The 144,179-nt window shown below is 38.1% G+C and overlaps 2 protein-coding genes across 4 annotated transcripts; one reads left to right on the forward strand and one right to left on the reverse strand.

Annotated features, from left to right (window-relative positions):
• The first annotated feature begins 4,994 nt into the window (after positions 1-4,994).
• On the forward strand, positions 4,995-17,779 carry ZNF518B (zinc finger protein 518B). 3 transcript variants are annotated; one of them, XM_061469198.1, is made up of 2 exons: positions 4,995-5,149; positions 12,263-17,779. In XM_061469198.1, exon 2 carries the CDS (start codon positions 12,467-12,469, stop codon positions 15,704-15,706), a length of 3,240 nt encoding a protein of 1,079 aa, XP_061325182.1. In that variant the 5' UTR covers positions 4,995-5,149; positions 12,263-12,466; the 3' UTR covers positions 15,707-17,779. The 3 variants fall into 3 exon arrangements, with proteins under 3 accessions (XP_061325182.1, XP_061325199.1, XP_061325191.1); XM_061469215.1 differs by lacking the exon at positions 4,995-5,149 and adding an exon at positions 5,179-5,290; XM_061469207.1 differs by lacking the exon at positions 4,995-5,149 and adding an exon at positions 5,476-5,801.
• Positions 17,780-19,004: 1,225 nt separating this feature from the next.
• CLNK (cytokine dependent hematopoietic cell linker) lies at positions 19,005-58,447 on the reverse strand. The gene is made up of 15 exons (XM_061445186.1): positions 58,442-58,447; positions 43,917-44,079; positions 41,743-41,822; positions 41,393-41,438; positions 38,431-38,459; positions 38,078-38,097; positions 36,657-36,785; positions 33,693-33,720; positions 30,720-30,738; positions 29,564-29,639; positions 28,341-28,381; positions 25,847-25,980; positions 25,397-25,474; positions 25,111-25,266; positions 19,005-19,260 (listed from the first exon to the last, which is right to left on the reverse strand). Exons 1-15 carry the CDS (start codon positions 58,445-58,447, stop codon positions 19,114-19,116), a joined length of 1,152 nt encoding a protein of 383 aa, XP_061301170.1. The 3' UTR covers positions 19,005-19,113.
• Positions 58,448-144,179: the final 85,732 nt, after the last annotated feature.

Here is a 144,179-nt window from a genome sequence, read left to right on the forward strand (position 1 = left end):
GCTCAGGAACCGGGGAGTGAGGATCTGTCTGTGTACGTTTTGGCGTGGAGAAAAGAGATGCTATCTATGAGCTGGTGAGGTCACACACAAATAGGGATGTGGGTGGAAATGTTAGAAACGTTAGGGCAAGAGAAGATAGAAAAATGCAAGAGACTTGAATTTTTTTCTCCCCCAAGGCTAGAAGTTTAAATTTCCTTAAACCGAGGGTGACAGTCTGCAGAGGATTTTATAATGTGACAGTAATACACTCCCGGTAACAAAACGTGAAGGCAATCTTGATAGAGTACAGCAGCAGGGCTGCACGTTGGCCACTAGAGAGCAATAGATAACCAGTAGTGTGCCTGCAAAATCCGAGCTCCCTATAGCCATGTAACGCTTTTAAAAATACAGATGCAGAAATTAACATCATAATGTAAAATTACCCTCTTGACTCTTTTTAATAGTCCTAACGCCCTCCAATCACACAAAATAGCAGGAGGGAGCACGCTGGTAATTAGCAGCAACCCGTATTTAAAGAAACCTCTAGCATGCATCATATAATGTATGCACTTTGCTTAGCCACATGAAGTGGGAACGAATCTTGCAGTATTAACATCACCTGCAGAAATACAGAGCCAGAGCTAAGCTGACTTCTCCTTCAGTCTCAGAGTCCAAGCCTGCATTATGAGGGCTGGGAAACCTTCAGAATTAAAACTTCTTTTGCTACTATTTTAAATCCTGCGTATCGACACTGTATGCAATTTGTGCTTGCACATTTCAGAAAACAAACAGTGTATTTTTCTAAGTGCTATGAATGCTTTCAAAGTAGTATATTTTCACCCTGGAAGCCAAAATGTTCCACTCAACATCATTCAGATCTACAAAGTGCATTCACATAATATATACCCAAAAGAAGCTCTTTCTTCTCCATTCCTAGAGTTCAATAGACTCTGCTATTGCATTTTTGCAGCCTATAGCGAATAAACACATCTACCTGACCATTGTTGTGATAGTGTGCCCTGAAGTGGGGTAGGAGAAGCTGCTATGTTACTGCAGTGGCTAAGAGAGAAATTCTGTGTCTTGGAAAAGCGTCCTTTCTCATTTTCAACACGGGTTATCACTGCTGGTGTTCTTGGATTTTCAAGTACATTGCTTTTTTACTTCCTTGGGAGAGCCTGTGAATTTGGTAAGCAAAGCTGTTCCAAGAAAAACTCTTAGTGCACCCGGTTAATCTTGTAGCCCATTTACTTACCCTCTTTATTCTCTTTCCTCCTGAGCCTTGTACAAACACAGCTGTTTCATAATTTTGCAGTTGAGCTGCAAAGCTGAAGCTCTACAGCAGCAACTGTCTACCTGTGGCTCTTATGGCTATACAAGCCATGATCAGCATTTCATGTTATATTGTTAGAGGGTGACAACAAATTCAGGCTGACAACGGCACCAGCAGCAGCAGAGTAATCGTCATGAATTCCTAGCATGTGGGTGTTCCACAGTGCGTGACAGAACTAGACTCACAGTGGATAGCAATGGTGCAAAGGATGCAGGGAGGGCATTGTGTCTTTGCTGTGGAAACTAAGACCCACTGTGAAGTAAAATAGGCTACTTGCTTGGATGCTGCTTCTATTTGCCAATTAGTAGCATTACCACCAGCATCTCCTATTTGGGTAACAACCCTTACCACTTAGTGAGGAGCCTTCCTTTAGGTCCTCAGCAATTGCCTAACTAGCCCTGCAGGGCGGGTGAGTCACAGGACAAACTGAGAAGGACCAAAAGAGCTGGGAAGTGAGAGGTCACTAAAGTAGACTGGCAAATGGCAAACATAAAAGGAGTTACAAGGTGGTAAGTGCAGCAGAATTACTCCCTCTCTGGTAGTCTAAATAGGTTCAGGGATGAAGCCTAAATAAGAAAGAGGAGCTATGACCTGGTTTGATTAGGTCTGACTCATCTTTGCAGGAAGTATTCACATCACAAGGAAAGGAAATGGAGTATCTTTGAAGGCAAGTTTAGAAAAAGCAGGTAAGGGACTGAATTTGCATAGCTGGAAAACACATACAACACATAGCTGGAAGATGCAAATTGACTCTCAAGCTTTCCATAACAAAGCCTCTTCTGAATGACGTTGTTAAGTCTGTCCTTATGTAAACACTGAAGAATCTATTTGTATTTATTACAGGTAATTGCCTTTCTAACTTCAGAGCAGGCTAGCTAGACATATAGCTAGACATATCTAAGAAAGAGCAGCAGAAGTGCTTTATAAGTGCTTTGTATCAGATAACTGATTCCATTTTAGGGATATGAAGACTATTTGTCACACTTTGGACTGTTTCAGATACAGAGAGATGAGCTGAAAAAATAACTAGCAAACTATTTATTGACTCATGAATTTTGTTTCAGAATATCATCCTTTATTTTAGGAATGTTTCTAATTTTGCTGGTTTTGAAGGAAACAATCTGCTAAGTGTAGCTCACTGTTACAAAAATTTCCAACTGGCTCGAGCAGATCAAGAGAGGTTAGGAATCAAAGTACAGAATTATAAGGGTAAATATTTATTCACAAGCACAGGATGTCCCAGCCAAACTGGGTCACCATGAATGTGATTTTTACACCCTTCAACCATTCAGTACAACATAATTTGTCTAATTACTAAGACCCACAATTATCAGTTACTAGTCATAGTGAAAGTTGCAAAGCAGCTGTATTTCTGCTTGTGTTCTTGCTGCTTGCCTATTCATTCAGACGTTCCTGGAGTCAGTCTTGTGAGAGTTACTTATCTATAATGCCAGAGAACACTGCGAGGGTTTCAAAGATGTTTTAGAGGGGCTAAGATACTGGCTTTACCTCGCTTGTCCATGGGTATCCTTTATCCTCTGGGGACACCTCTGCTTCCAAGAAACGAAATCCTTATTTCCAGGCCTGGGCTGTCTTTTAGTTTGTTTTAGTTGAGCATGAACAATATCAAAGCCTCCAGTAAAATTCACTACCTCATTACACTGCAGTTTTTTATGTGAAACAATACATATGAACAAAGTTAATACACTTTTGTATTATAAAGACTGACTGACGTAAGAGTTGGGAAAGTGAATTTTCACAACATCACATAATCACCTTTTCAGAGTAGCTGACAAAAATCAGTAAGTGCAAATTGTACCTGGTGGCTTTCATGGGACCCACATACACAGCTCCCACTCATAACTCTTTACATTACAATGTACACACATGATTTTTAGCCCCTTGTTATATCATCTTTGTTTTTTTCAGACAGAAGCTTACTTAGTTGTTCCTTACATGGAAGTTAAGAGCAAAGTACCTTCGATCATCCTTTTTACCTTTCATTGAACCTTTCCCACTCCTATTCTGTCTTTTCTGAGCTGAGGGAACCCAGAACCACTAACAACTTTCAAGATGTGGTCAGATAATGAAATTACACAGCTGCATAAGGATGCTTTGTTCTCTGCTCCTTTTCAAATCCCAGGATACAGCTCATTTTTCTAAACTCTATTAAGCACTGAAGTGAGATTTGCACAAAAATATATTGCAATTCCAAGATTTTGCTCCTGCACAGAACTAGTCATCTTGGAGCTCATCATTTTATATTTCAAGTTAGGCTGTTCTCCAGACTGCATCGCTTCTCTATCCAAAACACAATCTGCCATTTTACTGCCTAGTAGATACTTCTGCAGATCTTCAGTGACCTTCTCTCCTTAAGCCACTGGATAGCTTCATGTATCATCAGAAGGCTGTCACCTGAGTGACTAGCTCCTTTCCCACGTCACTTGCGAGCATGTTAAGCAGGTCCAAGCAGGGACTGCTACAACAGTGCACCTGTGATGTCTATACTGCAAGTACCACACACTAGATTCCACCTCCTGTGCTCTGTCTTTAACCAGTTATTAATTCCAAGACATTTGGTCTTATGCTATCACTGCTAAGTTGCTTTGTCAGTCTTTGCCAAAAGCGTTCTAATCCCAATAGGCTCTATCAGCCAGAAGACCTTCTTCACAAGCTTTAAAAATGTCCAATAAACTACAGCGTTCCAAAGAGCTAACTTTGAGTTAACTCAGCTGATCTAAACATGTAACAGGCTGAGGGCATAATCTCATTTTGGAACTAAGAAATTCATAGCTGAGCAGGTTGTTTTTCCCCAGAGTTCCCTGTATGATAGCATTAACTCTCCCTTTCCTTTTTCTGTGACCTGAAGAGCCCATTCCAAAATCTGAGATCCCTGAAGATCCTTGTTTGTGCGTAGACAATGGTTAGGAGTCCTCAAGTCCTGTTTCCAACTATTCCAGTGCAGAACTGATCGGAAGTTGTAACTTGCTCATGATTCTTCTTATCACAGAGAAATCCATGGTAATGGAACAATCAACAAAACAGTTTAACCTGAAGGCATGTGCCAGAATACGCTATTTTACAGATGCCACCCGGAAAGACTTGGAGACCCCTGTTAAATGTGGTTTTCTTTTTAAGCAGAGTAGTTAGATACTTCAGTGACATTAAAGGTACTTTTAGAGGGGAAGATGCTGGCAGTTAAAATCCTTCTTCCTCCCTTCGAATTTGACTAACTGCAGTTTATTTAACAGGAAATTTGGATTTTATAGGAAGCATCTGAAAATACACAACTGCTATGTCATCGTACTACAGAACCGAGCAATCCACGCGTCATGTATGCCCACACCATAGACTAGTTAAAACACGGTGGTACCAAGGGGAGTGTAGAGAGATTATTGGCAACCGCTCTTCCTTCCGCCTGCTGTCCTGTCAGAACCCTTGAGGGACAGCCAGCAGGCAACAACCCGATGGTGCACATCATGCATAGCCTCGCCTGCACCTCGCAGGTGCCTCAGCACCAGCCCAGCTTCGTCCCCCAAAGCCCACGCTGTGTCCTCGGGCATTGCGGGGCCTCACACTGGTGACAGCGGCGCTCCCCGAGGTGCCACCTAAGCGCTGGAGCCCTCTCCACCCCACCGCACCGCGCCTGCGCCGCCGCCGGCGCGCCCGGGGCCCTCAGTAGAGCTCTACACGGCGCCGCCGGCGGGAGCGGAGTTGCGGCGCTGGCCAATGGGGCGGCACGGTGCTGCCGTGGCCGCTGAGGTCAGTTCCGTCGCCGCGGTGGGTGGTGGGGCGTGTTGAGGTGGCGGCGGCTGGGGGCTCGCCCGCGCCCTCGTTGGGGTAAGTACCGCAGGGTGAGAACTGCGGGCCTGGGAGGGTGAGTGTCGGCGTTTTGTGTGCGCCTGGAGACAAGGGGAGCGGTGGCGGGGTCTGCCCCTGATGGAGACAATCCGCCGATGTCCTCGTCCTCCTCTGAGCCAGGTGAGGCTCTCGCACCCTCTCTCGGTGCCAGCTGGCCTAGCGCCGTGCCTGACGCTGCTCGCTGCCGCCCTGCCCGGCAGAGCGGGGTTCCCGGGGTCCCGGCGGAGAGCGCGGGCTGCGGCCCGGCGGGCTGCGCGGTGCTGCCCCCTGCGGGCCGGCGGCGCCACTGCGTGGCGGCGCGGGCGGAGGCGCCACCCCGGCGGCGGCGGGTGGAGGGCTGCGAGGCCTGCGAGGGTCCGTCGCCCGCCCGGCCGCCTGCACAAGGGCAGCGGCCGCTCTCGGCCTGCGGGGATGTGACGGGGGCGAGGGAGGCCCCTCTCTGGCCCCCGAGGGGCGGCAGCACGTCTGTGCGGGTGGGCTGGCTGCCCAAGCAAAGGGGATTTTGTGGTGGTGGCTGGCGGGTGCTGCTGTCTCGTGGACGCCATCAGGCTGCTTCAGCCTCTTGTGGACTGTAAAGCTGTTGCCCAGGTTTGTCATCTTGGTCGTCTTCCTGAAGAAAAGAAGCTTTCTGGTTAGTAACTTGTGTTATTGAGCAAAACAGAAAAAAATTGTGTTTTGTGTGTAAATAGTGTTCTTCAGGGTGAGTAGAATTTGCTTAATTAAATCCTACATTAAATTTTGTTGCAAGAAGATTTATCATAATAAAGTGTTACATTGGACACTAAGATAATTTAGACATATAAAATGACTTGGATTTCTTCTAAAAAGTGATCCAGTGTTATAGCCAAAGTGTCCTGAAATATATATTCAACAAAAAAGTCTGTTTTATTATTAAGAAGACTAATGGTATATTCAGGATTTTGCTAGCATTCTGTTCTGCATTGTTACCACGGTAGGTGGTTATGGGCAAGGCCCTTTTCTTGCATATGCAGATAGCATATGGCTAATTCTAGTAAAAATTAAATCTGTGGAAGTGAATTTTAACATCTACATGAATGTTTTGCGAACTAGGCATGAAGGAATACATAGTTTTAATGGAACTCTCCCTCCTCCTCTCCCATTTTCTTCAGTGCCATACTTCTTTGCTTTCTTGCATACAGGCCTTAAAGCTTAGAGTAAGGTGATGCTGAATATTAGTCACTATTGTTTGCATATATAGAAAGATTTTGAAAATGGTTGCAAGTTGAGTGAAACGATGAGATGTGCAGCATAAATTTAAAATTTTATCATACATATAATAATAAATGAGTGTATAAACATCTCTCTAAAATATTATTTGGGATACAGTAGTTATTTGAGAATAACTAATTAAGCTTATTGCAAGACCACCAAGCAGTTGAATGGTATGTCAGAAATGTGTCTCTTTCATATACAGATAAAGCTAAGCATCAGTCCTAGAGCCACAGAGAAGCAGACCTTCATTTCAGTGCAATACATATATGTACCTGCCTTTATACAACACCAATAAATGTCAATAAATTGAACATTTTTTCACCTATGCATTCAGAAAAGTGATCTACTTTTAAACAATATTTTGTTTAACTTTATATGTAGTAAAAATGTTGAATGTAATAATTTTTTTTCTGTAGAGTGAAATAAATGTATATTTTATAATAAAAGTAAGCTCTAAAAATCTGATGTGTATTCTTTGCTCTTCTTATTTCTCTGCATTGACATTACCCATTCATTTTGATGGAAAAAAATTAAAGTGCACTTAGGATTCAAAAGTGTTATGACTGTGATTAGCTATTATTGTGAAACAGGGTGTCTTTTTAAGAAGAAATAATTGTAGATGAAATTTCTTTGATGTATTTGAATCTCTTTAATACAGAATCAATTCTTTTAATTAGTACTGTATATTACACCTGAGTGAAGCACTTTGGATGTCTCCCAGTCATTAGGCCTAAAATTAGTGACTGGTAGTTGGTGGCCACATAGTTGGGTCAGTAGACCAGTTAACTCTGCTTAGTCAGTTGGTGCTAAATGGGCAGTGTATGCGATATATAATATTATAAAATATAGACAGATAATTTTAAACTTACACAGATTTAAGCTTTTCAGAGAGTCAGATTTTACACAATGCATCTTCCTGCTGCAGTGGTGCTCAGTGTCTTCCAATCCTGTTTAAGCTTGTTTCTCCTAAGAGATGATTTATATGGGCTTTTCAATACTTGATTGTTGTGACTTGATTGCTGCTGGCCTTGACTGTTGGTTGCAGTTTGTGAACTTAGTGTGTGAGAGGTGTGTGCTTTACCAAAGTCAGGTCTTATTTATTTGGTCACATATGATAAATGCATGATGCTCATCACACCCATTTTATTGATAGTAGTGTAGAATTTGAGATTAAAAGAGAGCTAAACCACTGAAGAATACATATTTTTCTTTGAAATCATGAACAAAGGATTAATATATTTGAAGTAGATGGATATTTCAGGAGTATAGAATAATGGAAAGACACTGGCAGTTCTTGTCTGGCAGTGGCCACGTCAATGATTTGTAATCTACTGCAGTGCAAAAAAACCCTTGTGCTTTATGAATTTGTCAGGCTGCAGAGGATGTTTCTTCCTTTTTTTCTTGGGTTTAATTGATCCTTGTTTTCTGACCTTTATGTACATGTGATATCCACTGTTTGGAATGCCTTTTGACTCCTGCAGATCTATTGATCTCTGTCTTGAGCAGCAAGGTTCAGGATGTACTAGTGTGTGAAAGGTGGGAATGTTTTTTTTTATTAAATGCCCAACTTCTTTACGTCACCGCATTGTAGGTGTTTTGTAGGAGGAGTGAGTGAGAAAGGCTGATTTATCTTCCTTCTGCTGTCCTTTTTCCATGTGCTTCTAAGTTTTTGCTTCCAATTTACTTTTTTCCCCCAAAACTGGGGCCTGTAAATTTTTTAAATTTCTCCTAATTCAGCTACTTTATTGTATTTCAGAATATTTTTTACAAACCTTTTTTGAATCCATTCCTGTAAAAACAATGACTGGAATTGAGTTTAACACTGCTGGTGTTTCTTACTCCATTCTTCAGCCATAATATTCCTAGTTTGCCGTTCAAACTCCATGCAGACTTTCGAGTCTTCCTTTAATGATATCTTTGAATTGGTGTGTGCGCTCTGTATTTGATTGTAACTTGAAAAATGGAGTATGTATCTTTTAATTAGATCTTCTGAAGCATGTCTCTGTTAACTCTTTAAATGACAAAACAAATCTTCAGGGGAATCTCTTTTCTCCCCTCCCCATGCAGAATAAATGGATGCTGGATTGGACCACCTCTCTTGTGTATGCTGATGATCTCATTTTTCTGAAGCAGCAAAAAACCACCTCTATATATATGTAAATGAAATTACAGTGTACTTTTGTGCTTGGTTTATCCAGAGTAATGATAAAGTGGACCTATTTGCATAAAATGTTTTCTTATTAACTCTTCAGTGTCCAGGAAGGATTGGTGAATAACTAGGTGTGGAGACAGTGGCAATGTCACTTCAGCATCAATGGTTATTCAGGTCTTTCTTACCTTGTACTTTGTCTGGCTGGGATAGCGTTAAATTTCTTCATAGCAGCGTGTACAGTGCTGTGTTTTGGATCTGTGGCTAAATCAGTGTTGATAAAGCACCAGTGTTTTGATTGTTGTTGAGCAGTGTTTGCACAATGTCAAGATTTTCTTTTACACCCCCCCCCCCCCCCCCCCCCCCCCCCACCTCCTCTGCAGTGAGTGGGCATGGGGTGGGCAAGTGTCTGGAAGGGCACACTACTGGAACAGCTAACCAGAATTGGTCAAGGGGGTAGTCTCTGCCATTTAATGTCATGCTCAGCAGTGAAAACTGCAAGTAGAGGAAGAATGAGCAGAGTTGGGGGCTGGCTTCCAAGGTTGTTGCTTGGAGACTGGTTAGGCATCTGTCTGCTTGTGGAAGGTGGAGACTGATTTCCTTTGCGTAACCTCTCCGCCTCTTTCCATCACCTATTAAACTGCCTTTGTCCCAATCCATAAGCTTTCTCACTCTTTTTCTCCAATTCACTCCCTTAGATAACCAGGGAAGGGTAAGGGAGCCAGCAAGCAGCTGTGTGGCTGCTTGGCTGCTGGCTAAAATCAACTCACTGTACATCTGAAACACAGTTGCAGTAAGTCCAGCATTAGAAACCTAGATTCTAGCAACATGGTGTTTGTCACAGGTAAAAACTTGCATTTGGGTTTAAACCATGTCAAATGTGTTTGTTTTCACATTCATATATAAAGCTGTTTGAGTTAGTAAAGTTTAGAAACATTACCAGCCTGTTCTTTAAATTACCTCTTAAATTTTCCTAGTATCCTCTTGGACTGAGCAACCCAGATCTTTCTGGTAAATGTTTCACAGTGGTTTTTATACTTTCCTGCACTTTAAAGGTAATGGATCTTTTTTCATGTTGTCACATAAGGTGAAGTTTACAGTGTTAAAAGAATATAAGAAAGCTCCATTTGTTTTTAAAACTGTTTTTTGTGGTCAAGGATTTTGATAGCATAAAGTGCTCTATACTTGCTTTTTGATCAGTTCAGATGGAGGGCAGTTTCAGTATTGTTTGATAGCTGTTAACAGCAAAAAAAGGCAAATATTGATCTAACTTCACCCTTTCCTTTCAAACACAATTTTAGGTCTTTCTTAAAGCTGTGTAGGAATCTTCAAAGCATCTTTGCTAGGTGCACCTCCCATATGAAGACAGGCTAAAAAAATTGGGGTTGTTCAGCCTGCAGAAGAGAAGGCTGCGTGGAGACCCCATAGCAGCCTTCCAGCATCTGAAGGGGACCTTCAAGGATGCTGGAGAGAGACTCTTCAGCAGGGACTGTAGTGATAGGACAAGGGGTGGTGGGTTCAAACTTAAATGGGAAATTTAGGTGAGATATAAGGAAGAAGTTCTTTATTGTGATAGTGATGAAGCACTGGAACAGGTTGCCCAAGGAAGTATGAATGCTTCATCCCTGGCAGTGTTCAAGGCCAGGTTGGACAGGTCCTTGAGCAAAATGGTCTTGGAAGGAGTCCCTGCCCATGGCAAGGGAGTGGAACTAGGTGATCTTAAGGTCCTTTCCAACCCTAACCATTCTATGATTCTGTCTTTGGTCTGGATCTTGAGCTAATCAAGATCTCTGTCTTTCTCCTGAGATAGAACAATGGATCTCCTGAACATAGACCTACCATCACACTACTGTGTCAGTAAGCTTCATCTTAAGTCTAAGAAGTTTAGTAGCAGGGGAAGAATGGTCCATCAGAGGCTACCAGAAGCATTTACTTTTTTTTTCCTCTTTAGAATGTGGATAATAGAGGGCATAATGTTAGGAACATTAGAATTATTTAAAAACGTGAATCTTCAGATCATGATTACAGTAGTCATGTATACTTGCCTTCTTCCTGGGAGGCTGCCATTGATTTGTTTTTTGAGAAATAGAGGTTTTGCACGTAAGGGTGTACAACTGTCTGCATTGCAATGAGATGAGATTACTACAGTCTTAAGAAGTGCCTACTGAGGAGTTTTACAGGTGTGCAGCCATCCCTGTGCTAAAGAGTGGAAAGGCCATTATGTTGTCCCTAACCAGTTTTATAACTTAGTTTTACTGTTATTTGAGGTTACATCATATACTTGCTCTTTGCAGAGCTGCATCTTTAGGTCAGCATTCCTATAGCAGTTATTGGCAGATGGAGCACAGGGAGCTGCCAGAAAAGCTTTCTGGATCAGATGCTGACTCCTGTCTCAAGCCACTGGGGAGATGTACCATAGTGTAGATTTTTCTCATTTTGGTAAGATTATTGTAATAGGATGCTATTTAGGTGATCTCAGTGCTGTACTTTTGGAGCCCAAAACGGGACCTGTTCACTGTTGATAGACTTTGCGAGGAACTGGATTTCAGAAGCATATGTCTTCTATAAGATGTATTGAAAACTGAAGGAGTTCTGAAATAACCTCATCAAATAGGTTCTATGCATGAATGCAGATCTGTGCAGCAGCATGTGTGTAAGTAAGAATGTTTGAATAAGAAAGACATTGAGAAGATTTTACTTGTTGGTGTTAGTTTTGGACCTTGTATTGGTTTATGTGTTTCTCAAAAGGCTAATTTAGTGGTTTATTTCCAAATAGCAGTGGTCTCATGGTCTTGGCAAAAGCTTAAAGGTTGAGATCTTGTTCATGTTAAATACAGAAGAGAGACAGTAAGAGTGTTGGAACCTGTGGGGCCAAATATACTGCACTAGTTAATGTGGTGGTCTTACACTGATATTACTGTTCTCCTTCTGCTTCCCACTGCATTGTTTATATTGCTTGATTGACACCTTCTGTATTATCAGGATGGAGTGAATTATTTATATGCTTGTCGTCATACAGATAAGTGATTACACTGTGATATTAATAAAAGTGAAAGTAATTAATTTTGCAGCTGCAGATTATTTTTACTTCATTACTTTCAGAACATGTGAAGTATAAATCGCATCTTGTTATGAATTGCTGTTAAAGACTGGTTCTGAAACATTGGCACTGAGTCCTTCTATACTTCAGGAATTCCATGCTAACTTAAAACCCCTTGTGTTCTAAATCAAATGTGTAGTTGTGTGTTTCTGCAAATCATTGTAATCACTCTCCTTTTGTGATCCTACTGTGATTCCCAAGTGACACTTGTGTTTCATAGTATCTTTTCCTGAGTTAAGAGCTGTATATGAACTGAAATCATACTCTGCTGCTCAGTTCTGTTACCAAGTGTCTGTCTTGTTAGGCTTCTGAACACATTTCTTAAATGTGAAATGTATCATGACATGGAAGAAATAGCATGAGCTCTTTAGGTTTTGATGCATAGCAGATAATTGTATGAATTTATGAACATTTTTAATAACAGATGTGAAAGGATTATTGAATTGCGTATGTTTTGCTTGGAGTTCATGTTTGTGCAGAATAGTGGTTTATTAACAGTAGAGTTGTACCTTGTAAGCCAGTTGTAGTCCGCTAGTAGTTAAATAATTAGTTAAATTATCAGTAGTCAGTGAATTGTAACTGACTTAATCTTCTGCTTTTTATTCTTTAGTGCTGCAAGTTGATTGAATAAAATAAAGAACACGGAATATAATATGGATGCAGTTGCTTGAGTGCCGTTTCTTCCAAAGTGTATATTCTGCAGATTGGTGATCTGAATGACTGATAAGCAACATACGCAAGACTAATACCAAGAAGACATTCTGTCTGTTGCTGCTGTGTTTGACAAAACTGGTGCAGACTCACATCTTCTGAAATGCAGTTGAAAAAAATGAGGGAAATTTTACCAACATTGTACCCTGGCCAAGTTAATGATAAAAATAATTCCATAACTACATCCCCAAAGCAGTTTTCAGAGGATAAAGTGAATCCATCTAAAGGGGATGATGACCAGAACTGCTGTTACCAAGGGACTGAGGCCGAGAACAATAAGGTGTCACTGATAAGCTGTATAAAGTGCAGAAGCGTTCAGAAAATTGCAGTGCAAGATACAGAAAAGCGTAAGGAGCTTGGGTGGACTGAAGACAAAAATTTCATCTGCAAGAAGTGCAGTCATATTCCACCACCAGCTTTCCATTTTGTTCCTGAGTGTGCCAATGCTGTAGACTTTCAAAAACGAGAAAAAAAATCTCCAAGTAAACCCCAGAAAACATTTAAAGTTAAAAACTTTCTGCCAGGTAAATACTATTGTGATAAATGCAGATTTTCAACAAAGGATCCGTTACAGTATAAAAAGCACGTAAGTCAACATGAAGAAATTAAATTTATTTGTTCCCACTGTAGCTACGTATCCTACACCAAAGGAGAATTCCAGAGACATTTGGTGAAACACACTGGAACTTTTCCATATCAGTGTAAGTACTGCGAATATGGTGCTGTTAGACATGACTACATAGTAAAGCATACAAGAAGAGTACATGAAACACCCACAAAACGACTATCAAATAATGCCATAAACCACAAGCAAAAGAAGCAAACTCAAAGCACTTTATTTGAAAAGCTGAAGTATGATAAAATTCCTTTTCAGGATGAACATTCAAATTCATCTTCAAATATGGTTTGTCACATTCCACGTAAAGCAACTAAAAGGGCCAGTTTGTCTCATGATGTAGAATGTACTGTAAACACAGCACCAGTCCAGGATAAACCAATATTAGGGCCATCTGAAATAGGCGTATGTGAGAATCAGAGTGTGGAAGTCGAGGTTTATTCTCCAAAAACAGAGTCTTTACAACCTGGGATGCCTTTAACAGTAATTGCACCATCTGAATTTGTAGTTCCTTCTAACTGTTTAGCTCAAATAGTAGAGATTAAAATAGTGAATGGAGCACAAAAACTTGTTCTTAAATTAATCCCTATGAAAGAAGCAACTTGTAAGCCTACGAACAGTGCCGAAGAACAACTTGAGAATCAAGGTATAGAACAATCTGCAGAAGGAAAAAACCCATCTTCTGTATCTCAAAATGAGTTACTAATGATGGAAGTGAATGTAGACAAATTATCCAATTTCAGTAACCAGCTTAATTTGGATAGTACACATGACAAAAATGCTGAATGTCTTTTTTTTTCGGATTCTCAACTCTCAGACTGTAACTCTGTATGTATACAGAGGGAAGAGTCATCAAAATTATGCTTTCATTTGGTAAAGGGTATTGATATCCATTCGGGTGTTATAGAACTTTGTTCTTCGTCTCTGGTGATGAATAATATGGAAAAAAGTGATTTTAAATCCTCAAGGTGGAAAGTAGATGGAAAAAATAACTTACATTATGACTTGCATTGTTACGAAGGTGTGGATATACCCCCTCCAAAATATGCGGCTATTTCTGAAGATGAAAGTTCCAAGAACACTTCAGTAGAGGCTGGTCAGGAGGGAAAAAATTCTTCTTCTGCAGTCATTAAACAAAAGGATACATTGCCTCTAAAGAGGGATGACAAAGAATGTAGGAGGCTGCCAGTCAGCTCTACAGAAATGCATTTAGCTGGTAAGGGTTTTGATGAAAAATCTGTTACATCTTCTGAAGCAGGAAAAAACTTCTGTGTTGCTAAAACTCCACCCTGTGAGGCCATGACTTTTAGCTTTAGCAAAGTAAAGAGAGCTGGAACCATAAGTCAAAAGAACACTCGTCTTCTGGAATCATTAGAGCTACAGAAGATGGAAAATAAAGGCAATCCTTTTGAGGGACCGGTTATTTCATCTGTATTTTCTCTTAGCTCTGGGACTGAAAATGTTCCAGAGGGTGTCAGATGGGATGACTCAACATGCAATAAGAAGTCAGCAACATTGCTGTGTAGAAAGATTGCTCAGCTCATGTCTGCTGCTGAATCTAACATGAAATCCATGCCGTTGAGATGTCAAGCTTCTAGTAAAAAAGTGGTTTCCCCTCAAGAAAATTCAGCGAGCTGTGAGAGGGCTGTTTCTGCCTCTGAAGTGGAACAGCCTGCATCTTTACCTCAAGTGCATGGTAGAAACAGTGTGATGAGTAGTGAAGAACCCAGTAAAGATCAGCTGCTTACATTTGCAAGTACATCTAAAAACAGGGTAACTAAAAATTCACATGTTGCTACTCCAGTGTTTATCCCCAAAGGGACAATGCTGAGAGTGCTGAATGCTACTAGCAGTCAAAACTCAGATGGAATAGAAAACAGGAGTGAAACATCAGCTCCTTCTGTGTATTGCAATGAAATGTTTCTGCCTCGCCCGGTTCCTGTCAGTGTTTCTGAGACAGTTAGCAGTAATTTGCCATGTTTACCTAATCAGAATGAGATGAATGCAGAGTCCCGAAGTATATCACTCAGGAAAAGACCAAAGCGAGAGGCAAGTATTAAAAATAATAGTAAACAGACTGGTGTGCTGTTGCAGAAAAGCAGTAATGTGAGTAAGCAGAGCAAACCCTATTCAAAAAGTCAATTAGGTCCCAAAAACAAGGCAAAACAAGCAAGCCTCAGGGAACTTCCTAAGAGGAAAACAAGAACTCAGTCAGAAAATAGTTCAAGTTCTGACATGTCATATCTTTTGACAGCAAGACGTCTTCGGCTTATTCCTCTGAGAACAAATCAGTTGATAAAATGCCCTCGTCGTAACCAGCCAGTTGTGGTACTAAACCATCCTGATGTTGACACGCCAGAGATAATTAATGTCATGAAGACTATCAACAAGTATAAAGGTCAAGTCTTGAAAGTAGTTTTGTCAAAAAGGACAAGTAGTTGTCTTGGTATCAGACGTTATCGAAAGCGTCTTACTCTTCAGAACGTTGAGACAGGAAATCAAGCAAAAAAACGGAGTATGCTAAAAATGAAACTAAAAAAGACCCATAAAAACAACTATCAAGTGGTGGAAACTTCACCAGCTGAAACACTTCAGTGTCTGTTTAAGTGTTGGTTTTGTGGAAGAGTATATATGGACCAAGAAGAGTGGATAAGTCATGGACAGAGGCACTTGATAGAGGCAACCAAGGGTTGGGATGTTCTTTCTCTTCCATCACAGAAGCATTAAGTGAGAGACTAGTGGAAGGTTCCCCTGTTATTTTTATTGAGTGCCACTAACTTGCTTGGAAAGGAAAGTTCAAATAACTGCTTTATTTTCCCAGAAGGTGTCTACTGTGAGCAAAGTGGGAGAGTGAAGTTAGAAATACAGAAGAGCTGATAGGATTAAGCACTACTTTGCACTCTCATGTTTGAAAACTGTATTGGAATTCAACTTCATCTGTCCATAGGAGAAATTTGGAAAAGATTTGCTATGCAAACATCTTTCTAGTTACCGTTCTGTCTGTGCTAGGATACTGTGCTGTAACTTGTCTGTGCTAGGTCTGTGTGGATTAAAATCCTAGATGACAATACCTTTGTAAATTTAACAGGGTTTAGATTGTTTTAGTACAGCATAGTGTTTCAGAGATTGAGCATACATGTGCTGAAAAGCACTTCTGATCCTCTGTGGGTAGCAGTTATGTATGATAGGTTTTGGTGGGACCACAAACAAAAAAGTAAAACTTAAAAGGAAGTATTCTGTTTCAGTGAAACAAAACCATTTCTGCTGACTTCAGAGGAGATACAGGGGTGCAAATGAACAGTCTGTGGGATCAGTGTTACACTAGCTCAGATAGAAGTGAAAAGTTTAATTTTGTTTAGTACTTAGCTTTTACCTAGCCTGTATTGGGTAGATGTGAGAGAGCACAACGCTGTGAGCTTTCTGTACCATCTTTGTTCTGAGCAGGCAGAGCTGGAATATTGTCAGGCTTGAACTGATAGGAGTGAAGCTTTTCACTATATGAACTCAAGGCTGTTCTGAAATCTAAGGAAGTAATAGCCAAACATAAAGTCTCTATCACCATGTGCGTATATCCTGATAGAAACGCATTTACGTAATTGGTCATTTGGTTAGAACTCTAGTTGGTGAGTTAGTGCTTATTTACAGTGGGAACTTGCTGAAGGTGAAGACTTTCAAAATGAGAAATGATGCTGCACAGCTTTTACATTGACAGTGTTGAACCAGATTTTCAGTGCAATCTTTCATCCTTAATCTCAAGAGTTTAGATATTGTTAGAATATATTTTTTTGTAGGTCTTAATTCATACAGGCATGTGTCTAGTTACATATGTATGTCTAATGTGTATCTACCGACTTCAGTGTAAGCATCACTCAGCTGTTTAAACACTTTATTATATCAGGGCCAAATTTGAAGTTTTTAGTGAAGAAGAGGGATGGATGATACTGAAGTTAGTTTCTGTACATGAACAGTATGTGTTTTTATTCATCTTGTCAATTTTAAATAATTTTGAAACCATATAGGATGCAGTATTTTGAAGCACATATTTACAGTTAAAATAGCTTCTTACAGTTTTACAGGTAAGAAAATCAATACTGACTCTAATGCTGGATGTGTGTTCTGTTTTAACTGGGACTACACTTGAAAAGCTCGTGGTCCCTAACTCTTTTCACTGTTGGTGCAGTTTTGTAAGCAGTTTAAGCTGGGAATATTTTTTTTATATACTTCACATTATACATTGTTTTGATAAAGTATGTATTGTGTCTGCATTGAAATGTTTATATTTTAAAACTACATCTGACTGAGGCTTATTTTCAAAACTAGTTAAAATGTTGCTTTGCCATCATTTTGCAATACAGTGTTAAAAGTCCTTCAGATAGTTGGTGCTTTAAGACAGATCTTTTTCATCATGTACACACGGAAAACTTTTGTATTATTTGTATCAGACTAACCTGTTCCACAGAACAAATTTTCTTTTGTCAGTTTTGTCAAGAAAAATGAAATGACAGTTCTCATTTTGTATTCAAATGGAATTCTATTTTTTTAGATAAGTACACTAGAGGGTTTTTTTCACTTCATATACTTTGATGCCAAACTTAACAGTACTGTTTGCATTTTCAGTTGTGAAAACAGTTTCCGTTTTACAATTACAGCATGTCACATGTAATAAATATTGAAATTGTTAACATAATTAAAAAAAACATGATTAAAATTACTCCTTTGTTTTAACTCCTTCAGTTCAGGTTCCTGTCTGAATTAATTTTGTTTCTGTAGAAGCTGCTAAATAAATAGTTTTGAATTTGCTTCGTATGAGTTTTCACTGGCAAAATTAGAACATTCTCTTAAAGATACAAACTCTTAAAGGAGTTTACAACATGCCTCTTTTCCTTTTTATGAGCTCTGCCAAACTCTACTTGGCAGCTTCTGTTTTGTTCATTTTTGTTCTCATTTTTAGATAATGTCATGTCAGAATAATTTCCTTCAGGTATAACAATCTCAGTGATTTAGGAGAAATAATTACAGTGAATGTTTTTCTGCATTTTGATGCAGCGTTGAGAAATAAAAAGGTTGTGAGGAGGTAGCCAGCTGCTGATTTCTTTTTTTTTTTTTAGAGTTAGTTTGTGCCACTACATACTACATCATTAACTGGAATGTCTTGTTTTGGGCTTGAATGTTTTTATTCTTCTCGTTCCTATTCTGTAAGGATAGAGTAACTGAAGTTGCTTTCTTGATATATTCCAGTTGCCTAGTTAAACTTCTGAGTGTACTTAAAAAGGAAGATTATGGATGGTTTGCAGAGAGATATTGAAGTTTGCCTTCATATTTAAAATTAATTTAGTTAAGCCTCCCGAACCTCAAATTATATGAATAAATATTACTGTATTTTTTTAACTGGAACATGCTTTCGTGATGAGTTTGACGCGCATCTACAGTTCCTGCTGATGATTTTTATCTCTTATTATTTGCACGTGGTATGAATTCAGAGGGACTGTTTGCATAATGATTTTACTATCCAAGTGTTTGAAGGCTTTGATATGGAGTGTCTGCTACTTAAGCTAAAGAACAAGTATTACTTAAGTAATAGAATTTACATAATTAAAGCTAGTTTTATAATCTGCTCCAATACCTGTGAGCACCATCTGACACCCACTGACTTCTGTGGCTGCTGAGCACAGGTTGTTCCTGTGCAAACACATGCCTAGACTGAATGAAGTCATTAGACAATGAGGACTCGGATAAGTAGCATTTCATGTGTATTTTTAAAAGCAAGAATACTTTTTAATGTGACTAGAATGCTTTATTAAGTTTTGCTTCTAACAGCTGCAGTGACATTTAAGTAAGCAAGACTGAGCTCAGTTTTCATCTTGTGTTAGAAGGTAGAGTGCAAGGTAAGCAAATTGCTCAATCATTGTCAAGGTATTGGTCTGTTCATGATTTCCTGTGAATTAATAGAGTGGCATATACTTTACCTGTATCCTTGAAGTTAAAAACAAATAAAAAAAATTGTGTTCTCACTTGTAGAGGAATTTTCAGTGGAGCAATGTAGAGTGTTTCATAATATTACGGGGAGCTTCTCACTCAAAGGCTAATCTGTTTTTCGAGACAAATAATTGTTCTATACAAGCAAATTGGTGACATTAAGGCAGAAAACATCTTCTGCGCAACTGGAATGGATGTCTAAGGTAACATTGTTCTCTCTGCGTTCCTGAATTATCCTTTCCGTCAATTAGTGTGATGGGAATGCATTTGTAGAAGTCAATGATCTCTTTCACAGAATTAAATTTCTGAGGGAAAAAGAAAAATTTTAATCAGTGACTGAAAATGAAATTGCTAGATGGCTTTATCTAGAACATTAAAAAACTTGCAAATGACAGTATTTGAAATAGGTAATACTTTGCCTAGAATTGTGAGTAGATTAGATTAGATTAGACTAAATGGAAGCAATCATGAAAGGAAAAGCACCAGATTTTAATCCTCTTATTTCCTTTGTGTGCATGTCTTCTGTAGGAGAAAGCAGCTGGCTGTTTAGGGCAAAAGGGGAGCACGTCTAAGCCCTGAGAATGCAGTATCACATATAAAAGTTTGTGATGCCAGATGTAATCATAGATTTTGAAAAGATACAGCAAATATAAATCATTACTCACTGTCAAAAGTTACAGTTAATTAGCAGTACATACTTTACACTGCAGGTTTCTTTGTACCTTTTTAAATATCTTTTATTTTCCCATTCAGGTTACTGAGAAAGTTGCTCTAAAATCCCTTTTTGGGATTGGAACAAGAAAGGTCTTAGCAGGATTTTAAGGTTGTTCTCTGGTATTCAAAAAAATTACATCCTCCAAGATCATTCCTGAAATGATAAAGGTGTGGTTCAAGGTTCCTGAACTGATCAAATAGCAGCAGAAAGCTATGTGAGGTATTTAACATCATCTGTCCTGGTGTGAGAGTCTCTTAATTCTGCCATTCCAACATGTAGCAGTGCTTCATCTTAAATGGTTCGCTTCCCTATGCTCTCATCACACCACTAAGCTATCATCACACCACCCTTTCTCCTCTTGAGCTAGTCTTGAGACTCATTGGTATGACATCACTAGAACTGTTCGCAGTAATGAAAGTGTACTGGTACATTAATACTTATCCTGTATCTGTCTTATATCACATTTACTGTAGGTATGGCATTCATGTATGTGATAGTATCTCATAGTAGTCTCTGTCATCTCCACCTGATCCATACCTTGCTAATGAGAATCCAGTTAAATCTGTGATGAGATGAAATTGTTCCTGAATTATTTTAAGATGAAGACTATTTGATCTCCAAACCAGTGTGTTTTCCAACTTCTGATAATTTTTACTTCTGTACATTTCTTCCACTTTGCTGTTTTGTCTTTGCCTTCTGTTCAAGGTCACTGTTGCTACTACACGTCTAGGGAAATTTGGGATTTGTATGCCAAACCAAAGTAATCCTAATTTTCTTTAAACCTACTCTTCATCAGTACCAGTTCTCTTCCTATTTTGTAATGTTTTTTTTTGTTGTTTGGAAAGGTAAAAGGTCTTACTGTAATTGTTCACCTGCTTTGGAAATTTAACTTGGTTTCACTTGGCTTGTGTCACGTTATTCGTTAGTGTACCTTTAAGTTGTAGCTCTGGTAATGCACAAAAAACGTCTCTGATGTTACTTAGGTTTTCTTTTTCTTCCTGTTTTGTTTCATCCTGTACTCAAGAGTTAGTGAGATTTAAAATACTAAGCTCTGAGTCTCTTCATAGCTGCTAAAACATGAAGTTGACTTTGATGTCATGGTGATGAGCACTGATAGTCCAGAATTTTAGGTTTTCAGCTCTTTTAATGCCACCCTACGCTTTTTTAGATTTAAAGATGAAGAAAATTCAATACTTTGATTCATTATTTTCCCTTTGTTATCTGAAGAGACTCAAACTGATCTCTGCTATCACAGGAATACCCTAGCTGCTGGTCTCCAGACTGTTCTGGCAAGATAGGAATAATGTCTCAAGGATTGCTTGTGAAAGGTGTAATTTTGAATTGTGTTGGGGTGGTGGTAGGACTCCGGACTACATGTTGCGCATTCTGAATGAGAACAGTTCACCCTTGGAACCGTCATTTAAGGTGTAGAGCATCCCCTCAGAGGTGATCATAGAGTCCATTTTCTTGTTTCTAGCTTTTGACATAACCCTGTCTGTGGAAGGCATGGTGAAAGTACTCCCTCATCTGTTCTGATGAGTCAGGCCAATTTTATGGCTGATGAAGGCAGATGGAGCTAATTCCTTTCACTGACTTTGAAATGAACTAAAATGATATGACTTGTATGACTGATGGTTTGAAAATGAAAATTAGCTGCAAATGGTGGTAGGGAGTGGTGAGGATGGAGGAAATATCTGTGGCCAGAACAGCAAGCTCCAGAGATCTAGATCAGGCTGTGCTCTAAGCTTCTCTGTAAAACAGGCACTGAATGGAAGAGGAGCCTGCTTCTGGCTTCTGTTTTCAGTTACTGCATTGTGAGTTCAGCCTCATGCTGCAGACACGCTAAAACATGTATTTTGTGTGTGGCAGATCTAGTTTTGCAAGGGAGATAGAAATACTTGAGTTTTGTGTCATGATCAGCTTTAAATGTGAGCAAGGTTTTGATTTCTTCAAAAGAACTATGTGTATGAAATAAGCTTTTGTTCTAGGGATCTCTGGATCTTTAATAATTGAAACTGACTGGAGTAGAGAAGGCAGCAGCCAAGTAAAGGGTGCTCAGGACAGCAGTTTTGAATGTAAATGCTTAAATTCCAAGCTTATGACTGTCTGGGACCTGATCTTTATAGCTTTATGTGGTTTGGACTTTCATGAGCTCAGTATAATACATTAAATATGTATGGAGGTGTGAACATCTGTGGCTAAACTGCTAACAAAAGATACAGCTCTACTAACATAGTTTTGGTCTGTGTCCCCCCCTTCTCCAATTGTATTTCATTATATTCTAGCTTGATACTAATGTAGCTGCATGGAACTTCAGTTTCTTCTAACACAGAAGTCTGATGGGCAACGCTTTTTTCCCTCTTTGTGGTCTTATAGACCTTTTATGGCTCCATAAGAACTAATGATGAAAGCTCTCATGAAAATTGAATTCAAAATATGTTTTAAAAAATAATTGTTAATCAGAAATGGTCTTTGATGATACAAAGTGTTAACATCTCATAAACTGTACATGAACAATTAGAAGTTGCAGTAGGACAGGGAAAACTTTGAATAATATGTGTAAGGAAAAACGTATTTTTAATGGATGAAAATAGACTAATCCAAAAGCGCAAACACTGCAGAGCTGAACCTGTGAGTAAAATCACCATCTGGGAAGAAATGTAATAGGCCTGCATCTGTTTGTTGTTGTTTAGGTTTCTTTCTCTTTGGCAGGTTAAGAGGGAATATTCAGTTATTCTAGATAAAGCAGCTGGTCTGTCTGCATCGCGTACTGCAAAATGCAGTGTAACAAAGGGTTTCCCTGTGGAGGAACAATGTAGAGCACTCTGGAAAGGATTTTAACAGGCGCTGGAAAAGTACAGGCAGCAATTTTGCTGTAATTCACAGCATTACAAATTATTTTCAACCCCCTGAGGTAAGAATCTTAAGCAAGCTGTGGAAGCTTAGGAGGCAGTTTTCAAGAAAGAGTTTTTGTGAATCATTTGAGACTGCTTGAGCTGGAAGTAGATCTTCTGAGCATGGTTGGTGCCACTGGTTGTTCATGATTGCCTATGTTCTTCATGCCCAGTTAATTCTGTTTGCATGTCTGCTGCTGAGAATAATGCACAGAAGTAGAGTCTGTTGTCTCTGTGGCTCCTTGGCCACAGCTGACTAGCAAAGCAGTTCTGAAATTTTTCTGTAGGTGATCTATGGGAGGATTTCTGAATTAAAAAGAAACAATAGTCAACAAAGAAGGCTTAAGGTAATGTGTCATGATTAAGGATTTGACCTGGTAGAGCCAAGTCTTAGATATATTGTTGGTTATTAACTAGGTGCTTGAAATCCTTATTCTGGAATTGTAACTTTCCAATTTGACTGTTGTCAGTCAAGACCTACTGTTCAAGATACATAATTTTTGTGCACATGTTGGAACTAAGGCATATAATTTGGTATTTCCTGAGATGGGAAGGGATTGTGTTCTCCTTCCTTTTAGTTCAGAAAAAAATGTTCACATGTTATTCAGGTAATTTTCTATTTCGTTAGTTGTTAAAATGGTGAAAGTTTAGTTGTAGGTCTCTGTAGTGTTCTGTACACATACTGTATTATGCTGTAGTGTGCCATATTTCAGTTCCATTTTTCTATCCACTCGTTTGTGGTTAAGCTTTTTTTTATCAGGGCTGTTAAAGGAAGACTAAACAATGTAAGAACCACAGAAAACTAAACTTTCTTTTGTATCATTGTAAACCTTTAGAAAATCATCTGGGAGGTTCAGTTCAGAAATGAGTCAGTGTTTTACAGAAGCCTTGATGGTTCACTGCCGTAATGCCAGGATGATGCAGTACTGCAGTACAGTTCTTGATTTGTTCTATCCTTCTGCTTCCTAAACTGTTTTGGTGTGCTTGAACAATGAAGGATGTTTTTTTCCCTCATTATTAAACCAGTGTTCCTGAAGAACAACTTGTCAGTAAACCTTGCCCCTCATCTCTGAAATCTCATGAATCCTATTCCATGTTTTCTAGTAATAATCCAAATGTAAAACTTGGACATGCCAGATTTAAATTAGCTTGGGTCAGTTTTGATTTCGGGTTTTTATAAATCTATCTATAGGAAAGTTTTTAAAGTATTGGCACACATGAAAAGGATATAATTGAAGATGCCGCTACAGAGGCTTTGCTGCTTTCCCTGAGTTGGAATTCTGTCTCATTTACAAAGCTAATAATCCTCCTGATCGGTTGTTGCTCTGCTCTTTTGCTGCGCAGCTGAGCGTTCTTTAAGTTTCTTCTAATTTTTTTGTGAATATCATATTGTGGCGTGTCATGACACGGACTCAAGTTGATGAGGAGACTCAAATCCTAATCGAGACTCAAATCCAACTTTATTACAACCAAGCCCTTTTTATCCCCGTTAGGTACTTTCCCAACCTGCACAAACATACAACGTTCAGTCTCATTGGCCCCTGGAAAAATCTCCAGGTAAATAGTCCAATCACAATGCTGCAGACCCTCTGACAACCCCCCACATCATCAACTGAGACTCCTGCTGCAAATACATCCTGGCCCATCCCCCCAAGACTTGTTTTTCAACCTTCTGTGGTCTTCAATGCCCCAGCTCATCGGCCCAGGGCTTGCCAAGCATCAAGGCCTCAGAGCTCGTTCCCAAACTTTCTGATGCAGATCTTACGCCTTCACTCCCCACATCATATCTTTATAGAGATGACTATTTCAGGTTTATCTTTTTTTTTTGTGTGTAAGACATACAGATACAGTATATGTTATTTAACCATATAGGAGTCAACTGGACTCATCATGAATATAACTGAATTTAATTATATAAAAAAGTGTTACTAATCTAAAGGGATTTTCTAATTGAAATTTACCATGTCTGAAAAACTAGTTGGTGGCGACTCACATGATTTAATTGCTTCTGAATATCCATGACAACTTTTGTCCTATTTCCTCATTTAAACAAAAAAATAATTCCTGTTTTAGTGTATGAGGCAGACAATAAGAAATACTGTGCAGCAATAATAGCCACAGGCCTTGCTGTCAGATAGGTTGAGTTGTATCTGTTTTAAAATATCTGCTTGTATTTATAGCAACTTAAAAAATAAGCAAAGAAGTATGTATACCTGTAAAGGGAGGACTTTTCTTTCCTCTTTGCAGGTGTTATGTAGAGTAGGTAGAAGTATTCTGGAAGTACTTGGAATATTTTCACATTGATTTAAAACTGAGTCAATGTAAAATTTGTTTTTAATTATGTATGTAAAATTTGTTTTTAAATTCTGATTTTGAAGTTGATGAAACCTTGAGGGACACTTGTAATGAGAGTATTGTAAAAGAAACTTCAATGTTACAGCAAGTTTGTTATGTGGGAGAGTTTGCCACTGATCTTTAGTATTAAAAACTTGTGAGATGTGACACAAAAACAATAGACTTGCAACAGTAGATGGGATTTTACTTACATCATCTCCTCTAAGCCCTGTTCCTAGCGCGTATTGTTGGCTGTCTTCCAGAAAACGTACTTTAATGTTGTATACTCTTCTTCCATAATAGACAACCAAAACATACGGTTCACTTTTTGATTTCTTTGAACAATCTCTAACCAAGAATGTCTCATCCTGAATGACACAGATTAAAATTATGGATTGTATGGTTAGCTCACAACAAAACTTTTAAGCCATTGTGGACAATTTACAGATGTTTTCTCCAAGAGTTTACACTCCAGGATTTGGGACAGATTGTACTTACAGTGTTTTCCTGTAACAGTGCCTTCTCTGCTTCATGGCGATCATATTCTCCAATGTACCATTCGTATTTGTTTAAGTCCTTAATTTTAAGATAGCATAATCAGTGTATAGAAATTAACCACAGCTGGAAGAAGCAAAGGCTGGTGAAAACAGATTATATCAAATCTGCATTTAGAGCAAGTTAGTGCAGTTATAAAAATAATTGTAACACTTTTCTGTCAAGAAGTACTGTTAGGAAATCTGAATCAAATTAGACATATAAATTCTTATCCTTGGCTTGAAGAGCTCATATTGGACTGTTTTCAAGGGTGCTGAATACCCACAGCTTCCAGATCATTTAACTTCCTGGGTTTTCAGAAGACATCAGTTCTTAACAGTGTCTGGGTATGTACCCTACAGGGATTATCCTGCTTTCTAAAAACCTGTCTCCATCAAGCAAAGTGCTTTTTACCTTTTCAGTGGGTTGGGTAGGGGATTGCATTTCCAGTTTTACAAGTGAACGTTTTGATTTAGTTTTGCATGCTGTATACTGTGTAGGAGATGGTGACTTCTTCACTGACAGATTTGCTACATTTAACATGGACCCTGTGAAAGTAAATTCAGAAGGAAAAAAGTTGTATTTTTTTAAGATTAAGTCATAGTCACATTTTACCCTATCAGTTTTATTAAGTCCGAGAATAGCATTTACACTTTAGAAATACGCTGTTGTGATATTAACCTTTAAAATCTAGAACAGTCAGTCATGAGTAGTCTTGTGTTAATGCAGCACCAGTGATTTCAGACTCATGCCCCAAGAGATTTAACACTGTATTCCTGGTGGTTTTTAATTGTTACTCTGCCAGGTTCTTGTGCACATAGCAAAATGTTAAAAGATAAACTACTAATAGCAAATGCTAAATAGAATGATAAATATAGAAGAAATGGTTAATTTTGTTCCACTGTCACCTTTTGAGCCCCTTTTATTTGTGTTGGATCATATTAAAGCCCCTTATTATCCCGTTACCAGCTAGCATTATTTCTACCAAGCTGTTGAAACCTTAAAGGATTCAGAGGTTCTGCCATGCTGATGAACTTCAGTGTGCTCTGAGGCTTGTTCCAATTAAAAAATTTAGGACCAAGAAGTGAGGTTGTTCTTGCAATAAGGTGAAAGTGGTGGTCTCTGGCTGTGTGTTCCCGGTTCATACTCCACTGCTGGGATGGCAACTGACTGAGGGAGTGCACATATCTGAAAACTGCCCTCCCAAATGTGATTTGCTGTCTGTAGACTTAGGGCTGCCATTTACCAGCAAGACCCAGCTCGCCAGATCACTGGGGAGCTGACATGGGTCAGGATCACAAAGCATGGGGTAATGTGGGAGGCTCGGGCTGAGACTGAAGAGAATTCAGTGGAAATAGCCCGAGAAAAGCAAGGGCTTGCTTTCAATGTGTAGGTCAAATGCAGTTTGCAGGTACGTGACATGGGGATAAAATGGTTAAATAAAGATAACCATCATATCCTGCTCTACAATAGGAAGCATTTTTGTTTGTTTCATGCCGTGCTGGTGGGAGAAATGACCTAGTGTCTATTTTTGGAGTAAATGAGAAAAATTATAATCAATGGCTTCCATCTTTTCCTTCTGGTTACTGTCACAAGAGACAGCACTGTTTGCCAAAGTGGTATTTCATTATGTTTTATGTATTGTTCATGTTTAACAGTTTATTCTGTATGTACATAGTATACGACAGAATACTAAAGAAATCTTAACATGGAAGACATTCTTTTACAGAAGAATAATAATTTTTACTGTGTTCCCTTGTTTCATACGTACGTTTAACATGTTCTGGTTTATAACAGCATTACATTTGTTTTTAAGATGGTAAAAAATGTCTGCTGATCACAGTAGACAAACAGCTATGATCTTCAGCAGGCAATCAGTCCCTTCAGAAATTAAATCTCTGTTCAAAGGGTATGGGACCAGACATCTACATTCTGTTTCTGTAATCGGTTTGAGCTGTCAAAATACGAGTATGTCACCCTTCAGCTTCTTAGTGTCTGATTTTGGCATTTGTGTTCACATCGCATTTTTGGTGGCTATCCCCACATACTTTATTTTTAAAAAGAGACCCCATGGCTAGGACCCTGCTTACTTTGTGACTGGTGCTGTGTATGTTCTGTGCAATTTTTTTTCTGGTATGTCTTAAGCTGTGGGACAAGAAGTGGAAAATAATCTTGCCATGCTCATGTTCTGGATCTGGCTGGGATGGAGTTAACAGCAGCTCTTATTTGTATAGCGGGGACCAAAACTGAGCAATATTAATGTTGACTTCCAGTATGTTCCCTTAGGTAAAGCCACACAGTCCAGAGGAAGTCCTATTTTCAAACATAATTATTTGACAGACCTGCCTGATAATGGGATCTACAAGTCCTTCCCTCTAGGAATCTGGGATAAATCTAAAGCAGTTTCATCAAAGATCAGTTTATTTGTTTACACAAGGCATTAAACCCATAGTAACCGCTCTATAATGTCCTGAACATCTGTAGCTTCCATTTAGCCCAGCTGATTTAATCTCTGCTTGAAAAAGCAGACAGTTAGTTGCGCTCACAGCATGTACTTTCTCTGTGGCTCTTTCTATGCCCAGGCAATTTTCCTTCTCTTCCTCTCCCCATCGTCCTTTAGTAGCTTGTCCAAATTCCCATCCTATTCTGGCTTTGGGGGCTACAATGATTCATCACTTGCATTCAGGGTTGGACATGGGGTGTAGCTGTGCAAGTAACTGCTTGTTTTTTCACTGCTATTGCCTGTGTCATTGTTTTACTTGTTTTCTGCTGGTTTACTTTAACATTCCCTTTGTACTAACTTGGTGCATTGGAAATCATCAGTGTAGACATACACACATGGAAACATGGATCTGTTTCTTTTTTATCTGCTCCTGGTCTAGTTCTCAAATCGATCTGTAGTTCTTACCTGAGCTGCAAATGTTTTTAGAGCTCTGCTTGCACTGAAGGCTAGAAAAAAACAACCAATGAAAGTGAAGTCAGAAAAATATTTGATAGCAGCGGTATTTAAGAGCCAAATTAGAGAGCTCTTGCTTAAAGAAGCTGTGCTTCCCCAGAATACCCCTTCCTCTACTAATTGCAGCTTTGGGCCTTCCTGAGTTTTGGGCAGTCATTTTTTATTTGGCATCTTTTGACAGATTTCCCATTAATTTCATGAGCTGCTTTTTGAAGCTATATAAATATTTACCCTCCGTAAGAGAATTTGGCGAGAGTTTCACATTTTAACTGCATGTGTATGGAAGCACAGTTTGCTTTTGTTCATTTTGAGCATGTTCCCTGCTAATTTCACCTGATGTTCCCCATTCTTCTATAGGAAGACCCAGGGAGCAGTTGTTCCCTGTCCTGTCTGATTTTCTAAACTGCTGCTGAGTACCCAGCTGGTATTTTGTTGTGCTATTAATTAGAATGGTTACACTGGGAAGAGCACCGACCAAATAACTTCACATAACAGGGCCGCTGGTGCCACACAAAAAGAAACAAAATAGTAGGGGTCACAAATACTGTCATATTTACACCAGAGAATAATTTTATCTTGGAGAAATGCCATCATTGTAAACAAGGCTAGATGTAAGATTGAGTATTTGTCTAGGAAAGATGTTGAATCATTCATATTCTTCCCATCTGCTTTATCCTATACTTTTGGTTTTTGTTGAGTACGTCAGGAGGCTACAGCACATTTTAAAAAGCACATTTAGAGCATAAAAGAACATAAAGCACATTTAGAAAAGAAAAATAGGAACAATTGTGGCAGATGTCTATGGAAGAATAATTGACCTTTGAAAGGACAGGTTTGTATTCTTTGAAAATAGGAAATAAAAGGGAGAGGAAATGGTTGGAGATAGAGGAGCTACTTTATACAGTGTGTCTAACACCCTATCATGGAAAGTGAGGCAAAAATGCAATACAGTAGTACGCTATTAAAGATAAAAATTGAATGTGCAATTACAATACCTTGAAAGCAATTTCCAAAGACGGTTCTTGTCATGCATCAGGGCAAGACATAATATATCACTACATGGCATCAGAAAGTGACATCTTGCTTTTATTTCATAGTGAAGTATTATTTTCTAGGGTAGAATGTTTAGTCCTTGAAGCATGTAGTACAAACTCATGAAATTCTTATATTCCTACCTGGTTTCAGGGTGATGCTTTGATTTATACTCTTGTGCTTGAAAATATATTTCAGGTTTCTTCCCCAACTCTGTAACTATTAATAAAAAGTATAAGAACTTATTTCCTCTAATGTGTAACTTAGTATCTAGTAACTACCGTGAAATAAATTAACTAAATTCATATATGAAGAGAAGGCAATTCAATAGGAAAACCTCGTAGGCTGCATCAGTCTGGCTGAAATGAGTAAGCTGACAATTTCAGTGGGAAACATTTGTGCATATAGTGAATCTTACAGATTTTGCCGATGCCAAATATGGCTTAATAATGTAATATGGTGTACGAGAAATATATGGAGGGTTCATAAATCCTTTTTATAGGACAGGATAGATAGGCATTGAATGTATTAATGCAGTCAATACTATTTCTAGCTGAAAATCAGGAAACTGCCTTAATCTGAAAAAGGAAATGCCAGAGGAAATTATGAACTCATTAACATGAAGGTGTAAACAGCATACAATCACGTAGCCTGTATCTATCTTCAAAATATTTCAGAGTAACCTTTTTTTTAAATGGCCTTTCCATGCACATGTACACAGCAAGTGCCTTAGGCTGTTTTTGAAAAGCTGAATGTACATCTAAAGAATTGGCATGTTTTCAAAGCATTTTTGTTTTGTAGCTTTAAAACCCCAGAGCTTTAAAAAAACTTTCTTTCAAAATTCTCACCATCAAATTATGGGAGAGGAGCAAGATGAAGAGAAATGTTCTCTCTGCAGATCAGATTGATCCAGTCTTTTCTGTTTGGGATATCATTCCCTCGGGTTTAAGTTCCAGCACTCTCCTTGTCCCCAGAACCTTAAGACTTTGATTTGCTTAGAACAAGTGTGATACCCTGGTTCCCAGATAGCTGTAGTTAATGCCAAATTACTTGCCCTTGTTTTGCTGTTTTCCTCACCTGTTGAGGTCACTTTAAATCTCTGTGTTCTCAGCAGACATATACCTGAGGGACATCACTTACTCATTTAAATACAGAGCCAGACAGCCTAATGCTACTTAGCAGGGTAGATGTCAGGGTCTTATACTGATTACTTCAGCTGGAATTTTAATGACAGAATATTTTGTTCTTGGAATATAAAGGAAAGAGAACCAAATTAACACCATAGTATTAAATACTAACCTTGTTCTCTTCCAGATACCTGTATAAAATGATAACATAGTAAATATTTTTCTTTCAATTCCCAACTTGAACTTACCCCAGCAGACCCAATTCTCTTTTAATTTTAAAACAACATACAGACATCCAATCAGTAATACCTGATCACTTTGTCAAAAACTCAGGCTAAATGCTGATCTCATTCCCTGGCAATGAGAACTGAATTTTTAGGGGTATAAGTGAACATAATGGTTTACTGCAGTGATCACCATTTCACATTGACTTGTGCACCAGTTTAACTTTCAGTATGGTTTTCCTTCATTGATCTTGTATTAAATCAAGAGATTGATTTTGATTGACTTGAGATACAGTATCCAAAGATTAAAATTAGTCATTTCTTTTCAGGCTCCTTAACTGACGGTACAATTATTTTGACTGTCATGGCAGGTACTTTGTTCAAAATCACAATGTGGTGTTAATTCAGCATATTATGTTACAAAGACGTGAATGATAGGCAGGTGTCTGAAGACCGGAGTTTGGTTCATAAATTAACTGTATTTCTGTATTATTATGGGAATAGTAATGATTTTGTTAATTTGTTACATACAAGACTGTAATACATAAATATTAAAGGATAGAATGTTTTATTTTTGTAGATGTTGCACTGTGAGCCTTCCTTAAAGATTACTTTCTGGATCATGTTTACTTGCTACTTAAAAATTCATAGTCTCATTCAGGTCAGAAGGGACCTAGGCTGGTCTCTAGTCCAAGCTCTTGCTTAAAGTGCAGTGTACTGTGAGATGAGCTTTGACCAGCTGGGTCTTGCAAACTTCCAGATTTCACAACCTCTCTGGGCAACCTGTTCCAAGACCCTCATAAATACCCTCAAAATTAATTTTTCTTCCTTCTGGTTGAAACCTCTTTTGTTTCAAGATCATTGCCTTTAGTACTTCCACTGTGCACCCTGTAAAGTGCCACGCTCTGCCTTGATATTCATCCCTTAGGTACTGGCAGGCTATTGGATTCCCCCAGAGCCAGCTCCTACAGGCTAAGGGAGCCCAGTCGCACCAGCCTCATGTCACAGAGAGTTACTCCCTGTAGTCCCTGGCTATACTGGTGAGCCTTTACTGACCAACTTCTGTCTGTCAGCTGCAGCCTTGTGCAGTACTCCAGGTGTTGTCTAGTGAATGATGAGGAAAAGGGAATAGACCCTTCTCTTGATCTCTTGGCTTATGCTTCTGTTGATACAGCTCAATACGCTGTTAGCTTTATGGCCACCCAAGGGCACACCAGTGGCTCAAGTTCAGCCTATAGCCCCCAGGTCCTTTAGAGCAGAGCTACTGCCAAGGGGGGCAGTCCATCTTGGGGCAGGAGTTTTCATTTGTCCTTTCCAATTGAGCTTCTTTTGACCCTTTCCAGACAGCCTGTCTGGGTCCTGGAGAAGGGGAGTCCTATTCTCAAACCTATTGACCTGGTATTTGGTGTATGAAACCCTGATGAGGGCACACTGTCTCCTCCTGTAGGCTACACTGAAACTGTGTCTTCAGATCTACATGAATGGGAAGTGATCCAAATTAAATTTTATCTTTTCTGTGTTATGAGATACATGGTATTTCCCCTGAGATATATTCAAACTAAGAGCCTGTTAGGAATTGCAGGGTGTGTGCAGCTGTACAGTGCCCAGCCAGAAATATTAATTACAGAAGTAATATATTTATTGCTCTTGGGGGCGTTTTCATATCTTGTTTGTAATAAGTCAGTATTTAGGATGAGACAAAGCATTTTGTGTTAAAATATTTTCTTGCCAATATATAATTTTTTTTTTTTTTTACAATTAATGTTAATTACAATATTGCAATCAAACCAGTGATCTATCAAATGAAATGAGTTTCTAACCACAAGAGGAGTGAAGCTTGGGACAGCTTCCCATTCAGAACTGTGGAGAAGAAAATCTAAAAGGATTTGAAAGTTAGAGCTAGACCAGTCTATAGATTTGTGCTACAGCCCACTGTGGTAGGAAATGGCTGGGCTTAAATACCATAGAAGTTCCTTTCTGTCCTCCTTTCCCTTGCAATGAGATAAAAAACCAATACAGTAGAAATGTGTTAGTGCAGTAAATAGAACATTATTGTAGGGACTGTATCTCTTAATACATCTTACAGGAAACCACTTGCCATAGCTAAGTTCCTTCAATACTAAAACTGTGTCCTCTGCTTTACTTCATTGGCTCAAGCAGAAAGTGAAGGAATTTGTTAAAATGTTGTTTGTTTGGTTTTTTTTTAACAGAAATTAGGATCTGAAGTAAAAAATCACTTGTCTTTGCCAGTCTCTGTAAGTTACTGCTTTCTGCTTTACATATGCCTATAGGTGCCTTTCCACCATCGCCTTTCTCAGGTTCTGTCCCCTGGACACAGCCAGCTGCACAGGGCTTGTAAGAGGCCCCAGGTAAGGAGAAAGGGGAGGAGAGGGAGAAAAGAGCTGAGGGATAACAGATGAGGTTCATTCTAGATATAAAATTTGTCAATTTTTGTTTCTCTTATTGAAAAGGAACATCTTATTTTTGAGGTAGCCTTGTATTTGCATCAAAGTAATGCTATTACACTCCTCTATTGACCTTATTTTAGTTTTCTGCTTTTAAAAATCTGTGGAATCTCTGTTTCTCTGGAAGAGAATGTCTCTCCCACTGCTCATCATTCATAGTCATCTGCAACATCTGGCAGTTCCCAGATACGCTTTTATGTGGATGCTTAGGAAGGTAGCATTGCACTGAATGTATGTTTTTATTTCTGCAAGCAACTTCAGGATCTGGCCTGCCATTCAGAAAATAGTGGCATTAAAAATGCTACACACATTAAAGATACTTTTATGACCCCAAACTAATATGATCATTAGAGTATTTTTATCAAATAGGCTAAAATACTTTAACAAGAGAGGCTGTGCAGCCATAGAATGTGTATGGTTATTATGGTCCCAATATATACAAAGATGATTACTTACTTTGTTTAGTTCCTTAACAGATAGATGTCTGGAAGAGAGAATTTTATACAAACCATTTCATTATCATAAAAATAGGTTTTGCTACTTAAATACTTTGATTACATCATCACTGAAATTTAACAGCCCTTGGCAAGAGAAGGATTTTATTACTGATATAGAAGTGCAGAGACTGGTTATTTTTTCCATAATTTTTTTTGCAGGAGAAGGTTATGGGCTTCCATAAAAAAGAATCGCATTCACTGAATTCATTGTGTTAACTGAGAGAAGTCTTTATTAAGGATTTATTCTGGGAGGAGGGGAGAAGAGATATGAATGACTATCAGCTTTCTTCAGCACTTTTTATCTCATGCCAGAATGTCTTATTATGAACTTTAAAGTCAACTATAAATGGAGATAACTTCCTTTAAGACTGAAGGGTTTCAAAAATGAAACATTTAAAGAGGCAGAATGAAAAGTGTAGAAGAAAGGTACAACCAGGAAAAGAGGAATGGAGAGTGCTCCTCCTGATTCAAGTAGGTGTTTAGGTATATTTCTGCCTTCTGACATGCTGATCAACAGGAATATCTTCTTTTCCTAAGAAGGTTTGTCAGAAAATACTCTCCCCCCAAAAAGTGACAATGTATTGGTTGTCACATCCTTTGTTACATGTCTTGGGTATGGTGAACACTTGCTCTTTTTAGCAGCAGATATCTTGTAAGAGGCAGAAGACAAGATTTTAGAAGTTTTTTAGCAACATAAAGTGTGGATAAGCATTGACTAGTACTTTGAAGGCTGCAGGATTTAGTCCCTGCTTAGCTTACCTTCTGGAGCGAGAGAGAAAGGCACAGAGTTATTTTGCCAAATCAGAGAGAGCATGAAAGGAAAACACAGTATAGAAAACTCTGGGAGCTATTTTCAACACTTGTTTAGTGAGAATGAGTCTCTTTTTGGTGACTGTGCTCAAAACATCAGCATGGAGGGTTAAAGACGTGAGAAATTTGGAAATTAATTTGCTAGGGGAATGTTTCAGGAAGTCTAGGAGAAAGGAGAGGAACTGTTTTGAGTTTAGATAGTTGCCCCGTGTTAGCTTCTAAAATTTGTTAGCTTGGTTTCCAAGGTCGTTATTCGATGCGTGAAACTTGTATTGAGGACATTGGGTGCATGGTACAGTTCAAGGGTAATAAAGGTGTACTTGCAGGCCTTGCCAAGGGATTTGCCATTCAGACGGCCAGATTGCCACAGGCATTAAACTTTCAAATCACACTAAAGCTTCTAAGATACATGCCAGGATCCTGCACATACCTATTATTATTACTATTTTTTTTATGACGACATTTATAGAGTGTGTAAATAACGATGTGTTTAATTTTATAAGTCTTGTTGGAAAATGGGACTCCTAAATCACATCTGCGGTTTGACAGCTTTGCTTACATTCTAGCAGATAACGTTTGTAGTGCTGTACTCCTCCGCACTACAGCTCATGTTTTGTCCTTACAAAGCTGTGACTGGACTGAACATGGGCGAGAAATATTTTGAGTGAAGTGCTTGTGTGCCTTCCCCAGATCATGAGTGGTCTTAGTCTGTGCCACTGCTCTCTTACTCATGTGATTAAAAACCTAGTACTATAAAGAGACCCCCAGGCAAACTTAGAAATATTTTGGTATCTATAACTGCAATGAGAAGTGGAGTTTGGTGATTATGATTTTTGCTGCTGCCTTTTACTTCCAGAGTAAGAAGTACTATGTATTTATATTGCAGAATTTGGCTTTATAAAAGGACCTTTCAAATCCATGTTCTCTTGAGTGAGGGGATCAGTCATGGGACTGGGAAGTCTGCAGCTCTAGATCAGATCACACACCTGAATATGAAGCTACTTCATGCTAATAAAATGTCTTAACCAACAGCTTTTGGAAGCTAATCCATGAAAGAATTTAAGCACCATTCAGGAAAAAATCCCACCAACCCATACTTAGAGCTCACTCCTTAGGTATACGCTAAACTATAGGCAGGAGATTATTTCATTGATTTGTAAGCTTCCCCTTGCAGGAATTGTAGTGACCTTTGTAAAATGAATCAAAGTTCCGTCCAGATGAACTGAAATTAAACCATTTAAGGAAGGATGGACAGGATTGACACAGCTCAGTTGTGTCCAAACTTCTGGCTGCAATAGGTTTTCCTTGAGAGACATTTGAGTATTTTACCCTGCGGGCCCTGGATGTGTGTTCCTAGCATGTGTCCTCCACCATCCCCATTTATGAATGTGCATTTTGATCACAAAGCAAGAGCAGGTATGCCTCTGGCTGGATACATATGTTGTGTGAAAATAGCAATGCGACTCATAACCAGAGAGATGCATATGCTTGGTCATACAGCTGGACACAAGCAGTTTGTGCTTCAGAACTCATCCACGCTGCTGTGTTAGGATGCTGAATGAACATGGGTGTTGTACGGCAGAAGAGGGCAAGATGAAAAGAGCAAGAAGTGACTTGTAGCCTGGATTCATTTGTCTTAAGGGCTGGAGAAAGACTTTTGGCTACAGATTAGTCATTTTGTTTGCTGAATGAAATGTCCTTGGGATGTAGAGCTGATTTCTATTTCTCTGGTGTGGTCAGTGTATTTCCTCCTTCCCTTGGTTCACCAGCTGTGCCAAGCAAATGCAATTGTTTCTGCTTAAAATTGTTTGCAAACCTTCTAAATATTAGTAAGAAAAAGCAGGGCAAACCTTAAACAAAGTGTCCATGAATGTTCTGCCTACTTTTCTACTCCTTCATTTCTCCACCATTGTTTTGGCAGCTTTTTCTTGCAAAACTGCTAGTGTCACATTACACTAAATTCCACTTCTCCCAATTATTCACAGCTGTCAAAAGAATAACTTCTTTCTTCTTCTCAAGTAAAAGCAGAGGTGTGATGGAGGTAAAGCCTTGTGGTTTAACTAGGGAGAGTGTTTTGGTTCTTGGGGAATGAGGTTGAGGAATGCAGGCGTACCTTGTGACTTTTGCTGATATTGGAAAGGTGTGAGCTTGGCTTAGCGCTTTCCTCGTGTGAAAGCACTGGCTGCTTGTCTTCGGCTCTGGAGGAAGTGGTTGATACTGCTTTGGCAGTGTCTTCAGAGGCCTAGGGAAGTCAAAGGAGAATTTGAAGAGGCAGTAGGGGCACAGGGACTGTGTTTTAAGGCTAAGAAGTAAACCACTGGAATTTTCTGAGAGCGTTTCAATGTATGTGTGCTGAGCTTAGCTCTGGTTCAGGAGCTTCTTGGGGCCCTTCAATAGCAATAGTATTTTGGCTAATATTCTACATTTGCAAGACATTACTGTACTGTGTTACATGCCACTTAACCCCCTTTTCTGTGCGCTTCACTACTGTGTGCCCAGTACAACTCTTTGGTGCTGGTGTTTCTGGGTGGATATGGCTGTATTTAAGGCCCAGCCAGGGAGCACGCTGCAGTTCAGACACACAGACAAAATACTCTTCATCCCAGAGGACTTGCAGCTAACGCCAGCCCAGTGTTTTCTGGCAGGTGTAGGCACACTCTGCCCATTCCCTGGGCCCAGCCAGTCACAGCCCAGCTCCAGCTGGAAGCTGTAGCACACAGAGCTTGGGTGTGTAAAACCGGAGGTGCATGCATGCTGTGCTGCAGACCTGCCCTTCAGCAGTGGGCTCCTGGGGAGGGAATGTGAAGCTACGCTGTCCTTTTATGCTCTAACTTCATATTTTTACTTGAGGAATAATCTGATATGTCCGTAATGTTAATCATATTTTAAACTTCTTTATAGTTTTTGTGGCAATTAGTGTAGGCACGGAGGAGTAAGCTCGTCAGTCCTGGATAACCTGTTGGAAGGATGTCTTGATGGTAGGCGTTGTTTGGGGTTAAAAATTCAGAGAAATGATTAATTTTTTGTTAGTGGTCGTACATTCGTGGAATAGAGCTTGATTCATCTTCTGTGTGAGTGAGTAGTAATATCCTAGTTGAATTCTTTGGACATGATTTAGATTTGTAGCAAAAAAAAAAATTGGCAGAAAGATTTAAGGGGCAGTGAAGTCAGTAATATCATGGTGAACAGAGCCTAAGGCACCAACACAAATCAGTGGAAGGTATTTTTTCCCAACAGTCTGTATCTGGGTTGAACCGGATTCAACATTTCTAGAGTTTTGACTTGGTCATGGGCTCAGCCAAGTTGATTTTGAAGATGTGGGCCTGAGCTCCTGCTGTGAACACTTACAGCTCATGTTTTGTTCTCCCTGTTTTCATATTAGAACATAAAGGAGTCCACACAGAGCCAGGTAGTAAAAGGATGCCGGCTCACTTCCAGTCATCTGTTACCATGAGTGGTGCAGATGGATGTGAGCATTCATTAGCATTGTGTTCCCCAAGGAGTGCAGGCAAGCAATGTCTTAAGTGATCTTACCGTGGGGGAGGCACAGGCTCCTGGGAAAGAGAGGAAACAAAAATCTGTGTCAGCTTTTTTCCTCATTTTACTAAGAGAAATGTAAAGAGTTAGACAAAGCAGGCATGCCTGTGTCAACAGTCAAAGCATTTGTGTCAAAGGATATGTGCTCTGCAGCACATATTATCATACTTTAATATGCCATGTTAAAATCACCAAGAGGTAAAAGGCATCCACACAAGCCATGAATGCAAGTCAGTGAGATAATGTAGGACTACAGATACGAGTTCTCATGTCCTTTAGATAGTGCTAGCAAAATTGCAGCCTGCTTTTAAAAATATATTAAATGGCAAATGATGAGATATTCTGCTTACCTGGGATCCATGTATTTTAATTCGTTCTCCTAAAAATAATTATTAATAATTGTTAATAGTGTGCTACCCATATAATTCACAAAGATATAGCTTTATACTGGTTGTTAGAATGCCAGTAATAATAACAGTAATAAATCCCCCAACCCTGGTCTTGCTTTGTCTCCAGAACTCTTTGCTCCAAGGTCATGTTGCTTTCTCCACAGCATTCATCCTACCTCTCACATCTGTATCTCCATAACTTTTCTTGCTACTTAGTGAGGAGCATTAATTTCTGTGAAACTAGGAGAAGCTGGAAGCTTTGGAGGTTAGGTAGGAGATTGTTACATGTGGGAATGGAGGTGAGTTACAGCCTAGCCCCGGGACAGAGGTCACTGACTTGCCTGTTTTGTCTCTTAGGTGTTCTGCACATGAGGTCAATGGGCTCTGGAAGAGGCTTGTTACAAGTCTAGTAGGTTTTGTGTGATCTGTACTGTATTTAGTCTTTCTTAAGTATGGACTCACAGACGGATTCACGTCCATCTTATTCTCAACCATTTGTGTTTCTCTATATTTAAAACACAAAACTAAGTGGAGTTAGATAATTATGGTGATTATAGAAATATAGAGAAACTTCCTGTGATGTAGTATCACTCACAAATATTCATTTCATAAGACAGAAGAATCATCTAAAGCAGGAAAAAACTTTTTTTTTCTGCTTAAATTATAAAATAGATGAAATTAAAAAATCACCATGATACTTGATAAAATGGGGTAAACTTTGGTTTTACTCCTGTGTTTTGGAATGAAACATTTGAGGGTGATATTTCTTCGGGTATTGTAAATTTAAATATTGTTCAAAGACTTTATATATGCATCCTATCAAGTTTTTTGGGATGCATTTTTTTTTGCCTGTTTTGATTTTTTTTTTGCATAGAAATTTATAAAAATCTTGAAAAGCAGCGAAAGTAGATCTGTTTCTTTTTGCAATGAAATCTACCAAAATTGGCCGATTATTTAAATGAACATAGGATATCTTAATAATAAACCCTCCCATCTTACTCTGTTTGTGTTAGATTTAGATTCTGAAAATATTTTCATAAGTCCTACATACTGAAATCCTAACTAACACAAGCAGAGATGCAATGTATCTTAAGTTCTCCTTCAAGTAAACAATAACAAATTGGCCGTAATAAAATAATGGTACCTTAAATGTTTAACAATTCTAGAAAATAACTTGCAAAAATTCTTCTGTGCTGTTCATGCCATCTTGTGGCAAAGCCACTTAATAGCACTGGGCAGGAGGACAAATGTTGACATTCATTGACAGAATCATAGAATAGGGTTGGAAAGGACCTTAAGATCATCAACTTCCAACCCCTCTGCTGTGGGCAGGGACACCTCGCACTAACCCATGTCACCCAAGACTCCATCCGTCCCAGCCTTGAATAATGGTGTAGTTGTTATCTGAAAATAATAGTCTTCTATAAGCGCTATTAGCTCAGGATGTACTAAAAATATGCATAAGTTGTGTTCTCAAACTGCAGAGTTTATTTTACCTGCTTGCACTGTCTATGGCTCATCTTTCTTAATGTCAGCACACATCTCATGGAGGCAGGCTAACATGTAGATCCAACCTACTAAATCCTGGTGGAATTTGAAGCTTTATCTAAACTGGCAAACTGTCAGTGGGACCTTGCCAACTGATTTCTGCAGATTTTGAAGCTGACTTACTCAAATTTCTCTCAATTTAGCTTTTTTACAAACTGCATCAGGATTTGCTCACAACAGTTAATCTGACCTTTCATTTTGCAAGCTTTATAGTGCTTATTTTCTCATAACCTGTAAGAATTATTTGACCCTTTATACTAAAAGGAAAAAGATAAATTCTGTTTTGCATGGAATTCTTTGCATTATTTTTCTAGCTGATCAAGTATAATGTTACTCTCAGAAAATCAGCCATTGTAGCAAATGTAGAAAGGATCATATTTTCCTGGCTTGGCGATTGCATTCCTTTTGACCATATTTATTTAGCATGTGGTTCAAAGATTTGAAAATGATAAGAAAAAATATAATTCCTTTTCAAGGTTAATCAGATATTTAAACCTTCAGTAGTTGGCTTTGTGAGATAGTTTTACATCTAAAGTATATCGAATAAAAAGTTTATGGAAACCTACATTTAAAATAATCTTACGATTGAGTAAAGCCATCAATTAAAGGATTTAATAGTTGGACACCTCATTAGATTCTTGAAGAATAAGAGCGCAATCTGTCTCTGATTTCTCCACAAGAAATAAAACAAAAGAAAAAAAAAACTAAAGGTACAATTTTGAGTCAAAATTACAGGATTTTGAAGCAAATTTGAAGTTAAAGATAAAACGGTGGAGAAAAAGTATAAGGTAGGTGATGTACCACATAATTAGCATATTCGTAGTAGGAGAACATTGTCAGATAGCATTTGTAAATAGTTACCCTAGGATGTAAATGTTTAATAGGAATTGCTAAAGGTGATATTACTATTTAAAAATAATTATTAGATTATGCTTTACAATGTGTTCATACAAAATGCCTGAGAAGGATAAGGAGCCAAAAACCATGAGATCATGAGAAGTAAAGCATAGCAGGGATCTTGCAGTCTTTTGGTGGAACAGTTCAGGAGACACAGGCTTCCCCTGCACCTCCCCATTATGTCTTTATGACTGTAGGGAAAAGGAAAACCTGATGATTAAATTGAATGGCTTATTTTCTCCCCCGTAAGGAATAGGGAGCTCATAAGATAAATATGTCTCCTTTTGCAAATAATTTGATGTCAGATAGCTGAAACAGTACTGTGAAAATTGCCGTACGACTATTCTGGAAAGCAGCTGCTGTTCTGAAAGCCATGCCTACTGTATCATCTGCAATCTCTGCTTATGTAGATAAGCTAAATATGGAAGCAAAAGTTTCTAGTTCTGATTGAAGAAACAAGTAGATTTTTTTATTATACCTCTAAAATTTGGTGTGCTCCTCCCCTCCAGAACAGATGTGTGTTTCTGTTAATAGAACAAAATAAAGATACGATGTTAGTCATCATCCTTGAAACTATGCCTGGTGGAAATGGCACTGCTCCTGGGTGGGGTGCCCTTAATACTTGGTAGATCCCCAGGAGTCAAAAAATGAAAGCAAGTGGTGAGGATGTTCGTGCGAAGTGAAACAGGAACAGCTCACAGGAACTTCTGTGACCTTGTACAAGCGCATATTATGTGGCTAAGACTATAAACAGGCTGCGCATAACTTTAAATGATAGTACAGAAAATCAAAGTCTATTTGTGAATAGGGTTTAAGATCTTTACTTACAGCTGAGGACTGAGGGGTCTGAGATGTGTGCTGAGTGTTCACTGGGGAAGTGGTACCTGAAGGCCTTAAACAACGTTTATCTGTAAAAAGAGGAAGAAAAATCAAGTAATTGCATTGCTGAGTAATTCAGTAATACAGTATTTTAAGAGGTTTTAATGTTCAAAATAGGTTTTGAAGGTCAGATCTTGCCATTTTTATTGCTTTGTAATCTTTTTCTTCTCAGAAATTAGCTGTTGCTTTATTGTTTTGAGGACATAAGCATGACCTTGGGAAAACCTTCATGGTTAACCTCCTCATTGTGGTTAAAAAAAAAAGTCTTCATAAGCTGGTACACAGTTAAGGCAGACATTAGACCTAAACTGTGAATAGATTAGTGAATTTGTTTTTCATTTGAAACTTTGTTCTTGGTAATGCCATTGTGTTCTTCTGATTTTGCAAGGTGTGTGTGTGTGTAGCTTACTCTCTAAAGAGCTTTTCAATTTTCAGTTCATCTTTTAATGAATACTGCACCCATGGCCATCTAAAAGGAATGCACAGGTTGCACACTAGCACAGGGTTTTGAATCATTAATTTTATATCTCAAGTGTACCGTTATCTGTCTAGGAAAGATGGCAAAATGGGATGTTAGCATTGAGTTTTGCCTTTCTGAAATACATTCTCAGAACTTTTCCTCACTCTTGTGTCCTGCCACATTATAGTTACAGGGCGTAATACACAGGCAAAATAGAGCTTTTTGATTAATGTGTTTTCTTTGAAATCACAAACCAAAAATGATGTCATTTTGGTATTTCAGGGCAGCCTTGCATAAGCAACTAAAGATGCTGACTGAAAGTCTTTTCTACTAACCAAAATAAAACCAGCATTTGGAATTTACTTCCGATTTCCACATAAAATATGCAAATGAGTGTGTGGAACATAATGGAAAATATCTGGATGCGCAGATTTATTGTGATCTGCTCACACACAAATAAATGTTCTTGTGTTAAAATTGGCCTATTTGCTTTAAATATCAAACTCCCACAAAAATATTTGCTGACTCTGATGTGAACTGGAGCAAGCTTTCATACATACATTGATCCTGGATTTCCCCCCAGTTATTGAATGATTTAAAACCTCCACAGAGTGTTTATAATGGCTTTGAGCATGGATAGTGAGGATGATATTTCACTTCCATAAATGGGATATTAATTGGTTATGTATGTTTGGGCATTAAATATGACTTAGAATGGCTTTAGTAAACCCAAACTTGATTAATGCAGCTAGCCTGCAAGGCTAAGAATGCCTGAGAAATACACTCCAAGTAATTACTTATTGTCGCTTGAAAGTGGCAGAGAAAGCCTTTAAAAAGAGTACTGTGTTTTCTCATCTGCAAATTATCATCTGGAGGGAAGTTTCATTGATATGTTTTCCATCCTAGTTTTCTAGGTTTAAATAGCAGTGAGCTTTTCTGAAATGGTTATGGGTTAAACAGTCATTATTTTGCACATTCCAGGTGGAATGGGATCATAGAATTTCTCCTGCAAAGGTAATATTAAAATCACAAAAGCAGTGTGCCACATAAAGAATATTCTTGCTGCATTTCACCAGTTGTCATGAAAAATCAATAAAAGAGGGTGACAAATGGGGTCATCTGCAAGATGTAGCTGTAATGAACAGATCTGCTTGGCAGTCTGATGGAAAATCAGACTGCTGAAAGAGGGTAGACGTAGGTTTAGATTAGATATTAGGAAATAATTCTTCATTGTGAGGGCGGTGAGACACTGGCACAGGGTGCCTTGAGAAGCTGTGGCTGCCCCATCTCTGGCAGTGTCCAAGGCCAGGCTTGACAGAGCTTTGAGCAACCTGATCTATTGGAAGGTGTCCCTGCCTGTGGCAGGGAGTTGGAACTGGGTGAGCTTTAAAGTCCTTTCCAGCCCAAGCCGTTCTGGGATTCTGTGACTATGTAATTATTAATTTAACATAAGCTAATGGAGATAAGGGTAACTGTTGAATATGAAAATGCAGATAAAGCCCTTCTCTTCCTGCCTACCACAGTTTGCTTGTTTGTGAAAGATCCATTCGTTGGTTCGTTGAACCATTTAATTTAAAAAAATACCCAGACTGAAACCCCCAAATCTGTACTGTTCCTGTTTACCTCCAGGTTTGTCTCACTTCCTGCAGACAGCAAGAATTACCTGCATATTCGGATTCTTGTAGAGGTTTGGCAGGAAGAATTTTCAAAGCATGGATGGCCTCCAGAGTGGAAGAACTTACAGTCTCATAATCACCCTCTTCTTCCTCAGATACCTTGGAGGAAGATTGTAAGTCATTTTTGCCCTTGATTTTCAAATCTTCATTCTGTATAGAAAAAGAGATATGCAGATAATACAAATAAATTTTAAGTTAAAAATTAATTTCAGGTTTAGAAATGCTTGATTACCAGAACCAGAGGGTTTTTTTTTGTGCACAGAGAAATTGAAGGGATGGAAAGTAGTTGAGCAAGGATATTGAGGATCTAAATTTTTTATTTAGATTAATAAAATACCCATTTGGGAGACAGTTTAGATTTCTGACTGAATTTGGCTTGTCACCACTCTTAAAATATAATAAGAGTGTTTAATTTTACGATCATTGCAGACATTTGAAACTGTGCCTTTCAGTATAGTATTATCCATGTGGTATTTATATTGTACTGACTGTTTACATATGTTACTTGCAAGAACGTATTAACTAGCTCATCAAAAATGTCACACTTTAAAGTAAAAACATGCACTGTTTTGGGGAATTTGTGCTAGCAACTGTGCAGTCCAAGTGAACATGATAGCAAGTGGAGTCCTCAGAAATGTGGTGCTGACAGTGTCTCAGGATGTCTCTGGATGTGTCTGTGCACTTATATTCCAGATGCGGCCTCACCAAGGCAGAGTAGAGGGGGAGGAGAACCTCTCTTAACCTACTAACCACACCCTTTCTAATGCACCCTAGGATGCCATTGGCCTTCTTGGCCACAAGGGCACATTGCTGGCTCATGGTCATCCTCCTATCCACCAGGACCCCCAGGTCCCTTTCCCCTTCACTACTGTCCAGCAGGTCAGCCCCCAACCTGTACTGGTACATGGGGTTGTTCTTCCCCAGATGCAAGACTCTACACTTGCCCTTGTTGAATTTCATCAGGTTCCTCTCTGCCCAACTCTCCAGTCATCCTTTACTTGTTCAACTTGCTTATTAAGCAATGGACCTGTGCTTTCTTTTCATCTTTCTGACTTGTAATGTATTTTCAGTCTTTTCTTATATGCCTGAGCTGAAACTCAAAACCGGCTTTCAGATACAGATGGGAAGACATTGAAATGTGTACTGTTAGCTTTTCAGCTTTCATTTGCCCTGGTTGCATATTAAACGATGAGGTTTATGACTTACATACTTTTTCAAATTGAATCCTGCTATTTTCACATGATCTTATGATAAAGGTGTATTTTAGATTCAGACCATAAGTATAGAATTGACAAGTGAGTGAGTCACTTCTCAAGCCTGGCTCCCACTGAAACAAAGTAAAGGTTCTCATATATACTTCAAAATTCTCATGCATCATTTTGCATTAAAAAGCCAGATTACATTTTCTGTAAAGGAGTGAAAAAAAAGTAAAATTTTAGGAAGAACAGGGTGATACTTACAAAATTGCAGGTATTAGCAGGAATAGTTCTTTTGTTTTCTGTATGAAATGGAGAAAAAATGTCAGCAGGTGTCATTCTGGAGAAAATGATACAGTAGCTAATAATGTATATAAAGCAATAATAATCTTCCAACTGCACAGTATTTTACAGATTCTAAAATGAAGGAGATGAAGCAAATCCACCCATGAATTTGTTGACAAATGCCATGCATGAGGAAGTAGCTGTGTGGAAATGGGATTCACAACCAGTAGCATGTCTAAGCCTGCCCACAGAAAATACCCAGAGAAGGATGTGCTTGAACTCCTCTCTCTCTTCTGAGATTTGTTCCTTGGTGCACAACTCAGAACAGTGGTAAGGGCTCACGCCAGTTAGCTTGGAGATCCTGGTCTGGAAATCTCACTTCTGCATAGAAACATATCTTGTTCCCTTAGTGGCAGAACAAAATCTGATCTTCTGCTTTCAAGACTGAACTGGAAAATGCGTTGTGCTGGTGTCTTCTCTTTGGTAGCACAGCATTTGCCCAGGAAATTGGAGTTCTGGTTTCAGCTTGAGAAGCTCTAAATTCGCATTGTCCAAAACTGAGAACATTCCAGCTACCAGGTAGTGGCCATCAGGCCATGGAAGTTGTTTCGTGGTATAGCCAGGAGAGCATGAGTTACAGGGCCAAATTGCTGGTGAACAGGAGAGTGAGTTCACTTGAGTAGAGGCTGCCAAGTTCTGCCCTTAATCTGATTTACACATTTAATCCAGTGACTGTTTAATGCAAAGCAGCCATGGTATGTCCTTGCCCAGTATGTGCTCTTGTTCTGCACTGTTGAAGCAATCCTTGCTTAGGCTGACTGGCTTCACCAGTCTTGCATCTATGGCTACATAATAGCCTGATTTTAGACATAGAGCATGAAAGTCTTTCTCTTAAGTTTAACCTATAATATATAATTACAGCATGCTCTAATGCTTAGGAGGAAGGGAGAGTTGTGGACTTGAATGCTTTTGTGGCAAGGAGAGAGTTAAAACCAAACCCACATTTGGTCCAGGTGTTATACCCTATGTTGAAGAGTGAGAAGGATGGGCAGCAACCCTCCCTTCCAGCTGTGAAAGAGGCCAGACTTTACCAGAACAGCCTCTTTACATTTGTCACTGTTGTACTTTTAAGTTCTGGATACTGCATGAGCCTGGTATTGCAGAGTTTTGTGTACCCCAGCAGATGGCATTGAATGTTCATTTATTCCATATGCAGAGTACTTTATTGCTGCAGGGTCATCGAGGAGGGAGAGGAGGGAGAATTATTCGTGCAAACTAGTTGTCTGATTTTCTGTTTAGTTATGCTTGTGCAAATCAGAAGTAAGCCCAGTTAAATCAGTGACTTCACTGAGGAAAACTGGTGCAGATGAGGATAACTTGGTGGTACCAATATAATAATGGAAAAGGCAGTCGGTGTCTTAAATGCATGGTTATTCTCTCTTCAACAGTAAGAAATGAGTAACAGTGATAAATATAAAAGTTTCTAGTCATGTATTTCATGGCTTAATGTAAAAGGGACTGTTTGACACAAGCCTTTATGGTGATTTATTACTGTCCAACATCAGTTTACACTTTGATGTCCAGGTTAATATATAATCTATTCTGTTATGCAGGAATCACCATCGTTTGGAGGAACTCCAGCCCTCTCCCTTTCTTCTGACTGCTCCCATGCACAGTGTGAGTGAAGGGAGAGGCAGCATTGCTGCTCTACTGTGGGCATTCCCTTTACATATGGCGAATGCCCATATATTTGCTCTGTGCTAGCTGGGCTGTGCAAACCATCTAGAACCTGCTCCTCCTGTTATTTAAGGATGACATTTTGGTAGTGAAGATGAAAATTTCACTGTCAGCTACACCGTACATGTTGGCCTTCAGAATGAGAAGCACTGCATGTCACCTGGGTAAAGGAAGACTGTTGAAGAGTCTCACCCCTGGAACATCCAATTTATCATAGAATCATAGAATTGTTTGGGTTGGTTGGAAGATCATCTAGTGAACCCCCCCTCCAATGAGCAGAGACATTTTCAAATTTCCTGGCTTCTGGTGCACTGGCTGTTATACAGGGATGAAAGAGGACAGAATCTTTGTACCAGGTATTTGCAATCAGCTGGACCTTCCAGCATCAATGTTTTTTCACTGCAAGCTGAAGTCTTAGCGCTGGCAGGAGTCAGTCTCCACAAGCAGTAGGGATTAATCATATTTTATTCAGTCTGAAAATATTTTTTTGCTTTGCTACAATCCTCTGTGAAATTAATAAATAGAGTGTATCAGTTACAAAAATAGGGAGGCATTGGGTGTGTTTCTGCCAGTTGAGAGAAAATGCCTGATGTCAAAGGACAAAAGGGGATTAGTTTGTCTTTAATTTGCAAGGGAATAAAATGGTGTGCATTTTGTAGCAACCTTGCCTGCTTTTCATAGCGATCTAAAAAAAGTCTGTTCCAAAGGGTGACAGGTTAGCAATTTGTACATTAAAACCCAACGTCAGAAACATAGCCCTTCTTTAAATGAGAAAGCAGAAGGTAAATCTGTTCCCATAGACTTCCATGAGTCATGAACACACTGTTTGTTAGTCACTGTAGTGTTTTAGCCAGTATCGGCGGTATTGTGGGTTGTATTTTAATAAACCTTGTGATCCTGACAGGGTGTCTCCCAACCACTTCAGGAGAGAAAAATGAGGCTGGAAATGCTTCAAGGAAGAACCTGCACAGGAGTTTTCAGAGTCACTGTTTTTCTGCCTGGTCCAAAAGTATGGCATAAAACCGTGTCCTGTTAAGTATATGGGCATCTTCCTCTACCCTCTGGAAGGGTTAGGTAAAACAAGTAGAAGCTTCTGGAATGGCGTAAGTTTAATTCCAGGACCAAGCAAAAGGCTAGGCAGGCTGTGAAAAAGGTATGTGAATAAATGCCAGTTATGGCAAGCTTTTGTGATAGGGCCAGCTATCCACAGGGAATAAAAGATTTGCAACAGGATGATAGGCTGCTGGTCTTTTTTTCCAGAACTGCTTTTCCAGCCCTAGATCTAAATTTTCTGTATTGTATAGATACCAAATGCATTTCAGCAAACTTCACATAACACAATAAAGATACAGTATACTGAATACATTCATCTGGCAAGTTGTACCCCTGTTTAGTTAGATAATTTTATATGCTTTGCATTAAATATCTCTTAGCTCAGCTAGAGTTGTGAAATTGCTGTCATTTTCCACTGATTTAAATGGGAGCAGTGTTTTACTTTTGAAATCAATGCGATTAAACACTTGCTTACTGCTGATGATAATCTGTCATGGAATCAGATTTTGAGATCCTGTGTAATTGTCACATTGTTTTTAAACAACAAAAAAAAAGGGGAGTTTTTTGTGACTGGCAGCAGAGGAACAAGGGAAGTTCCCTCAGTTGCTTTCTTGAAGTTATCAATCAAATTAATGTTTTCCAACAGGAGGATGACTTTTTGCAGTACTCTGGAAGTAAACATGTTTTGCTTTCTTATTAGTGGTTATGCAGTTTCCACTTAGTGAGTATCCATGTATTTTCCTTTTTTCTTACAATTAATTCTAACTTTTATGGTTATATGGTTTATGGTTATACAGTGTTCTGATCTGTTCACGCCTACATCTTAGAAACTATCACTGAGTCCGAGTCATAAATATGGTAAAAAGACACAATATAGTACTTCAATTTTCAGTAGTGAAAGAATTTTACCTTTTGGATGTGTGTCCAGATTCATTGCTGCACATACGTTTGAGCAAGATCTATAGACAAAAAAAAGGGAAAAAAAATCCATTTAGATATTAGAAATAGCCACTGTTTGATGAAACATCTTGAAGAGTCAAGGTTAACAGAATGAGTGAAAGGATAATAATTAAATCTGAAAAATGAGTTGGCAGATTTAGAATTTCAACAATCGTGGGTCAAGCCTTATGTTTCTGTTCACTTGTAGCTCCAAGTTTGATGCAGTTACAGAGAGCTCTGCTCATTTTACAGACATTCATTTTAGACATAAATATTGTAACAGCCTTATTGATGCTTTAACGTATTCAGTATTGTTCAAGGGATGAATTTGCTTAGGAAGATAGGAGCTAAACCTCTCTTTAGCATGCAGCTGTGCCAGTGCACATGGCGCTCTTCCCATTCTGCCAGCCAGCAGAATAAGCAAAACAATTTCCCCCAGTCCTGATGTGGTATTTTTCCATCCTGCTATTACTGTACCGTAGGGAATATAAGAGATATATTGAGTGTGGAAAAACCACATAAATGGATCTTGACCTTACTCTGGTGCACTCTATGATGGTTCTCTCACCATCAACCTCTTTGCCCACTGGACCTTAGCTATTTATCAGCCTGTCCAGCAACATCTATGGATCATTACAGTAGTAGTGCTTAGCATTAAAAAACAACAACAGCAAAAAAATATTGTTCAATGAAGATATGGCCAGGAATCACATTAAGACTGCATTAATACATGCTCATTTTGCCTAGTATCTAAGCATCCACTCTCAAATTACCCAAAGTTTTGAAATACCAACACAGATCTTTGAGTTTCAAATGTCTCACTCTTAGAATTATAAAATAATTTAGGTTAGCAGCAGCTTTTGAACAAAGAGTAAAGCTGAGTGGTTTCCTGTTCAGTGAGGAGGCTGTAAACCACATAAAAGTCATCTGGTCTTTTGCTATCTCCAGCTTAAAGCATGAACCCATCGATAATAAAACTTGTATTGATGTTACTTATCAGTGCTTTAAAAAGAAATTTATTTACTTACTTATTTTTTGGCAAAGTTGTCTTCCTGCTGTTTGAATCTGCTGGGCGATGCACTATCGTTTTGCTGTTAGCTCTGACAGAACTGAACAAAGTTTACTCTTAGCAAGCAGCAGTAAGTGGGGAAGAAGAATTAAGCGTGAGCTGGGGAAGAAGCATTAAGCGTGAGCAGAACTGAAAGATTTTCAAATCTGGGAAATGCATGTATGTAAATGTATTCTCTACCTCCGATATTTCTATTTATAAATATCTTGCTGATTTTCTGTTGTTTTCAACTATGTTAAACATTGGAAGTTCAGGTTAGATAAAAGGAAGAAGTTCTTTACTGTGACGGTAATGAGGCTCTGGAACAGGTTGCCCAAAGAAGTGATAAATGCTCCATCCCTGACAGTGTTCAAGGCCAACTTGGACAGAGCCTTGGGGGACACGGTCTAATGTGAGGCATCCCTGCACATGGCAGGGGGGCTGGAACCAGATAAGGTTCCTTTCCAACCCTAACTATTCTATGATTCTCTGGGAAAAAAGAATGGTTTCCTGTTGAGAGAACAAAAAGCTGGAAACTGAATTTCTGCATCCAGTGTGTTGGTTTCTTTAGAATAGGTACTTAAACTCTTGTACAACTGAACAGAAATTAAAACTCAGGGGCATCTATTCAACTTCTCTATTGCTAGTAAAATACTTGCTAAACACCAGCAATGTAGCTATCAAAGCAACAGAGACCAGTTCTTTTGGCCTCTCTACTTGTAGTTGCTCTTGAGCCCCACTTAGAGCTCATTATTTTACTCAGTAAAAATAATTCTGATCTGTAAATCCTTGAAACAAACACTGAGATTGAAGCACGGAATCAGACTCTACAACTCAGAGTTATAAAGCAGGTATGTTTATTACACTGCTGGGTGCAAGGGGGATCGCTCCTCCTAACTTGCACACTGAGGGGTTAAGCAAGCAGGTATTTATTGCACACAAATGTGCATATTCATTAGATTCCCGAGAGTTCAGCAGGGATATTACAATTAGTTTAGGTACTCATTATCATAAGTCTCCTCCCTTTTGGCATTTGCACACTGCTCTCCGATGGTCGTGGGCAGGGGTCTTCAAGATGAAGTAAGCAGTCTTCCTCAGGGTGCACTTTTCACCTTTGGCACAGTTGGATGCCCCAGTAATCACAAATTAGCTGAAACCAACCATATCTGTAAGTTTCTGTTAGCTGGCAAAGATTTAGAGCAGTGTGACCTTTGTAACAGGATAGGGCAGACAAGGAGTATCCTAAGCTAGCAGATGTTCAGGAGTCACTGTCTCCAAAGTAACTGATAATTAGAAGGATGGAAAGAAATAATTCACTCTTGTTAGTAAGACGGCTAAATTCTGTTATCACACCACAGACTTACAACACAAAAATTGTTCTCTATCTCAGATGTAAGTTAAGTTACAAGTATCTTAACCCTATGTCTTCCAGGCACTTGCTTTCCTTATATCAAGATGATTTCAGGTGTTACCCTTTGATGACCAGAGACTTCAGCATTCACATCAAAAGAGTTAGGGTTATCTTAATGAATAATTCCTACAGATTTTAAAGATGGTAATGGTCTCTTGAACAGCATCACTTGGACCTAGTCCTACCCAAATTCCTTTAAATTCATAGATCCTGTGACCAATGTTGCCAAATCAAGTCTCAAATTGTCTTTATAAAACACCCCGAAATCCTATAAAAAAAAAGAAAGCCCCACAACAACAACCTCCCACTTCAATCAATATTTGAATGTGCACATTAATAATTAATTTTTCTGTCAATGTAGAAATGCTAAAAGGCACAAATGCAAAGATGCAGATTTTAGAAGAATGGGAAGATATGGTTTTATTTTCAGCTGTGGAGTTAGTGAGAGTTTCAGCTGTGGAGTTAGTGAGAGAGGAATACTCAGTCTATATATGGTTATAGACTTGCTATAACCATAGAGAATTTTGGTTAAATGGTTAAATCTGTACTGCTGAATTATCTCTCTGGAGCATCTGGAATACAAACAGGTAACTGATTTCTGCCATCTCTATGCTTATTATTTTTTTTTGTCCCTTAAAAGAATTTTTCTTTGCAAAACTGTTTCTGCAACACCCTCTAATGCAGCGTATGTTACAAACGCAAAAATCTATTGCATATGAATATTATACATGCGGTGAACATGATTTTTTTGTGTCTTTGAATTTACTGCATTCCTCCTCCCTGACACTTATGGTGGCAAATTTTCCAACACACACCTGAAGAGTGACCATCTGCAGGTTCTGCCCTGTCTGCAGCAGAGAACTGTTTTAGTCTGTTTAGTCTGTTTTTTGTCCGTGTGTGAGATGCTGCACAATACCTCTGTTGCTGGCTGTCTCCATGAGTCCTTTAGAACTACATATGTGTTACTGGTAACCAGCAGCACAAATGGCTCAGAAGTACAGGATTTATCAGGAACTTATCATGGGTTCAGACTGTGAGGACTTTTGGGACCTTTTGGGTGATTTATGTTAATAAAATCCCTACCTTGCCTAAAGAGATTACAAAAAGTCTCACCATTTTTTCTTTAAAATACAGCTATGCCATTTTTAAAATCCCCATATCTAATTATTGGGCCAAAGCTGGTCAATGTTACAGCAAGACTGCTCCCTTCTGCACAAAGGTGGGTTTTTTTTCTGAGCAATTTAACACACTTTCACGTCTATGAACTTAAGGGGAATGTGGAATTTCACGTAACTGGCTATGTTGTATAACTTTTATTATATTCAATCCAGACTCACCAGATACAAAACTCTAAACTGTGTGCCCATGACAGTGCAGTTCAGTGGCACAGACAGCGCAGCAATACCCATTCAGCTCAGGATTCAAGTTACATTATGTGTGGCCAGAAGATATACTGGGGAGAGAAATCAAGGGTAGGCTTCATTTTAAGTGATGATTGACTAACATTTAACTGCAGACAAATTGTAATGGAGCACCTACAGAAATGACATTTACATTAATGTCAGTTCATCTTGATCGGTTCTGTTGCAATAAATTATGATTAATTTATGATGAATTGGGTGTCTAAAAGTTTCTGTTTCAAAAATCGTAAGATTTCCAAGAGTCATGAAATGATGAGGTATATTGTGAGACACTTCATTTGAAAGCTGATTTACTTCACAGCATTTAAGGGGATTATTACTAGGGTAAATTTTACTTGCCAGGAATAAAAGGTATCTAAGTCAGTAGCTGAAGTACAGATCGTTAACAGATAGAAAAGCCCATTTTTTCTTATCTTTGTTCTCTCTCTTTACTTCCTTTTCAACAGTGAAATAACAAAAGTAGCTATTGTATCAAATAGCTCTCCTCTGACTGCAGTTCTTTATGTCAAACAGTTAAATACTGCCTGACATTTTGTTCAATCAATTACTACATTCCAAAGCCCTGCCATATTCATGTGTCAAATCCTTCTTCATGAGAGACTGTAAATGGCATAATTTGACCCAAAATATTCCCAAGCAGTTCCTTATTGGTTAAATATTGTTGAGATTACCTGGTTTTGTGGTTATGTATTTTTGCGATTTCTTCCTAGTATCTGATCTAAATCATCTTAAAACCATTCCCTCTTGTACTCACTACATACCCTTGTGAAAAGTGCCTCTCCAGATTTCTTGTCAGCCCCTTTAGGCACTGGAAGCTGCTCTAAGGTCTCCCCTGAGTCTTCTCTTCTCCAGACTGAACAAGCCCAACTCTCTCAGCCTGTCTGCACAGGACAGGTGCTCCAGCCTCTGGTCATCTTTGTGCCTCCTCTGGACTCACACGAACAGGTCCACATCCCTCTTGTGTTGGGGGCCCCAGTGCTGACAGTGGTGCTGCAGGTAGGGTATTACAAGAGCTGAGCAGAGGGGAGTAATCCCCTCCGTTGATCTGCTTTTGCTTTACCTATAACTGTAGTTATCTTGGCCCATGTTTTCTCACTTTTACTCTTCCATCTCCGGGGCACATGGGTTACAGTGAGCAAGGCGCTGTGTAGGGCTTTGCTGCCAGCCAGGGTCAGCCTGCTACAAGCACACAGGCAGGCAGAGCCAAAGGGAAGGGAGGGAAGAGTCATTTGACCTTTCAGCTGTGACGGGGGTTTCAGGATCATAGTTTTGACGCAGGCTTACAAACATCGCCTGGGTCGGAGCTAAGGGCCTAACCACTTTTCAGAAATATGTTCCAGATATTGCCCTAAAATGGAGGTTTTTTTTCTGCTTTTAATTTTTAAAGGTCAGTTTTATGAATCAGTAGTAAGATCATCCACAGGAGCAACATATTTAATGTTGTGACATTAGAAAAAAAACCCATAAAACAGATGTGCATATGATTAATGTATTTAAACTACTACTGCTGTGGTGCTCCAAGTATGTCATCTAGGAATCTTTTTTACCTAAAGTGTTAGGAATGTAATAATAAATATTAAAGGCTATATTCTCCTAGAATAATTATGTTACTGATCACTTGCAAAACGTTTAAAAAATGATGACTGGCACAATTAATCGGAATTATTTTCTTTAGAAAAAGGAGTGCTCTTGGTTTCCCTGGCAACCTTTGAAATTATATGTATAAATACATCAACCAATCAGCATAATATCAGTTCAGATAACCCCACAGAAACACAAATACAGTGAACATTAATTAATTATTGTACTGGTTAAAAGCAGTTTTTAGGAATGTTGAATACAGACATTTCCTTAGTGCCAAACTGCATTAATAAGCAAATTGTTAAAAAAGTATTAAAAGTAGCTTTATCAGGGAAATGGGTCCCTTGGCAAACGTCTTATGAATCCCACTTTTCTAGTACTGGTTAATGCAAGTATTTAGGGTGACAGTTAGGGTACACAGAATGCACTTTTATGTGTATCTTGTTGGGAATTGCTGTAATGAATCCTAGCCAGGTGACTTTGCACTGGATGGGAGAGATGAAAAAGTGAAAAGTGATTGTGGCTGAGAAAAGGATGGCACTATACTAAGGCATTATCTTGTAGAAGAAGAAAATATTTTACTCAACCTTAATTGCAAACAGAGACTGTGCCTTCTAAGCCATTACTATTGCAAAACTGAGATTTGTTTTTTGTTATTGTGCGTGACACCATGCTGTGCAGAGAAATGCCTGGAAAAGGTCTGGTATTTGGCACAGGTTTCTTCCCACAGCTCCTATGGAATAAGACAAAACGTTCACACAGCAGCACGGTGGTTTTGGGGCACTTCAAGTCAAATGCAAGGTCCTGTGTATGGGTCAGGGCAATCCCAAGCACAGACAGAGGCTAGGTGGAGAATAGGTTGAGATAAGAATCAAGAAGAGACTTGAGGGTGTTGGCTGACAAGAATCACAGAAACACAGAGTGAGTGGCTGGGGTTGGAAGGGACCTAGTCTAACCCCCTCTCCCAAAGCAGGTTCACCTGTAACAGGTTGCACAGGATCATGTCCAGGTGAGTTTTGAGTATCTTAAGAGTGGGAGATGCCACAACCGCTCTGGGCTGCCTGTTCCATAGCTCTGCCACCCTCACAGTAAAATTCTTCATATTCAGATGGAACTTCCTGTGTTTCAGTTTGTGCCTGTTGCTCCTTATCTTGTTACTGGGCACCACTGAAAAAAGTCTGGCCCCGTCCTCTTGACAGTGGCCATTAAGATATTTGTATGCACTGATAAGATCCCATGTTAGTCATTTCTTCTCCAGGCTAAACAGGAGAATGGGGTCAGTCACAAGATGTGCTGTGATGAAGAGATCTACTTGCAGTCTGATAGAAAAATCAGGCTGCTGAAAGACAGTAGATTTAGATTAGATATTAGGAAAAAATTCTTCATTGTGAGGGTGGTGAGACACTGGAACAGGTTGCCCAGAGAAGCTGTGGTTCAAGGCTAGGTTGAATGGGGCTTTGAGCAAACTGGTCTAGTGCGAGGCATCCCTGCCCATGGCAGGGGGATAGAAACTAGATGATCTTTAAGGTTACTTCCAACCCAAACCATTCTATGATATGTTTCTGTGAAATGCTGCAATATAACCTGAATCACATTGCAAAGATTCCTCAGGGAGGTGTGGCATGAAAGTTTTGCCCTTGAATAAAATAATATGAATCATGAGCCTGCCTTCTCCTTGCCTAACCCTTCCTGTATGTCTCCTTAGTAGTATACATTGCACAAGGTAGTACCATGCAGCTTCATTAATAATATGTACTTGTTTAAGCATGTAGTTTGTAGTTCATGTAGTTTGAACTACTAATAAATTGTCAGGCAGTGACTTGCTGGCAGAAGAGATGCTGTTAGGAGAGACAGGGGCTGCGGGTACCCAAAAGGTAACCATAGACATTTGACACTGGAAAGAATGCTAGTGGAAGGCTTTGGGACCCATGGTTATTGTTGATATTACTATGCATGTTTATGCCAAGTCCCTTCTTATCTACAATAGCAGCTCTGCCATGGCACAGTAGCAGGGAGATTAGGCAAATGGTGAACTGAAATAGAAATGATTTTTAAGTGTGAATAAAACTGGTCTCAGCAAATTTTGCTGAACTCACCTGAAATAGTATATTCTATGAGAAGATGAGGAAAACCACAAATGAACGAAATCTATCATATAGGACTTCCACATCTTTCAGTCCAAGCAGCTAAATACTAAAGTGAGTATGTATGTAAAATGGCTTATAGTAATAAAGTAACAATAAAAAGTGGCTCTTGAAACACGGGTTTGTGACCATAGAAGTGGGAGTCATTCAATTACAATGCCTTATCTCAGTTTGGTCCAGGGATGAATTTAACACTTTGTGGAGGTTTAGGGTTGCATCCCTGCAACTATTTTCATTTTTACATTGCTTGGATTCTGTGCAACCCCTTGGGATTTTTCATATCTAAATGGCTGAGAGTTTCTCCTGGAATAAAGAGCAGAGATGTGAATGGGAAAAGATTGTGGGTTAGTTTTTCACGAAGATTCTGCTAACGCAAACACTTTCAGAGGACATTCAAAATTGGAAAACATTCCATCTAAAGATAGTTCTGCCTGCAATGTGCGTCCTTCAGAATGTTCATCTCTATATAATTTAAATTAATTTTACTGCTGCCTCTCTCTTTTAAGCAGTACAGTTTTCAGACTTGTTCCATGTTGTTACCTGCCAAGCTATTTTTACTGTCTTTTTAAGTCCACACTTCAGGATACATTGCTTATGTCTGCCCTTGCATTTTGTAATGAAGAGTGCAAACCCCATATTTACTCAGGGAAGTCATAGGGAAAAACATTCCACTTCTTGCTTCTCTCACTAGTGCTTGAAATCTCAGGTTTACCTTTTATCAGACCTTTTGAGAACTGCTTGGTGTGAAAAAGGGAGCTAAAGCCTTCTTTCTCCACTTACCTAAAGAATACTGAGGTACCTCAGTCTCAGCGGTCAGAGCTGAAGGTTTGATATCTCCCTTCTCTTCCACAGATTAGCAACATCCTGGTAGCAGTTAAGAAGGCAGACAAATGATATCTCGGAGGATGCTGTGCTGGCTACAGCTACTTGCCAGAGAATTTGGGGAGGTGCTGTGCAACCCAACACTGCCCAGGGTGGTGTTATTACACCCAGGGTGTATGCTCTTTCTACACATATCAGAGTCTGGCAACCTTCCCCTTAGCCCTAGGCAGACCTGCTGTTTCAGAAGATATTTGGTTCAGAGTTAAGTGCCTGAATCAAAATTCCCTCCTTTTTCCTGTTATGCTGATGGTTTGCTGCTTCTGTATAACAGCAAATCTTAAAACAACTTGAGCAGACCTATAGTGCATGACAGGCAAATGATGAGATAGAACTCAAAGAAAAGTCCATTTCTGTCCTTCCTTGCTGTCTGCTGTGGGGAAGGAGCTAATAGGTAAGCAGCTTTTTAATTTAATTTCACTCTGAGTCAAGGTGGTGTAATCTGCATATAAATATAATAATGTAAGTGCTTGATCCCTCCCTCCCAGTCATAGAATCTAACCTAAAATATGGCTCTTAGTATCCAGGGAGAATAAAATTACCCTGCTCAAGGTAGGAAAGAAATATGTCTAGAGAAAAGAGCAGTGTACATTGAAGCACTCCATTTTACAGCTACTGCACTGTAAACCTATATTCACATCCTTAGTATCTGTGAAACCAACAGCATTACACTGTAGTTACAGGTTGCCAATGAAATCCAGTTTATAGGTGGATGAAAATGATTGCTCCAAGTATTCTCACAGGAGCAATTTCCTTGCAGTATTTAGAGGAAAGCATAGCAGTCATTCTTCCAAGTGAAAATGAAAGCAAGCAAGTACCTGCATAGCCGGTTCTTTCATTTTTATGCATCTTTTTGGAGTTTTTGGATCATCAGCAAATAAAAATAATTAATTTGATGATTAAAAAAACCCTATATCACCTTTTTTGAGTTTTGTTAGAAAAACAGCCATCAGCATTTCCTAAACACAAAGTTCTCCATGGAGGACAGCAGACAATAAACCAGTGGCTTCTGTAAGGATCTGACTGGAAAATGGTATCTATTACCTGTAATTTTCACAAAATATTTTATGTATTGATATAGCAATCTGTAGAACTCACACGGAACAATCAAATGTAAGAAGTGCTACAGTTTGGGGGAAAGAGAAGGGGCTTTGCTGTATAGGTTATGTTTGCTTATTCCAACATTCATATCACTCCTGACATATAAATTACATGTTTCAATTAACTTGCCATTGTAGGCGTTCATGTTTGAGGACTGGCTTTTCTCTCATTCTGCCTAAGTGCCTCTGAAAGTTAAAAAACCAACAACAAACCAACCTCCATTTTAGAGATTTTTTTCCTCTCTTTTCCTCTCTCTTTTTCAATTATCCAACTTAATATAAGAAACTCATGTTCTTGATCAGGCCTAGATTGCCATCTGTGTCTGTTCCTGATTAATCCTCTTCTTGCCTTTGACCACTCATCAACAGTTGTGCCCCACTCTGCAGGGTGTAAACCCTTCAGAAGTCATGGCTGGATACTGGCTCTGCCCTGCCAGCTGCCCAGTCTGCCTGGGATTTCACTTCATGCTGCCTGACAGCTACAGACACATATGTAGGTGAAGTGTTAGATGTCTACATGAAAAGCTTACAAAAGGTGAGGGACTGGGGGGAATAGAGCTTGCTGTTTCTGAAGCTTTTGTAAGTGCCTGGTTTTGGCAGCTGGCAAAGATAAAAACCAGACACATTTCACAAGTGGCACAAAGTTCCTTTTAGGAAAAAATGCTTAAATCATCACCTTCAGTTGCAGCCTGATCTTTACCCCTTGTCCCAGTTCTCTCCTTGAAAGGCATTCAACAGAAGCAGAAGCAGAGTCCAGGAACTACAAACAAACAAACTGTTCTGTTAATAACTGGACACTCTGGATCAGCACAAACTGGTTAGGTCAGGTTTGTCTGTGATGAATGGAGATTTGAAGGGGATAAAATCTCTAAGTTTCTGTACCCATCCTGTCTGCATGAAGTAGTTTTGGAATCAAACCAGGAATGGGGCTTGGCTCCCCGCTGGACTAGTTAATTTCTTCCAGTTATTCTCAATTGTTTATTTTTTATTTCTGTGTTTATTTCTTGCATGTTGTAGCAACTTTAGTTGCTGTTAGACATTGCTTAGGGGAGCAGAGACCAAACATTGTGTTTTCATATCTGGGGAGAGCACAGTTGTTAGGCTACTTGGTAAAAATCAATAGTGCTGACTTAATGGCATAACCTTCTCAAAACATCTCCTTCACCTCTGCTATTTCTGCACTAATGGCAGAGTCATTAATATTACATCATTTCATCAGCAAGCTCATTCATAATCCAATGAATGACCTACAGCTAAATAAGTTTATGGGAAAATCCCTACTGATATCAAGAGAGTTTTGATCAGATTCCTATAATATCTTTCTTTGCAATAGGGATCTGTCAAAAAACAGAAAATGCTTTTCCAACTTGCCGTTTTCAATAGCAGTTACATTACTGCATGTCCTCATTCTAGCATACTTCAGAATACTCTCATATGCTCATGCTATTGCATATGATATACATTCTGGCTAAATAAAGGAACACAGCAAATTGAAATGGGGATTCACCATATAGCCATAACATGACACTTTAAAAAATGCTATCCCAAATGTCTGCTGTACTGAGATATCCTGCCTAGTGAAACCAAACTCCAACCTCCACAGCCAAATTGAACAACACAAGGTTAAATATCAAGGAAGCGTATCCAAAATATCTGCAAATAAATGCTTATGGCAGTCAGATGAGAACTGGTAGGCTCCACTGCAGGGGAGAAGATACTTCAGCAGTATCTTGGGTGAAACCTGTGAAGAGTTTTGCTATATTTTAAAGTAAAACTCAATCAACTTACAACAAATAAGGCTTTATTCAATAACATCTATACATCCAAAATGACCATTTTTTTGTATTCTTTCCTTCATAAGAATATGAAACAGAACCTAGAAGAAGTCCAGGAGAATTAAAAAGAAAGTAACATTTATCCTCATGACCAGCACTGCAGAACCATTCCACAAACTCTGTGCCTTGTTCTGCATGTGTATACATTTTGTCAAAAGAATTACTTTCTGTTACTAAAAACTATTCTGAGGTGGTTTAATTTTGCATTTGTATTCATGTGCGTCAATACTTTTTATTTTTCCTTCCTCCTGTCAAGGTGTCAGTGATAGCCACAGAGATATTCTCTTTTGACAGCAATAGACATTTCACATTGCAGACAGAGGGCTGCAAAAGTCTTGTGCTTTTCTCTGTAGATGTCACCAGGAGCATCATCAGGATACTACCAAAAGAAGAAGGAGCCCTTTGGCAGCCAAAAGGCTGCCAAATATGAGCATGTGCTGCAAGAAAATTATTTTATTTTACTAACATGAATTAATATACTAAACACTGTTGAAGCCAGTTCTGCTTCCATCACTGCTATGTTTTTTTCAGTTCTATCACTGGTGTACTTTGCTCAGTTTCATCAGAATTCATTTTTCATTAATCTGGTAAATTCTCACCCTTACTGTAATACCATTGATATGACATGCAGCAACTATAGTAGTGATGACATATTTTATCATACAGCAATAAACATACAATTCAAATCAGTGGCTATTCTCATCCAAAATCAAATCCCTTTGAGGTACACATCAGACTTCCTAATCCTTCCACATTACTCACCAAGTGCACCCATGTCCTTGAGGAAGGCAATCCACAGATGGGTTTGCCTCTGCCCAAGGCATGCATAACCCCATCTGTGCCCAGTATGTCCACAGCATATTCTTTATGTGCACTACAGGGATTCTACTGTATGTAAAAGTTTTGGTTGGGCAGGGCCAGCTAGATTAGCAGATCCTCTGATGTTGACTAACCAGGTGAGAGCCATGCCTTTTACTAACCACTTATTCCCTGAGTGGAACTTAACTATATTTTGGTGAAATCTTCCACAGACATACTCATGCTGCTGCTGCCCACATCCTGATTTCATGGAGTTTTGGTCTTGAGCCTCAGTCCAAGTTCTGAACCCTAAAGATAGCTCAGGGACTCTTGTAACTCACCATCTCTACTGTCAAGACCTCAAGGACACTAATAGGTTTTAATGGCCCTGACCAGCCTCACCTGGGGCCTTTCCCCACCCCTGCCTATGGCCCAAGATCCCCTTTTCAGCTAACCTGGGGACTGTCAGACCCTACCCAATGGACAATGTTATAGACATTTCAGTCTCCAGCTCAGCCACAGTCATGCCCATGTCTGGCCATGAACCCTGTTGATTCAGACACTCTTTCACAAAAGGACTTCCCAGCCTGACTTTGAACCTGTCCAGGAACCACTGGGCTGTGTCTGACCCTGATTGCCCTCATCAGACATGATTGTAACCCTGACCAGCAAGCTGACTTCCCAGCTTGGCCTTGGGTACCACCCCTGGGTACCATGCTTGTCCCACTGGAGTGGTATGATGAGCTTTGGCTGGCAAAGCCCCTTCCCTAGTGGTTCCAGCATCTCCCTTGACTTCTGGCTCTGCATCCCTCAGGGTGGTTCTCATCCTAACTACCAGTCCAATCAAATCCATGAACATATTAAATTCAGATCATGCTCATCTTATTCCTTCACCTTTGCCCCAGATGTTATTGTGTCTCAACAAAACATATCCATCTGTAAAGCAACCTTCAATAACACGCATTTGCTGGCCCTGGGGGTAGCACTGGCATTCAGCAACACAACCATCTTTTCAGTTCTTACTCTCTGAAAGCTTTACACTAACTCCAGTTCTAGTACTAGTTTTAATATAGCCCCAAACAAACATAAGGTCTTTGTTCATAGCAGCATCATCCTTCATCTGATGCCAAACACCTTGGCAGAGTTGTGTTACTTTAGTCTCAAACTCCACTCCTAGATTTGATTAAACATGCTCCACAATCCCATCTCCCCACATCACCCATCAACAACTGGATTCACAGTTCTACTGATTGTCTTCATTTCAGCCCCCAGTTCTTTCCACACAATTACAGTGGCTTGACAGATGCTCATGGATACTTGGGTGTGCTTGAGGCACTTGGCCAGAGTACTGTTATAAAGGAAAAGGGTGAGGTCTGCCTTGCCTGATTTATTAATTCCTTTGAGTGATTAGCAACCTCTTGTCACCAGTTTCATTTTTTTTTCAGCAATTTGTCCTGAAATATCTTCTAAGAATAGCACTATAGTGATGTTGCATGTAGTAAGGGGAGCTGCAAAAAAAATCAAGAAATTCCAATTCTGTGCTAAAAGCTTAAGGATTGATGCCTGCTAAAGTTTTGCTCTCCCAGCCAGGATTCCTTTCTTGCTTTCCCAGGGGCCAGAGATGGCATAAACACCTTAAAAATAAAAACTTTTAAGTGTTTGCATGTGAATTAAAAGCTGAAATTTTAAGCATGCAATTCTGAAATATAAATGTTTAGTATGTGAGGGAAGGCAGATGAGAAGGAAATCATGAGTGCGTTCAGATTAAAACCACAGGAGCATCAGCTGCTCTTCTGCTTGCTGGAACGTTGACCTTAATAAAGCTACAACAACTCACACAAGCTAGGCTCTGTACCACAGAGCAGAGAGAGCCATAATGGCTTTGAACTGTATGCTTTTCACTCCTCCCTAATGCAGGCTATAGTTATGTTACAAGTACATAAACTGCTCAGAATGAAGAATTAGAATGAAAAAGAATATTGCATTGGGAAAAAAAAAGGGGTAATCATTATTGCAAGCATGTCTTTGATGTGACACAGTAAATAAAACTAATGTTTAGTAGCAATGTATTATAATTTTTGCCTGGTCCCGCAATCAGGTACCATCTAGAAAACCATTTTCCAGCATCTCATCGTGATGTCTTACTTTAAAACTTCCAGCATATTTTAATAATAACAGATGGCTATGAAGTGAATACAGAGCTGTATTTCACTCCTGGGGCTTTGAGGCTATTCAGAAGCCACTTGAGTTACACGCTCATGGTTAATAACATCAGCAGAGCCACTCCAGTTAATTACAGCATTATATTTACTCTGTAGCTCTCTATTATACTTTAAGTCGCAGTAAGAAAAGGGCAAGCATATAATCCCTCCAAAGACATTGCACTGCCCTTGTTAAAAAGACTGGAAAAGCTTCGTAGCTGTAGACAAAACGTAAACCCCAGTATGGAACAAGAGATACCCTTTAATGTCTCTTGCACAGAGCAGCTTAATTGGCAGTAATTCTAGACTAGCCAGATAGAAAACATTGTATTGTTTCTCATTGTAGGCTAGTAAAATGGAGTATTGCCTCTTGCCCAGAGGAGGAGGGGAGGAAATGGAAGCTGTAATGAGTATGTAGAGAAGACTCTCAGGAAGCATCATGCTGTCTTCAGTTTAATTTAGTTTTCCCTTCTAAATTCATCCCATTCTCTATATTTTTGTCCTCTTTTATTTTTTTTTTTTTCTGGAGGGGAAACATATAAATAAAACCAAATAAACTAGAATCCTTTGGTCACCAAATAATTAATACAAAGTAAAATAAAGCTAATTCACCAAGAAAATCTTCAGAAGATTTTTAAGAGACCTTTTTGTCAGCAAGGCTGTAAATTATTGACTTAGCTTTTTCATTAAAAATAAAAGGGCAAACTCTTAAAAGTAGAGCTTCATTTCAGAGGAAAGAAAACCCATGACTAAAAATTGGAATTGACAGCCCCCAAAAAGCCTGCTCTTAAAATACTTTTCTTCTCCTGTTTGCTCAATACCCTGTGGACAATGAACCAGCAGGGAGTTTTCCTTTTGTGTGTCTTGCCTATGCCTAGATCCTTTCTTTAGGTGCCAAGCTCAGCAGATGTCCAATGGCCGAACTACCTGTCTGTGAAACAGGGACAAGATAGGGAGGTCTGTATAGTTGAACTGGCCCTTTTGCAGTAAACACTGTACTTAGCTAGGTTGTGAAGTCATTCCTCAGTATATTGTATAAATATTTCAGGGGCCTTGATTGATCATAGGAGCAGTTCTACCTGACATGCTAATAAAGGCAAATCTTACTTTCAGCCCCTTGCAAAACTACAGGAGGTATATTTGTGATCCTTTGGAAAGGAAGGCCTCTGACATGTAAATAATTCAAAAATGCTAAAACATCTACTTCATCTAAATAATACTTTAGAGTGTAGCTATATTTAAAATTGAAAATTAGTGTTATAGATGACTTCTAATTTATTAAAATGTGTACACTTATAAAACTGATGCTGGAAAACTTTGGATCATAAAACCTAGCATGTGTTGAAGCTGGCATCTTAATTCTAGCTCTAGTTCCAGCTGTGGCATCTATGCCTTTGAAGTACTCACAGCTGGGGTTGAAGCTCCTCTCTGCAGAAAAAGAAACCTGCTGTCTTAAAACATTGGCTTTAAATTTGCTGTAGCTTAGTTGGAACTTGACTTAAAGACTTGCTTTTCAATGCAGAGTCATCCCTGTATCTACTTTAGATGCAGGTGATACCACAACATCTCAGTCTCAGGTGTAGTTAGCAATCCACTTCCATAGCAAAGGTAAGCCACCGGCCTTGAAACACAGGCTAAAATTCTGTTTATAACTATGTTACAGTTCGGTGCAAAGACCTTGGCTTAAATTTAAGCCTCTTTCCCATGCAAAGTGTCATTTAATCAATTGCAAGATTTGCAATGTACCCATCACTCTATTTGAATACCTCTGCCTGTAGCCCAGCGGGAGTTTTTCCAGAAGAGGTAGAATGTAAGCTGCTCCCTGGGTTCAGGCTTGTTGCTTTAAAACAGCAGGGCTTCCTGTGCTGAGCTGCCCCTACCTGTGAGCACTTCAAAAGAGCAGTCACAGCAGGGGCTGTAGCTGAACTGAAAGCAGGGGTTTTATCTAGCACGGGAGGTTTCATCAGTCCTCAGCCTTGAGGGCAACTTGTTCATTTAAAAACCATTTTTTTAAGGTGATATATTGCATGGCTGTTATGAGACCTTGAAGAGGATAATCGCAGCCACGCGTTCCTTCCTTCTGGTCAGCTTTGTGAGAAAATGAAACAGAAACAGAAAAGAGGATGAGTGCCTTGCTCCAGAAACTCTGTGTTAGCCCCATTTCTATACTGCACCCACAGAATGAGAGTATGTGGAAGGGTGAACCACAAAGGTTGCTCTCTTTTATGTTATTTCATAAGACAGTACAATTTTAGACATTATTTTACTTCATGGTCTCAGTTAAAAATATCAGGAATATTAGGTTATCCCTCTGCTTTTTGTGCTAGAGGCCTGACTGCAGCAAAGCTTTGAGAGATTTTCAGAATGTCTTTGCTTGAGGATGAAAGAGAATGTTGACTTTAACATATTTTAAGCTCATGGATTTAAAGGTATTTAGGTATTTATTTCGCATTGATTTCCAAGTTAGAGGGAATAAATGGCTTTGGGTTTTTGTTTTGTTTTGGGTTTTTTTGATAGGAGAGGAAAATATGTGCATCTCTTATGTGTTATGTATTATTTTACTAATGAGAACTCTGATATGACAAATGCTAAGTGACTTTATACACATGTTTTTTTTCACAGAAATTATACTGGTCAGGTCCACAGGTATGTGTTTTACTGCTGGAAGAGGGATTACAGCAGTTCATTCAGTGATTAGTGTATTTTTGTATTTACAGAATGCTGTGTATTGTGGTCCAAACTCATGCTTTATCATAATTTTTGCTATTGTGTTTAAACACCTTCAAAATTATTGACTCATATTGGGCGAGTCCTGCTGCTGATCAGTCAGTCTCAAAAAGGTGAGCAGACTAGGATGGAAAGCTGACTAGCTATATACTTAACATCTATAAAAGCTATAGCAAAATATATGTCTGGTATAGCAAAGTATAAACCTGGCAAGACCTCAGGAATTGTTCATAATTTAATAAATCAGATTTGCCCAGTGGCCTGTGAAAGCCTACCTTCCTAAAACATGCATTGTATTTTTTGTGATAGCTCATAAGATGGGTATTTGTTAAGTCTTCCCATTTAGCTAAGCCCGAGCACTGATAATTGAAGAAGTCTCCCTTTCCCCAGCTGAGCAAGAAAAACATCTGCAAGTGCAGCATAGGTATAATTTTTCAGCCAGAATGACCTGATATTGCCATTTATACACACAACTTTACTGTAAAGAATTGACCAGAGTTACCTGGCAGAACATGATTTTTTCCTAGGTTATTATGGTAGCGCCCCTACAGACACACAAATTCACCCTCCACCCCGTGCATAAAACCTAACTGCATGTCTTTAATTCAGTTGCTAGAGGGACTGCAGCCAAGGTGAATCTGCTGAAGCTAGTTTTAAACTGAGAGCTGCAGTTTATGGGGGTAGATACTCTGGTTTTACTGAGCAGTGAGCTGCTGTCAGTATGTTACTATCAGTAGAGAACTAACTAGTTTAAATAAGTTGGCTATTTCTTTACAAGATCTGGTAGCTACAGGGTATTTCTGCAGTAACATTTTCTTGGTGTCTGGAGTGCCTAAAAATAACCACAGCAAAAAAAATGAAGTCAAGACTGAACTTTTATGTGAAAAAAGAACACCCCTTTTCACAGATCTGTATCATTTCTAGGGGGGTGGTAAGCAGAAGCTGCAGCATCCTGCTCTTTGTGGAAATGTTGTGAGCTGATTCTGACTGATGGACCTGAACCTGAACAAAGGAGTGCCATAGCTTCACAAAACCCCAACAACTTCCCCCTCCCCAAACCACAATCTGCTGCTGCTGGAAATAACATGTTCTGAATTACAGCTTCTGTCACAAGCCTCTATGACATGCACAACCTGAGGGTTTTGCAAGCCTGTAACTAAGAAATTACATGGCCTTCCGTATGTTCCCTGTGAATTTGAGTTCTACCCTGAAGCCAACAGATGAAAAAAGTGAAGTATGGTTGTGTCCCTGGGAGAAAACTACCAATTAGCATAACTCAAAACTTGAAGCAAAATTAGACACTCAGCTATTACTGCTCTCTGAGCTGCACAGCTCCTAGATCAGTCAGAGGGTGAATTCCTCCATCCAAACACACACACCTGCCCCACTCCGGGAATTGCAAGCGCATTGAAATATGTGTGGGATAGGGTAGCATCCTTTCTAACATGCTATTAGAAGAATGAGAAAAGAACAGGAGAAAGAGCTGCAGCATAGGATTTGCATATATGTATATGATTCATCCCCACAGACAAGCTGAATGTGAGTTAGATAAGCAGGCATTGAAGACGATTGAATACTGGCTGAATAGCCAAGCCTAGAGGGTTGTGATCAGTGGCACAAAGTCCAGCTGGAGGCCAGTCACTAGTAGTGTACTCCAGTGGTTGATGCTGGGGCTCATAATGTTTAATACTTTCATAATGATCTTCACAATGTGTCAGAGTGCAGAATCAGCAGGTTTTCAGGAGATAAAAACTGGGAGGAGTAGTTGATACTACTTGGTGGACACCAAGTTGAACATGAGCTAGCAATGTGCCCTTGCAATGAAGAAGACCAGCTGCATCCTGAGCTGCATTAGGGGGAGTGTTGCCAGCAAGGTTGAGGAAGGTGACTCCTCAGCACTGGCAAGGCCACACCTAGAGTATGGAACTTCAGGCTAACCAGTAAAAGAAAGACATGGACTTGCTGGGGTGAGTTCAGTGAAAGGGTACAAAGATGATTAAGGGACCAGAGCATCTTTCATGTGAGGAGAGCCTGAGAGACCTGAGACTGTTCAGAGGATCTTATCAGTGTTTATAAATACCTGACAGGAGGGAGCAAAGAGAAAGCCCAGCTTTTCTCAGTGATGTGCAGTGATGGACTAGAGTCCATGAGCACACACCGAAAACCAGGAAATTCCATTTGTATAGATAAAAAGACTTCTTTACTCTAAGGGTGGTCAAACACTGGCACAGTTTACCCAGACATGTGGAGAAGTCTCCATCCTCGGAGATATTCGGAACTCAAATGCACACAGCCCTGAGGAGCCTGTTCCAGCTGATCCTGCTTGAGCAGCAGGGCTGGACTAGATAAAACCTCCAGATGTCCCTTCTAACCTCAGCCATTCTGTTCACTTATATATTTCAGCAAATTAAAGCTTTACAATTGTTGAAATACATTTTTGTATTAGTCAGAGGAGCTGTTAAAAGAATGGAAGTGTCTTTAAAAGAAGGTCCTGCATGGTGGCTCCCATCATTTGGGTGTGCTGGAGGAAACATGGAAAAGAAACCATGGAGAAGAGGTAATGTGGGAAGAGATGCAAAAAGTACAGCAGGAGAAATATAAAGAAGAAAAAAGGTAAATCTATGAAAAGTCTGAGACAGAAAAATCTAAAACTAAAGACTAATTTGGGGAGTTGTTTCCCACTGTCAATTACTCTCAGTTACCTAAGGCATGTTTTGAAATAAAAAACACATTCCTGACAGCATTTGAGTTGTTCTGTTGCTTATAACTGGTCTGCAACAAAGGGAATAAACTTCAGTGCTGAATATTTCCTTTCTGTGTGTGCTGTTGCATCCTGATGCAGCACGTAGCATTTCCAGGCAGTCAGTATGCTGCTAGATGCTCATGTAGTGAACATGTTTGTGATGCTACCCAGAACCAAAGCCACCCTAAAATGAAGTTAGATTACAGTGGTACAGTGTTGCAACACCAATGTAAGTGGTGTAAGTGAGGTAGCCTGAATGGAAGTTTAGATACTCACTGTGGGTAAGAGGCAAGATGAAGATTTCACATCACAGAAGAAAGATGGGTCACCTTATTAGAAAATAAGATTTCCTTTGGGAAAGATATCTCAGACAAACACAAAAGCCTCTTTCAGTCTTTTCCTCTCAGTTCTGTCTCAATGTTGTTTTTTTTTTTGCAAGAGACAGGTATAAATTTGGAGAAGTATGTGAGAAAAAAATCCCAAAGCACATAAAGAAAGCAAGAAGTTACTGACTCCATCTCCCAGATGAGTTGTTCACTTCGAGGCTTACACAAGAGAAATATGTTTAGGGATAATTTGTGACACAATAATAATTGTAAGGTATGTTTATTACCCATGGAAAAATCCTTTGGCTTCAGGTTATTTAAAACATATTCTTAGAGCCATCCATTAATATATGAATCTGGAACTGCTTTGAAAAACCTTATTTTCGAATGTCCCTGTTGACCAGGGGACACAGGAGACAGTTTCTCAGTGAAGAGGAATGTTAGAGTGGGATCTGGAAAGTGCATTCCTTGCTAGCACATGCTACTGAATCCCTGTATGACCTTGGATAAATGACTCTGGCCATGCATTCAGTGTATTTTAGCTGGTTTCACAATCAAGCCTAGACTTTGTTTGCCCATCCACACTGTTACTACTAGAGGTTCCTACAAGCTAACTCTAAAGGTTGGACTTGTTGATCTTAAAGATTTTTTACAAACTAGTCGATTTTATGATTCTAGAGTGCTGCAGGTGTTTTTCCTAGGACTTGGAAGATCCATAGGTTTCCTTTTCTTCTGAGGTCTGTTCAAAGTTGCATATGTGTAATTTGTTCATGGCTTCACTGCCTTGCTGCATCCCATCAGCACTGGCGGTAGCACTGTATGACTAGCATCTGGCTGATGGCTCTTTAACCTTATTTAAAATCTCTGAACTACTCTGCTAGAAAGATGGATGAGTTTTATGTACTGGATACTAGAAGAAGCATGGTGGAATTGAGGACACCCTTCAGAAATCATCCTGGAGGAGTGATTTCAGAACTAGGATGTAAAGCAGGCGTGGGCGGTTTCAGAAAGGACAAAAGTAGAAGGCAGTAACAGATTACAGAAGATGTGGATAGACTGTGAGACTGCCACATAACCTCCAGCATGAGTGAAGCATAAAATTAACTTCAATAATCAAATGCAATAACAGCTAAGGATAGAGTGCCAAAGAGGTTGGCAAACATTCAGGTACAGTACTTACTCCTTGTTCATAATTCCTGACTCATGGAAATGCAAATCTTCAAAAGAGACTGAAAAAAAGTGAACACATTGTTTATTTAGAGTCTTAAAAATCGAGATGTATGCATTTGGTTGTTGGGTTTTTGTTTTTGTTTCTGAATACTTTCAGCTAGGCTAGGAAAGGACTTGAGTTATTATCTATTCTGAGGAGCAAATGCATCAGTTTTGACAGGTGTTAGTCTGTTTGAAGATGTGATGACAACTATGACCAGCATCAGAAAGTATACAGCATGGTCCTGTTTTTAAAGGTGGCCTTAATGATATCTCTATTTGTACATGACCAAGTTCTAATTTTTGCATACATTGTTCTACCGTTACCATCTTGCAGTCAGTAATGGAATTTGTATGTACAGATCTGTATTCATGTGAGAATTTGTGACATGAGATTTAAGTTTTACAAACCAAGCATAAATTTTGAAACAGATCTAGGAAAACCAAATCTAAACATTATGGATCTGTGAAATTCCTTGGTCATGAACGAAGGAGTTAAAATATATACAATACACGCACTTTTAAAAAGTTTGGTTTTACAGTTTTGTAGGAGAAATGTGGAATTCTAAAAGCTGTTTCAGGGTTGTCAGCTATTGAGCCAAGTCTTTTAAGCTGATGACTCAATCAATTTTTCAATTGTCTGCTTGTCTCTGCCTGGTGTTTCCCAACAAAAACCTAAGTAGTCACATAACTTGGACATAAAAAAGGAATTTATAACTTTTTCCACTTACTCTGTCTCTAGCACTGTCCACTGCCATAATTTTCTCTCAGCTTAATAACTGTAGTGAGAGTAAAAGACTTATTATCTTCTCTCCTAATGTGCAGCAACTTGTCAAATGGCAGGGCCTCACAACCTTATAATACCAACTGTTTCTCAGCTTTCTGCTACCTTCATTGCCCTATTTCACATTTTCATTTTAAATTGGCCTTAAATTCACAGGCAAAAATTCTTAAGCTTTCTATTTACCGGGGAGTACGCACATTCAGTTTAGTTAAAAATGCCTTAACTAAATTTTAGCTATTACTGAATTATATCAGCAGTGAACCAAAATGGTTGCTTTTCCTACAGTTAATTTTCTCCTGCTGTTTTCCTGTACTGATTATATTTATTCTGTGTTTGTGGAACTGTTGGTAGATTTCTATGGCAGGTTGCTCTTTATCTGAAATCACAATGATGTCTTTGTGACAGCAGAAATAGCCAGTGGTGACTTATGATTTACAGTAAGCAGTCACAGTAGAAGAAAAGGAACATTTAACTAGAAAAAGTGTTCCTTAATTACTTTTTAAACTTAAAACAGGATTAAAATTTTGGATGATGTGCAAGAAGCAGCACTTTTGTTTAAATGACTGCATTTTAAAAAGTTCACCGAGAGTGTTGATTTCTCTTATTCCATAACAAGAGAAGAAAAGCTATTTTTCCTGCCTTAAATATTGAACATTATGCTTCAGATATCTAAAAATAGCTTAATATTCTGAAGAAAGTTGCCTGAAAATTTACTATTGGATATGCGTTATTGGATCAAAAAAATCATCTATTAAAAGTTTGGATCTTTTTGCTTGTTAAGCTTGTTTCAAAGTGTTCAAATAGCATAAGCCAAATTGCAAAAATTATAATTCCAACAGTTACCAGTAACTCACAGTATTGCAAATGAGGGGATTATTAGGAATTTAATAATTACATAGAGTTATATGATGATATCTTTTTTGGAACATTTCTAAGTATTTTGGTGTAAAACGGAGCTTAAAAGCACAAGGACAAAAAGAGAAAATTCACCTGAAAAAAATCAAACCTTACAATATTTCTAAGGCTTGCTTTGAAAGCATTGAAAGATTGAGGTTGTCAGTAGTGGGGATGTAAGATGAAGTGGGGAAAGAACTTCAAAAACATTAGTGGATTCAACTGAGAAAGATGCCAACAAGCTCTAGGTAGGTAGAACTTAGTTGATGGATCATGTAAATCCTATTCAGCCAATATACAGAAATACCTTCTTGTTTCTTGTACCTAAACCTAGCTGGAAATCACTCACATCACAGAATTAACACTATACAATGTTTGCCCAAGCAACTGTTGTGATGAGCAGTCTACGCTTACTGAATTTTGGTGGCAGCCTTTACTGTGGGTGTGAGGGTCTTCAGAAATAAAATTCTTGGAATAAATACTCTTAATCAAATTACCAGAATTGTCTGTTAATGATTAAGGAAAATGTTTTGCTATCATTTAGGCTAGTAAACTTGACCCAAATTGTAAATGTAGATGTTCCATGGATTAAAAGAGGAGTAAGTAATGATTGACAATCAACAAGCCGTAGCTGCCTGTCTGCTTTTCAGCAGGGCCACAAAATTACTTTGCAAGCAACCAAAATGTAATGGCCTTGTGATGTGCTTTACAGTGCCTTTCTCCTTCTGTCCAGCAAGTGCAAGGACACAGAGACATGCAGTGCATTGTGCAGGAATTAAGAAGGGTCTTTCTTTTGGCTAAAACCCTGTGGTGCAGAGGACTCTTGCCAAACAAATTGATTGCAATCAAACCAGTCATGTGTCCATCTTAGTCAAAATAACCAACAAAATACTCTCCTGTAAGTGTGGCTCAGCTGGGGTGCTTCCATTCAATTTAAAAAGAAGCAAGGAAGATAAGACTGAGCCACCAGGAGTTCGCAAAAAACAGATAAGTGTCAAAAGCTGTCATCTTAGTCAAGGGTTTCAGTTCTGTAAATAATTAACTCAGTCTGTCTCCTGTATCAAGAGAGCTATAAATAGCTAAAAAAGCCTACCAGGAGCCAAATCTTCATGCAGAGACTGTGGCATTACAGAGGCATCATGTAAACTTTACACTGGTCATTCTTGCTTATTTGGCCATCTGTATTCTCACAATAAAGTTTAATGGAAAAAGATGAAAGCTGATGTAGGCTCCACGATATGCCTGGTTCAGAAAATCAGTTATAAGATTACAGTTAAGGTGCAGGAAATGTTGGGAAGTTTAATTTTTATGCTGCTGGTGTCCTGCTGTATCTGCTTTTGAAGTGCTTTATAGTACCAGGCCAATTGTATTTCGTACAAGAGGGAACAATGGTAAAAAATGAAAGTCATTTTACCAGCAAGTGTAAAGCAGTTGTCAGATGGCATTGTCAAGATTATTTGCAAAGTCTGTCTTCACAACAACAGCAAACAGTCACATGTAGGAGGAAGTACTTATTTATCTGATTTAAATGAATACAATCTGGTTTTACTAATTTGTTTCTTGCAATAATTAGCATGTGGATGAATTTATTTTAATAGCACATTAATTTGATTCCTTCTTTTGCCAGGAATGCAACCACAAGCTTCACAGTAACAAAATATATCACTAATAGGAGGTGCCAAAGTTCTCTGTAAAGACAGTTATTTAGGAAACTGTTTGCGTTGGTTTATTAAGTATAACTTCATCACACCGTTCTAACACGTTACTTCTACCCAGAAACATAAATTAGCAATGCAGAAAACACACGCAGTGCAGGCTCTCTTGATTTGCTTAAGGGAGAGGAGAGGGAAACAAAAAGGCAGACAAAAGCTTTTGCTGTATGCCATGAGGCTGCCCAAAGTGGCAGGCTATTTCCAGTATCTGCATCCCATGCAATCCTTGTTTTTCAACTCACAGTAGGTATCTGTTGGAACAAAAGCAGACTGTGGAACACAAGCTAATGCCTTGGTTAAAACATTTTTCTTCAGCAGAAGCCTTTTAAAAGCAGACGAGCATAGGAAGAAACAAGGGCAACTCACAGATGCTTTCTTCTAGGGCGCGTGGGTTCGGAGCTAGCACAAGGCCAAGATGGTTTCCTCTGTCTACCAGTTTTTGTGCACCCTTGCTAAATGCTTCACCAAGCTATCTGACATAGGTTGAAACAGTGCAAGTGGAAGAATATTCTGCAAGGTTTTGGTAAGTTTCCTGTGGACAGCTACCGCACATCCAGGCACCAATCAGCACGATAAGACCTGACCAGTGGATACCCAGTGTTTCCTCTCTGTGAATTTGCCTCAGAGTGAGATAAGACAGAGAACATACTCTCTCACTCTTCTCTGCCTTAACCCACATTCAGAGACTATCTCTGTGGCAATAGCTGTTTCAAATGTTAGCACAGAGAGAGTAAATTTCATTTGATAGGCTGCTGCTTAATTTTAAAGTGGGGAAGTAATTATTCCTGCTGACTTTAAATTTTCTCATCTTCTTAAGCTTTTCAAAGAGCTTATGAATTATTTTAAGACATGTTTAGCTATTTTCATTATCTGTTTCTCAAAAGAAATTAATATTTAGGGAGTGATGTGCTTATTCTCACATGGTTTTAAAAGAATTTCAATAGATTTTTGTACCTATGTATAGGACTACTGTGTAGAACATGAATGATTTTCCTTGCATTTTAAAACATAAGACTTATATGTAAATAGAAAAGATGTATGTAATTTCTTAAAAGATACTTTGGCATATATATTTTCTATTAAAAATAACTTTTTTAAAAAATAATGCTGCTATGGGAGAAAGCTGTACATCTTGAGAGCATCTGTCCATAGTATACAATGATGTCCAGCATAAGAGCATGGTGGCATTTGAGAGAGCCCAGAAATTATCATGCATGGGGCACTCACCCAACAGACACAATAGATCTTTCTAATGGAATCTCCAAAACAAATAACTTCAGTTGTAAGCTGACTGCCCCTATAACAGCTTTGCTGCAGGCTTGTTATATTTCTCAGGAAAAAAAAGTATTTGATCTGAAAATCTGCTCTTCGTGCAAGAAATTAGATAAAAATGGAATAGGTAATTCCAGTTCTCAGTTCGGCATATGGCCCCCAAACCAATCTATGTTTTGTCTGTATTTGGAAAGCGTGTTATGTTTTTATTTGGTATTTCCAATGCAAACATTTGAAGCCATTGCGTTCATGGTGCTGTTTGTATAAATAAAATATAACTAATAAGTTGCAAGGAGCCATCATTATGGCAGATGGAAAAATTTATAATTATAGGCTGCAAAACTGCAGAGTCCTGATTTAGAATAATTGGAGTCAACAGGAGTCCTACTGTTCTTTAATTGTTCTTTACGACAGTGAAGATGAATTCTATGATGTTATTTGTAAAACAACCTGCAAATTCAGTTTTCTTCTTTCTTTTCTCATGGTGCTATGGGCAGCTGTCCTGCTGAGGGTGTGTGACTGCAGGAATTCTTAGGAAGAGACTTAAAGTAGGAACAATGGCATGATAGTACTAATACTGTCCACTGCAGGATGGACCTTTCTGGTTGCATACAGCGGAAGTGCCTCCAGAGCTGTTCATCCTCTCTTCTCACTTTCTGTTTGGATCAGGGTTTCATTTGACTGAAGCAATGCTAACTTGAGTTTTGTTTTTGTTTCAGAAGTCTGTCCCTGCTCTTGTTTTACAGAATAGAAAGCTCTGGAGCTGTAAGGCAATTTCTGGTGGGACTGTGTCTTTTGTGCTGTGATTATGAGTCCATGACTATGGTATTTTTTTGCCTAGATTTATTTGCTCTAGTTGCTGATCAAAATAATTTCAGTTGACCCACTTCCACTTGCAGACTCAGTAACCACTGGCTCCCTCTAATAGTTCAGCTGAAGAAAAAGTTAAAAAAAAAAAAAAAAAGCAGCCACTTTGAAGCAGTTTATTTTGGTATTTCTAAAATTAAACATTTGGGTTTTTTTCAGACTATGTTCAGAACGTTCACATAGGTACCACTTATAAAAGCACTACTTGATTCCAAGGGAGCAAACCTTTCTTTATGACTTTGTGGATCAAACAAATCTTTTTTTAAGGCTGAACAGCAAGGTACATGCCACTGCTGCGGAGTAACTAGTCTCCAAATATCTTTGGTAACTGTTGTCCTGGAGTAACAGACATTGACAAAAGCTTAAATCTGTAAGTACTGAGCTCCTATATCAACCAGGGGAAGCTGAAAAATCTCACCTCCTCACAAAATTTCTCAGCGTCTTGAAGTGATTAGCTGCTAAATTCCCTCAAGGTCTCTTCAGAAAGAGTTCTTTTGATGTTATAGTTGACACTGATATTACTGTGCCTTTAGTAAATGGTACATTACTACTTCAATATCCAAGCTGTTCATTGCAAGAAAATGTTTCATTTACAGTGGAGAGACTCAATGTCCATGTCTTTATGCCTCTGAAAGAGCAGCATCTCAGGACAGATGTAAACACAGCATGATTTGTCTCCTGCAAGCTTTCCATCTGCATGGCTGCCTATGTACGCAGCCTATAGACTGCCTGTGGGACAGGCTGAATGTACATGAACATGCTGGGCACCCTTGGACCTGCAAGTCCTCATGTACAGAGGAGGATGCTTGCCTCTCCCCATCTCTTGCAGGCCTACCATATTGAAGACCTGAGGCTTAACAGGGCCAATAGAAGTACCCTTTAATAAACTAAATAGATATGCAGAAGTTTTCTCTATGATGCAGAGATAAAAATGGACTGTACATTACTCTTTCTGGTTTGGAGGACATTGTGTTTTCTCTTTATTCCCTTTAGTTCTTGGCTGAAGAGCTGAAAGTCCTACATTCAGGCATCCATTTTACTTCCCTTTTATTTCTGCACCTTTTATTTTTCTTTTTAGTCAATTATGTTGTTAGTCATGACAGCATGGGGACATTCCTCACATTTACAGGTAACCATCAACACAGGATGAAATGCAAGAATTGCCAGACTTGGTTTCTAACAGTATAATGATTTTTGAGTGTGAGTGCTGATAAATTATGATGGGAAAGTAAACACAAAGAGACAGCTTTTACAACACAACGTAGAGGGATCTAAAGAAAATGGAATGAGAAAATGCTCAGCTTTGACATAGATGGAATAAAAACTTGTTGCCTTTCCCATGTCAGTGAAAGGGCTAAAAAAGGTTCAGAGTATGGATGCTTGGGAGGAATCTTCTGTCATACCTGGGTACATGCAAACTCTGTGCTGAGAAAAGCTGGAATGAGTAAATGGTGAGGCAAGACCTATTATTTATACGTTGTTTATGTCTATGTCCTGCATGTAACATTCTGTAGGTCAGATGTTGTCTTTTTGGTTTGGTCAATGAAAAAAAAACACATGATCCTTTTTTTTTTTTTTTTTTTTCCAGTTTATGTTTTGATGATAAATACTTGTATGGTTAAATCCTCTTCATGATAATGGAATTTCTATATACAAGGAACACATATATTGTGCATCAGTTCCCCGAAGCAATAACAAGTTGCCTGTAGCATTACAGAATTATATTTAAACTGCTTGAGGAAGGTTATTTTTCAATTGCTTATAGATTTCTTCTTTTGCCATCCTGTTGTTTGTAATAACGCTTTGAAAATCAAGTATTTCCCTCTATTTACAAGGTGTTTTACTGACTTCTCAGTTTTCTTTCTTATATACTCATCTGTGTCACTTTCCAAGGTCAAACTACAGACCAGTAAATCCTCCTATATGTTATGCTAATATAAATAAGTCTGATATATCGGTGTACGGTGTGCCTTTTGCTATTTGTGGAGACCACCTCCATATTAAAATGCCTGTGTGATCAAGGTCAGGAAGTCTGCAGTAATAGATCAACTTTGCCAATATAAATTAGGTCAGAACATATCTTTTTAATCTAAATGTACTCTTCTTCCAAGCTAAATTAAAAGATAATAGTGCCAGGGAAATCTCATGGAAGCCTTTGCTTAATTATTGGTCAAGTGAGGATGCTGTATACTACTGCTACTGTAGTTTCATATAGTTTGTTAGGGGAATTATGTCAACAGAGAGAGAAAAACAATGGGGTTTGCTTTGGTGGATTGAATGATAAATGAATGTAAGCAGGAAAAAAACCTTGCATCAATTCAGGTCAAAATGAAAGATAAGTAACTTCTGGAGAAGTGAAAAAGCTGAAATTTCAGTGCACAATGACGTGTTTAGCTTTGTTTCAGTTGATAACTCTGTTCAGCCTTTTTTATTTGTACAGTGTAAGCTCTGGGTGCCAAGCTTAATGCCTGAAGCAGGAGACCGTTCACTATGGGCAGTGAAGGGAGACTGAGTTTTTCTTAATGATTCAAAGCAGCATCCTTTTATTCTCTCTGAAGTGCTCTATTTCCATTCTCTGTAGAGGGAACCTGAAGAGAATGTAAATTTCCAGTGTAGGTCAATATGAATCCCTTCTGCTCCTCATGTTGAAAAGTTTTACTCTGTTAAATTCTATTAAAAGTTTTTCTTGGCAAAGTAAATGCTGCCATTTTTGGACCTGGACACCCCACCTTGAACAAGTTTATGAATATTTTTGCTCTACTTTTCATTACAGTCATCCACTTTCCTCCAAGTTGACTAGGAATGTGATAGGTGCATATAGCAAAGATGTCTGTCTGTGAGATACAAAAGTTTACTAAAACAAACAATACAGGTTTTGACTGGTAACAAATCAAGTTTCATTGATATTAATGCATTTGAGCAGGTTTTGTTTTATTTTACTTTTCCAGAGCCACAGTATTTGAAATCTGCACAGTGTGCTTTCAGGAAGCCTGACTTACATGAGATGAAAGTTTTAACACTGCTTAAGTAATAAAAACCTATCAGGCCTGCTGAACAATGATAATGGTCTTCATTCATGTTAATTCCAATTCAGCTACCTCTAGAATATGCTAATTAAAAAACAGCCCAAATCATTAGCAGCTCACCTCCTTTCAACTTAGGTAGTTGTTTATACTAAGTTTGTGGCTTTAAATAGCACAGCTGTCAAATATGGGCTTGGGTAAAAGTTGCTGAAAACAATTCCTTTGTGGAAAGAAGGGTGTTTGGGTTCATCCGTGTAAATTGTAGTGAATGCCTCTCTGATCAAGCTTGGATTTGGGGAAAAGGAGCTCAGTGGTAAATTTTAAGTAAACCCAGGGATACTTCTGTGAAATATTTTGAAATTCCCCATCAATGTAAGCCTGTTTTTGGGAGGAGGATGCACCGTGACGCATGGCTGCCTGGTGTTAATGTGGGATTGGCAAAAGGAGCAGCAAAGCATTACCGATTCCTCTGCCTTTAAAAAATGAAGAAACCCTCTGTTATTTCTGTCTCTTCCAGTTCAGCTGATATGATAACTTAATCAGTGTCTCACTGGGGCACGAAGAAGCAACTGGGGCAGTTAGTTTTCTGTATCTTTTAATTCATCTATGTTTCAGTGTCACTGCCACACTCCCCATGTGCATAAAAATAACATGTCATATTCTGTCTTTTCTTTTTTTTTCCCAAAACAAAGTCAACCTGGGCTCCAAATTCCAGAGATGAGAAGTGAGCCTTCTATAAGGTTTCTTTTCGCTTTTTCCTTTTTTTTTTTGTATTTTTAAATTTTCTGCAAGCACTGAAATGATTTCATATGAAGGGTATTAAAGCTATTAAAATTAGCCCATCAGTACATTGTATACCTCTGTATCAAGTACTGAAGACATAAATACATTGATTCCTCAATATAGGACTGATTTAGCATTGTCTACTTAGATGCACAACTCTCATTAAGCATTATACCAGTGCATGGGGCTGTGGCCTAGCATAGAGGTGAAAAAAATAGAGTTAGGGAGGACCTGCTTGCTGTACAAAAGGCAATGTCCACCCTCAGCATAGCAGACTTTCAGCTGATGCTAAGCTCAAAGCTCAGCAGGAAGCACAACTCAGAAACCAAGACAAAATACTGTTGATCAAATGATCACTTATCTTTTCCTTTGTGAAATGTAATGTTTGATGAGCTGAGCTGGCCTGTCTGTATGACAGTTCGGTACCTCTTGTTGGGTTCCTGCACATTCCCAGGTCAGGTGTTTTCTACCAGAAGTGGAACTTAGGTGATGTTCTGCTCAGAAAGAATAAATCAGTGGCTGGCGCTGTGAATTCTGAGTATCACTTTTGTGTTATATGGTTGCAACGTAAGTTTAGAGGTTTTCTTAATAAAATTAACATACCCTGTGCTTGAGTCTGGCTCAAAACTTAACACATCAAAATTTTACTAGTGATACGTTTAACCAATTCAAATGGGAGTTGACTGATTTTAGACAGAAATTAGTAAAAACTCACACTGTGGTTAGCAAATTTCAAGACCTCTGCATATGCTTATGCTTTTTGTAGGTACTTTTTGTTTCAATTTAAACTTTTTGTGGTTGGTCATATTTCCTGGAACACTTTACTAAAACTAAGATTTTTGGTTAATAAATCTACTTGCTGAAGGAACGTTCACTGTAGAGCTCAGCACCTGGAGTCTCATTTTGGTAAACATAGAAATTAAAATATAATACTGGATGTGTGATACATTAAATACACTAAATAAATGTGGTAAACCTTATCTAACTATGTTTTAATCTTTGAGAGATTATACAAAGATTCAGCATTAGAAGAGCTTTGTAGAGGTTGCACAGTCAGCACTCAGAAACAAAGAAATGCCATAATTTCTATTTGGATAAGCTTATCCAGATTCCCTTTTCCCCAGTTTCATTTCTTATTTAAAAGCATTAGGATGCCTTGCTAAACACATTCAGTAAGTAGGTTTTGCTGAGAAACAGTTTATTCTTTCCTCACTGTTCGGATCGTGCCTCATCTTTTTACTGCATGTTGTTGGAAGCATGCTTTGAAGCCAGAGTAATTACTTTCTTGACAGTCTTGACAGACTTTCATATGGCACCATCACTGTGGTATCTGAGTGCTTCATAAGCACTAGCTAATAAATCTTCACAGCACCCTTGGGAGGTGATGGCATGATATTATCCAAATTTGACTGATGGGGAACTGAGGAATTCGGGCAAAAAGCTTCCATTAATTTTGGGAGTCCACTCTAAGTTGTCAGAAATCTAAGTTATCAGAATCCTTATCCTTCTACAGCACTCCAAAACACATTCCGTTAACAAATGTAGTCATCCCATGCTGGCAGCTCTGAATCTGGAAACCTTGGGTACCTTATTTCCCAAGGGAAACACTGTATTCTGAAAACACTGGTCCATTCTGCTGGAGATATTCCCAGAGGAAGGCAGCCTGGGAGCTCTAGCAACACAGCTCTTGGGCAACCTGCCTGATGTGACTCTGGAGGCCACAACCTCAGGCAGCACCATCTAAACAGAGCCTCTCTGGCTGAGGAAGGCAGTCTCTAGCCACACAGCTCAGCTCCACCTTCACAAAAGGGAGCCTGGGACCACTGAGGATCTTAATGTGAGTCACAACTCCCTGATCTGGATTCTTTGCTGTGAAGCTGGGGCTTAAGACATCAAAGGATTCTAGAGTAGTCTTCAAGGAGGGGACTCTTCAGAGTCATCACTGGTAAGATTCCCCTAGAAGTCACTCAGGAAACTTGCATGTCAGTTATCTAAGCAACTATAGAATGATGGACTATTTAGTTTGTATCAAATTTTGAAATACAGGTATTTTTTTCCCACTAGAAAAAGAAATCTGTAACATAAATGTCATTTCTGTATCCCAAACTACTTTAAAGTCTGGGTGCTGGAATACTAGATTTGTACATAAAACGATGGGAATTATTTTTACACAGTTAAAATATATTTAAAGGTTTTTATACATGGACAAAATATTACAATCATCCTTGGTATCCATCTTAGAACAGAGTCATTTGGGCCAAGGCAGGAAATGACAAAAATATTGTTCTTGGTTTGGATTCTGAGTTTCTGAGTGCTACAAGAACATAAAGGGGGTAAGAAATGAATTAGTAATAGCACATATAAAAATCTGATCACATTTTAGTTGCACAAGGAAGAGGAAGGTTATGTTAGTAAAATTTCCCTGTTTAGGTACATCAATCATATACATACAGCATACATACATACATACATATATAGATGTTGTATATATATAAATCTCACCTTTTGCTTACACTGGCCAGATGGTAAATGTAAGTTTTTAAAATTTTTAGATTACTTTTAATTAATTTACTGTAAAGAAATTAAGTAGGTGAAAGACCAGTAGTTCATGAGAACATCTTGTTTGATCTTGTCTATATTAGAGATCATCAGGCAAGACCAATATTTAAATACTCAGAACATGAATGTTTATGACATGTAACTATGAAGTGAGTTTTCTGCAGTGACAAGACCATTGAGAGAAAAGAATTACTCATTTTAAGTCAGAAATTGTGAAAATGGTTTCTTCCATTCTCACTGGAGAGGAAGCTTATTTCCCTACACTGACTTCAATTTTTATTTTTTAATTTATTTATAAAGTATACTACTTGGGAGACTCATAGGTTTATACTTCTCCATGTCTTACCTTTCCCCACAGCTAAACTCTGTTGCTTCTGAGGGAAATAAGAACCATTGACCACCTGACACCCACTAAGGAATCAAGGAAAAAGGTGTTATTTCTGATACTTTACAGGCATTTCAACAAATCCCAAATAATGAAATTTCTCTTCCCTATCTTAATGCAGAACTACAGAACATGTGGGGGATGCGCATACAAGTCTTGGTCTCCCTGGGTCTCAGAAATAAAAGACATGACTGACACTAATCCAGTCCAAAGAATTCAAACCCAGAAAGAGTCTTCAGCCTTACTCTTCCTTTCATACCATGATCACAAGCCATGATCACAATTTCTTCCAAAGGAGAAATTAATTGTGTTCTGGAGAAATATCTCACTTTACAGGCTCAAGGTGTTAGTAAAGCGGAGTTGTTGAAGTATTTAATCTGTGTCTTTTCTTGGAAAATTCATCTTTTGTGAACTTCCAGCTACTTTGAAGTTGAGGCATCTAATTTCCATTTCCAGTCATTGGTTCTTGTTATGTCATTGTCAGCAAGGTTCAAAGGCCTCCCACTCTCAAGAAGCTATTTCATGTATTCATGATCAAGCACTTATTTTTTAAGTTGAGCTCTTTAAGTCTTATATCATAGGGCTTATTTTTCCTGTCCCTAGTTCATTATTTTGGCCCTCCTTTGAACTGTCTTTACATTTTCACATCCTTCACCTGTGGATAACAGAGAAGGTACAGCATTGCCAGCAGTGGTCTTACTAACACTGGGTGTTAGCCCACAATTGTTTGTTGACAGAGCCTCTAATTAGCCTGTCATTCTTGGCAGAGTCTCTTATGTTAGTGTTGTTACATACAATCATTTCCAGGTTAACTTTTCTATAATATTCCTCTTTTAAAATATAGAGGAAATACTGCTCTATGGATCTAGTTGTATACAATGTATTCACCATTTTACAAGCACATCTACAGGCTAGCTTCATATTTTTATTATGGCTTTGCATTTGCTTTACTTATATTTGCTTTATATATTTAATATGCTAAAATGAGTCTATAAATTATTTTAATTTCTAGTATAGAATTCCCTCCTGTATACTACAAGAAAGGTAATTTTTCTAACATGGTAGTACAAAAGCTAAAAATGCCTACCATCATACTAAATGAGATCAAAAGCATTCAGCAAACCAAAGGAGAAAGAGTTCTTCAGTATATCCCAGAATAATGAATGTGTCAGTGTCTTCTCATGCTGATGTCACATATGTGGTTTTAGGTTTTATTTTGTTTTTCAGATTGATTTTATAAGTTTAGTCCTTAAAGACACCGAAGGACTACTTATTGCTGCTGATCACATAAGACTCTGCTTCCGCACAGTGTGCAGTTCCTACAGCACTTTTCATCTTGGCCCATGCATCTCAGCATGTATATGGTCCATCCTGCTGACTGGGCGTAATTCAACAGTATTCTCCACCAAAAGCTAACTCTTCCCAAATAACAAGCAATTTCTCTACCTGACAAGGATGTCAAGAAGACAATTTTATTGAAGATGTTTTCTAGGACTTTGATGTCTGACGCTTTGAACTGAATGACTGTGTCAACTAATTGGGCTGTGTGTTTAGTTATGTAAATGTGTGTCAAGAATACACACCAATGAGCAGTAGTGTGCTTTACCACAACATATGTAATGTAAATACAGATGGTTATTTCAAATAGTGCATGGAATGATTCCTAAAAATGTATGGAAAGAAGTAAGGCTAGAAAAGAGCAGGTGTTTTAAGAAAGATGACCCTATGAAGATTTCTCTGCAATAGCAGTCTGCAGAATGGGAACTGGCTTACAGCAAAGAACAGTGTTACTGGAGGAAGGCTGATCATAAACTAACTTCCAGAAAGTTCGTAATTCCACTACTGCTGCATGTGTGCAAAAACCAAGACAATGATTATTGCTTCTGGGCACTCAAGTAATCACTTTCATAAGTGGCTGGAGTTTCTAAAATAACAGATACATCTGTTTCAGATAACATATTTTGTTGGGATTCTCAACTGGAACCTAACTCAAATCACACTGAAATTACTGAAAAGTAAACTCAGCTGTGTACGGCGAGAAGGCATCATGGTGTTAAGTACTGTAAGAAAAACATCATCCTCTTATGGAGAAATTAATAGAGTGTGACTCTCAATTTCTTAGAAGCTATGGCTTACAAGTATTATTTTATGCTGTGACTGTGTTTTATAGTATGGAAAGAAGCATAGCAGAGCCTCACATATCCATCTTTACATGTTAATGCTGTTTTTAAAATCCATTTCTACAGCTTACTAAACAATCACTAGAGATACATGACATAAGGAAAATAAAATAAGAAATATTTATCTTGTCTTCAACAGAATTACTTTTATTGAGATTCAGAGAAGCTTTTGCTCTTAAGTATTATTCATATTTGTCTTCAACTTTCTTCCACATTCTGATTTACAGGGACTATGCCAACTTAGATTTGGCTTGTACACTGCATATAAATAGACTTTTATACAACTGAGACTGATAGAAATATTTGTCACATTTTATTCTGATTTTATATATTTTATTCCAAACATTCTGTTATGATGATTGAAAGACCGGCACTGCACTCACTGCTGCCAATTCTCATGGGCAAGTCTTGCAGTATATATTATTTTTCTTTAACAGACCATAGCCCCAAAGTCATGTGGTTATGAGTGTCAGATTCAGCTTTCCCTTAAGAGAGAATTGTTCCTAACCCTCAGAGGAAACTTGAATATGCAAATCCTGTATTATTAAAAAACCCCAAACACCCTCCAAAATAAAGGAGAAGGAGTTTCAAAATAAAAACATATGGATTTAATTTTTTATTTAAAGGCAATGGAATCCAATTTTAGTGACAGACATTTGCAATCATGAGGCTAACAACAGAGAGAATCTAAAAGTAAAAAGAAAATAATGAAAATTGAAACCAGTAATTTGCTGAAATACAGATAAATCTAGAAAACAAACTAAGCTGAAATATCTTTTCAACTTCACCTTTAAGGCTTTCTTAGTCTAGATAGGTGAAGAACTCTGGGACATGGATGTTGATTTTCTACTACTTCATATCTCTTAAATCATTGCAAGCTATGGAAAAAGGTAGTAAAATGTTGTATGCGGATGGCTTGAGCAGAGAATCAGGCTACTGATTGTTAGAGGGATGGTCTGCTAACTTGGAGAGGCATGAATTAAAAACCTGTTTAAAAACCCTCAACAAACTCCTCCAGCAGCCATCAATGTTCAGTATTTTTTTCGTCTTCCAAAATACTTCCAAATGCTTCAGTTCTTGAATGGCTTCATTTAGAAAAGTTACTTTGAATGTCCAGAGATGAAGATATATGGATGTACGGACACATACTGCACACTCCCATTATGGGCTTGTCCTGGGTTCAGCAGTAGCAGTCATGTTTCTCCTCCTTGGTAGCTGGTGCAGTGCTGTGTTTTGACTTTCGGCTCGGGAACAGAGCTGATAGAGATGTTTTGGTTTGGCCAAGGACTTTGTGAGCCTCATGCTCTGCCAGGGAGGAGGGGAAGCTGGGAGGAAGCAGAGACAGGACACCTGACCCAAAGTGACCAAAGAGGTATTCCATACCACAGCACGTCATGCCCAGGATGTAACTGGGAGTTAGCCGGAAGGGCTGGGAGACTGCAGGGTTGGAGGAGGTATCGGTCGGAGCTTGGTCGGGCTTGAGGGGCGAGTTATCGGTCAGCGGGTGGTGAGGTGTTGTATTCTCTTCCCTTGTTATTTCCTTTATCATTATTATCATTGGTGGTAGCAGTAGTGATTTGTGTTATACCTTAGTTACTAAACTGTTCTATCTCAACCCGTGGGAGTTGCATTCTTTTGATTCTCCTCTCCATCCCTCCGAGAGCAGGGGGAGGGCAAGAAAGGGGGGGAAGTGAGCGAACGAATTGCCTGACTGGGTTTAAACCACGACAGGGCTTCAGAGTTGTCAAGAAAGTGAGGGATGACATAGGGGCTTGAGTTTAGTTGTTGGAGCTTGGGAGCTGAGGTTAGCATGGATTTTCTGTTGATTTTCTTTTTTAAGTAGAAAGGCAGGGGTAAGCAGGAGAAAAAGTTTGGCGAGGGAAAAAAAGATGAAGAATGGACCTCAGCTGAGCTGGAAAACTGAAAAACTGGCATTGAAAAGATAAGAAGTTTTAAACTATTCAGTTTTGCGTCTTCTAAAATTAGCCAGTCTTGACATTCTGTTGCTTTTGCTTTGAATCAGGGTGCATTTTCAGCACCGCTACATATTTAAATGCAACCTATTTCACAGTGTTTTCAAAACAAGTGTACCTAAGGAGTTGTCAGAAAATAATGAGGTTCTGTTGAGCCAGCCACAAAAAGTAGTACTGTGTTCCTGTGGCTGAGGCTTCTATACTGAATTCTGCCTGGAAAAATACCTTGTTGGGAAGCTGACTTCAGGGGGACAAGTTGTTGAAAAACGGGTAGGAAAAAAATTTATAGAGCTGTATGTAGATTGATACAGCTAATGTTTTAAATAAGCTATACCTTCACACAAAAAGCTGGCATATTACTCAAAATATAAAATATATATATTCAATATATATATATATATAAAATATATATATTCAATATATAAAAAGAAAAGTAGGGATAGAAATAACCTATATCCTGCAATTGGAAAAGACAGGAGCACCTAGGACGAATATATGGAAACAAACACGTTCAACTTTAATGTTCTTATTAGTTGTATGTGAGTGGAACTCATGATAAGCAAGGTTTGTTTGCGCATTTAACTTATGTGAATATCACAGAGAAATTACCTTCTTCTGAACATCATTTCATAATAGATTCTGAGTCCTGCAGTTTGTAGTCCTAGTCGCAGACCACTCTAACACAGACACACCTTTGTGCTTCTGTGAAATTTCATTGGCTTTGAGTTGCGATGCTGCACAATGGCTGAAATGTTTTAGGCATAATATTTCATCCTCCAAACTGTGGGCTGTAATATAGTAATTTACTTTTTTTCTGGTACCTGCCCATTCATCAGGAAAGTTAAGTACCTGTTTAACTGCTAATGTGAAACAGATAACTTGAAGCTTGTGAAACAGGAAGACGATATTAAACTGGGCATAAAAAGGGCTGGTAGGAGGTGGCTGTTTGTCTTCATCATTTGGAAGAAAACTCTGGAAAGTTTAACAAAGGCTTACATGGTTATGGCCAGAAGATTCTAGCCGTAATTCTCACCTTCCCAGGAAAAAAGGGGACAATTACTTTATCACTGTAGAGAACTCACAGTTTCACTGTGAATTTTTTATCAGAATGTTCACAGGGTTTAAGTTTTTATAATTTTCCCTGGTCATTGATAGTTCTTTGCTAAAATTGGCCTAAGGTGGATGTTGGTGTGTTTGTGTTGCCATTATTGTCTGCTTTCTTTTTCAATCATCTCAAGTCTGTTTTCCCTCATAAATAAAAAAAATAAATTACAATGTTCAATATCTACTTTCTCATGAAATGGTTTCCCAACACAGCTCCCAAGTGAATATTGTTGTAGGTTGGTGGGGAGCTAGAATGATTCCTAGTATCTTATTTGGAAATAAAATGAAATTCTGCATGTAAGGAGGTGAAGAAAAAGACGGATATTTGATGAAAATGAACAGGAACAGCTTGTATAATAAAGTCTGGGAGGAGATTCTCTGTACTAGGAGGGAAAAACAGGGAGGGGAAGAGTTATTTAAACTAAACAAAATTGTTGCAGGAACAAGTGTGTATGGGTATACACATTTGACTCAATTAGAAGGTAGAATAAATCAGTCAAAAGAATTTGTATAACACTTTCAAAGAAGAAAGCAGCTGGAGGGAGAAGCTGTCTTATTCTAAGATAGGAAAAAAGAATCAGGTTTCACAAGGATCAGCTGCTTATGATGGAAAAACCTGTAGAATAGTGCTATAAAGTACCTAGGAGCTGGGGACACACGGAGGTTGGAAACCAAAATCCATCCCCTAATGCAGTATGTGAAACTACATACTGCATTTCACAGTGAGAGGCCACCAGCCTTTACCAGCTTAGAAAAGCTTAGCTGAGTGTGGATATAGCCCTGTCCTGAACCTTTGACTGCAGAAACAGTAGGAGATAAAAGTTTCCAAAGAGAAAAAACGCGTATGTGTAATCACTTAGAAGTTGGACCTGTTTAGGTGGAATGTTTTTATTTGTTCGGTTTGTGCCAGGGAGGTATTCAAAGAGAGGCAGAAGCAAGCAAAGCGCAGAGGGAAAAACTGAAGATGCCAAAATTTGCTAGGACTATGAAAACACAAGCTTTGCGAGAGTTTGTGGCAGAGTACTGACTAAAAATGCCTCATAGCTGTGAAACACAAAGACATTTTAATTTCTTTATCCCTGAAAGGCTTAGTAAAAACCCAGGATTTTACCAAAGATTTCGAATTCAGTTTTTGCTGTAAAAATACAAACTAGTTATTCGATTAAAAAAGAATAATAAGGATAGTACTGGATTAACTGATCCAAAATTTGTTTAGTTATCCAAATCTATTAAAAAAAATAATGTTATCACATACCCAACTTGGTTACACACTGATGAATTGTTTAGGGTGCTTTTCTTTCAAGAAGGCACTCTGGGATCTGATACCACCAGAGTGCTGAGTATCACTCTCTTCCCACTGGCTCCTCCTCAGCTTCCCTGGATGAAGGAGTAAACTTACCCATTTTCCAGGTTTCCTTGACTCAGTGTGTACATGCTGGGCCAAAAAAAATGAAGCAGCTTTTCTACCTGCTGCCCAGATATAACTTTGTAAAGGATCAAACCCATGTTACCTTTTAGTAATTCTGAATAAACAAATTAAACACTTACACAGCCTGTAGCAGAAAGGGTGTGAGGCTGGAAAATCTCACATCCTCCTGAGCCTTATAACTGCGTAAACGGAGACATAAAATAGCTGAGTGATTTGCCCAGGATCTATTCTGGGTGTATGAAGTATCGGTGCTTTGGGAGAAGTCACTTTTGCAGGGAAATCTGTGTGATACTTAATAGTAATAATTTCTTTTAATATATGAAGGTGTTTCCAACAAACATGTTTTGTCCCTTTCTTCCCTTTGAAACTTGTTATTCTCTCTTTTTTTCTCCTTTTGATGTCAAATCAGAATTTAGGCTGGCATTTTAATCTTGAAACATCTGGAAACTGTAAATCCAGAAGGAAAAATGCTTTCTTGTTCTAAGGAAATAGAAGATCATAACATTCCTAAAGGTTGTTCTTTCACTTTGACTTTCATATCTGGGAAGAAAAGGATTTTTGTGCCTTTTACACCGTAGTGACACAATGTTCTCATGAGGACATTCTTTCCTACCACCAGTTTTCTTCAGAAAGCATGCCTTACATTACTGTCAGTTGATTCTAGTTTGTCAGAACTATATTTGCTACTTAATCAGTGACTAGTGTTAAAAGAGTGGGTTTTTAGACTAGAGATCCCTGACTCCACCTGTGCAGGACGCTTTGATCCAGATCCATTATTTTCAGTGATATTTGCCCAAACTGATGGACTGGACTTGTAAAGGAAATAAGGCAGAACTTATGTAAACTTCACATTATTTGCAAGCAAATATTGTGCTGGTATCAGCTATTTTCTGTTTTAAAATCTATCTTAAGAAAACTGAAAATTGGCAGTGCTTTCATGCACTAAGCAACAGACTGGAAAAAAGCTTAAAGCTTAAATTCTTTCTATTAGATAGTAAGTGTTAGTGGAAAACAAACACTGGCACAGAAAGCAGTGCTATTAAAAATACTGGAAATACCAGGTTTAATGTTTGATAAAAATAAACTGGTGTAGATACAGGCTAGACCTATGTTAGTGGGATAACAGGAGCTGCAGGATTACCAAGAACAGGTAATCATCTGATACTGAACAATGGATTTTTTTGGACACAGATTTAACTCTCTCCCTGAAAAATCCAATTCTCAAATTCACTGCTGGTAAACATTTCAAAGTCCTGAAGGGCTGATATGTAAAACACCAGTTCATTAGCTAGTATTCCCTTCTAAAATGCCTCACTACTGGAGATTGTTGAGGAAGGAATTTTTCCAAGGATCCCCTAACAAATATCCTGACAGTATTTTTGGACAAGTTTTGTTGCAGTCGAATGGCCACTGCCGTTTTTGAACACACAGTTCTTAAATTATTATATTCCTAGCTATTACTGCTTGATAAGGAGCTGTTTCACAATGGAATTTAACAATCAAGTAATGCATGCTTATTTTTCAAATAAAAATACAGAGACTCTTCAAATGAGTGACAGCATGCTCCCAGCGCAGCTTGTGGGAAAACTGCCAAATGGTAAGCAGGAACATACTTAGTAAGAGCTGTATATCAATAATAGACCTGCATTAACCATGAATTAACATCAACCTGTTTGTCAAGGCAATAAGAGGTGGGAGGTGAGGGAAAAAGGGAACACTTCTTCCTGCTTGCAGTGTGCTTGTTGGAGTCACCGAAATTACGGACAGGTATGAACAGAAGCACATACACAAGTGTTCCTATAGTATGATAACGGCTAAAGCAATGTAGCCTGCAGTTACATAGTAAATATTTATAGTCATATAGATATCCTATCTCTACATTACAACTGGTTTAGAATGCTTAAAGGAAGTCTTAGAAAATAGATTTTTTTTTTTTTTTTCTAAAGAAGTTGAAATAGAGCAAACTGGAAAATTGAAAGCTATGTTTTAATAAGAAAAAACTGAATTAAAAAATCTGAAGTTCATGAAAAGTTCAGTTCTAAGGATAGATTTCTGTCAAGAAAAGGGCAATAAAACATTTATTTTACAAGCAACAGTAATGTCGCACTCATTATTTACAAAGTGGGGCCTTGCTTATCTGTTCTTTGCACTAGTTAATTCTTTCCAAGAACCTTCTGGAAAAGCTATGTGGAAAGATCCTGGGACAAGTATGTCTATGGAGGGAATGTCATAACTTTCTAAACTGTTCATTATTTTCTTCCCATTATTAATTGTATGCTAATTTTAATTAGTAGCAAGATTTCATTGTATAGAGTCATTCTTCAGAAAATTCATGAAGCTATTCATGCAGGATTAAAGGTATTTCTATTTATTCAGGTATTTCATAACAATCAGGATAGATAAGTATTTGTACAGGGAACACAGAATAACACTGGCAACGCCTTTGGAAATTAATTAAAACATTTTATAGACAATTTAGTGGAATCAGGTAGTGGACTGTGAAGACCCATGCTTTTAATGCATGTCAGGAGCACTTGGATATTTAAATGCTGTCCCAGCTGAATATTCATTCTTTCATATCTTCCATTTTTTAAATGCTTAAAATTGCCTTTTAGCCCTGCAAGAGCACTCTACTCTTCATTTCCACTATTAGGGGACTTGAGTGAATTTGGAAGACTTAACTGTAGGTCAGTTGCTATTGCAGACCCATCAGAATGGACCTACCTTTTAAATGGAATGACCTTAAACTCATTGTTTTGTGTTTTGTCTCTGCAATGCATCAAAATGAAAGGCAAACTGTTGATTTAATCCAGTTTAATCCATTTCTAGTGACACAAAGCTGGGTTAATACAGCAACAGGAACCATGCTAAATTTTCAGTCTGGAAAATTGAAAGGGGTGACAAATTCGTCACGAATTACAAAGCAACTCCTCTAATTACAGCTAATGGAAATCTGTGGAATTTGTGCCAATTCTTGACAAGCAGGAATGAAAGAACAATTAAAGCTCTTCCACTCTGAAGTCACGGCTAAACAGAGACGCATTCAGTATGGCTATGTTGTTATCATTGCCAAGCTTCCTTTAAGATAAAACCAGTCTGGTTTAGGAGTTATCCATAAATGATTAGAATTACAGAATTACCTTTTTTCTTCTGTTGAGAACTTACCAAACTAGAAAGTAAACCCAGCTCTGCAGCATCTCTAATGCATGGAATTCTTAAAATAATAATATAGTAGAGCAATGTTTGCATCTCAGAATACTAAGGCCTTTTCAGTCCCCAAATCTATTACGAGGAAGGCAGGCATTCCACTGGTTAAATAAGGTACTTTTGTCATCTGCAACACTCTTTAAAGAGGACAGAAAATTGTCATTACTTTGACAAACGTTGTTGATTATTCCCCTACTGGAACTGGAATTAACATCGCTGATTTTGTTGCAGAATCACAACTTTAGCTGAAATGACAGTTTTATCATGCCAAAGTGTATTTTCTTGTGTAGTGGCCCTGCTTTATCACTGGTGTCAGCTGAGCCCTGGAAAGGTGATTTCTAGACAAACACTACTGTAGAACCAGCCATGATACTATACAACTTATGGGCAATTGCTCTGTTTCTATCAAGACAAAAAAAAAAGACGGAAAGAAAACAGTGGGCATGAGCTAGTGAGACTGTTACTGCATCATTCACCAGCATTATGGGGCAGATGCTAACCACCAAACCACCAGTATTATTGTATTTTAACTGCTGAGGTGGCCCACAGGAAGTTAAAATTCTTCTCTGCAGTCTCACACACCTCACATAGATGTGACAGCTCCCTGTGAAAGCATCTGGGGCCTGACCTAGTTTGCACGTTCCAGTCAGAAACATAATGTGGTGTGAAAGGCTTTGCAGCTCTCTGTTCTCAGTTACCTACCATGTAAGTACCCTTCTGAGAGGTTCTAGCAGAAACCTGCACACAGCAAAAGGCAGGAACCTTGCTACAGAGATGATTTTTTCTACTATCTTTGGCAAATTCTCAATAATGAAAAGAAAAAATACAGTCATTTAAATGTCAATGAAATGTCTTTAAAATCTTAACTAGTGAAGTAGCAACCCATACTGACAAATTTCACTGGTAATATATTTAGTAATGGATTTATGCTTGACTATATTAAAAAAACCTAATTATAAAGCATTGGATTTTGTTTTAAAATATCAAATACTTCTTTTATCTGTTCTTTGACTTTCCCATTCATACTGCTTCTTGTTTACTTTTCCTTGTCTAATTCCTTTCCCATTTAGAACTGTCACTGAGTATTGACTGGCATCGTAAATGTAAAGCCAAGATACTGATTCCAGCCTACTCAGCCATCTGTAGAAGTCCATATTCAGGTGTAAGTTTGAGGAGTCTTTTCTAAGCATCTTAATATGTCAGTTAGGCCCCTTGAGACTTTTATCTAATTATTAACCTTTATCAAGTGTATATTATGCTCTGTCCCACCTGCTGTCATAAGGTTTGCCTGCACAGCTAACATTGTAGGTCCACTTCATCTGCTTTATTGCTGAGCAGCCCCACAGACTGTTTATTGGCACCCAGTGACAGTAATGTTACAGAATAATCATTTGGGTGGAAAGGGACCACTAGAGCCCATCTTAATCCACCTGCCTGCTCAGGCAGGCCTAGACTGATTGAGTTGTTCTGAGCCACTTATTCTCAAGGCATGTGGCAAACTTTTCACTCTTCTAGTGTTATACTATTTCTCACCACTGTGTTATCACCTAGGTGGCACTGTATGTCCCCTAAGCAGAAGGATGTTACTGATAATAACAGTATATATATACATATATATATATATAACAATATTCTTGAGTTTTGGTCATCAAAAGGTACCCATACTTCAATCAGTAGTGTTATTTATAGTAATATTTGGTATCATTCAGTCCTAAACATTAGAAGTAGCAGAACTTTGTGCTTTTATTTATTTTAATCTTCATTGCTAACGACTAATAACTGAGGGTTAGATTGCTTCTCTTTGGTTACTGACCAGATCAAGATTCAAGTTTCCTTACTTATTACCTATTCTGCATGGTCTTCTACCTGGGCATTCTTCTGAAATACTGTTCATACAAATGCTGTTGAGCTCCATGGACTATTAATGAGCTGCTGGCTGATGCCAGTTCACTGGTGCAAAGCTGGCTGCTGAAGGCTCAACTAAGGTCAAATTCATTCTTCACCTTTCCTTTGCATTTGCTCCAGAGAGGAAATGAGGGATTTTAGGCATAAAAAATATGGAGTATTTCCTCTCCAGGGTGCCTCTGGATCCAAAGTTACCCTGTGCAAGTTTCAGGGGAGGTTTTTACATCTTCATATGTCAAAACAAGAAGCACAGGCCCAGGCAGGATATGTACTAAACTTAAAACAAAAGTCATTCCAGCTAAAAAGCAAGCTGCTAAAGTATTTCGCTTGAACTAAAATAACATTTTTTACTAATTACTTAATACTAGCTTTCCAATATGATAGTGCCTATAGATTTTTCTTTTAATCAGCCATTAACAGTTAAAAAGATAAAATGGAAAACTGACAGAGAATTAATGAGCAGAGATTTTACATCTCATGGACCACTGTTCAGACTTTTAAAATAAACTGAAATACTGCATAATTTATGATGTAGGGTTAAAATAATTTATTTCAAAAATTAAACAGTTGAAGGGTTAGTAGAAATTTATTAGACTTGAACAGAATATGGCATCTTTGAAGAAATTTATATTAGGCTAAGTAAGGAATGTTATTGAATTAAAATTAATGAGCAGAGAAAATATACTCATCTGTACTGTTCCCAGTGATTGCAGGTAACCTGAGATGAAAGAAAAATAAATGGGTTTCTAGAAGTTCTAGTTATTTTTGCCTAGATTCGTCTTATTCTATTTCAGCCATCAAAAAAGATACATCTCTAATCTAAGGCAGTCATCCAAGTTCACTCTCTAGTCAGTGGTGAGAAATAACTGTCTCCAGAAAGCTTTGTTCCATCTTAAGATGGATGAGATTAATTACCTTTCTCAGTGTCCATCTCTTTTCATTGACTACAGAGGAGTGTAGATGGCTAATTTAGACTAAAAATGAGATTTATTTCCCCAGTCTTTTGTTCTCCAAAATCTAGATGTCTAGTGTAAGGACAGTTCAAGGCTTTTTACTTTTCATGAGTCTAGAAGGCAACCCAGTAAGGATGCCATTGTTAGGATCTCTACAGGCACCAATCCAGCATCAATCATCAGGGTTTACCTGGTAGTTTATACAGCTTCCGTTGTGGCTGCTATTCCAACCAGTGCACTGAAGCACAGTCAAATACCTTCCAGTATAGAGGCTGACTGGGTTCTTGTTATTTGAAACCCATACATTCTTACGGTTTCTCATGTAGCCTGTACCTGCCATGCCTTCTCATTTTGGCTATGGAACTGGTAACAGAAAGCACTTATTCGAAAGCAGAGAAGGTGAAGAGGCCATGTGACTACTCCATCTGCTAGCACCTATTTCCTCTTTCCCCCACAGTACAGGTGCAGATATTTCCATATAGGCTCTCTGTGCAAAACTCCTTCTGTATTTTTGTGTGTGTACCAAGAAAAGAAAGATTATAAATGCTAATCACCAGCATTTATTTACATTTACCAATAATCTTCTTTTCCTTCCTATAGCAGGTTTCACTTCTGATGATAAATCAACACTTCATCTGTTAGTGCTAATTAGGTTGTGTCATGTTCTCCACAGTATTATCACTCAGGAAGCATGCTCTTTAGAGAGTCGAGCAAAATGCCAGATGTCAAAAGTTCAGAGAAGACCAGTAATCCAAAAATTGACATTCAGGCACATTTTGATACGTTAATGTTTCCACTTAAGCATCTGATTTCTAAAGATACTTACAAAACCAAAACCTTCACCTTTAACTAAATAGGAATTTCTAAATATCAGTGCTTTAATAATGTTTGAAGAAAAATGACAGTGAAGCATGAATGAACTTTCTTAAATCTGGCATGTTGGGCTGATAGGGCAAACAGGACAACACAAGAGGAAAACGAGACTGAAATAAATCATGAAATTCTCTATGTGGATTGATTAAATTCTTCCCCTTCCCACAACCTTTTCCCTTGTATGTGTAAGACTCTAACTCAATCTCACACATGAAGATGCTAGCAATTTGTTTGAAGGAAGGGACATATTGGTAGGCAGAAGGAGTACCCATCAGTGTAAAAACATGTTGTGGCCCTTATTTTGAAAAGATGTCCAACATTATACTTCAGGGCTTCCGCTGTTCTGTTAGTATTAGCAACTGGGGACAGGCAGAAATAGCAAATGCTGTTGATGGACATTTTATCTGACCCAGCATGGAAATTCTTGCTTTGTCTGCTTGGATTGCTGGATTTTTCAAATTGAAAAATGGAGTAGAAAGAATTGAGGTAGTGAGGAGACAGAGAGGAGAGAGGAAAAGAAATAACATACAGGTTGATTATAGAGTATGACACCTCCATAACAAAAGAAAGGAACATAAGGTTGTCAGGAAGCTATTAAGTGATTCTTTATCTCGTCACATATATCTACAAAAAGCAAACTATTCTTTCCATTATCATTTTGCCTCTCTTGTCCTATGAATCTCACTTCTAATTTGATTTCAACAAGTATAACTACAATTTTGATATGCCTGAGAAGAAAATTGCCTCAGTAAGTGATGCCAGACCCAGTCCTCATATTTCCCACATCTCATTTAGATTTAGGAATTTCAAAATTCTGTAACAGCTGACTAGGAGAGTGCTCTGCAGAGATCACTCATTTGTGCTGTTGTCATCTGGGGCTTCAACAAAGATGCTCTTTGCATTGCACTCTTCCAGAAAGTCATATAATCATAGAATCATAGAATCGTTAGGGTTCAAAAGGACCTTAAGATCATCTAGTTCCAACCCCCCTACCATGGGCAGGGACACCTTACGCTAAATCATATCACCCAAGGCCTCGTCCAACCCGGTCTTGAACACTGCCAGAGATGGAACATTCACAGCCTCCCTGGGCAACCCATTCCAGTGCCTCACTACCCTAACAGGAAAGAATTTCCTCCTTATATCCAATCTAAACTTCCCCTGTTTAAGTTTTAACCCGTTACCCCTTGTCCTATCACTACAGTCCCTAATGAAGAGTCACTCCCCAGCATCCCTATAGGCCCCCTTCAGATACTGGAAGGCTGCTATGAGGTCTCCATGCAGCCTTCTCTTCTCCAGGCTGAACAGCCCCAACTTCCTCAGCCTGTCTTCATACAGGAGGTGCTCCAGTCCCCTGAACATCTTCGTGGCCCTCCTCTGGATTTGTTCCAACAGTTCCATGTCCTTTTTATGTTGAGGACACCAGAACTGCACACAATACTCCAGGTGAGGTCTCACGAGAGCAAAGTCGAGGGGCAGGATCACCTCCTTCTACCTGCTGGTCACGCTCATCATGTCATTATCTGTTATTAGTTTCTATGCTGAACCATATAGTCCGTATGACACTCAAGCAGAGAACTAACATATCTGAAACTCTTAAGCAAAATTTCTCTTGCCAAAACTAAATTCCTGGTTTTAAGATGGAAGTTATCCTTGCCTGAGTTTAACTGCTAGCAAGTGCTGACTTCAAGTAAGTTATGGTGGTTCGCCAAATGTATTTGGAAGATATTTGAGTAGAAACCTTATGCCAGTGAAGCTGTCTTTCTCTTTATTTATGTAGAAAGGGGGAGAAAGTTCCTTCATTTTGGAGTTGCTGTTAGTATCTGAGTTAAATAACCCATATCGACAAAGCAGCTTTGAGGCTGTTCTTTGCTCTCCCTGTCAATGTAGAGAGCTCTTCATTCTCCACAGCAGCATTTTCAATTGCATTCAAATGTGACCTTATTTCCAGACTCTTGACCTTTTTTCTGAGTTTTGTCATGAAGCCTTAATTCATTTGATAGTCCAAAATAATCTTAAAAAAGCTTAAATAAATATAGGCAAAGCATAAGTAAAAGTCACTGATAATACAGCCCCAGTTTCTCATTAGTTATGTGAATAGGAAATAAGATGACTAAAAACTGCTGTGACGAAGAAGAATCAGAAATAACAAAAGGGCTTTTCATGAGCAAAGACTGAAAAGCAGCTTGATCCAAAATAGACCAATTGTTTTGCTTTTAAATATGAAAAAACTTAAAATTAGTAATGGATGTATTTATTTGCCTTATGTAATTGAGACTCATATAATAATATTCTCTTACCTCATGCAGACTAAGAACATAATTTGGTGTTAGAGACAGGATTATAAGGAAGTGCTGTGCTTTAGAATGTTATTTGCCTTGCACTAAGCTTATATTCAGGAACAGCTTCCACTTTCCACTGAGTTTGGTCTCCTGGATCTGTGAAACTGTATCTCTAAACTGAAGTTAGCTGTCTTTCCAGTGAAATGGCATTTCATCAGCAATATTCAAGTCAAGAAATTGTCTCTAAATTGGAGCGACATCAATTTGATGGATGGACCACTTGATGGATAAAAAACTGGCTGGATGGGCTCACACAAAGAGTTGTGGTCAATGGCTCAATGTCTGGCTGGAGACCAGTAACAAGTGGTGTTCCTCAGGGAACAGTGTTGGGACTGGTCTTGTTTAACATCGTCATCGCTTACATGGACAGTGGGATTGAGTGTGCCCTCAGCAAGTTTGCTGATGACACCAAGCTGTGTGGTTCAGTTGATAACCTGGAGGGAAGGAATGCCATCCAGAGGGACCTTGACACGCTTGTGAGGTGGGCTGATGCCAACCTTATGAAGTTTAACCATGCCAAGTGCAAGGTCCTACACCTGGGTCAGAGCAATCCCAGACACAGCTACAGGTTGGGCAAAGAAGAGATTCAGAACAGCCCTGCAGAGAAGGACTTGGGGGTGTTGGTTGATGAGAAAATGAACATGGGCTGGCTTCAGTGTGCACTTGCAGCCCAGAAAGCCAACCGTATCCTGGGCTGCATCAAAAGGAGCGTGACCAGCAGGTCGAAGGAGGTGATCCTGCCCCTTTACTCTGCTCTCGTGAGACCTCAACTGGAGTATTGTGTGCAGTTCTGGTGTCCTCACCATAAACAGGACATGGAACTGTTGGAACAAGTCCAGAGAAAGGCCACGAGGATGATCAGGGGACTGGAGCACCTCCCGTATGAAGACAGGCTGAGAAAGTTGGGGCTGTTCATCCTGGAGAAGAGAAGGCTGCGTGGAGACCTCATAGCAGCCTTCCAGTATCTGAAGGGGGCCTATAGGGATGCTGGGGATGGACTCTTCATTAGGGACTGTAGTGACAGGACAAGGGGTAACGGGTTAAAACTTAAACAGGGGAAGTTTAGATTGGATATAAGGAGGAAATTCTTTCCTGTTAGGGTAGTGAGGCACTGGAATGGGTTGCCCAGGGAGGCTGTGAATGTTCCATCCCTGGCAGTGTTCAAGACCGGGTTGGACGAGGCCTTGGGTGATATGATTTAGTGTGAGGTGTCCCTGCCCACGGCAGGGGGTTGGAACTAGATGATCTTAAGGTCCTTTCCAACCCTAACTATTCTATGATTCTAATATTTGAAGTTTTGAACTCAAATATTTCTTTTTCATTTATTATCTAGACACTCATGCTTCTGTATGTAAATTCTGTGTTTTATTTTCAATGCACTAATTTTTATTATTATATTGTGAGTTTATGATTTAAAACAAAGTTCTTTGTAAGTCTGAGAGCCAAGTTTCTCTGGCAAATATTGTTTCCCAGAGGCCTTGGGTGATATGATTTAGCATAAGGTGTCCCTGCCCACGGCAGGGGGGTTGGAACTAGATGATCTTAAGGTCCTTTCCAACCCTAACGATTCTATGATTCTATGATTCTATATTAGGTATCAACACTTCTTGTTGCAAAAGTCACTTCCATCAAGTTCATGACTTCACTGATCATTTCTATGACCTCAAGAGGCTTTATATCTCTGCTTTGGAAGCTCTTGGTCTAGCACCTCAGAGTTTTAAGAGCTGGTTTTAAAGCTGGTTTTATTCCTTCTATTTTTTTTCTCCATCTTATAAATATGTTTTGGTTTATATTCATTTATGTGGTTTTATTAACTCCATTTACCCATTTTATTTGTTGTTTGTTTTTTTTTTTCTCTCCCATAAAACTTTTGATGTGCAATACATCTGCTAAAAGTAAAAAAAGAATTGGAATGTGGGTTTTTTGTATAGTATTCTGAAAAGAAGTGTTCTTTATGCTGGTTTCAGACTAATTCTACCTCTAGTTTGCAGATAATGTATGAAGAAGGCTATAATTCCCTCACATATCCTTGGAGGGGGAAATACACCCCTATCACAAATCACTGAAACAGAGCCAGAAAAATCTTCAATGTGTGAAATACCTGTTTGCTAATATTTTCACTTCATTACATCCAAATAAAATTAAGATGCAAAATACACCCTGTAATTGCAAGTACGCTGAAGTGCCACTTGCATGTCTCTTTCTTGGTTTGCCTGCATGTTGTCTAATCTATACATCCAATCCGTACTTTGTATGTAAAATGTATGTATTTAAATCAGAAAATAAGAATTATGTCTACTATTGGGGAAAAAAAACCTCCCACAGGTATATTTAATGGGCTATTTTCTCTTGCTCAGAGGGAAAAAAGCATAATAGTGACATCTTGGTGTTAGGTTGTAGACAAGAGGAGAAATAGGAGAAATACGTATAATTGGTATATCCTTAAGAGGAAGCACTGAATATCAGTGCCCATTTAAAAATGAGGGAAGAAGGGCTTAGACTCTGAACGTGGGTAAGGCTTTTATGTGACACAGCTACTGAGCTACTCAGCCTTGTCTGGACTAAGAATGCATGGCACACAAAATTCTGGGATAGTTTAACTTAGAAATATAAAATTGAGGAATGCATGGATTTCAGGATTTTTAAAGTCCTGCTGTTATCTTTCTGGGATAGTCACCCATCAGGCACAATAACAGAATGTATGTATAGACTTGATAATTTTCAGAATTCATATATGCTGGCATACAGCTGGTATAGTCGTATTGAGCATGTCACAGCTCAAAGCATTATTATCCCCATTAGTAACTAAGACAGTGCAACTACTGTGCCAATAAAGTTGTACAATATATCTCATAATCCTATATGATGCAGGTACTGACCCACTAGAATCTGACATGATCCCATATATCCTGAAACATAACTGAGATAGTCCAGTCATTAGAATAAATGCTGTCATGAAAGGTGTGCTTGGGAGATGGAGATAAATGGATGTAGAACGAAAAGGAGGAGCAATGTAAATGGCAAAGTAAATGCTAATTTTTAAGCTGTGATAAAACTAGCAAGGATTTTGGTCCTTTTGGTCCAGAGTCCTTTTGCTGTATGCATAACAATACTTGGGAACACTGGAGTTCTTAGAGAGTCTAAAATACTCAAACTGCCAAAGTGAAGAAACACATGTTAGATAAAACATGAGGCTGATGCATATATCTGAAGAGTGTCATAACTGGCCATACTTTGTAAGCAATTAAGTATATCTTCTTTCTTTGCCTTTTCCCTTCTCTTGTAGAATTATGTCAAGATAAATGCAGACAGGTGAGGAGGAAGAACAGTGTGAGACATTATCTCTGTAACTGTGAGTACATTTCTGCATGTGGCAGGTTTGGATAGACACTGAAAGAATTTACCGTGGCAATCTCTAATCAGTTATGTCAGAAAACACTATGTGCTCTCTGATTTTTTTTTTTGCTATCAGAAATGGTGTGATAAAACGTTTTATGACTCAGTGCTTCTGCTTTGTCAGAAAACAAAGCAGAGTTGTTAGTAAATCATTCTAGCTAGTGGTATTCTGCCCTGTGATAAAAGCTGATTTTGTGTCCTTTTGTCTGATCGGGTAGAAAATCTTGCCTCTATATGAAGTGCCATAGGTATATGCTTTAGAGGTTGAAACAACCCCCTGAATTTTCCTCATGCTCCCACTGGAAATAGACAATGAAGAAGTCTGCTGTATGTAAAAGGCTTTGTCTTTTCCTATATGAACATGTTGGTTTAGAAAAAGATAAATTTGTTTTTTTTTTTAATTGCACATAAAATTCAGTGTTGCATCCATCTACATATACTTTAATGGCACTACTGAAAGTAACCTCAGAAAGAGATCCATAAAGCCAAGTGAGTTTATAATCAACAACAGACAGCAGAAAAAACTCTAGTTTGTACAAAAAGTCTTATATTCTCTATAATGCCTGACCTAAAATTTATACTCTGTTTTTTTTATTATTATGGAATCAAAAAATAAATACAGGTGCTGTCACCATCTTTTCAGCTCCAAGGAGTAAACAGCTGGCAGAAACAAACAGAAAAATAAATTTGTATTTTTTCTACATTAAATAAAATGTACCAGATAGTTCCACTTTCCTCTTAGTTAGGAAAATATAACAAATCATTTAAATGGCTGCATTCAGTTGTAATGGTCAAGCCTGAGGGCTATCTAAATCGTCTTAGGTCTTGCCTACACATAGAAGTTGAAATATATAAACTGCAGTCATAACACTGGGAAACCTCCTTGGAGTTTAATCTAATGTAACACAGCCCTGAGTTAATACAGTTTATAGATCTTTCCATATGGAGATTAAAGTATTTAGAATGGCATAATTGCATCTGCTTGGGGTTGTATGAGTAAAAATATATTGTCAAATCTCACCTTCTAAATTACCTAATGAAACTATAGAATAGTCCCAACTAAAAGTTCTAGGATTTTCCTATATTAGTAAAGGCTGCATGTATTAAAATCACAGCAATTAGATCTTGTTAGCATTAAGAAAAAGTAAGAAAATCATAATTATACTGTATTTAATGAGTTTCCTTCTTCATATTGTGCCTGATGTTCCTTTTACTTTAGCTCTTAGGTAGGACGGGAAGCCTCAAAGGTGTTGAGAGGCATGAATCTGGCAGCAGTGAATGGAGATCCTTTTAATGGCTGGAAAGTAGAGTGGAAATCAGGTGGGAGAAAGGCAGAGGGGTATTACCAAAGGAACAGAAAGGATGTGGATGTAAGCCACAGGTGAAAAATGTAAGCAAAATGCAAAAAAAAATTAACATTCCGAAAGGTGAGAATTGGGGTATGATAAAGATGTGGATAAGATCAACATCTGATAGAGCAGAAAGTATTGTCTTCTGGGAGCAGTTGAGAAATAAAACTAAGGCAAAGGAAAAGAGAAAGAGAAGCTGAAACAATAATGAGAAGGTTAAAACCCCAAACTAAGCAAACCCTCAAACCCCCCAAATGTGTAAAGCAGAAGCTGCTGCATTATAGACAAAAAAAAAATCCAGAGATGGATAGACACATACTGTAAAGAGAAGAATGAACAGCTACACTAAAAGGAAATGCAAAGATCAGAAGTGAAGAGGGAAGATGGGAGAGTCAGAAAGGATAGATGCTGTATCAAATTGGGGCTTTTTTAAAAAATGAGTATGCTTGGATATTCCTATGCAGACCTAATTTATTCTGTTATTTGATGTCTGCAACCAGCCACATGCAAATCATCAGTGCAATACTTACTCAGAACAAACACTCATTTTCAAAGGTGAATTTCCTTCCTTTCTGTGCTATGCCTTTTCTTCCAAATGCTATGGGTTTTGTGCTACTCGAAAGTTTTAGGCTCTGAGGAGCTGAATGGGTCTTCAGCTCCATTACTGGACATCACTATTTGGATGAGAGGAATCCAATTCCTGTCACTAATGCTGTCTATTCTTGACAGCCTGGGATCTTCAACTAAGCTTTCATTGTAGCGCATGAAAGGTATATTCCAGGAAGAGACCTGCTGTTTACTGAAATCAGAAACTGTACTATGTGGTGGCATATCCTGTTACATCCATCTCCTTGATGTAAAACTTACATTTTAGGGAAGTGTTAGTGCCATCGATTCTCAAATCCACTCTGTCAGTTTTAAAAGGTCACTATTTCTATTGCTGAGCACTGAACAGTCCATGCAATTTGCATCGTGTCTCTTCCTCATTTCAGTTGTCACTTTATGTGGAAGTATTTCAGATCTAAATGACCTTCTATAGCTATTTAAACCTTACATGTTGCAGGTCTTTGTACTCAGACCATGGTCTTCTTCTCTTCTCTAAAAGCCTCATAAACCTGTTTAAAGCAACTTATTAAAATGCTGGGCTGGCTATATTTACAGCTTTTTATTTGCCATATTTGTCTATAAGAATTTATGTGGTCCTATGCAATGATGTGAATGGTCTGGGTTTAATTTGGAAGTAGAGTCCTGTGGTACATAGATTGCTTTCCTGAACTCTCTGGAGCTGTCAGGGTTCATGGTCCTTGTGGGCTGTGTTCATATTGTGGGCTAAGTAAAGGAGGGCCAAGAAATGACCATCCGTCCTCATTATATAATGGTATAAATGCCAATGACTAGCTTGTGTCTGAATACCTTAGGACTTGTCCTCTCTATTAGAAGAGCTGTCTTGTAAAGGGCTACTTGGAGTGAACCAAAACAAGACCAGTGCTGAATAACAGTGGTGTGGTGAACATCATCGGGGATCCATTCACTCTTCCAATTGTGTAGTTGTTTTTATATTGCTTGGTCAACTTTCTAATAAAATCAAAGTTGTACTTCTGTATAAATTATTACTGAGTTTTTACTATTACATCTATTGCAAATAGAACAAAAATATGGTCAAATCAAAGCTGTAATTAAGGCTCACTTACTAGATCAATGATTCCCATTAGTCACATCAGCAAATGGATTTAGTGGATAACCGATTTTGTTTTGATTATATGCTTGGAGCTGAAAGATACTCCATCATTTTAATTTCCTTTGAAATTCAAGGAAGGACTCCCAGATACTGTGTTTTAAATCAGGAGGGCATTGACCTGGTGAAAGTGTCTGTAGATCATAAATTTCCATTGGATTATATATGATTTTTTTTTTTCTTAGAACTTGACCTAAGGGATTAAATCTTGCTGAATTCTCCAGAATGGAAAGGCTGCAAAGCAACTGTGGATCCTTCTAGGTATCTCAAAGAAATGTCCTTCTAGACTTCTAATGGCCAGCTCAAATACGTTTTTCCTAAATACAGTATGTTAAAATTTGGCTTGTCTTCATCCCTGAGAGCAGGTTAAAAGATGTATGACGCTATATGTCTGTGTCCTTAGAAGACTAGCCATTGGAAAGACATACACTTTTGAAGGACAGAATGGGGGTGGTGGTTGAGGAGACTGAATTGAGAATCATTAGAATTGAAGATTTGGAGGACTGAGAACCATTAAAAAGTTGGCTTTAGGTGCATTTGTGATAAAAATCTATAGTCATCAAGAGCTATGCGATCAACATAATTTAGTTGTCTCACTTGGTTTTCCTTTATTTCTGGCAAAAATCCAATAGTTTTGGGAGATTTTTTTGTAGTAGATATGCATTATTTTATCCACAGATTTTCTCAACTATGTATCAAACACTTTTGATCCCAGAGCATACAAGGTGAGAAAGCAGGCTATGAACTTGGGCAGGTGTTTCTGTTAAATTTGTGGAGCCTGGCTTTTAGCATCCGAGTTGATGGAGAACAAAAGACTCTATTCAGTGTTTTGTTAAAAACAGAATCCTGTCATACTGGAAGGTCACAGATTGGGAGTGAAGGGGGGGATACAGTGACAGAATGTAGAGAAGTTATCATTTGTGACGTGATAAGAAGCCAGTAAGATAAAATAGCCAAGCCTTTCCTTTCCTCAGTAAATTCATACATATTTACGAAAACAGGATAATTTCAAGGCTAATTCCAGTTTTGTTTATTGTTTTGATAATTGTCAGTTATAATCCTTACAGTTTTATGAAAGTACCTCATGCTGTGTCCCTTATCTTAAACCATCAGTGCCATAACTGATGTGAGATAAGTAAGCTTAAGGTTACATTATCCAATTGGTATCACATGCTAATTCCTTTGCTTTGTAATATAATTTAATACATTTCCATTTGGGACAAATTTTCTAGAAAGAACTGGTCCAATAAATTGTTTCTGTGATATGCTGATTCCACCTTTTATAGATATTGTTGGATACAGGGAATATTAGGAAAGAACAGCAGAACTAACAAGAGCAGTTTTAGTCTAAAAAGTGCAAGAGGATGAAATAATGACAGGAATTGTGTTGGTCAGTTAGAAGTAGTGAAATGGAAACTTGTTTACAGATATTTATCAGTTTAGGAAAGGATGTGTGGAGGAAGATAGGATAGCAAGGAGCATAACACAAGTAGAATACAGTAACCTGTCCAGAATCAGTACCCAGTGATAACACAATGCAGAAAAATGGCAGGGGAACTTTGGTGACTGCTAATGATCAGCAGCTGAGTTTTATTTCTAAACTGAAAGAGGAAGGGTAGAAGGTGGCTGTGACATGGAGGGTGCAGTATTTTCAACCTGACCTGTATTTTGTGGTAAGTGCTCAGTGTGTGTCTAAGCTTGCCCAGGGATATCTGCTATGGTGTATTCCACAGCAAGTTTGTGACAAATTCTGGAGGGCTTGATACAGCAGTTAAGGACCATCCTCTGCCTCAGAATTGCTGGTCCAGCTCCTTATAACAGTGGGCTGTCTTCTTGCAGCAACTTGAGCTGCAGGGCAGCTTGCCTTCATGGCAGAAAGAAAGAGCTGCTTTTCTCAACAAAGGAACAGAATATCACTCCAATTCTGAAATGCTTTTAAGAGGCAAGGAATGCTGCATGTTCCTTGGTTAAGCCTGGCTTAAGTTTGCATTCTCTTGTTTTCTACTCTATTTGTCCAAAAGAAGGCTTAATATGGAATTCAGAGAGCCAAGAAAAGTAAAAGACTGCATGATACTTTGGCAAAGAGTATGCAAATGTGAGTGTGGGCTCAGGAATTGATTACAGGATTTAAAACAAGTGCACTGCAGATTTTTGTGATATGAACAAGGACACCAGTCCACCACGGACAGTGTGGACCATGCCTTTGGCCAGTCTGACTAGGAATACTAGACTGACTGGCCAATGCTAGTGCCTATCCTGAGTTGACTGGGAAGCACTTGGTACTCTGAGTGTGGGTTTTCCATGCCTGATGCTATAAAGATCAGGGATGGGTCATGACATCAAACATAGAATGTGGTGGATTTGGTTTTGTTTTTGTTTGTTTTTGTTTGGTTGGCTTTATTTTTTTTTTCCCCTGTTGAAATAATTTTCTTTAATAACATATAATATGTAGAACTGTTTGATCTTGAGACAGAAGTTTATAATGTGCTTTATTTCCAGTTCACACACTTGCAACTGAATTGTACATGAAGATGGAGCATTGTTTGGATCTGAAATCAACTGAGAAAGTTAGCAATGTTGAGGAGACTCACCCATTTAATTTACAAGCACACCAGAGATAAAAGTGAAATCCTCTTTTTCCTATTGAGAACTGAATTTTTTATGTTATACCCTTTGCTTCACAGTAAAGTGCAGTTGCAATTGGCACCCCACTCTCAAAGACTTTTTTAACTTCATTACACTGGATGTAGCAGAAGTTTCCAGGCACAGACGTACAGCTTGTTCTGTGGGCCTCAGTGCATTAATGCATTTAATTCAAACACAGTAGGAAAAAGTTCCGGTTCAGAGATGAAAAGGATTTACCTAAACTCCTTTAGCTTTTTAGAGACAAGAATGTGCTGTCTTGGCAGAAAATAATGGCCAAGTGCATCCTGAGAACAGTACCATCAATTTACAGTAGAATTGCACTATACGTTTAATTTGGCCTACTGCTTTTTTTTTCTGTAAAATGGTTATTTGTAGTAGAATTGCAAAATATACACTCTGATTTTACAGAAAACATGTTAAAAAAGAAAATATTCCATGAGTAACTGTTTTGCTTAAATTTTTAAACATGGTATTATTGAGGAAGATAAAATAAACATTTTATCTTCCTCAAATTAATGTGGATTTGAAGAACAAAGAAAGGAAAAATGATACTAAACCACTAATAATTTGAATGATAATTGCTCCCAGTGTGTGTGTGTCCTTCTTAAAAGTTCAAATGTTAAATGTGTGGTTGATTTTTTAGTATAATCTTAAGAATTGTGCCCAAAGTAGTTTGGTGCTCCAGAAATACCTCTCTGCAGAACTTAGGTGACCTACCACAATAGAACCCACTGGAGTATTTACCTGTAAGTTCATTTGAGTTGGAATCAGAAGTAATGAGCACTTCCATCCACTTAAGAAGTCTAAAGGCCATTGCACTGTCTCTGCCCTATGCTAAACTTTCTTATCTCTAAAGTGATTTTTTGGGCCAGTGAACTGTGTTCAGGCTTCCTGGAGCCACTGCTTAATTTTATAGGTTGCAATATTATGAAATTTTGGCATTGAACTTTGTAAGTAGTGATGTATTTATTTATGTTAGTATATGTGACAACTGTTGTGCTGCTTGTGTATGTAAAGAAATGCATCTTAACTGTCCTTAAATAATTGAAGGGTAAAGGTCTGTGTGAACACCTGATAATTTGATTTGTTAATGCAGGGAATTTCTGCAAGAACTTAGGTTTAGCTGTCTCAAAGATATGCTAGACCAGTGGAAAAAGGATTCTTGTTCTTGCTGTATGGACCTTCATGTCTGAGTCAAGGAAGCTAAAAGTTCATTATTCAATATAAATTTTCTGAGCAAATTTTTAATACATGCTTGCTTAAAACAGGATTTCTGGATTGTATAGCAGTATGCATAGTATTCTTCCAAAAGCATTGTATATTAGATCAGAATATGCCCTCAAATGTATTTCTTTCTTCTGAAATATAGATTCCCTAAAGGAAAACATCTGAATATCTCCCATATGGCCCAACTTATGAAGTTAAGGAATAATTGGTAATTTTCATTACTATGCTTTGCATCTAAGCATAGTATCACAGTATCACAGTGTCACAGTATGCTAGAGATTGGAAGGGACCTCGAAAGATCATCTAGTCCGATCCCCCTGCCGGAGCAGGAACACCTAGATAATGTTACACAGGAATGCGTCCAGGCGGGTTTTGAATGTCTCCAGGGAAGGAGACTCCACAACCTCCCTGGGCAGCCTGTTCCAGTGTTCCGTCACCCTCACTGAGAAAAAGTTTCTTCTCAAGTTTAAGTGGAACCTCTTGTGTTCATAGTACTTTATGTAGATACACAAAGAGCTTACAAAACATACTGTAATATAGCAATATTGTGTAAAAGAGATGCTTTGACATTAAAAATATTATTTATTCATATTCCGTTAAGCTGCTAAATCTTAATGGCAGTATATTCAAATCAAACCCAAGTACATGGCTCATTACCAATACTATCCAGTGATTGCAATAATAAATTAAAAAGTTAGTAAATATGTCAAATGGAAGGGAACAAAATAAATATTTTCAAAATTAATTATGGTACCCTCTAACCTCATTCCATCTTTGTTTTATTATGGATGTTTGTTTTACTTTCTATATTTCAGTCTCAGATATGCAATCTACAGAAGAAAACTTTTCCCATTTGTCATCTAATGACTATATCTATCATTTGTGCTGTAGCTTCCTGTATTATTCTGTTCATTTTGAATACCTGAGTCGTATGTTACATAAAGAAGAGAAAGTTATCATAGTCAAATGTTAGAGAAGTTTTTCAACCATTATATAGCAATTTGTTTCATCTGGTGAGTCTATAACAGATGACAGAAGAAATCTGACAGCTACCTCAGCAAGATACCTAAAATTTGATCTAGTACTTGAGACATTACTCCTTTTGTCCTTCTTGAGGCTGATGCATTTATTTTGTATTTCATGTCAAATGATGTCTGACTGGTTGCCCCCTGGTATCCATGTGTTTGTTCTGGTGAGGACCCTAGGAGAAAAGCAGTCACATAATTTCACTTGGTGCATATCTTTCTTGTATTTTCCCACACTCCTCCTGGGAGAGAAGACATTGGTTGGCATATAAGAAAAAACATTCTGGTTGGAATATAAAAAAAAAATGTTCTCTTTGTTTCCTAGATAGCTGTATCAATTTGCTGTATGCTGTAGCACTGTCAAGAGACACATACAGCTGTATTTCAAGCATCTGTCCTGACCGCTTAATCATATTTCAGCACTGAGCTAGTAAAGCAATTAACGACGCTCAAAGCTACACACAAAATTATTATCTTTATCAGAAAATTCAGACATTTCAATAGAATAGCTGTTTTACACCTTATTCCTGAAATTATACTCACCAAATGCACTAGGTGGATGTGAGTGAGGGGCCTGTTTATTTTTGGGAAAACAAATTGTAAAGCATACCCTGATATCTTGGTATAAATGTCCTACTGCAACTATTATGACATTAGCAAGACCTGTAGAATCTGGTGCTGATTCCTGCTATTCAACACACATAATTTTAAATCTTACTATCTCTACTAATGCAAGCTGTTTAAATGTTGCCAAAACCAGATTTATTTTTTGAAGATTATGGTTAGTATGACTGTAATAGCAAGACTCTAGAAAAAATCTTGTAAGACTGGGAATGTTCATCTGATAAAGCTGAAGCAGGTCATTTCTCTGTTTGCCCCCATAAGGGACTGCATCTCAGAGGGGTGCTGTTACAGCTCTACCTCTCACTCAGATTTGGTGTTAAATTTTGCATGGAGCTTATCCAGACAGTGGTATTTTAACAGAAGCAGTTAATAGCTATTCCATTCAGCAGGAAAGGAAAATCTGAGCATGCTGAAGATGATACCCAAATATGTTAAAACAAATGCTCAACTTTTACAGAAAAAAATTAGTAATTCATCATAAATTATTGCTTATCAGTCAAGTTGCTGAAAATTGCTAAACCTCTAGGTGGCAAGTAATAGTTTGTTCTTGAAAAAATATATGTTTGAAACCATTGTATACTGTTTAGTAAATGCACAGCAGACCACACTTCAAAAGCTGAATTTTCATACTATTTTAAGGTTATTGCACTACCTTGTGATTTTAGTTTTACTGACTTGTGAATAATTAAATTGCTATCATCATATTATGGTAATTTCCATCTCCTATATTTTGGTTCTGTCATTAAGTCTTAAAGCAATTCAGTGGAGGTCTGTGGTATTATTATTGCTTCACAGGAAAATCAGAAATGAAATTATTTGTCCAGCACACCCAGAGGCTGAATCAGGAAGCGACATGAAAGTACATGAAATAGTTAGGTTCTGTTGTCTAGAGGGACTACTTGTCTTCCATACACAATAGAGCACAGGGGAAAAAAAACTTGGTTTTTCTCATTTTATTTATGTCATAGGGTAGGTGGTTGCTTAGAAATAAGAAAGCAATGGTCTGATTCAACAACACATAGTGGTTATAGAGCTACTTCAAGTTTAGCATGATTAAGCACTTACTTAAACTATGCAGTGGGCTTATATACTGATGCCGAACATCTGACATCATCTGCCAGTAGTTTAATGTGGATATTTTAAGAAAGAGGTAAAATCCCATTGTAATTTCCTTACCTCGGGTTCTGATTGGACGTTTATGCTTTAGTTGAAAAACCAGCCTAAATAATGATGAAGTTTATGTCTTTACTGTAGCAGACTTGAGTAGTGACCCTCATTTGAAAATGTACTTTTTTGAGTTAATTAAGTGAAAGCAAATTCATCCAGGCTTTTGCTCTCCAGTGATTTTCCTTTTGGTAAAAGTTTCAACATCTCTCTACTAGAGCCACTCAAAAAACATTGTGCCCCTTTGGCAGACTAATAAGCAAGTCCCGCAGAGCTTGGAAGATTCTCAGCAGATAAGGAAGCAGACATTTGACTGTGAGCCTGTAGACATACACAGCAGGGTGCATAAAATAAGGTAAAAATAATTGCACCAATGTGTCTGGTTGAAAAAATCAAAATTTCTGCATAGTGAGAAAAAATAAACAAACATATTCCGTATATGAGATGGAAAATTGTATTAGCATCAGGTATACTACTTGAGAGCTCTTTGTACTTTGCAGAGAGGAGCAAAAGAATTGTGTTGTGGATGTATGACAGAAAAAGAGGAAAAGACAAAGTTGAAACCAAAAATATGATTTAAAATGATTGTAGATGGGAGAAAGCAGACTTAAAACACTGAAACTTAATAGGCATGAATTGACACAAAAGTAAGTGTACTGATTTATACCATTTATACCAATTTTTGTAGTTATCCTTCCTGAACTCTATCCCCAGAGAGAAAATAATGACTTTAAATCTGTCATAAATTGTGAGAGGAGAAGAAATCCATTAATTAAAAATAGTAAACAAAACAATAGTTTAGTTGTTTGCTTGTTATGTGTCTCAGGTAAGAAGATGTGGTTCATAGCTTTTGCTTCATATACTGCAAAAGGTAGAAGATTCTTCGTGGCAGCACCTTCGAGCCTCTGAAGTTTGTGTTAGAGAACAAAGAGTGATATTGAGAAGAGGTGGCAGAGACCTCAGCCATTCTGTTGTATACTTCTTTATGGAGGTATGCAGTCACAAGAGACAGAGTATGAGACCTTTATGCTATATAGTCATAAAAACATAATCTTGGGAATGGCAGGGCACATGGAAGCTTGTCTCCAATGAATGGTAACCTAAGGACAACATTCGTGTAAAACCTCTGGGTAGGACTGTCAACATACTGTGGGTATGAAGGCCAAAATAAGGCAGAGCTACACTGAGTACAGTGTGGCAGCTTCTTGACACATCTGAGGTTTTGCTGAAAAATTAAAGCAAGTGGATCTGGTTTTGCAGGCATCTTAGGTGCCTGTACCAACAGAATAGGATCCAACATAGTCACAGAAAACAGCCAGAGCACATATATGTCCACCCAATATGTATGTCTGATCATTTCAGACAAGAACAATGAGAAAATAGTATTATGTGAGGAAACAATGAGTATTAAGGTAAGGTTTGAACAGCTTTCTAGCTTATATTTCCTTGTGCGTACTCACTCCAGAATATCCATTTAGTATATTTTGATGAATCTTCGCACAGATTGTTGATGGTGTAAATTGCTTTCTTGATTTCCTCATTTTTACAAGGGTGCCTTGGACTGTGCTTTTTGTTAACTGTCAACTACAGCTCCTGTAGCACTGCCTTACTGCTTTCTTTTGCATCATGGTGGCTGTACATCTGTAGGAAATAAGTCAGACATGAACTACGTGATATACTCACTTCCCTTTTTCTTCACTGACTTGTCCTGTTTCTGCATGTTGCAGAAAGTGTTGCTCTTGGTGTCTACCAAGTCTTTCATTGAGAGAATGGAATACAAATACAAAAAAATGAACATGTGTGAAATGCAAAATCTTCTTGAATTTTTTCTTCTCATTTGCAATAGATTTTGTGGTGGGTTTTGTTATTGTTGATTTTGGTTTTGTTGTTGCTGATTTTGGTTTTGTTGGTGGTTTTTTTTTTCCCCTACAACATTCCAGAAAGCAATGTACAAACTGTATATAGGCTTATTTGGACTTACTAGGATCTCCAGTACATGGTGATATGGAGTGACTACAATGGGTCCAAAGGGCCTACAAAGAATCACAAAGATGAGTAAGGGGTTGAAGCATCTTTTGTATATGGAGAGGCTAAGAAGGCAATGACTGTTCAATCATTGAATCATTGAAGAGAAGGCTCAGGGGCATTTTGTCAGTGTGTATTCCCTCCTGATAGGAAGAAATGAAGACAAAGGAGCCAGGCTTTACCCCGTAGTGCCCACTGATGGGACAAGAAGCAACGGGCACAAATGAAAAAATATTGAATTTGATCTTAACACAAGAAAGCACTTCTTTAATCTGACGGTGAGCAAGCACTGGCACAGGTTGTCTAGAGGACAACTGGACATGGTTCTGGAGAGCTGGCTTTAAACTTAGATGATCTCAATAGGTCCATTCCAACCTCCACTATTTTACAAATGTGTGTTTTATTGCAGTCTTTTTTGCTGCATTTTGTCATTTGTGCTTGCTGAAAGACAAGCTAAGATTACAACATTATTCTGTACTTATTTGTTGGTAAGCAGTCTTTATACCTAGTAGTCCTGAAATGTTCTAAGTCTTTTTTCCCCTTTCCATTACATCATATTTACAGTTACATGATAATCTTTTTCAGAATAATTCCATATAACCTTTAGAAATTTATCTTTTTTTTCTTTCTTTTCCCTATTTGTCAGGGAGCTTGCATTAGTAATACTCTTAGTCCTGTGGAAAAGTACAAGGTGGAACAAGCTAAGCAGAGCATCGCATCACGAAACTGAATAGCAATGATAACCATTGATGGGGATAACGAGAACACAAGATGTTTAAATAGTGTATTAACCAATAAAAAGCAAAAGCAACATATGGCTTTGGAAAAAGCGAGCAAGAAGTGGAGCTGTAGCTTAATTTGGAAAACAGCTTAAAGGTTTTGGACTCTTTGTGTCTGTTGATTTATCTGAAATAGGTTTCCCACTTGCTTTAAACCATTTAGAAGAAGTCAGGTTTTCACAGTCATCTAACTGTGCAATGTGGTGCGGTAGAACAGATGCTCTATTTCAGTGTCCTAAGGCTCAGCATATGGGACTTGTGGCTTACTGAATTAAGATAACCAATCCTCAGCTTGTGGAGTGTTTTTCAGAGCTTGCTGATGTGAGCTGGGAAGATATGTTTTAACTGAGGTACAAATCTACTTTTATACTTTGGTGTCTAGGTATAAATAAAAGTAGATCTAAATAAAAGTATCTTATAGTTCAGAAACATCTAAATGATATGTATTTGGAAAAGGTGACTTTGATCTTCACTAAAATGAAAGTTTGTATTAGTAGTATGTCATAATATATGGATTTTATAAAAATATGCAAATGTATTGGCATAACTTGGAAGCTGTTAAGGTTGGTTTACAGTTGGGTTTTGGTTTTTGTGTTTTTTTTTGTTTATTTTTGTGTTTTTTTTTTTGTTTATTTTAAATTAGTGTTAGCAGTTGATCAGCAAACCGAATAACTACAAATTCATGATACAGTTCCATACTAGGTTCTGTTACACAGAACTTGATACCAAGACACTCCCGTATGACTTCTACCTGATCACTGAATCAGATCCTGAAACTACCAGTGGTTTTTCTTTTGTAGACAGGTTGTCCTCCAGTCCTTCACAATAACTCTCTGCTGAAATTCATTCTTTTCTTGCTCTTGTTCCTGACCTTCGTTTTATTTCTGTCCTGAATGCTATTGCCATGAGATTGAAGTGTCTGAAACTTTGATTAGTCACAGGTTTTGTCAGAATTGAGCAGCATAATGTGCTCACAGAAATATACAGTATTTGTTATTGCCAATGACTGCTCAGTTGTAAATTTACTGAGGAAGAGAGTGAATACTGTCATTGTGCTTTCAGCCAGTGTTCTCACGAATTTGTTAATCTGCTGTCTGAATATCTGTATTTTTCATTTTTGTTTTCCTACCACAATGAAAGAGAGATTAAATCTCAATCACATATTAAAAAAATTAAGTCAGCAGCAATCTAGGTGTTTGGATGGGTTTTTTAAATCACACTGTTTATTTTAGACTCTTAATTTGACACTGTATCTTTATATCTATTGAACATTTTGATATATTAAAGACCCTGTATTCCTTTAAATGTTTCATTTCTGCTTGTAAATATTTTTTCTTTTCTGCATTGCATTGTCCTGCATTTTATTTTTATCATTAAAGGAAGCCCAGGAAAATTACTATGCAATAGAACCCTGTGCTTTGCAGATGAATACTGTCAGGACATGTCACCGGCTACAGGCCCCAGGACTACTCATTCTTCTGCTTTACTTCATGCTGTTCGTTGGTTTTAATGTTTTACTTTATACTACTTATGGAGCTGTGAGAGAAGTGGATGGAAAGATGATGCTGGTTCTTCAAAGTTTTTCTGCCTGTCAGAGACACTGTGAAGGTGAAGTATTGCAAACTTCCTTTTTCTTGATGGTACTTCTTTAGTCTTACTCTGTCTTTTTTAATGTGGTTTTAGAGGAATCTTACTTTTTTTTTTTAATCAAACACAATGTCTATAGAGTCAGGCATGAGCACTGCAACATCTTCTTTCTCTGCTACTTTGGCACTCTCTATAACCAAAGTAGATTAAAAACAAAATCAGAAAGAAAAAATGATGAAATATTTGCCTGTTGAAACCAAAATGCTCTGTAGAAGAATTATAGTTCTGATAACCAAATTTGGAAAGGTTTTTCAGACTCATCATACAAAGATGAGAGGCCCTTTCACATTGTCTCTTGGAATGCATGAGACAAGACTGTACTTGTGTTCTGCTTGTTCTGCTTGGTGGGATGAGGGATTTGAAACTCACTGTGCCACCTTCCTTTGAGATAAATGAAGATATGTCTCAGTTTTAAACTGATGAAAGTTGAGAACAACAGTCAAAATCTTGCTGCTTTTTATGAAAGAAAATTCTTTTTTTTCCCCCTGAAGTTCTACAGATAACACTGTGAATGATTTTGAAAATAAGAATGACCTTCAGTGGTACAATCTCTCAGTTGCTCTCTTCTCTTCCATTTTATGTTTATCTTCTGGAGATATGACAAAACCAGCATATTTGGGCATGGAATATGGGGACCATCAGCAATTCTGCATTGGTATCACAGATTCTGAAAGACAATGGGAGAGTAAGATATTTTCTGGAAGTTGGATGAATTTTGTAGGGGGCTGGCAAGGGGACACAGATGGATGCCCAATAAGGAAGATATGTTTCTTCCACTTCTTTAGAATAAACTGAAGATCAAGATAATCAGATCACAAAGGTGGCTTACATGAGACTTCCCTCTCTCTTACTGGGTCTGTTTTGTAAGGCTAGAGCCAAAGTTTCCAAGAATCAGATTTTACGGGGTTATGGAAATATTTATTAATTTCATTAATATTTTTTTAAATTTTAATTACATGGCAGTTTAAAAAGAAACTTTTAAAAAGAAACTTTCTCCCTAATTTAGGTGTGCGGTTGCAATTTGTTTGCCATTGGTTTTATACTGATGTAAATCACTGCCTTAAATTTCCTTTCAGTCTAAGTCTGATGCAAGCAAAATCAACAACCCACAAAACAACAAAGCCCCTAATGTAAGAACTTGCACTGATTTGTATTATTAATGAGTACTTACCTTATTTGTCATTATTCATATCAACAGGTCCAAGCGAGTCAATATTGTCTGTTTGGCTGTTGCCTTACAGGGAGAGAATCTACATCAATTTTCTGTGGGTTTGCAGCAGTGACTTCTTGTATCTTGCTTCTTGCTTAAAACAGTAAGATCTTTTGATCAGAGAGCTAGTGTCTACATCACAAGTCAATTGTCCTAGTCACCCTTTATAGTCAATATAATCAATATAGTGTGTTTTCAGATGAAGTAAATATAAATAAAATAACAGGAGCTGCGTATCCAGCAGTGCTTCTTTCTCTTTATTAACATAAAGCGAGGCTAGCAAGCTAGCTCAGATGAAGGAATTTAGAATTTAGAATTAAGAGACACAAATCCTACCAGATCTTTCAGCTCATTATTTTGTGTGGTGTTGCACACATTTGTCCTGCACATTGAACTGCTGGTTCCGACACAAGCTCCTACAAATGATCAAGCAGAGAGTGCTTGTCCCTTTTGTGCAAAGAAAAGCAAATGAAAGGGGTCAGAAGGCATGGAAATGACCATAAGTTGTGTCCTGAGAGAAGGTCAACAAATAATATTCAGCTGCCGTTCAGGGGGTTAAACAAAGTTATTTGTTATGGTTAAAATAAAAAGCTTTTATGGAGAAGTAATCTTCTTACCAGTTACATCATTGGAAAACATCCCTCTCCCTAAAACACTGCCCAATTACAATCAAGCACTGCATCTGAGGGGTAATATGTCTCGAGGCATATGGATATGGATAGAGAAAGACCAAATGCACCAATACCTTGAATTAGAACTGAAAAGAGGTGCTAAATATGTTTGCATTTGACACTGTTAACTCTCCTGAAGCAATATTTGTAAAAGCTTTTGAAAAGTGATTGCATCAGGTGGGAAAAATGTGATGCCATCTGTTTACAGCATACAAGTGCATGTTGGTTTGTGCAATCTAGTTATTATGGATATTATAAGTGGCTTGGCAAGCAAACAGCTGTTTGTTTCTACATATACCAGTACTGAAGTTTGCACACACTCCAACAAACGCAAGAGGGGCCATCTGAAAAGTGAACTCATGCTGAACAAGAGCAAATGAAGACAGCTTTAAGTACTGGTCACGGTGTAACCTTCATTGTTCCTTAAGGATATAAGAGTGAGTCTGTACTCCATCTTCTTAACTTATAATAGTTCCAGTATGATTACACTGACTTTCAACCTTTTATTTCTCTTAAATTTCATGTTTATCTCTCATAATCTCAGATGTTGGCAAGATGCACATGGGCAGAAATGACACTGGATAGAAATTAGAGGGTAAAGCTAAAATGATGCTCTGGCTCAATAGTGCTCTGAATCCTCTGGCAGCAGGACATCTAGATGTGGAGCCCTAACAGCAAGTTCAGTCTTCATGTTTGTGACAGAAGATTCACAAAGGAAATGACTACGTACCTGTCTGGAGTCTGTGAGCTATATATATGTTTTCCTTAAAATTACAGCAAAGACGTGGGTTGAAGAAGAAAGGCAGCAACAACCTCCAAAGAGATCATTGGTTTCTTTAAGTAATAGAGTTCTCAGTTATAAGAGAGTGATTCCTCCTGAAATATATGGTCTTTTTCTTACTGTCATATGATAGGCCTGACTCCCCCAGTGGAGTAATGCTAGCAGAAAAAGGTAAAATCTATTTGCCATGGCTCACTATCTGAATCCCAAAATGTTAAAAGAAACAAAAAAATACTTACAGATTTGGGGATAAGCTTCTAAGTGTAAAAGCGAGAACTGTCCCTTGTTGCCCCTGATTCTTCTGTCAGCCATTTTCTCACTGTCAAGAGTAGCTTCTGAAATAGATTGGTGCAGCTGGATCATTAGAAGTAGCCTGTGGCAACTAAATAAGAAAAGAGGAATTACATAAATCCATCAGATGTCATAATTTGCTTTCTTACGAAGTGCTGTAAATGCAAGTGGTCCCACCACTCTCATAATACAGCAGGAAATCTCTGTTCTTCCTGTCCCAGAGAAACTGTAGATTTTAAATCCGTTTTCAGATATAATCAGATATATTCACAAGCAAAAGCAAACTAATGATTCCTCTCATGCTGTCTCTAACAGTTAAAAGCAAACTAACCAATAGGGTCCACATTCAGCTGTGTAGCTTCAGTGGTGTTACTAATAGCCATAGGTCCAAATGGTTACTTTTTGGGAAGGATTTTTCACTCTTCTTGGTCACTGACCCTTATTTTAATCAAACATTTTCCTGCTTGAAAAAAACTTTTTAATGAACGAAAACTGCAGAGATTGACTTCCTCTGTTCTGTAACCTCTTCCAGACTTGGTACGTTATATATTAGGACTTGGTTCAAGGACTCACCATTGAAACAGTTAGCATTATAGTGAATTCTTTATTGACCGCAATTAATAAACTTTACCACTGTGTGTTCTAGCTGTCAAGAAACAGGGTTTGCTCCTAAATGGGAAATGGAACAAACTATACCAGAATACCAATGTAATCATGTCATGTAACTCAATTAATATAGGTAATAATACAAAAATTGTTATGGAAACATCAAACTTCATAAAAATGTAGTAACAGTATTGCCAAGTTTGTTACCTGGCTATTAGGCTGTAACAGGAAAGATGTAACAGGCAAGATGGAAAATGTTTCAAGCAACCAGTAATTTTAAGGGATGAGACTAAGGAAGAGAGTGAATTCTTTCCCACTACCATCGAGAGCACTGTCATATCTTGGCAATTGTCTTGATTCCTGCTCAAATGGAATCTCTGTGCTTACTTTATTTTCCTTTTCGGTAACTCCTTATAGCATACTTTCTTCCGCTGTGTAGATGACCACAATAACAAACAATGAGGTCTTGTAGAGAGTTTAAGAATATTTGACCCTGTAACCTACATATGCATTTCACATTAGATACTTATATCTCAAATGTAAATTTTCATGGCATTTAAGAAAGATTCTCGCATTTTCTCTTAAAAAGTAGTATCCTAGCGCCGTGGTTTAAACCCAGCCAGACAGCTCGTTCACTCACTCCCCCCCTTCTTTCCCTCCCTCCCCCTACTCCCGGAGAGATGAAGGGGAGAATCAAAAAGAATGCAACTCCCACAGGCTGAGATAAGAACAGTTTAGTAACTAAGGTATAACACAAATCACTACTGCTACCACCAATAATAACAATGATAAAGGAAATAACAAGGGAAGAGAATACAACACCTCAGCACCAGCCGACCGATAACTCGCCCCCCCAAGCCCGACCAAGCACCGACCGATACCTCCTCCAACCCTGCAGGCTCCAGCCCTTCCGGCTAACTCCCAGTTACATCCTGGGTATGACGTGCTGTGGTATGGAATACCTCTTTGGTCAGTTTGGGTCAGGTGTCCTGTCTCTGCTTCCTCCCAGCTTCCCCTCCTCCCTGGCAGAGCATGAGGCTCACAAAGTCTTTGGTCAGGGTAAACATTACTTAGCAACAACTGAAAACATCAGTATTATCAGCACTGTTCCCAGGCTGAAAGTCAAAACACAGCACTGCACCAGCTACCAAGGAGAAAAATGACTGCTACTGCTGAACCCAGGACACCTAGATGAAGAGCAGTTGTTTAAATTTATAAATGAGACTATACTAAAATAATCCAGTTTAAAAATAACCTTATGTCTCCAGTTGTGGGTTTTACAAGATAAAACAGCTTTAGAGACTGGTAGCCAGTTATTGTCCCTGCCCACGGCAGGAGGGTTGGAACTAGAAGTTCTTTAGAGATCTCTTCCCACCCAAACAATTCTGTGATCCTATGATTCTGTGCTTTGTGTAATCTTTGCAGATACATGTATATTTTTTTTTGTTATGGAACAGAAAATATTAGTTGTGTTTTATGTAACACAGGCTTTGCTATCTATCTGCAACTCTCATTTTCTAAAGCATAGTATGAAGCAGATACATCCTTTCATCTTTATCCACAGAGATACTGATCAGGGAAAATATTTATAAATAAATGTTGTCATTAATAACACATTAATTAATATAATTTGTGACCTGAGGATACAGTAAAAGTGGATTAAATGTCCAAGATGAAAGTGGAAATTAAAGCAGAATGTTGTGCTGCTGGTTTTGCCCTGATAGTAGGCGTATGTGCTAGTCTCTGAACCAACCTGCCTTCCTGGATGGAAAGAGATTTCTCTTTTGGAGAGATATGTATCTCAGTGGATATGCACAGGTGCTTGGGTGAATTCCTTTGTAGTTGAGAAATGTAAGTATTTGGTGGCCATATAAGCATAAAAGCCTCTTTGTAGAAAAGCAAAACTTTTCTTGTTTTCTGTATTTTATCCTGGAAAACATAAATTCTCAGTCTTTTCTGAAAGCAGACTCTATATGATATCATGAAACCATGGTTCACTGTAGTGACCTCTTTGCCACTCTCCCTGCTCCTCCCTTCAGCTTTGCTGGATTCTACAGCCCATTTTGGCAACTTTGGTACTGGAGCTTAGATGCATTTCTTGACTTTCAGCCAGTAATTTGATTTCCTTCTCATCATCCTCTGTTCCTGAGCCACTAAACCCACCATACTCAAAGGGAGTTATAGCCCAAAAAGTTAAGGATGCTAAGGTTTAAGATGATTGTGGACAAATTCCTAGCTTGTTGCAATGTAAAACAAACAAGCAAAACCCCCCCAAATATGAGACTGTCAGTAAGACATGTTCATTGTGGAATAAGCAGAGTCACAGGGAAAGCTGATTCTATACCAAATGATCAAGGAAAGCCAGAAAAGATAACTGCAATACAGTCCCTTTAGTCACACATCACAGAGGATCCAAAGATAGAGAAGAGAAGCAGACCTGAGTTGGGCCAAGCTGGCATAGGTCTGGCAGATCTTGTTTGTAATCCTTGCCATGTTCCACTAGCTGGGCACCACTGCGGTGCAGAGCAGAAACAGAAGAAACCAGCTGTGTATAAGAGGAAGAAACAAATTTAAGTTATGAGCATTGCCTCCTTGCCATTTCTCTTGCTATATGGTCACGGCTGGCAAAGACAGTGATAAGGTGTGAAACCCTTATAAAACAAGTAGTAATGACAGGGAAGTTGAGGAAACAGAATTGAAAAGGCAGTGAATCTTTTGCCTTCCAGTCTTCTGAATCTATTTATAAAAGTATAGACACCAATGTTGAGACTAGAGAGATTATATTTCATTATGCTGAGGAGTTTCTCCCATGAGGACTACATTTGTCATCCTGTATAATAAAAACCTGACTTTGACAGTTCCATCTGTAAGTAACACTCCACCATGCAAATGCTACGCTGTGACTCATTGTACCACAGAAAGCAAGCCTGCGTTTTTAGAGCAACTTTCCATTTTGTCTTACATACTCATGGGGTTTTATTTCTTTTATTTCTTTTATTAAGGAAGCTTTTGTCCACCATTGTTCAGCAAATAGGATCTCATCAAGTGCATCATCTTCATCTTGATAGAATTGATTCAGAAGCTGAATTATATACTAATTGGAATGACCTAGCAGAGAATGTGCCTGAGTTTATAAATAGGATTTGAACTCAAATAACATATAAGTAGGTAATAAACCAATCTCCAGATTTCGTGATAAAGTCTCGTTGTGAGCATCCAACACCTCTTTGATTAGGTTGCTTTGCTGATATAAAATCCAGTTTATTACTTTTCCTTTTAAGTAACAAATTATTCTATTGAGCTCAGACAGGGGTTTGTAACTGAAAGATTTTGTGACCTGTTCTAGAGAGACTGGAATTGGTTTACTATTCTTTTACTTTTCATGTTTTAGCATGGATTCTCGATGAAGGAAAAGTGTTATTTATTTTTTTTAAGGTTAGCTTCCCAGCTTTCTGTTATCAGAATATCTTTACACAGCAGAGTTTTTCCCTGAACTTCTCAATGGGAATGATGGATTCTTGGCTTCTCACAATACATTTTGAGTATTATTAGTTTGAAAGTTTTCTTAAGATATGTTCTCAAGACTATTTCAGAACTTCTCCTTCATGGTTTCTTTAGTATTATGATACAATAGATGAGATTTGAGAATACTTTTTAATAAATAAGAAAGTTGTTGTAGGCTGGATGAGAGCTTAAGGGCTAAGAAATGAACAAACCTCAATATTCTGCTTGTATTTGTCATTCAGCTTTAGTTGTCTTAGGGAGAGTTTTTGCGGCAAAACAGACCTAGATGCATTGTTCCAATTCATGCAAAATAAATGAACAGGTAATAACTGCATGCTTTGGTGTGGACAACTGTAGAAACTACAGATTTACAAGATATGTCTGGGGTTTGTGTTGCTGGGTTTTTGTTTGTTTGTTAGTTTATTTGTGGGGTTTTAAAAATTATTTTTATTTGGGTTTGGGTTTTTTTGGTTTTTTTTCTTGATTATTTGAGTATGCTATAGTTATAGATGAGGTGTGGGAACAACGGACTAGAGCACTGAGGGCTTGGGCTTGTTTCGCTTGCATAATTTGTTCTCCTTTTTAGGTTTGAATGGGTTACTTGAGCTTGACTGACTTGCAGTCAGGGAAAAATGTCCTCATCTCTAAGCAGCAGAATTGTGTGGCCATGTCACTGCAATCTGTTCTATGCCAGCCATGGTTATGAGTGATAATTGTTTTTTTCCTAATCTCCATCTGTTTAACATTAAGTGGAGCAAATTTTGTACAGAAGGAGGGACTTTGACAGACATGAATCTCTAGAGCTCCAAACTACCAGCAAAAGAGCAGTCTGAAACTACAAGTAGTGTCCAAAAATGTTTCTATGTATGATCTAGACAGTCCCAAGTTCAGTACTGAGTTTTATTCATATCTCAGTTAAAAAGTGTATCTGGATTAAGGTGGGATATCTGGTTGCACACTAGAACTGAGTGTACATGTTCTAATGGTTTATGTTCTTGCAGTGTAGGAAATTGTATATTGATGCTACACTGTTCCAACTGCTTTTTGAACTTTGAATGACAGAGTTTCTAAAACATGCAGGGTCATTTAAATTACCACATATATCAATATATACATAAAAATACGTGCATGGTTTATGTTAGCAATTCCTGTTAGTATATACAAAAGAGCTTTCCACAGAACTTGAACTTCTGAATGATTTTGTAATTTACAATAGAACTCTGAAGTCACTGAGTCACTTCTGAAACATCACAACTTAATATTACATTGCCATAACCTAAAATCAGCCTGCTGTCCTCCTTTAAAGGCTTGTATATGTGGTGAAAGAAGAACAAAGTGATTGGAAGTGTGAATTTACTGGATACCTGTAGAGTGTATTATCCTGCGTCTTATTTATCCCTTTAACACACTGGGAATTTTCCTATGCAGAGAGCCTTAGGATTCCACAAGCTGGGCCTGTTGAAATTTAACCTTTCTGGCTTACCTTATATTTTTTCCATAATTCCCATAATTGCCCTATCTTTACTCTCAGAAGTGAAAACACAGTCTTCTAATGCTTCAGCTGGTAAAAACCTTTAGAAGAATAAGCTGCTAATACTAACAACAGTGAAATATTTAAACGCAGCGGTACTATATAGACCAGTCAAACCCCTTAAATTAGTGATCCCACCACCGCTCCTGCAGAGGAGCACCTGGAGTCAATTAGTTTGGATTAAGAGGAAGGAATATACGCTGTCTATGGCCTTGCATGATAGATGAAGGGGATAATAGAGGTTTACTTGGTTCTTTTCTCCCTTGTATCTGAAAAGTGTAGTGTTTTCTCATATGTGTGACTAAGAACTGTCAAATCATGGCAAGATTTTATCTATTGATTTATTTATTTGGTCTTACAGGTTTCTAGCTGTTAAGTTTAAAGGACCTTGGGGAGTGGCTATAGAAAGCAATGCAGAGAAGGGTTCTAACCTAACATTTTGCTACCCTGTTTTGATTTTAGCAAATGAGAGTATGCATGCAGTTTAAGACAGATGGCAGTTCTTGACATATGATGAATAAAACTAACACTGAGAGCCTTTTGGGGGCTCTGTGTGTGGTCTGTAGTTAGTGATGTGCAGTACATTAAGCTTGTTGCTGTTTTAAGGCTGTATCTCTAGCTGTCTTGTAAGCTGATAGAAATCTGAGGCTGTGTTAATTTTTTTTGCATAATATCTGAAACTTTCTAACCAAAGAACTTTGTCTTTTCCTTGTTGTTATGGCAGTTGATTTTTGACAGGTTTTGGGGTTTGTGTTTTTTCCATCCAGAATAGTTTAGTTTCTCTGGCAGTTGTGCAAATAATGTAGAAGAACCATTTTAAATAACATTAATTCTTGTAGTATAAATAATCTTTATGTGAGAATTCTAGTTGAGAAACCCTTGCCATTAAAATATTAAATAGACAAAAATCATGCTCATATCGAAGTTTAGCTTTTCCCTAATCAGTGCTGTGAATACTCTTAGGATGAGCAGAATTGTTTTCACGCTTTAGAGTAACTTCCAACAGAAATTTGTTTCTTTCCCATGCTTACTTTATTCAAGTGTTGCAATATTTTCTTTATTGAGTGGTTTAAAATATTTCTAAAAGAAAATTAGGTGGGCTGTTCCAAACAGGGTGAAAATAAAGACCTGAAAAGGGACTATAAATGGTAAGATTCAAACAAGGTTTACTTTTACCAAACTCTGTAAAATGTATTTCTTGTGTAATGCTTTCTTGAGAAACATTAACTTCACTGTCCTAATGTGAAAATCTGTGAGATTGTAAAAGCATTTTCACAAATGCTTTTGTAAAAGTATTTGTATAAAATAATTATTCTGACTTATTATATACTTAATATGTATATAAAATATTTATATAATACTTAATATAATTATTGAAAAAATATTTCTACTTATTTCTATTAGAACAATTAGGAAACTTTCAAAAAACTAATTTGTAATTTATAGTCCTGTCAAATTGTGCTATCTCTTTTGAGTCAAAAAGGACCTGCAGCTTAGCTCAATTCACATTAGCATTAATTTAAGATAAAAAAGTAGTGGTTGAATATGTCAGTTATCCCTGAATTGAACATATAAACCTAGAAAACCTATGGTTTAAATCATGCAAGAAATAGATTGAAGAAAATCTTAGCGTAGATGTGCATCATTAGGATATGCAAAACCCACTAATTTCTGTACTTTTTACATAGTTTTAGAGTAAATTTATTCTTTTGCCCCAGAGGTCATGGACTTCTTTGAAATTTAAATATATGTATGCATTCCCAGAACTAACATAACTTGACTATGGGAATTACTTTTTTAATTATGTTCCTCATATGTTATCAGCTTTAGTTCTATGTGAATATAATACTTTTGTGGGAAACTATATTTCCTACAAAACAGTGGATTTCATAAATAAACACTAAACCTGAATTAAATCCCAACAAAATGGTAACTTGAGTTTCTGTTTCAGTTTGTGCATACCTAAGTGCATATAAGACTTAAGTGCATATGTTATTGAAGCCCAGAAGTGGTAAAGGATTTTATTTTTATTTCAAACTAAATAATAGTGGGTGAAACTGTGCTGTGATTTATTTTTTTTTCCTCAGTAGCTAGCCCTCTAATGCAGGCTTTTCTTCCTCCCATTTTCTGCTTTTAGTAGAGAGGTGGTGTTATTTACCAAGTGGCTTTGTCTACTCTACTCTGTATTTCAATAACATCCTTAAATCCTTCTCAAAATCAAATAACCAATCTTTTTTTATTACAAGATCATATATATTTTCCAAAGCCCTTCTTGTGTTCCTTCTGCTGCTATTTGTTTAAAGTGCATTAGCTATAAAAGTATAATTACAAGTTCTGAAGAACAGCATTCATGGTAACGTGCAGCCTGAAGCCTAGAATGGTGACTCGGAGAAGCAAACTATTGATAAGAACTCTTGACACGTGTCTTCAGTCTCTTACATGTTACTGAATTATCACAGCAAATAAGCTTGTTTCTACAAATTATGACTAGAAGAAAGTTTCTGGGTGGCTGTATCTCTTTTCAGACTCCTTTTTAATATAACTGTTCAGCCTATTTATAGCATTATAGATGAACAATGAACTGTTAACAACTTGTCTTGATTATAGTCAAAATTAATCAGTGAAACATGAACACAAGATTTCCAATAAGAATTCTGGGAAAGAGCCATTTCCTAAAATAGGTAAAAAGATAAAGATAGTTAATTTCACCAACTCATTCTGCCCCTGAAAATGCAAGCCAAATAATTTCGGGAGATATTCTAACAAAAGGGCTGAACTGCTGCTTTGAGTAGAGAATGTATCTCAGTCATATCAAATATCACATTTTCTCATTATGGGTGCATATGATCCTTACAGGACCATATAGTTTTCTGTTACTTGGTTTGCCCTCAGTCAGTGCTATTCATCATGTGTATCATGTCTCCTTCATCATAGTACTTTTCATAGCTTCAGTCCCAATCTGTTGCCCAGGATCCCTGTCCCCCTTTGTTTCTTTTCTGATATGCTATGTTTCTTTAGAGCTGATAAAGATAGTTATCTGCTTTTTGATGTTGTTTAGATGGAGATACCGCAAACACTGGACAGATCTTGTGCCTGTGTTTCTCTTTGGTCTACAGCCTGCACACAGCATGGTCTAGAGAAGTAAGGAAATGGAAATTCATACAAATCCCTTGACAGCTGCAGCCACAATTAGCAGATAATTAAGCTACCCAAGTCCAGCAGGATTCTAATGATCATATACAAGGTTTTTAATTCCCTCCCTCCCCGCCCCCTCCCTCCCCAGTTGCTTAGCTATAGCAAGTAGATGGAGCTTCTAAGTCCTGCAGTCTGTAATACATTGTGAAGAGGTAAAATGTGGTTAAATTTGATCAAATGCTCTCAGATTAAGTGAAAAGAATATGCAAAATAAGCTTTGCAACTCTCTGCAATAAAGCACACAGTTTGTAAGCCTTAAATGAGTGATTCTTTGGGTTTTGTCAGTTTGTCAAGACAAGCTCTTTTACTTTGATCTTGTTTGGTCTGAAGCTTTCCTTGCACGTGCACACGCAAATCACTTGACATAGGCATTTGGAGCATGAAAAATTCCAGCCTAAATGACTTCAAAGTTCATGATAGCATGAGCAAGTAAAAAGTAGGTCTTTGCTTGGGAAATTTAGACAGCCTTGTTGGTAAACATTGTCAAGTTCTGTCCTTAAGAATAAGGACAGATGTCTTTCCCTTTTCATCACTAATATTGCTTTCTTATGCTAATACCATTATCTGAAATGAAATATGTTACACAAAAAAATCCCAAAGAATGTCCATAAATCAAAAGCTCAGTGTTATACAACAATACACTTCAAATTATGCCTTTTATCTGAATCTATAGAAATAAGATACAACACTTCCTCCATTCCAATAACCTATTCCTTTACAACTAAGTTCTGCTATTGGATATGTGTGATGCTCTCATTGTCTCACAGAGAATGGTTTGCACTAGGCTCAAAATTAGACCTTCTTTGTTAAAAGCATTTCTAATTAACATAATGGAAGTAGCAAGAAATACAGATGGGGGAGCCTTGTTTTTGAATAAATGGCATCAGTAGAGTTTTTGATCTTGGATACCTTTTACCTTTTTAGAAATTTGTTACACTGAATTTCTATGCAGATATTAAGAGCATTTGGAGACCCTGGCCAGCTGGCTGAGGTGCAAATTCTACTACTAGCCAAAGAAAAATGAAAACAGCCCAAGAAATGGGTCTTCTGCCTACTGGTTCTGTTTCAGGAGATTGTGAATGTTGGCTAGCAGCCAGGGTTTTTAGAGGGTTCCATTGGTAAAGGCTGAGCAGAGTACATCCTGCCCACACACAAATTTCAAGACTATTTAGCTTGTCAGCCCTAGCTTCTCTCTGCAGCTGAAATTGTCTCTTGTAGCACATTGATGAAGCATACCACCCTTCAGCAAACATGCTAATTCCAACAGACTATTTTGTTTCTTACTGAACTTGCAATATAATTTAAGACTAGGATGTTAATATTTTACCTCTACCTGAAAATTTAAAACTTAATGTTGTTTCTAGAGATAGAGAACTGGATTTTATATCAGCTCAAAAAAGATGCAATTCACCTGCTGATGTTCAATCAAGCTTTTGGTTCTACATCTTGATGAAGTGAACTGGGGTGTCTATTGCTGCAGATTGAGTAATCATTTCCACTAAGGAGATTTTCCAGTCTGCTTTTCATGTGGTCCAAGAGTTCTTTTTCCATGCGTATCTGAACCTTTTCTGGCATGATGAAGCCTACTGAAAATGTGGTGGCTTTTAGAAATAAGTTCACTCCTCTCTTTATAGCTTATTTATGGACTCCCAGTGGTGTGTAAATTGCTGATTGAAGCCAAGTAGCCTCAATCATATTTCTGTGATCATCAGATCTTGTGGAAACTAGTCTTGAGTGGTACCTCTTCCGAACCTGCGTAAGCCGTGTTGGTTGTTTTCCGCTCACCCCCTGTAAGGCACAAGTCCGGAACAGTGTGCAGAAGAGGTAGATGGTTTTAAATTGTGACTTTTAAAAAAAAAAAACTGTGATGCAGATAACTTGTAAAGAGTTGTGAATTGTTTCTATGTCCTTGTAGTAATTTTTCCTAATCTTTCCTAAGTCCATCATTAATACACCGTAGAGAAAGTGCTTCAGACTGCTGGCTATTCATTTTTTTTTAAATCTCATTCTTCATTTTAGGTGACTCTAGCAGCTGTTATGAATCTGTGTCGCATGTACCAATGAGGCAATGTGATCACTGTAAAGTGGTAGCAATGGTATTTTCTGTCAGGAAGTTCTCATTTGGTCTGTAAGATAAACTTCTATGTGCAACCAACTATATTTGCTGGTAAATTGCTCCTATATGCACAAAGCTTGTTCCCACCTTGTTTTGTTTGCAGAAAAATTGTACTTTTGAGTACAATTTGTTGAGATCATGTGACATAGCAAGGCTAGACATGAAGTGGGAGAACCTGGGTAGGTATGAAGGGGGGGTGAAGGCAGGCAGGGAAAGGATTAGGCCCTGCTTTTTGGAAGAAGGAGATATAAAGAATATAATACACATGAAATCTTAATATTGAGGGTAAGGAGTGGTGACACTGCAGTGCAAATATGGAACAAGAGCACATTATGCACTGGCACAGAGCTGGGAATCTATGCTGTTGTTGCCGAGATGTACTCTATAGCAGCAGTTTCCCCCTTCAGAAACTTTCTGTACTCCTGAGGTGTGGTGGCTTGTATTTTGGTTTGGGGGGTGGGGTGTTTAATTTTTGCTTTTTTCTTTTGTGGTGATTCTTTCTGACTTTCTTTCTGCTTTGTCACAATTAATTTCATTTGATATTTTCCTTATTTGAAAAAAAAAGAAACCCAACAGCAGTTGGAAAATAATACAGTATTATTCAACTTTCATGCTAAGATTTTTCCCTGAAATGCAGCACAGAGTAACTTATTCTATAATAAATTGTTCACTCTGCTTTTGAAAATGTAAGAACTACAGAGGAAGTGTAACAGAGGACAGCAGTTTTATTTGTACAAAAAAAGAGCAGAAATGTGAGAAGAAAGTACATTTTCTCTTCAGCCTAATTACCAAGATAGAAGAATACAATCTTGATTGAATACATGCTGAGTTAAGTCTTTGGTGTAGAAAACTACCTTTGTTTTTATTCATTGTGCAGCTGTGAGTCCATTCATTTAATTTCCCCCTTTCTATCAGTCCATGGAAGTCCATGTGATAGATGAGCTCGTGCTTGTAAAGGCGTCCACCTGATTTGCTTTTGAAACCATGAAGCCAGATTTGTCCCATGGGGAACTATTTTTCTATTTTTATACAGCTTTTATTCCAGGGTGAAGAATTTCTTTCCCAACCAGTGTGTGTGTGTGTGTGCGTGTGCATGTGTGTGTGTGTGTGTGTGTGTGCATGTGCACACGTGTTGTTCTTTAGTGCATGGGAGGGAACAAAGAGAATTTGAATTTGGCCTTTTATTTTGGGACACTAAACCTGTCTTTTCTGAAAGATATTATGAGCTATCATAATAGTTTATAATAGCTAAGTACATTCCAGTGTGTGTATTATTAGGCTGTTTGCTTCCTTTTTTTAGTCAAGAGTAGCACTCTGCAAGCTGGAGATACAGGGGGAAAATGGCTTTGATGTTTTTGTGTGGATTTAAGTAGGCCTGAGACAAGAATGTGGTTAAACTGTTTAAAGTTAACCAAAAAAAACCCAACTATTGCCCCCACATCCCAGAACCCCTGAAAAAATCAAAGAGCCTTAGCCATGAAAACAGTTATTGGGGGTTGTATAGAAAAATTCTCTAGCTGGCTTTCACAGCCTCAGGCAGATGTTTTTGTCTTTGAGTCTCTCTAGCTCAATGGCAAAGATTCTTGTTCCGGTGATATTAAGTGCCCTGTTTAGTGCTGTTGGTGGAAATGAAATTTTGACTTCCATTATAAAATTTTCTCCTAGAGCTTAGTTTTCGTAGTGTTCTATGGTGTTTGCTTTTTTTTCCTTACCTTTTCCTTCAGCAGTGATATCCTGAGACGTTCTTTATCATTACTTAGTCCAGTCACTCTTTATCATTATTAACCATCCTGAATGATCTTATTGCTTTCTTTTAGCTTCACTCCTGGATTTTTACAGGAGGATGAAGCGATTCTATTATGGTTATACTTCAAAGGGTAAAAATAATGATTCAGACACTAGACAGCTATTTTCAGTAACTGCAACATAAAAATCTTCTGTAACATTAGAAGTATCCAAATTAGAGTGAGACGCTGCATCTTAAAATTGAAGACCTTTACTTAATTAAGTGCCAGGCTTACAGGATAATATAACTTTGCTAGAGAAAGCAACCAGCAAGTCTTCATCAGATATGTGCTGTCATTTATTATATTTTTTTATGGACTTTTTAGACCACTCCTCTAGCAGGAAACACTCTACAATGTTAACATTTTGGTTTGAATTCAAATGGTTATAAAATATCCTAGAATTATACAAAAGGGAGGAGAACATGAAAGGCAAATGAAATTCAAGTTTATTCGGTAAATAATGTGTTCTAAAGCAAAACACTTTTTAGCAAAAGCCTGACTGTTGCATAGATTGTAATGATAGAGAGCTGCTTTCTGTCATTAGGCACTTCATCATTCTAATCCATAATATCTTTCAGTACTTTCAGAAAGTCTCCTTGCTGTCTTTGGATAAATCAATAATTCTTTTGTGTTGTTGTGAACATAAAACCAGTATTATGATTTTTAGAAAGACATGTACTTTGAAATACTCTTAATAACTTTAATCCTATTCTGTTTGACAGAAGTCAAGTCTCCAAGGTGATTTAGGAGACAGTTAGATTTACAGTACTTTAAAGAGAGCATATATACTAAGAATGGAAGCAAAAAGGCTTGGCCAAACAAACTGCTTTAAAGGCAGATATTTACTTATACAGACCTGTATAAATTTGACTACCTAACAAAATGTGTGTATCCAATTTGCTGATAATTCTCTCAGCTCCTTCAAACTCTATAACTGCAAGGTAAAGACAGATAAGAAGGTGTAAACTCTAATTAAGTGAGTAGCAGCCCTGGGTCAGTTCCACACTGACAGGTTGCTGTAAAGGAACTTAGGCTTGTTAGATTCGTAGGACTGCAGAGGGCCCACGAAGGCACAAACTGTAAGCTTTCAAATGTCTCTTAAGTAGAAAATTTCTTCAATGACAAATGATAACAGATGCAGTATTGTTGCTGGTAAATTTCAAATCTGCAGAATGCCTAACCTACTAAAGAAGTAAAGCTGTGAAAAAAAAAAACACAAAAGATCCCACCCCCCCCCCAAAAAAAAACCCAAACCCACAAACCCAACCAATCACCCAACCAAAAAACACCTCCAAAACAAAAAACACACAAAAAACCCCAACAAAATCACAGCTCCGTGAAAGCTTGTACCTTAGCAATGCTTATGCCAGGAAAATCAGCAGGGTAATCTTCATTTCTATCTTTAATTTTATTATGAGATTATATTTGTATTTTACATTTGGCTGGCCTCTGGCTATGTCCTTTCCACTTTCCCCACTTACTGCTTCCTGCTAAATTGTGTTGTTGAAAGACATTCTAGCAAACATAATAATAATTGACTCATAGAAAAATGAACCTGAAACAGTGAACAAGACCTAGGACAGCTATTATTATTATTATTATTATTTTCTTACTAAATGGGAGAAATTATGGACATTGATAGTAGACAAGACCTTGCTGCAATGGCTGTTTTACTACTGACCCATTTGAGCACTTCAGCCAGCTAATAGGCCTTTATAGCTAAATTAGTAAGCAGGAGTGTTATAAATCAGATAGGTCTTTTCAGCAAAGTGGAGATTATCAGTGCTTAACATCTAAAGAAACATGAGGAGTTAGGAGAATATCACTTCATCATGGAAAACATGCATCACGCTGCCACACACAAAAAATTGCCCATGGATTTCTCCAGAACTGAATCAGTTTGATTTGTGAGCAAAGGAGTTCATAAATTATCTGAGACAGACTTACTGACTGCCAAAATGCAAAATTCTTATTAAAAATCAGACCCTGTGTCAGACAATACCTCATGCATGCAGTACAGCAGATGAATAGCACTGAATTTGAGCTGCACAAGGGAAAGGATAATCAGTAGTCCTTACTTCATGAAACTTTGGGCATACTTATTTTTAAGTTACATTCAACTATATGGTGTTTCTTCAAATAGAAAGCAAAATATCTGGCTCATGTTGCTTTTGCTGGGGAAAAAAGAAAAAAAAAAAAGGTGTTATAAGTGTGAAAACTCCAGAAAATGAAAAACTGAAAGTATATTTGTGGAAAGTACAACCTCTCATTACTAATTAATAGATCCCCAAACTATACCATTATTAATTGGAACGAATTAATTGGAATCTGTACTGCAAAAAACTTGCTTTCTAAAGTCTAAAATAAATCTGAGAAAAGAAACTTTAAGTGGGAAAGTCAGACCTAATGAGATTGTGACCTAGCGGAGGATTTGATTTCCTGCTGAAACAGTATAGCCCTCTGTTCTGTGAGCCTATTTTTATCAGCATAGCTCATTACATATGGGAAAGAAAATAAAATATACATGTTATTTATTTTGCTAGAAGAGTATTCATTTTTAAGTTTCTATGGACTGAGTTACATTGGTGTGTTATGACATGATTTTTTATAGGTTGACAGGGACGAGTAAGGATTTTGGAAATACATATAACAAAAATACTAGTCAAGATTGCTAGGTAATTGATATGCTGATCACAAACACAGTAGAAATGATATTCAATGAAACACCTAATTTTGGCCGAAAATATAAAGCAAAAATAAACTCTTGTGCAGATGACTGGTACCTGTTCACTGCCTTCTTATAAAATGAGAATTTTGGTTCATTTTATCCAGAATTCCCAGATTTGGGTGGCGATGTCTTGATTACATGATTCCTGGATACAAGAAAGACTATATTGGGTAGTGAACACTGATAGACACCAAATGCATCTATTTGAATGGGAGTTATATGTGAGATTTAGATACCTCCTTTTTATTGTGTTGGTTCAGATGCAAGGTTTTCCTCTTCAACCCATATTTCTTACACTGTCTTAGTGATTTAGCACAATAAAGGCTTCATTGTTAAACTGGAGAAGAACAGGTGGTTGTGTGCTTGCTACATATCCCTTCCTTACATAAAACATATATTCAGTATTTTGGTTCACCTTTCAAGGACTCAGAAGCTGGAACTGGGACTGGACCTAGCTGTACAGATAGAAAAAAGAAATCAGGGTCTAAAAGGAGCCAGGAGTCTCTAGTGAAAGTCAGTCCTGGAAATAGCTGTTACATAAAGGTTTGTGGTTTTTACTCACAGTCAGTGAATTAAAGTGTTTCCAGATACATTTCCCTCAATATCGCTTAATTAATTTTTGTTTCCCTCTGGATCCTTGGACAGGTATAGAAATTGAGAATTCCTGCAAAGAGAGTGCTGTGGGCCCTGTTTTTATAGGCTTGCTCTTTTAAATGAGTTCGTTCAGATCAGAGGCGCTTCCTGACTCTGAATGCCTTTACTTTTCGTGACAATCAAGAATGGAAGGAAAAGATTATTAGCACTTGACTATCAGCTGCTATTGATACAAGAATAAACCATATTGAATATTGAAGGTTGTTTGATGCTTTGTATTTTAATGTAATGAATGGAAGCAACAATAGGTATTATATAAATGACTTCCACTCTAAAAGGGAGGTCCAAACTAGCCTGGCACAGTCAAAGCTTGTGGTTAAACTTTGTAATTAACTGCAGTGATGAACTTCATGGGGAATGACATAAGGAGTTAATAAATGTCATTAATAATGTGCAACAAATAAGACACTGAAAGTGCAAGGCAGCAGCATATTATAGAATCATAGAATGGTTTGGGTTGGAAAGGACCTTAAGATCATCTAGTTCCAGCACCCCTGCCATGGGCAGGGACACCTCACACTAAACCATGTCACCCAAAGTTTCATCCAACCTGGCCTTGAACACCACCAGGGATAGAGCATTCACACCTTCCCTGGCTGGGCAACCCATTCCAGTGCCTCACCACCCTAACAGGAAAGAATTTCTTCCTTATATCCAATCTAAACTTCCCCTGTTTAAGTTTTAACCCATTACCCCTTGTCCTGTCACTACAGTCCCTAATGGAGAGTCCCTCCCCAGCATCCCTATAGGCCCCCTTCAGATACTGGAAGGCTGCTATGAGGTCTCCACGCAGCCTTCTCTTCTCCAGGCTGAACAACCCCGACTTCCTCAGCCTGTCTTCATACAGGAGGTGCTCCAGTCCCCTGATCATCCTTGTGGCCTTCCTCTGGACTTGTTCCAACAGTTCCATGTCCTTTTTATGTTGAGGACACCAGAACTGCACACAATACTCCAAGTCAGGTCTCACGAGAGCAGAGCAGTGGGTCAGGATCACCTCCTTTGACCTACTGGTCACACTCCTTTTGATGTAGCCCAGGACATGGTTGGCTTTCTGGATTGCAAGCGCACACTGCCTGCTCATGTTAAGTTTCTCATCCAAGAATTTTGAAATATTAAATGTTGAAAGTATTGAATAGCTCCTTCCTGAATGATGGCTACATAATGCAGGACTCCCATTTAAATAAGTGATCGGATGATTAATCTATATCAGAATGTATAAATAGAAAAATCAGAAAATTGGGTGATAACACTGACTCAACTACATCTGCAAATGTTGAATAATGACTGTAATCTTAATGGTGTGCTTTTGCACAGTGGTTTGGGCAATGCTACTATGTACATGCCGTTACTGAAGGCAAGCAATGTGGCCTAGTAAATAAGGCACTGAGCTCAGCAGGGGTGGCCAGAATATAACCCAGGCTCACCACTAACAGTGAGTAAATCTGTTCAACTGTGAATGCTGCTGCTCTTGTAACTCATAGCCTAAGGGTTCAGCTGGATGTCATACAGGCCTGGTTTGGTGTCTGACAGCTCTGTGTCTAAGGCTCAGTTTTACTGAGAAAATTATTGAGAAATAAGAAAGTATGTGAACTAAAGCTATGCAAGTTAAGGAAAGTAAAATCAAACAAAAGTATGGTAGCTAAGAAAGTAGTCAGCAGCTCAAAGGTACAAGAGGAAAAATACTGATATGAAAAAGTATAAACCAAACAAGACAAGAGCATTAGAAGACAGCAACTCAGCAACACTGAGAATCAGTCGGTTTCAAGAAGTAACATTCAGCTTTTCCCCACTGGCCTTACAATTGCCTGGTTGGGAGAGGATCATCAGCTGTATGTGTCCCCACCAGGGAGTTTGTAAGCAGGTTAATGCTTATGCTACTTGTATGTTAGTCCTTGCTATCTACTATGTTAGGCAATAAATGATATCTGAATAATTTTAAATTGTGTACATTGTGTGTAAGGTAAAATATGTCCAGATAAAGGTGACAGTGCAAAACAGTTATGCACAGTTCCACCCCTGTTTCCTCACTGATACTGCTCAGATGTACAGTGATAACACCCCAGTAAGAAAGGGGCCCTGATCTCAGATGGAGCTCTGATTCCTATAGTTCAAATAAGAAAATGGAGCAAAGATGTTAATGTTATTAATTGTTCAGATATCTTATAGACTTGAAAAATTGACTTGTTCTAAACAGACTAATGCCTTCCTCAGGGTTGGCAGATGATGTGGTCAGAGATCAACAATAAGAATCATTGTAATGTGATGAATGTTTCAAAGAGGAACCCGAAGAAGGAATTAGAGGCTGTTTTACAAATAACATGCACGTGGCACAGACACTTATTTTTAGTACTTTATTAATATATTTGATAGTCCATGTCCTTTTCTTGTTATATTATAGAGTATATAGTGCAAAATCATGCTCTAGTTAACCATTTTATGCTATTGAACAATGAAAGGCAGTATATGTGCTGAGGAAATAAAAAGGACTTGTGAGTCAGACAACTTTGTGTATAATAAATTCAGTACATTAAATCTGGCAGCAGCAGATCACAAGAAGCAGAATTCCCACAGAGATGCAGAAAGATGCTCCATGTGAGATTTTGCTGATCTTCTCAGTCAGTGATGAAAAGAAATCTCTCGGCTCTATTTTAACCCTGAATATTCTCATTTCCATAACAAAATATTGGCAACTCCTTTATACAATCTTTATCCTCTGATATTAAGATTACTTATCCAAAATGAATGCCTGCCAGGCTGATATGACACTCATAAGATTATGGGCTTCCATGTGATTCATTGGTTTTCATCTTTTATTCTACTTTCTGTAAAAATATTGATTTTTCCTGCATGCTGATATATTTACTAAGAATCCAACTGCTGGTATGTTAGTCTTCCTCACCTATCCCTATAGTAGTTTCAGAGGCCTATAATACACTTTCACACATCCAATATAATTAGTGCAATTTTTATCACTTTAAAATAGAAAGGGATATAACAACAAGAAACAGAAAAGGGTCAAAAGTTCATGAGATTTTGCATTTGAAAATGAGCCTTTGATATACAAAAGTGTATCAAAATGCCTGATTCATTCAAAGTTTTGTGCCGGAATTGCAGAAACTCCAAAAAAGCTGGGTTGGGTTATGCTACCAGCTCAAGTAATGTAACAAGTAGTGAAAGTATGCAGGTTATTGTACTCAAGCGAGAATAATAAAGACAGGAGGATTTACTAATACTAAAGGAGCAGAATTATAATGTGCACTTGATTACTACACAGTAAAGTACTGTACTGAAAAAGAGTGAAGAGGCCTTTTTTTTGTCTAAATTGTTCTCAAGAAGTTCATAAGGGATTAAGCTCTGCCTCAACAAGACGTGAATTAGCATCAGAGGAAAGTCTGAGCTTTCTCTGAGAAATGCCTTTCATTATCTCTTCAATTAGAGTTTTTTTGTTGTTGTTGTTAATTGGACCTCCTGTAACAAAATGAAAAACCATGTGAATGACTGGATGGTGGTGGATTATTGCACAACTGTGATGACATGTAACTGGTTGGGAAGTTTGTGTAGCAGAGCTAATTATTATAAGCTGAAAATTGTGTATCTGTATATTCTTCTTTCTTCAAATGGGCTACTAAAGAACATTATAGAAGCACTGAAAAACAACATTCTATTGATTTTTCTTCAGAATATTTTGACATATCTGATTTCAGTTGTCATCTTTTCTGTTGCTAACATCCCATAACATGCTGCTCACAATCTTCTGTGCTATGCACAATCTTATATGTGCATATTAGTTTTATTAGAATATTAAAAAGAACATCAATTTGAATGTATTCATCGACTGCTTTCTTAATAGACATATTCCTCTGTACTAATACTAGAAACCTTACTTTTGTTTTGGATGAGAATGATGTACATATTAACAGTTCAATTATTGATGTTTGAACTGTACAAACTGCCAGATAATTACAAACTTTTCCAGTTTATCTACAGCTAGAGAACTATTCAAGAAGCATTTTTTCCCCTTCAAATTATCTATAGACTAAGAGTTAATTGTTGGTGATATTCATAAGCATCTGTCACTGTGTACCAAATCAGTAAAATTTAAGTGGCTAACATCCACAAAACTCCTGTCTTACTTATACATGTAGATCTCTACAGTAGACTCAGTTTTACCAGGTCAAATTCCTAGGTGCCTTAATTTCTTCTTTACAAGTGAAGAACTGCTCCCTTCACAGCAGAGTTGCATGCTTGTTGCTTGTCTCTCTCCTGTGCCTGTCTGAAATTTACAGCTCAGACACCCCTGAGCCTAAATTCTTTGAAAGGCCTAAAATTGACAGCTCTGCTTGGAATACACATAATACTGACAGTGCAGATTATATATATAAATATATATATAAAAAATACTGCTGATATTGATGCTTCCCAACCTTAATAAGATACATACAAGAACCTTGGATTTACCAGCTTCCACAAGGAAGTTCAGAACCTTGTGATCTGCAAGGCTGCCCTTCAACCAGCCATTAGGCAAGGACTGCATCATGTCTGGTGTAGTAGTCAGGTTGTTACATAGCAAGGGGTTTAGTATTCATACTGTTTGTGAGACTGCTCCTACAGTTAGCTGTTCATACAGAAAGCAAGAGTAAAGCCAGGAATAGAAGTCTGACTCTCCCAGTATTAATCAGGGGAACTTCATGTCATTTTCATTAGCTTTCCTTTTTTAGTCCTGTTCTAAATAGGTGAGGAAATAAGCTACCAGGCAAAGCATATCTTTAAGATAAGAACTCATATATTTTTTTTTCCCTTAAGCCACCAAAGACATCTTTTCTATACCTATAATTCTTTTTGCTGTTTTGAAGCAAGAAATTCTTTTGTTTTATGAGACTCCCTAATCTCTGTGCCTAAAAGCATGTCCTGAATTCTGTGAACTGTGGAGAAAAGGAACAGGCTTTGAAAACAACACTTGCAATTCTTCCAGAGCCATCTCCATTGGAGGCATTAGGAATAACCATACAAATAAGGAAATTGCAGACTGAATCTTGAAGCTGGTTAAATAAACATGCACAGATGTCCTGCTTAGTAGAAGGAAGCTTAATGATAAATACCTCGCTCTGCCTGAAAGAATACATGAATATAAAGGAATTCATGATTTAAAAGAAGATAAAACAGCAAGGAAAATGTGGAGAAGCAAATAAAACACATATTTTTGTTTTAAGCCAGGAGCCCACAGTTGTGTGTAATTTAAACACAATTTGTTCAATTGGCTCTGGTTAATGATTTTCATAATTATTTTAGGCTTGCTCACAACAGCTGTAAATACTTTTTTCTTTGTAACAATGTGCACTCTGCACCTGTTTGAATAAGATTAAACTTTATTAGCCTTCTAATAAACTGTATTAACCTTACCAATCATTTGAAATATATAGCCATGTTAATAAGTATTGCATAAAATATGATTATATCCTCACATTGAAGCATTAACAGGATCAAAAATATACATCAAATTCTGTAAGAGGCTTTAGTGCTACTTCAAGGCTTGGTTTCATGTCACCAGGAAGCCGTGTTTTTTAATCCGCAGATGGTGAAGGCCAGGTTTCTTTTCCCAGGTAATGTAGCTGAAATCTTTCTCTGGAAAGTTCTGAATTTGTTCCTAGAAGAAATACCCACAGAGCAATGTGGATTTTTCAGTTTCCTAAAGGCAAATAGCAACAACAAAGAAGTCCTATAGCACAACAATCTGCAGTAAGTAGTTTTGATCATCTGATTGTTTAGGTTTTATGGAGCAAAGATAACTATGCACTCTTAATCATTAAGAGCCTATGGCATATGGGCATACAAATACTGTTGTCGATATTTCTGAGAACAATGAATTCCAGAATATACTGGCTATTCTCAGCATTTTACAATTATTTAGAATATTTTAAGATTTAAATAATTTGGAATCTAGACTCAAACACAGCCAATATACTTTTTAAGACTCCAGCCTTAAGAATTTGAATAGCTCAATTAAAATGAAAAGAATTCTCTATTTTACTAATACTGCGGCCTTCATTAATTTATTTCTAGTTCTTTCTTGTAAAAAGGCCTGAAGCACAAGTTATATTGTACAATCTGTGGTTCACATTGCATGCAAACATGTATCACAGAGTTTGCACCTGTTTGTTTTTTTTTTAGAAGTTGTAGTGCTGGATAGACAGTGGATATATTTCAGCATGGAACTAGCTTTGCTGAGCAAGTCTTACTGTAGTCAATAATCCTTTACCTTTTTCCCCACTGTATGAATATTTTTTATTGCTTCAGATGTGTTTCTAATGTCTTAATTTCCATAAGTATATTGGCTAGTAAGTACAAATACCACAAATTTCATTTACTCATTTCCTTGACAAGTTCAATCAATGCAGTAGAGTAAATAAATTCTTATACTGTGCTTAATTCTGTTCTCCAAAGCTATACATTAGAAACAGAGTTTTGGTTCTTGAACTATAAACCCAGATTTCAATATGCTACATGCTCTGGTTATAAATGCTCCTTTAAAGCCTACCATGTAAAAAGGTTGGAAAAGTTGATTTGCGATGCATTTACCTCTTTGTTCTCTTATGTCACTACCTAGCTTTAAGAGGATGTACATCCACTTTCATATGGTGTCTTTTTTTTTCTTATGTGTAAATAATAACAGTTAGATGATGAAAGCAATCCTTCCTTGTAAGGATTTTAGTTTATTAAACTCATGTACTACCCCACTAGCTTAGTGGAACCCCTTGTCTTTCAAAAGCTAGGGCTTTTTCTTGTGGCTTCCAAGCCTGAGGCTCCAACTTGAACTCTGGCCTTCACACTGTGCAAAAACTCCAAATCAACCAACTGGGTGCAAACATTGCCTGCAAACATGTGTTACCTGGAGGTAGAAATGACCCACTGAGTCTAAGAAAAGGAATTATGTCAGTGTCTGGTGAGGTGATTTGTAGTGACACAAGCTCAACTAGGCAATACTTGTTATTATATATACACCAGTGTGGCATTTATTTGGCTTTCACTTTCATGAATCATAGCTCTGGAGAATATCTCAGTAAACCAGTGATGCCTGGGTAAGAAATAATATTCCTCTTCATAGTAAAAGAAAAGGTAACATGTAGCAAACATTTTAGAATCTCTGAAGCAGCAGTGGAAATTGTATATCACACCAAGTGTTATTTGCACATGGCCCGATGCATTTCCAGCCTTTAATTGCATGCTGAAATGTCAACCTCCACATGGCTAATGATCTGGAAATATTTTAAACTGATAACTAGCCCAGGCTTTATAGCAATGTAACTGCATTGACCTTAATAGTCCTAATCTTTAGCTTATGAAGACAAAATTCTGAGTTAATCAGTGGTAAAGGAAACACTAAAATGATAAGTGCACTGATAATAAAACTGAGTCAATACAAGAAAGAAAATGGTATTGTACCTCCCCAGTTTTTTTGAGCACTTAGCCTATGGAAAAATCATTGAAAATTTACACACTTACCCCTTTGATTTTGTATCACAGTAGTTTCCTTGTTAGCAGTTTTTTAGTCTATGTTCACGTTTAGGAAACTCAAACATATTAACTGGTAACCAGCTCATAAAAACTGTATTTAATTGGTTGTCTAGAGCAAAAATGAGGGCAATTATAGTTGCTTCTTGTAAAGATTGTCTTGAGATCAATTCAACAATTCAACAGTTGAAAACACTATATAAAAATGGGTGGTAAAAAGAGCAATATTTTCTTATTACGGCTCTTTTTTTTTTGAAGATGACATAAGTGAATTAAATATCTAGAGTGGGAATATGTTCACAGTAAATTAATGACAGCTTCATTTTAGCACTTGGAGTCCAAATCCAGAGGAGTGCCAGTGTGAGAGGAACAGATTAGTTAATGCAGTAGAGGTTAAAAAGCCCAGCAGACTGAATCTGTGCAAGGGTGACATGACTGAATGTCGCAGAACAGCTTACTAGTATATACAGGTGATTAAATAGATTGGAAAGAACCTACTATTAGTGCTATGTTGTCTCCTGCTAGCACAGATTTCTGACCTGTAATTTAGCTTCTTGTTTACTTGAGTTCCCCTAGTCCTTGGCTGGAGAAAGGAATTAAGAGGAATTACTTGCTATTTTCTGAATGAGGCGCAATTAATCCAACCCATTCGTGGGAAAGGAAGTGGTGAAAGTTTCTGTCAGGAGAAACAGCTGTATGTGACAAAAATATTTTAGACAGGAATTTTTGTGTGCTGCTAAAAGTGAGTTTTGATGTTTCTAAGGGATGAAAGGATAAAGCTTCTGTAAGAAAGGCTGAGTTGACGTAGGTTACAATGATCTTTCAGAGTTCATAATCTGCTCTTCCCTTTGCATTTTACAAAATGACTTTGAGGGATTAAGAAGCTGCTGAATGTGATGTAGATCTGTGAACACAGATAATGTGAATGGCAACAGCAAAGTCTGCTACTCTGCTAATTAGAGAACACCTGGATCTGATCTTTGTAAATTGCAACGGGAAATGGTGTCTTAGCACAAATTTTGGCTTGAAATGCAGATTAATTTTTGTGGCATCCTTGCAGATCCTGAAAAATTTGTCAACTGTGGATTTTTTTTACAGCTCCAAATACTAGAGACAAAACAGAATAAAGAAAATACTTTTCATTAGGGCTCTACTGTAGTTAGATAGACTGC

This window comes from Pezoporus flaviventris, unplaced genomic scaffold (assembly GCF_033815535.1).
Source record: "Pezoporus flaviventris isolate CSIRO_AGI_PZ_B2104156 unplaced genomic scaffold, CSIRO_AGI_Pfla_v1 ptg000002l, whole genome shotgun sequence".
In the NCBI taxonomy this organism is placed as follows: domain Eukaryota; kingdom Metazoa; phylum Chordata; class Aves; order Psittaciformes; family Psittacidae; genus Pezoporus; species Pezoporus flaviventris.

Excerpts from the sequence above, each read along its gene's own strand:
- ZNF518B (XM_061469198.1), top strand. The coding sequence starts at position 12,467 with ATGCAGTTGAAAAAAATGAGGGAAATTTTACCAACATTGTACCCTGGC.
- CLNK (XM_061445186.1), bottom strand. Across the intron at positions 41,439-41,742 it reads AGACCCCTCAGTCCTCAGCT|AAACACACATCTGTTCTGGA; the intron begins GTAAGTAAAGAT and ends TTCTATTAACAG. Across the intron at positions 25,267-25,396 it reads CACTGTTACAGGAAAACACT|GATGAGACATTCTTGGTTAG; the intron begins GTAAGTACAATC and ends TGTGTCATTCAG.